The sequence below is a fragment of the Primulina tabacum genome, chromosome 13, assembly GCF_025594145.1.
Source record: "Primulina tabacum isolate GXHZ01 chromosome 13, ASM2559414v2, whole genome shotgun sequence".
Taxonomy (NCBI): Eukaryota; Viridiplantae; Streptophyta; class Magnoliopsida; order Lamiales; family Gesneriaceae; genus Primulina; species Primulina tabacum.
This window is the reverse complement of record NC_134562.1, coordinates 30,350,772-30,471,333: the sequence shown is the minus strand read 5'-3', so window position 1 is coordinate 30,471,333 and position 120,562 is coordinate 30,350,772. Positions and strand designations below refer to the sequence as shown.

Genomic DNA, 120,562 nt, shown 5'->3' with positions numbered 1-120,562 from the left:
TCTGTTTTCAATGGCTTTCATCTCTCGTGGTAGTGTAACAAGATCCCAAGTTTTATTCCTGTCTAATGCCTCCAACTCTTCTTGCCTTGTTATCATCCACATGGATACATCCGAGCTTTGAGTAGCCTCGTGGAAACTCGATGGCTCACCATCATCTGATAATAGACAATATACAATATTGCTTTCAGTGACATAATCTGAAAGCCAACCTGGTGGTCTTCTGTCTCGAGTTGACTGTCTCACATTGGAAACCTCAGACTCAACATGTTCTTGTTCTTCGTGTTCTGGTACTGCTTCACAAGAAATTTGACCTTCGTCCGTCTTATTTTCCACCTGAAATATAATAGTTTCTGAATTCGGTGTGCCTTTGTCTCCCTTTAATTTATCTTCCTCGAAGATAACATCCCTGCTGATGGTAAGCTATTGAACAGTAGGATCCCACAAGAGAAACCCCTTAACTCCATCAGCATAACCCAAGAAGATATATTTTCTGGATTTCGAATCTAACTTCGATCTTTCTTGTTCATTGTATAAAACGTACACAGGACTTCCAAATGTATGCAAATGAGAATAATCTGTCGGCTTCCCAGTCCACATCTCCATAGGAGTCTTCAAATCAATCGCCACTGAAGGAGAACGATTGATAATATAACAAGCGATTTTGATTGTTTCCGCCGAAAATGACTTGTTTAGACCCGCAGTCCTCAACATAGCTCTTGTTCTGTCCAACAAAGTTCTATTCATCCGCTCTGCCATTCCATTTTGTTGAGGTATGTAAGCCGTCGTGAACTATCTTTTGATGCCCTCATGTTGACAAAATGCATCAAACTCATCACTGGTATATTCTCCTCCATTGTCCGCCCTCATACACTTGATTTTCCTTTCAGAATCAAGTTCAACCCGCGCTTTGAAATCTTTGAAGATCTCGAAAACATCTGATTTTTTCTTGATTGGATACACCCAACATCTCCTAGAGAAATCATCAATGAATGAGACAAAGTATCTCGCTCCTCCTATGGATACAACCGGTGCTTGCCAAACATCCGAATGAATCAGGTCCAATATGCTTTTGTTTCTGGCAGTAGAAGTGCCAAACTTTAATCTGTGTTGTTTACTGGTAACACAATTCTCACAAAAGGGTAGTGACACTTTTGTAAGTCCCAGCAGCAGCTTTCGTTCTGAGAGAATTTGCAACCCTTGTTCTGACATATGCCTGAGCTTTCTATGCCATAACACTGTTAATTCTTCTCCTGAACCAACTGATGCAATAGCTAGTTCTGCCTCTTTGTGTGTTTCTCCCAAAAGTATATACAGATTTGCAGCAACCTTTTCCTTCTTCATAACTACAAGCGCACCCTTCACAATTTTCATGATCTCGTTCTCGATACGAGTTTTGCACCCGATGTCATCCAATTGCCCCAAGGACAAAAGATTTTTCGTTAGTCCCTTCACATGTTGTACATTCTGTATGGTGCGAATGGTGCCATCAAACATTTTAATTTTGATAGTACCGACCCCAGCGATTTCCAAGGCATGATCATTTCCCATGAATACAAATCCTCCTGAGACTGGTTCATAATGATCAAACCATTCTCTCCGAGACGTCATGTGCCACGTCGCTCCTGAATCCATAATCCATGTGTCACAAAATTTGTGTCTGCTTTCTGCAAGTGTTGCTGCTTCGCTGAATAATATTTCACCACGGCCTGAAGTACTGGCCACATTTCCTTGAGAACTTTTCTCGATACTCGTACACTCTCTCTTGAAGGGCCCTTTACCGCCACATTTAAAGCAGTAAATATTTTTCTTCTTACTTCTCGACTTTGATCTACCTCGCCTTTGGCTCCCACTGGAGTCACGGTCCATGAATCTTCCTCTTATCATCGGTAAAGCCTCTGCTTGCTTCGAGGTTACCAACCTATCTTCCTTATTCTTGCGCCGGCTTTCTTCTCCGAGAACCGCAGTTAAGACATCGTCGAATCTTAGAAAGCCTATAAGAATATTGTTGGTTTCGAACAGTTCATTTTCCCCTATTTTATACCCCATGGAAGTGAGTTGGGAAAATAAAGTATTTAATGTGTTGATATGGTCGGTCATCGATAAAGATTCCGTCATCCGAAGAGTATAAAGCCTTCTTTTCAGGAAAATCATGTTGTGTAGCGACTTGACCTCGTACATCTGATCGAGCAAAACTTGCACTGTAAAATCCCCAATAGAAATATGGTTTTGTATGCTCAAAATTTATCGCAAGTGCACGATGTCAAGTAATAGTATAATATATGTGAGTACGAGTATCGTTCCACTGAGGAATGTATTTAACAATTATTCTTTTCAGTTATGAGATCTTCAGCAACGAAAATTTGATTGAGTGATTAATACTACTATGCTCAAAGAAAGATGCAAATAAAATGATTTAATAAGTAATGAATGAAAATTAATATCTAAAATGTTGTGTAAAATTCAATGAGAAATGAATTTGTTGGGAATTTCGGTTCACCTACCCCTCGTTAATTAATTAATTCATTCGATAGTGATTATATGCTTCCGACATGATTTCCTATTCAATTGAACACACTCTCTCGAGCTATGCCAAACTAATTCGACTCAATGGTAATTAAATGTTTTTAATTATTTATCAAGAGTGAATCGCATTTCGATTTATGAAATCCCCTAGTTTTCGACCCTAAGGACTATGACTATCGGCGCGTATCCAATTTTATATATCTATGTAAATTGTAGATCCACGGATTATACTATTCATTCATATCACAAGTTATTCTCTCGAACTCACTCGCAATGTAAAAACGTTGTTAAAGTTAGCTACGCTCTAACAACACAATAAAACAATAGTATAATCAAGAATAACGCAACAATCGAATATAAATTAATTCAAATCAAAGTTTGGGGTAGGCTCCCCTCAAATCCCAACAAATAATTAACGTTTAGCTACTAGAATTCATGATTGAAAATAAACAAAACACAGTTCAAATGCTAAAACTAAATAAGAAATACTAGAAGTGACGAAAAACGCGAAGAACGATGCCCGGAAAACTTCAAATCTTCAATCCAAGCGCGAAGTGCTCTCCAAGACTTGTGGCGGCTCTCCAATCAACTCTGAATCTCTCTCAATCATCCCAAAAGTCGTCCAATCCCCTTCCATATCAGCCATCTCCCTCCAATAAGGCAAGGAATCGCGCATGATATTTTTCCAAAAATAGGTGGCGCTCGGGCGGTAGAAAAGTACCGCTCGAAGCGCCACACCTTCTGTAAACTTGCTTGGGATGTGCGGCATTCGCGCTCGGGCGGTAGAAAACTACCGCTCGAGCGCCGACTCTTCTGTAATTTGGCCCTCGTAAGACATCTCTCGCGCCCGGGAGGTAGAAAATTACCGCCCGAGCGCCGACCTTTCTGTCAAGTTACTCAGCTGTTCATCTTTCGCGCCCGGGCGGTAAAAAATTACCGCTCGGGCGCCGCTCATTCCGTCCATTGCCTTCTATTTTGTACACTTTGCTCCATTTTTGGTTTTCCGACCATTTTTCCTGCAAATTCATCACCCAACAGTGAGACATGATAATATGCAAATGATTACTCTAAAATGAACAAAATGTAAATGAAATGCATGCATGCACAATGCAAACACAACTAAAACTAACGCAATAAAGCGCGTAAAAACCACACCTATCAACCACCTCATACTAACCCTTTGCTTGCCCTCAAGCAAAATAGGTTACAAACCACAACCAAAATACGAAACAAAACACAATACGGAGGATACTGAAACAACTAAAATGATGGTGAAGTAGCGAACCGGTATCTCCTGCCTCAGCGGGTGTTTGAACCACATCCATTTAGTCAAATCACAACATAAATTATTGCCCCCTTCAAAACATTGCACATCATTTGTTCTTTTCCAACAGAGTGTGGTTGTGTGTGCCGTGGATTTTTCTAGCTTATGTTTCAGACAAGTTTTATTCGCAAATCATGTGGGTTGCCAAATAGACAAGTCAACGCAAATCTCGCTCTCCTGAGTTCTGTTTCTATTTGGGACCGACCAGTAAACACATAAAGTGGTAGAATTTCATGGTAAAACATCAAAAGGCATGGGATCAATAGTTATAACTGCTCAACTAGCTTAGGGAGATTGGGAGTACGTAGATCATTTTCACTATGCCCTTGTCAGAAATTTTCTCTGACATTCCTCAACGCCTTACATCTCCTTCTTTTTAGCCTCTGGGATAGGATTTCATCCCTTTTCGGCTCCCCCACATCTTACATCCCCTTTATTATTCCAAATTTTTTTTTTGGGTGCATAGTTTTCTCATACGTACTCCCTAGGCTTTGGTGTATGTTTATTTATCTGGCATAAGGATGAATTTTCAGGTCCTATGCACGATTTGAAGGAGGATGTTTGATATGTACTCTTGATTTGCTACTCGAATTCATGCTACTGGTTAGTCCCTCATGTCAACAGACATTCATTCAAGTTCAACTCGCATCTAATGTTTCTCCGGCTCCCCTCACAGATTGTTTTGAACTTCACTGTCATCGACACCACTATTAAAATCCACTATGTGTGCATAACCAAAATTCAATAAACTTGGGGATTCACAACGAGTGATCAGACTAAATAACATGCAGTTCATTCATCCCACAATCATCATCGGCTACCAATTTACTAGTTTCACCATCACTGACACTCATGCAAGACAAATACGAACGCAAACAAATAAGAAGACGTACGACGACCCCCTCATACTAGACATGTGCAATGTCCCCATTGCACAAAAGACTCAGAACACAGAAATGCAAAAACAAATGCAGACTAATAAACATGAAAGCTAAAAACATGTTAGACTGAAACAACGATAAGAAAGAAAACAGAAAGCGGTAAATAAATAAAAGTGCAAAGAAGGGGAAACAGTAAACTCCCCTGGTCAAGACTCGTCATCGTCGTGCTCAGGTGGTGGCACTCCGGCAGCGTCCCCCTGCTGCTGGTAGTCGTACTGAAAATGGAACGGGGGAGGGGGTGGCATAGTCGGTGGGAAGGTGCCTGGGTCAATGCCCCCGTGTATGAGCAATAGTGCGCATCATGGAGTCCATTTGAGCTGCATGGTCAATGAGGTACGAGTTGATCTGATTTTGATGCGTCATGAAGGCGAGGGTTTCATCGATTTTTTCATTTTGGGGTCGCCTCCGGGGTTGTTGTGGCAGACGTCGTGGGACGGCAGTGCTTGATCCGCCGGCTTCCTCCTCCTGAGGGGGGAATTCACTGATTCGTGTAGCACATTTCCGCTGGAGGTCGTCCACACAAATAGGCTTCATAGGTTGCAACCACTCCTCATCATCGCGAAATACAACTCCCGCTCTAGCACACAACTCAGAGATGATGGTGGGAAAGAACAAGCTGACATGACCGTTGTGGGCGCTCAGTGTGATTTGCGAATTTATAAGTTTTCCCACATTGATGTCGTATCCCTCGGTCAAAGCATAAAGCAGCACCGCCCGCTCTTTCCGTACCTTGCTCTTATGCGAGACCGGCATCATCCTCCGAGCCACAAATAAATACCAAAGGGCAACTCCAGCTTTCAAATATTTCTCGTCAAAACAGCTTGGCGAGCCGCCCAATGGTTTCCACATCGCGCCCGAATGGCACAATGTTGCGAGAATAGTATCATAATTTGGGTTGGCGACTATTGTCTGGAAGCGAGAGTCGTCAACTTCCGCTGTCTCTAACAGTGCATTGATCGTAACCGAGTCATACGGTACATGTCTACCCCTAACAAAAACCATACCATCTCTCCCCTCCGCCGCATTGGCATAGAATTCGCGAACCACTGAGACTACCGCCGCCTTAGGTTGATTACCGAATTGTTCCCATTCACGCCTTTCCAAATCGACAATAATATCCAAGTGTCTATCCTCAAACTGTCTCCGGACTCCCCTCTCGGCTATAGGGTTTCGGTGAATTTTGGCATGCTCGTATCTAGCCCTAGCCTCCATACTAACAAAACGATGTCTATCAAAGGCGGAAGATGAAGTAGAGGAGCCGGGGTTACCTCTTTGTTTCTTGGGAGCCATGGTGTGTGAAGATGGAGATGGTGGGTGACCGGAGAGAGGAAGATTCTTGTTTTCCTAAGCCGATTGTTCCACTTTGCCAAGAATTCGAGCCCGGATTGAAGATCCTGCACCACAAAATCGAAAAAAAGGGGTGAGAGGAGTTAGGGATTTGGGGAGGGATTTTTCGCAGAATGTGAAGGGAAAAAGGGGTTCTCGCGTTTTTAAAGCAGGCGCGCTCGAGCGGTAAAAAACTACCGCTCGAGCGCCAGCCTCTCTGGAAAAAATTCTTGGGGCAAATGTTCGCGCTCGAGCGGTAAAAGAATACCGCCCGAGCGCCGAGCTCTCTGGACATTTTGCATTTTGTGGTCACGCTCGAGCGGTAGAAAATTACCGCCCGAGCGCCGAGCTCTCTGGACATTTTTTTTTTAAAAAAATGAAAACAAAACAACAGCAAAAGAAAATAAATAAATTGACACGAAAGAAAAATTAAGTCAAATGCAAGAGAAGGGAAAGAAAATAGTTCTCAATTTATAGTCGAGAGCTTGACTGTCGGTCCGTCTCAGTTCGGCATGTCTTGGAACCGGGTGATTCCAAGTTGTGGCTCAATTGTGCCGCCCATGTAGTGCTTCAGGCGCTGGGCATTGACCGTAAATGTCACATCCTTCCCATCTTTCAATTCTACAGCTCCCGATGGATAAACTTTCGAGATCACGAATGGACCGGACCATCGCGACTTCAATTTTCCGGGAAACAGTCGCAACCGGGAGTTGTAGAGCAGAACATTTTGTCCTTCTTTGAATTCTCTTTCAATGATCCGCTTATCATGAGCTTTCTTCGTCTTTTATTTGTATGACATGGCTAGATCATAGGCCAGATTTCGGAACTCTTCTAACTGATCCAATTGAAGCAAACGCTGTTCACCTGCATCAGTAAAATTAAAGCTCAGTGCTTTTGTGGCCCAGTATGCGCGATGCTCTAACTCTACAGGTAGATGACATGCTTTACCAAACAAAAGCCTATACGGTGTAGTGCCTATAGGTGTTTTAAAAGCAGTCCTATATGCCCAAAGAGCATCATCTAACCTCACCGACCAATCTTTCCTACTGACACCTACCACTTTCTCCAAAATTCGCTTTATCTCTCGGTTCGACACTTCCACTTGACCACTCGTCTGGGGGTGATAGGGGGTAGAGATCTTATGTGTGACACCATATTTGCTCAAAGGTTTTTCGAATAGTTTGTTGCAAAAATGTGTGCCACCATCACTAATGGCTGCTCGTGGTGTTCCAAATCGGTTAAAAATGTTTTTCTTTAAAAATTTTAGGACCACTTGAGCATCATTAGTGGCGTACGCTTCCGCCTCTGCCCACTTAGACACATAATCCACCGCAACCAAGATGTATTTTTTCGTGAAAGAACTGGAAAACGGTCCCATGAAGTCTATCCCCCACACCAAAAACCTCACACTCAATGATATTATTTAAAGGCATTTTATGACGGTTAGAGATGTTACCTGACCGCTGGCATTTATCACAATGTAGCACATAAGAACGAGCATCTTTAAAGAGGGTTGGCCAATAAAAGCCACATTCAAGTACCTTGGATGCCGTCCTTGTTGGTCCGAAATGACCACCTACCTCACGGTCATGGCAATGGTTGAGACTTTGATCGAACTCTTCCTCTGCAACACATCTTCTTATCATGGCATCTGCACAAATTTTGAACAAAAACGGTTCCTCCCAAAAATAGTATTTCACGTCAGAAAAGAATTTCTTTCGTTGGTGAAACGATAGGTTTGGTGGGGGTGTGCCTGTGACAAGAAAGTTAGCGAAATTTGCATGCCAAGGACAATTTCTCACCTCAAATAGTTGCTCATCAGAGAACCAATCATTGATAGCATGATCGACAGAATCATCACAAATAAATTTTAATCTAGATAAGTGATCTGCTACCACATTCTCAACACCTTTCTTGTCTTTGATTTCTAAGTCAAACTCTTGCAATAATAAAATCCACCGAAATAAGCGTGGTTTTGCATCTTTTTTAGCAAGTAAGTATTTAAGGGCAGAATGATCAGTGAATACAATTACTTTGGACAAAACAAGGTATGAATGAAATTTGTCAAGTGCAAATACTACTGCAAGTAATTCCTTTTCAGTTGTTGCATAATTCAATTGAGCCTCATCTAAGGTCTTAATTGCATAGTAAATTGTATGAAATACCTTGTTTTGCCGCTGGCCAAGTACGGCCCCCACTGCAGTGTCACTGGCGTCGCACATGATCTCGAAAGGTAGATCCCAATCCGGTGCTACCAATACAGGAGCCGTCACCAAGCGCTCCTTCAAATTCTCGTATGCCTGTAAACAGTCAGAATTGAAATCAAATGACACATCTTTCATAAGTAAGGAAGATAGAGGTTTGGAAATTTTTGAAAAATCTTTTATAAAACGCCGATAAAAATCGGCGTGGCCTAGAAAACTTCTAACTCCCTTTATGGAAGCCGGAGGTGGTAAGTTCTTGATGACTTCAACTTTCGCCTTATCCACCTCTATTCCGTGCTCCGAAATCTTATGCCCTAGGACAATTCCCTCTTGTACCATGAAATGGCACTTTTCCCAATTTAGCACCAAATTCGTCTCCTCACATCTCAACAACACCGCCTTCAAGTTCTGCAAACAGTCATCAAAAGAAGGGCCGAAAATAGAGAAGTCATCCATAAAAATTTCAAGAAAAGTTTCTATCATATCATGGAATATAGCGGTCATGAAACGTTGAAATGTGGCAGGGGCATTACAAAGACCAAACGGCATGAGGCGAAAAGCGAAAGTTCCATAAGGACAAGTGAATGTGGTTTTCTCTTGGTCCTCAGGTGCAATGGTGATTTGATTATACCCCGAATACCCATCTAGGAAACAATAAAACTCATGACCCGCTAACCTCTCAAGCATTTGATCAATAAAGGGAAGGGGAAAGTGGTCTTTTCGGGTGGCATCATTCAATTTCCTATAATCAATGCACACGCGCCATCCCGTAACAGTCCTGGTGGGTATTAGTTCATTATTATCATTTGTAATCACAGTAATCCCACTCTTTTTTGGCACACACTGAACCGGACTTACTCATGCACTATCAGATATGGGATATATAATACCTGCATCGAGAAGCTTAATCGTTTCTGCCTTTACTACCTCTTGCATCTTTTGATTCAATCTTCTCTGAGGTTGCACAAGAGGTGAGTACTTGTCTTCCATCAAGATCTTGTGCATGCAGACTGATGGATTTATCCCTTTGATATCCGCCACCTTCCACGCAAATGCACCCTTATGCGCTTTCAGAACCTCCAACAGTTTGTCTTTCCATCACATCTGTCAAAGCAACAGAAATAATGACAGGTAAAGTGTTATTCTCACCTAAGTAAACGTACTTGAGGTGTGGAGGCAACGGCTTTAGCTCAAGTGTTGGTGGCTCCTCGATGCTTGACCTTTGAGGGGTCAAATCTCTTATTTCTCCTAGATCCTCCAGTCGCATCCTCATTGGCCTTCTCCATGGATGGTTGGCATTAAAGTGTGCCACTATTTCAGCTTTTTCTTCATCCAATTCCTCTTCTCCCAATTCAGTAGTGATAGTGGCCTCCAAAGGGTCCCTAAGAGCATCCTGCACATAGTGAGACACAAGAGAGTCAAAAGCATCAATTCTAAAACAACTATCAGAGTGAAGTGTGTGCTTAAGTGCATTAAAAACATCAAAAGTAATCTCTTCCTCGCCCACTCTCAATCTCAACTTCCCTTCTTGCACATCAATCAGTGCCTTGTCAGTTGCAAGGAACGGTCTCCCCAAAATTAGAGGCATCTCTGTATCCTCCTCCATGTCGAGAACCATGAAATCCGCAGGAAAAATGAATTTGTCCACTTTCACTAGCACATCCTCAATCACTCCGCGGGGGTACTTGACAGATCTGTCAGCCAGTTGCAAGGACATCCTCGTCGGCTTAGGCTCTCCCAACCCAAGTTTCCTAAACACAGACAATGGCATAAGATTAATACTTGCACCAAGATCACATAACGCTTTATGAAAAACAACATCACCAATCATGCAAGGAATAGAGAAACTCCCTGGGTCTTTTAGTTTCGGTGGGATTTTGTTTTGCACCAAAGCAGAGCAATTTTCAGTTAAGTTCACTGTCATGTGATCCTCCAACTTCCTCTTATTAGCTAAAATGTCCTTCAAAAATTTAGCATAACTAGGCATTTGCATTAAAGCATCGGCGAAGGGAATATTGATATGTAATTTTTTAAATACCTCAAGAAACTTACCGAATTGTGCATCTAGTTTTGCTTTTTTCAATGCTGCAGAAAAAGGAGGAGGTATAACAATTTTTGGTTGTGCAGTGGGTGCTAGTGTAGAGTTAGAAGACTTGCCTTTAGATGTCGCAGTCTGCTCATCCAATGTTTGAGTTCTCTCTTTTTCTCTTGACTCTAAACTTTTCCACTCTTCAACTCGATGGCCTTCACTTGCTCTTTTGGATTAGTCTCTGTGTTACTTGGCAAGGTGCCCGGCTCTCTGTTTGTGATCATTTTTGCCAACTGCCCAATCTGGTTCCTCAAGCCCCTTTATCGATGCATCCTGATTCTGTAGTCTAGTCTCGGTAGACGAGATGAACTTAGACATCATCTGCTCCAAATTGGACTTCTCTTCTCTAGGAGGATCGGACCTGTACATCGGTTGTTTCCCATATGATTGTCCTCCTTGTGGTCTATTCTGGCTGTTTTTACCACCCCATGAGAAGTTTGGGTATTGCCTCCACCCCGGATTGTATGTGTTCGAATACGGGTCATTCCTTGGGCGGTTTTGGACCCCTACTTGATTTATTGGTGCCCCTTCTTGCACAAAAATGGATTGTCGTCTTGACAGTCCTTCGCATAGTGTTTCCCTCCACACTTGTCACAGAATATCTCTTGAAGACGCATTCGTCGTGCCACCCACATTCAAGCTGTCTAGTTTCCTGTTTAAAGCATCAAGTTGTGCAGTAATAGCGGAAAAATCAGTTACCTGGTGAATTCCTGCACTCTTCCGCTGGTTGTTTATTTCATATTGAGGGTGATAGCTGCTAGCAGCCATCTCCTCTAACAATTCATATCCTTTCTCCGCGGTTTTTCTCAACATGTTTCCACAAGCAGCAGCATCTATCATAGTACGGTTAGGAGTAAGCAAACCATAATAAAATGTTTGAACGACTAACCCAAGTGGTACCTCGTGATGCGGGCATCTTCGTAGTAGATCCTTGAAGCGTTCCCATGCCTCATATAAAGATTCCTGATCGAATTGAGCAAATGTCGTAATGTCTGCCCGCATCTTCATGGTCTTGGAGGGAGGGAAGTATTTGATGAGAAATTATTTCGCCATGTCCTCCCATGTAGCGATCGAACCTACAGGCAAACAATTTAACCACGCTTTAGCTTTATCACGTAAGGAGAAAGGAAATAAACGCAACCTAACAGCATCATCAGAAACTCCATTGAATTTAAAAGTATCGCAAATTTCAAGAAAATCCGTGATGTGCGTGTTTGGGTCATCTACTGCAGTTCCTCCAAATTGGACTGTGTTCTGAATCATCTGGATTATGGCTGGCTTGATTTCAAAGTGTTTTGCCCGCACGATAGGCCTCACAATGCTAGGGCGTGCACCCTCCAAAGAAGGTTGGGCATACTCCAGCATTGGTATGCGACGCGGTATCTCCACATGTCTATCTTCACGACGTTCCTCTTTTTGATCATTCAACTGCCTCTCCATCAGTTCTTTTAGCCTCTGCTGTTGTCTTCTCCTGCGGAAAGTTCTTTCGATTTCAGGATCAAACTCAAGCTCCACGTCAAGTGACTTTGGCATGCACTAGACAAGATATCTGGAATAAAATATGGAGTGTTAGCTCAAGACAAATAAAATAACGCTAAAGAAAACAACTAAAAATAAAATTGTGGATTAACAGTCCCCGGCAACGGCGCCAAAAACTTGATCGAGCAAAACTTTGCACTGTAAAATCCCCAATAGAAATATGGTTTTGTATGCTCAAAATTTATCGCAAGTGCACGATGTCAAGTAATAGTATAATATATGTGAGTACGAGTATCGTTCCACTGAGGACTGTATTTAACAATTATTCTTTTCAGTTATGAGATCTTCAGCAACGAAAATTTGATTGAGTGATTAATACTACTATGCTCAAAGAAAGATGCAAATAAAATGATTTAATAAGTAATGAATGAAAATTAATATCTAAAATGTTGTGTAAAATTCAATGAGAAATGAATTTGTTGGGAATTTCGGTTCACCTACCCCTCGTTAATTAATTAATTCGTTCGATAGTGATTATATGCTTCCGACAGGATTTCCTATTCAATTGAACACACTCTCTCGAGCTATGCCAAACTAATTCGACTCAATGGTAATTAAATGTTTTTAATTATTTATCAAGAGTGAATCGCATTTCGATTTATGAAATCCCCTAGTTTTCGACCCTAAGGACTATGACTATCGGCGCGTATCCAATTTTATATATCTATGTAAATTGTAGATCCACGGATTATACTATTCATTCCTATCACAAGTTATTCTCTCGAACTCACTCGCAATGTAAAAACGTTGTTAAAGTTAGCTACGCTCTAACAACACAATAAAACAATAGTATAATCAAGAATAACGCAACAATCGAATATAAATTAATTCAAATCAAAGTTTGGGGTAGGCTCCCCTCAAATCCCAACAAATAATTAACGTTTAGCTACTAGAATTCATGATTGAAAATAAACAAAACACAGTTCAAATGCTAAAACTAAATAAGAAATACTAGAAGTGACGAAAAACGCGAAGAACGATGCCCGGAAAACTTCAAATCTTCAATCCAAGCGCGAAGTGCTCTCCAAGACTTGTGGCGGCTCTCCAATCAACTCTGAATCTCTCTCAATCATCCCAAAAGTCGTCCAATCCCCTTCCATATCAGCCATCTCCCTCCACTAAGGCAAGGAATCGCGCATGATATTTTTCCAAAAATAGGTGGCGCTCGGGCGGTAGAAAAGTACCGCTCGAGCGCCACACCTTCTGTAATAAGACATCTCTCGCGCCCGGACGGTAGAAAATTACCGCCCGAGCGCCGACCTCTCTGTCAAGTTACGCAGCTGTTCATCTTTCGCGCCCGGGCGGTAAAAAATTACCGCTCGGGCGCCGCTCATTCCGTCCATTGCCTTCTATTTTGTACACTTTGCTCCATTTTTGGTTTTCCGACCATTTTTCCTGCAAATTCATCACCCAACAGTGAGACATGATAATATGCAAATGATTACTCTAAAATGAACAAAATGTAAATGAAATGCATGCATGCACAATGCAAACACAACTAAAACTAACGCAATAAAGCGCGTAAAAACCACACCTATCAACATCTTTGTCAGAGTATCCCAAATAACTTTGGTTGTTTTTATCTCAGAGATACTTGACAAAACTTCGTCTGTTGTAGCCAAGTGTAGATTGGCAACAACATTATCATTCATTTCATTCCACTTTTCATCGTCCGTAATTTTCACCGGTCTATCTCCAATAGCCATCAAGCAACTTTCCTTTCTTAAAACTGCTTGTATCTTTATTTTGCATAGCATAAAATTGCTTCCGTTGAACTTTGTTATCTCGTACCTTCCCGCCATTATGTATGCAACAATTTAGTAGACTGGACAAAATTAATCCCGTCTTAATAAAAAATCTCAAAAAAACTTTTCTGATGTGGAAGATCAGTCTAGACTGCAACCACAGAGCATACTCAGAATTTTAAGAAATTTTAAACCAAGGCTCTGATACCACTGTTGGTCCCACTTGCTGAATTTTGAGATAATAAACCCGAAAATAAAGAATAAACTGGACACCGAGATTTACGTGGAAAACCCCTAAAAATTATTAGGGTAAAAACCACGGACAAGATGAAAAGAATTCCATTATAATATTTTGCGGTGTACAACTCACTCACTGTGTTTCCAAAGAGAACACACACTCTCTTAATACAGGAGAACAAAACACCTCACAAATATTATAGAACTAAGCACTCAAATACTATTAGATGAGAGAAAACTCGAAGAAGAGATGATTTCAGAATGAATGGGGGAGCTCTATTTATAGAGCCCCTTGTCCGTGTGAAGACGCATATAAAACACGTGTTCCATGCAGAGGCCCTGTAACTTCTTGCTTGAAAATTTGCGGAAAATTAAAAATTTTCTTTTTAAAAGAACTTAAATGGCCTCATTCATAAAATCACTGGTGAATCAAGTTCAATATTTCAAAATATTGCAGCGGAAGAAAATAAAGTTTGCCAAAAATCACAATTTAAAAATATCCAACGACTGATAAAATATTTGCGGAATAAAATAACAACTGCTGCTCTGAGGTCCTCGGGTGCCACTACTGCCGACCCAAGCTGGCTCATTGGTCCCCGCCCTCGGCCCTGACCTCATCAGTACCTACAACAATCAAGTCTAGTGAGCCTAAAGACTCAGCATGCATATACCGCAGGTAACGAGTAAAAATCTGAATTAAAATATGCATGAGTTAACATATCCTGTCCTGAGGCATGCTGAAAATAATCTGTACTGAGCAATCATAATACGTGCATAACTGAACTGATAATCACAGTAAAAAAGATGTTTGCTCCTTGGAGCCTGTACTGAAATAACTGATAAAATTTTCTGTTGAGATTATGTTTTACGCCTGTGGCCACTGCACTAAGCTGAACTGATCGGTAACTGGCTACCGGGGAGGCTGAAACTGAACTGAGCTGGCCGGTCACTGACGACCGGGTGGTACCATACTGAACTGATCGGTCACTGGCGACCGTATAAAATAACACTCCCACATAGTGAATGAACCACAAGCCATATCGCATAAATCTCAAAAATAATCATTTTCTATTTAATGCACGTAAAATAATTAACTGGCATAATGAAAATGTCCGGTAATTTTACCAACTGGATTGGATTGGATCGTCCCCAGGCTCGCTGCAACCTAACTGTGCTATGAAAAATATACAATAGCTTAAACTTGACCAACTATGCAATTTACGTTCAAAAGATGCGACTATGACGCCTAATGACTTCGTATTTAGTCATGACTCCGAACCAACCTGAACCGACACCGAACCGACGTATATTCATGATTAAAATACGCTGAAAAATCATAAAATGATGCTCCTAAAATGATAGGGTGGAAATCTAGGTGGAATGGAGGTCAAAACACGAAACGCTCTTTCGAGAGTCAATTTGGCACATCGCACCGTAAATTCTCGTACGACCTCAAAAATGATCCAAATGACAAACGGTCAAAAAAATGACCTTCCTAACTCAATGAGGCACTGTCCAGTCCAAGTCCATGGGCTAAAAGCCAACCAAGAACTCGAACGAGCCACCGAACCGACATAGCAACTTGCTGTAATTTTCCAGCAACTGTACAATCGTGTAACTTGTGTTGTTTTCGAGACTACCGGCCATTGGGGCGTGAAACACCGACCAGAGACTCTTACCAACATCTCAAGGAGTGATTTGAACCATAGCTAAGGGCCCTAGGCCAGCCACAATCCGCGTCACACCAAAACTCAACCGAAACTCCAACCGAGAACCAACGTGCATGCGTGTGTAGTGTTTTGCTTAGATCGATGTCTTGCGTCGTTCCAGTGGCCATTTGATTGACCATGGCACGATCTAGACATATAGGGGCATGGTATGAACCGTGGCTATGGGCCATAGGCCAACCAAGATCCATACCAAGCAACCAAAAACCGAAACCATATGCTGAACCAATGAAGAAGCCGAATGGGGAAAGGGGCTGTTCTTGTTGATTTGATTAAAACCGATGCACCATGGACCAAGACACCAAAAGGGCGACTTAGTCACGTCTTAGACATGCTAGGGGAGTGATCCAACCATGGCTATAGGCCCTTGGGGCAGCCAAGATCATATCCTTCCTCCTTGACAACCAAACTGAATTTTCGAACTCAAAAAGGGACACAAATGGTGTTGCTGTCATTTCTTGCTTTCCAGCGAGCATGGGCTGAAACCGATGGACAAATGTGGTCCTAATGCATCCTATTACATGTATATAAGTCGCCTTGGGAGCCTTGGAGTCGAACCAATCACCTGAAACTCACAAACCAAAAGAAACCGTGAAGCTTGCCAAGGAAAATTCGAAAATTCTGCATGTGTTGTTTCAAAATGTTTTGACATGGATCTCGATTTTTGCTTGAGTAAACATAATCATGTACTGAAAAATAAATGATAATATGACTTGATTGAGGTTTGAAAGAAATCTAGACATGCCTGGTTTCGTTTCGAAAGAAAACGAACGAAACGACGACGACGCGGCACGGAGGAGGTGGAGCGCTTCTCTTGTTTTCTTTACTCTCGATTTTTCTCTCTACTCTAAGGCTATGAACTCACGACTTTTCTACACTGAAAATGGATCTGAATGATGAGGTATTTCGGTGGTGAGGGAGGGGAGATAAGTGGTTATGGGAGTGAGGGGGATAGGTGCAAGATATAAGGAAAGATATCAAGACTAAGTCTCCTAAATTTGAATTTTGAATGGTTGTTTGATATCAAATCTATGTTGGGTGTTTCTAGAATGGTGATGGCCGATTTTTACATGCTAGACTAGGATAGGATAATGCTAATTAGATCATTAAATGGTGCTAGAAAGATCAAAGAATTATCTTCCTAATTAAATACAAGAAAGGGTCAAAGGTGGCAAGGCAAATGAATTGTTTAATAGTCTAAGGGGGTGGCTGAAATTCACTAAATAAAAGGAAGGGAAAAATAATTATCTAGTGAATTAATAACCCTTAAAAACTTTACTAATCCTTTAATTAATTTGGTGAGCTAACCCCTTAATTATGCAACTTAAATGAGCTTATTTCTTAATCACCTCAAATAATTAAATTAAATCCTCAAACCTCCATTTCTAACTTAAATGAACTTACTTGCTAGCTAAATTAACTTCTGGAAATATTTTCTAGATCTTAAATTCTATCTCAAAACTCCAACTCCGGTCCGGCCTCACTGAAATAACTGAAATGCTAAAAATCAAACTACTGAACTGAAATAATAAAATAATTAACTTCAAAGAAATGCATTTAAAATAATAATGCAATGAAGTCAATTAATTTAAAAATCTAGAATTATGCATGGCTTATACGTAGACTGATTTACGGGTTCTACATTCCATCTTTCCACGAAATTGCCAACCCACGTTTTGTTGTCTGCTGCCTTTCCTGACTGGCCCCACCTTCTTTGAAAACTCTTGTGGATACACTGCTCAATAGCCACTTTATGTTGGTCAAACAATGACTTTCACGAGTTAAAATGAGAGCAAAAATATGTTTTAAATTTATTTGTGTTTTAGCTAGAATATTTGCTTTGGGATTATTTGATTATCAATTTTTTCATGTTGTTTTCCATCGAGTCTTTTTGGACATTGTTGGTGATGTTTTATTAGGTGTAATAGACTCTTTATTTGTTTTCTTGCATTCCTGGTATGGGTGTCACATTGACACGATGAATAAGACTAAGAGAAAAAAGAGAAATTCAAAATTTCATAATGCGATATTTTTTTGATGGGATAAAACAGGTCCAAATAAAATGCCTAAATTCATTAATATCAAATCAAATGAATTCTAAAATCTATTTATCTATTCGGTAAGTTTTTTTGTAACCGAAATGGTGGTATTCGGAAAGCATCTACAAAGGTTTTTCAAGGGGTTTGGATCCTGGTTAACGCAAAAACCAACACCGCAACCATTGATGCGGCAGAATGCGTTGCATTGACCTTCATCTGTTTCTTTTGCTACGAGACAAGAACCGATGTGATAGCAACGAAAGTCACAATCAAACTCGCCTTGTACGTAAATATGATTATCCCCTGCAGACAACATAGATAAATCTAAATTATTTTGATATTTCATCGAGAATGAATGATATTAACCTTTAAAATATTGTTATTATAAAAAAAATCGATAATTATAATGAGGGAAAAATACACACCTATGAAAAATATGACCGCAAAGATGAGAATTAATTGCAAAACCCTAAAGTTTCCCATTATCATATTTTCTCTTCGGAAATTTAATTGTTTATAGATAGGTTGAAGGAATTGAATTGGAGTGTGCGAGTATATATATTGAAGCATTTGATGGTTTTGATTGGCAAGTACAATTTCCTTTCATTTAAAAATGGAGAGTGCAATTATCTTTTATAATTAATAAAATATTTCATATTTTGATTTTATAGCTGAAATGTACAACTATATTGTAACGTGATTTTATAGATACAATACGCAAAGGAAAGTTGGTAAGAATCCACTTGCCAATTAAGTCCTCCTATAGTTGTACATTTCAGCTATAAAATCAAAATATTAAATATTTTATTAATTTTAAAAGATAATTGCACTCTCCATTTTTAAATGAAAGGTGTGTGTGTGTATATATATATATATATATATATATATATATATTGTACTCTCCATTCTTAAATAAAAGAAAATCGTGATTTCCAATTTAAACCATAAAATGCTTCTATATATATGTGTGCGCGCGCGCATTGTACTCTCCATTCTTAAATAAAAGAAAATCGTAATTTCCAATTTAAACCATAAAATGCTTCTATATATATGTACTTACGTAGGTACAATATATATATATAAATGGAGTGTATAATTATCTTATATATGATTTATTATGTCTTACGATTTTTACATATTTTCTTTTAAACCATAAAAATTTGAGGAGTAATTATATATATGGATCGCGGGGCAGTGTTACACATGATTACGAGGGAAATACAAACATTTACTGAGATGGACATCTCAAATAGCTCCATACTCTCTTCTACTAGAAGTTCAAGAAACTCATAAAGTAATTTCTTCCACAAGCATAGGAATTCCATTTACGTGCATAACCAGGTGGGAAGACATTGGATTATCGTTTTCTCGCATCTAAAACGCAGTATAAGTTTTAACAATTTTTAGTTTGACATTCAAATATTATCTTGGACACTTTTAAACAAAACAAACATTCATAGGATGTTTGTAAATTTATCTTTAGTGACTAAATCACTCGGCACCAACTATTCACGTATTAGCGGATATAACTCTTGTTGTATTTCCCTACGAACGTTCTTCAAAATCTCTTTTTTTCAATCCTCCTATCAAGTCCACGACTAGAATAATTGTTAATCTTCTAAATTGCACTAGAAATTTAGAAGAGATTTTTTCGTTGGAGATCAAAAATCGAGAGGCGGCTCAAATCCTTAAAATTCTTAGGGGTGGCCGAAATTTTTAGCTTGAAGAGAGGAGATGATTTTTTGAATTCTTAGATTATGGAGGCTAAGGTTATGTGGCCTCTCTACTATAATATCAGTGCATGACCTAATTTTCATAATTGTAGATTTAGGTTCCTTAATTAACATCAATGAACTTGATTAATTAATTAGACTAGTCCAACTAGTTTAATTAATTAAAGTCCATTAACTTTAATTATTTAGCATGTTGGACTTGTACTCTTACAAGCCTATTATGCATACCCTATTTTCATTAAATCTTTTATAAACCCAACCTTTGAGTTTAATAATTTAAATTATCAAATTTTATAAATTCAACTCCTTGAATTAATTCTCTCAAAATTTTAATTATCATAAATTCAACTAATTGAATTTACTATCTCATAATTTTATATAAATTCAACTCCTTGAATTTATTCTCTCAACGGAAAAAATGGTCCAATGCTTAGGTGACCCTCAATGGTCCAAGAATACAGCTAGCCGTGGGTTCACAACTCTTTGTGATTCAGGACATTTTCTTTTATTCGGGCTTACCCTAATTTGCCTCATTCCATGCACCAACATTTGATTATGAGAATGTCAAAAAACATTTTCTGATTAAACCCATCGAATCATGGTAAGAGCGTCTAGTAGCATCACCCCATGATTCCATATGTATAACTGACAGTGCCTGCAAGAACCAATTTGTTATTATTAACGTATAGTACGGTCCTTCATCTCATATATCCCGATCGAATCTGCAACCATTGGTTCGTTGAGGATTGCATATTAGATTCGATAGATATATGATATAATCATGAAATATTCATAGTGTTATCGTATGCACAACTAGAGAACCCTTGTCTCTAACGTACATCTTACACTATGGCCAGATATTTCATGCACTACTATTTCATCAGATCACATAGGATATCCACAGCCGTAAGTTAGCGGTGAATCCCCAACTAAAATGCACTGGCTCCTACACATGTCACAATTGCATCCAACCTCGCCACCTTGTGACCCTCGCGGAGTCGGTAAACGAGTCAAAGCACAATCCTATTATGTAGAGTCTCAGTATTGTCCCGGATCGTAAGGACTATTGATGTACAATCACAACCACGAACATAATGATAACCACTTGGAAAGTCCGAGGAATGGTTGTTCGGTACAATCATCGTATGATTACCCATCTGCATTATTGGACATCTCTATGCCCTTACCATGAAACACGGTACACAACAACACAGATGCTAATTTTAAGCTCAAGCGGCCTTATCCTTATTTTTAGGCGGCTAAATCGACTAGGATTTGCAAATGTGTTTCAAGATCGAATTACGATTCATTTGTATTAAAATATAATCAAAGACTTTATCTACGACAATTGCATGAGTATACAGATAAAGTAAAATGAAACAATGAAACGAAAATTATATTAAAATAAAGACTGTTAACTACAATTCAGTCGATAAATTTTTTAGCCAACCACTGGCTCAGTAAATGCATCACTCCCTTCTTTAGGGTGTTTATTCGGTCCAAACCGAACCGAAAATTCGGTTATCCAAATTTTGGTTTGCCAAAAATCCAAACAGAATTGAACGGTTCGGTTAAAACCAAATTTTTTTTGTTTGGTTTTTTGTTTAACCGAATTTTTTTAAACAAATTATTTTTTATTTATAGTTATTTCTTTGATTTTTTGAGATCATCGATCATGACTCGTCCAAGTTTTTTCTTGGAAAGTAATCAAGTATCTTGTTGCCACTTTTACTCCTGGAAATTATATAATTATCATTGTACCGTTTATAAAAGTAAAAGGTACTTTGGCTATTGTGATTTGTGATCGAGCAGTGAAGAGGAGAGCCAAAGGGTGTGTGTTGTTGTATAGGGTGATTCAAGGAGCAAGGGAAGGCCGGTGCTGATGCGAAGGGCGGAGGGGTACAAGTACTAGGCTTGGACTGCTCATGCGGCTGTGTGCAGATGCTGCACTCACGACTGCGCTAGCGCAACGGCTCGAATTCAGTCCCATGACTTTGCGCCTTCGGGTCATGCACGCTTGCCTTTGCAATTTTTTTTTGCTCGATAGTTCATATGCATCGAAGGTCCAAAATGTTTTTTTTTAAAATAAAAAAATCAGCATGCGTAATGGTGATGAAATATCGAGAAGATAATGTTAATCTTGAAATTTCAAATTTCCCAAGGATGCTTTATGTGAGGTGTTATTTTAAAAATAAAATTTTAATAGAACTCATTTTATGGCCGCGTGTGTAAATTTTGAAGTTTTTGGGTAGCATGTGTAAATCTTAACGATTTTGGTCAGTGTGGGTAAATTTAAAATTTGGGCAGCGTGCACTAGAGGTGGCATAAAACTCGAAAAACCGAAAAAACCGACCGAACCGAATAATTCGGTTTAAATGGTTCGGTTTTTCGGTCGGTTACTGTTTTAAAATTTATGAAATTCGGTTTTTCGGTTCGTTTTCGATTTTCATCCTCCAAAAAACGAATAATCGAACTAGCCATATTATTGTTAAGTATAGGGTTTTTAGGTATAATGGACCACATTATTGTTAAGTATAAGACTTTTTATTTATAATGGTCTATTATGATTTAGGAACTTAGTATCATTAACTCTCAATTTTCAATCCGATCATTTTTTCTTCTTTCTCACCACTCACCAGTCGACTTTTCTTCTTTCTCACCGTTGGATTCATGCATTTTTCGTATTTACATGGTTAATTAGTTATATATTGTTATTATATCGTATGACATGTTTGTACACAACACAGTTTATACACACACATATGTAAGATTAAGTCCCACAAATTAAATGTTTGACAAATATTATGATTTAGATTTTAAAGGCATAAAGTGTGGTATAATTTTATTTCTTAACAAAATTTTTGCTAACCGTATATAACCGGCCGTATAAACCAAACCGTATTACAAAAAAATCGAACCGAACCTTAATAAAATGGTTTGGTTTTGGACTAGAGATATTCAAAACCGAAAACCGAAAAATCGAACCGTTGTAGAGTAACCGGACCAAACCAACCGTTGACCACCCCTAGCGCGCCTCAAATTTTTAAGAGAAAAGTTGTTAGAACATTTCAAGTACCATTAAGTTTTGTTGATTGACAAATAAAAAAATCGAGTTGTTTCAGGTTCAGTCGATTTTTAATGTATTTCAAATTTCGGAATACTGGACCAAATCAAGCCGTTCAGACACTGCTTAAGAAGATCAAGCGTTCCGGCTAAGAAGTCAAGACATAGAAGTATATGAACTTGAGTTGCAAAGTTATCATCTGTCAAAACGGACTGACAGTCCAAAGTGGTCAAACCGTTGAAAATAAAGTCGCACTTTCACCGGTCAGAAAAGATTAAATCTAAAAGGATAGTAGAGTCAAGCCATTCAATAAGTTGCCTCATTCGGAAAGATTATACAATATACTACCAACTTTCGAATGCCAGAAAGCTATTTAGTTCAAACATGATGTGTCAGCTTTATGGAAAGCAAAGAACTTGAAGTCGTAAAAGCACAAATGAGCATTTAATTATATGAAAATGACATGTCTATTCTGTCAAAAACAGTAGAAGATCGTTGAAAAGCAAATCCGACTGTTGGAGTCTTTCAACTATAAATATGCATATTTCAAACAATGAAAAAATCTCTCAACCAACTGCAATTATTCTTAAGCATGCATTTTCCAAATATCTCGAGACCATTTAATCTTTCGATTTCTAGCAGCTCATTCAATCACACATGTGAGGATTTAGAGTTTTAAAGCTCATGAACACAATTATGTAGCCAAAAGAATAGGAAAATGAGCAATGATAAGTACACAATTAAAAAGTGTAAATTACATGCAATAAACCATATAATTTTTGGCATGGAAAAAATAAATTATATGCAATAAATCATACAACATTTGACATGGAGGAGAATAATTTAAACAACACATGTGGAATTGGAAGAGACCATTGGTTGGCATGGAGCGGAAATGCCTAAAGTCACATTGGTACATATAAATACAATGTTACCTCTCACAAAACTTTGCACCAAAAATTTTCCAAAATCACTCATAAGTCTCGGCCACATCAACGAATGAAAGAAGGCTTGAATCGTCCATTTCGTACAGCAGCTAGGCAAGTCCAAGTGCTCTCCAAAAGCTCAACCGTAGTGTTGTACAATCTACTCGAAGTGCTACACAAATCTCGTCCAGAGCACTGCCGGTGTTCATCCATGTTTTCATTTGTCTGGTTCAAATGTCAAATCGTACAATTGAACCAAATGTAAGTGGGCTTTTGTAAGTATGTTCTTCATAAAGTTTGCACACTTATATTTTCTTTTGTAAGTGTGCATAATGGTTTCCAAAAAATTATTATGTATATTTGATACATATATCTATTTCTATTTGATATGATATCTTTGAAATTTGTTTGTTATTCGATATTATTTATGATATTCGAAAGCATGTTTGAATTATTTGAAATGCACTGTAGTGATTCGAGTTAGAAATGGCAAATGAAATTCTGATGTTTTTACCACTGCACCACTCATTTTGATATAGCCCTAATGCGGTGAGATATAATAACCGTTTATTTGGCATCGCCCCTTACAGGAGTAACATATAGGGACTGATCAGTAGACTATGGAAAAATGATACGGTTTTCACTGCTATGTTCATATTTTGTTTTTATTAGATTCAACATGCTTATAATTGAATTTTTTTCTATATGTATATGCATCTTTGTTATTTATTGTGCACAATCGTCCCCCACCTGCTGATTATTTCTCCAAATACTCACTTCTTACTCTTCCATTCCAGATAAGAATAAAGAGCAATTAGATGAGGATCAACAAACCATGTTTTGGGGATGGTGATGAAGAACTAGTTCGAGATCAAGCATAGTTAATAATTCGATTTTGTTAAGTTTATAATTGGCTTCCGCATTTTGTTTTGAATCGCTTTGTAAAGAGGATTTTCTATTTTTGTGAAATATACTGATTTAGATATTTTATTACTACGAGGCTTGTAGTTTACAAATTGTGTGATTTTAAAACAACGTCGATATCGATCAAACCTGATCTCAGAGCGTGACAACACACTTATCAATATCATATCGGATAATCAATGGTCAATATGTGCTACACCAACAACTCAAGTTGTCAAATCTGACCGTTGGGTTTTGTGTTTGTTGTCGAATGAACTGAGAGCTCTTAAATATCCAGAATTATAAAGTGATCACTAAAATTTCTGTTAGGCAATGATAAGTCCTAACTGAAGTGCATTCTTATAAGATATTGTAAAACTAAAGTCTTTTAGTGGAAACCTTCATAAGTAAAATAAGACGTGGTGACATAAGAGTTTTATCTCCAAACATTTCATAAAAATATTTGTGTCATTACATTACACACTTACATTCCCGCAAAGTCCATTTCAAACTGTTTATTGTTAAATTGTCAATTATAAATTATCATTAATCAAGCGGGACTGTTTCCTAGACTTACACTTTTTAGTGGTCCAACAAGTCTATCCGTTAAAGAATACTTCTTAGTAGCCTAAAAAATATTAAGAACGGTTCGAAATTAAGAAAATTTTAAAAGAGATTATTAACCCCTCTAAAATCTAACCCGATCCCAAAAAATGGTATCAATTAGGGTTTTTCTCGGACCCTGATAACTACACTTTCAAATGACACCATTTAACAAAATTCATATGTATTTAAAAAAATATTGTAATTATTAAAAAATATGTATGCAGACTGTAAGGCCAATGGGCCTACCCTTTTAGTTCCTATAATCACAGTTCTCATGATAACCCATGGAGCCATTACTCACAGAATTCCCCACATCTGGCTGTGGAGTATATGTCTACCCAGATTTCAAACCCAAGACCTCGTCTAGGCCATAAGTACTTGGATTAAAGACACCTGATATCAATTGAGCGTGTGGAGAGTTCTGTGAGTAAAGTCGCATGGGCTATTATGAAGGCTGTGATTACAGGACCCAAAAAAGGTAGGCCCATGGGCCTTGCAATAAAAGGTTTTTGGGTCCTGCAATCACAGCCCTCATGATAGCCCATGGAGCCCTTACTCATAGAATTCCCCACACCTGGCTGTGGAGTACGTGCCTCCCTAGGTTTCGAACCCAAAACCTGGACGATGTCTTGGGTTCGAAGCCTAGGGAGGCACGTACTCCACAGCCAGGTGTGGAGAGTTATGTGAGTAAGGGCTCCATGGGCTATCATGAGGGTTGTGATTGTATGACCCAAAAGGGGTAGGCCCGTGGGCCTTACACAGACACACCTAACTGTTTTGGATGATAATATGTGGTACGTCATGACTGACGGTTTAATGAAGATAATCAAAGCAAATGCAACTGTTTTAATATCTGATGGTGCTCCACAAATGATCGAGAAGCACCGGTCAGAGTGAACGGCTGAGGACAAGAAGAAAGCAAACATTGAAAACGTGACCAATGACATATTGTACAAAACTCTAGACAAGAACATGTTCAACAAGATCAAGATCTATACAAGAGTTAAAGAAATCTGGGAAATCTGACCCAACTATGCGAGGACAATGATCAAATCAAGAAGAACAAGTGACCATTGGAATCTCGAAGTTTGATAATGCCAACATGAAGTCTGACGAGACTCTTAATGAGTTCGATGAACGATTTAGTTGTGTCATTATTGAACTTAGTTCTCTTGACAAAAAATATTCTAATTGTGATATTCAATTGAAGATCTGATGACCAAATGAGCAACAAGACTATGTTTTTATTTATTAAGAAACTTATAAAATTCATGAAGAAAAATAAATCTAAATTTAATTTCCATCATAAAAAAGACCAAGCTGATGACAATCAAACTTGTTTTAATTGTGGAAAGCAATGCTACTTTATTGCATATTGTAACTTGGAAAATAAAGATGATAAGAAACCATTTAAGAAAGACATTTCAAAGATGACAAGAGATCATTCAAGAAGAAGAGAGCTCAAAAAGTACTTGTTTTTGAGGAATCAAAGAACAAGTGGGTAGACTTTGACTCTGACTAATCTAGTTCAGAGGCCTCCTCAAGTAAAATTTATGATGAGAGGGTACAGTGTATTATGACAGATGTCGAGCTCGAGATTGCAGATATTGAGCTGGAAATTGTTGATGATATGGTATTTAAATTTAACTCGGATGAGTTTACATGAGTGGATTTTATCACAACATTGCATGACATGGTTGATGAATTTAAAAGACTCTCGCAATTATTTGATGAAGCCAAAGCAGAAAATAAAAAGCTATCAGATAATTCAACCAACTCTAGTTGTTTACAACGAAAGGAAGTTGACCGTCTGAAAGAGAAGATCAGTCTTCTAGCAGGGGAATTTTTTATATTCATGGAGTGTTCCAAGATACTTTAAATGAAAACAAACGATTGACACTTTTAGTCAAATCTTGAAACAAATCTTCTGTCTCCATTGAGAAGATACACGATTTGCAAAAACCAACCAGTGACAAAACTGAGCTTGGGTTTGGCAACAATGAGTATAGTACTTTTGAAGTAAATATTCTTTAAAATTTTCTATAAAATAATAATAATAATAATAGTTATTATTATTATTATTATTATTATTATTAATTTTTAACATGCTCTGATAAATAATTGAAATTTTAGTTTTCATATAATAAATGACATTAATTTTTACTTTTTAAAAAATAAATTATAGAAAAAATAATATATAATTTTTTAAAATATTTTTTGCTATTTTTTATTAATAACACATTCATTCAGCCAATATATAGAATGCAATGATAAAAAAACCAATTTGACATCGGAATTTTTATAGCCTCATTTGAATGTTATCTCAAATGGTATAACTTTTTTTGATAAAATAATATTTAAAATTTAAATATATTCATTACCTAATATCAATACTTTTAAGTGATTATTCAAATACCCTACTAATTTTAATAATTAATTAAATAAAATAACATTGATAGGGTGAAATACTAATTAATTGAATACGAAATGCATTAATATGCCCACTAATTAGTCAAACTTACATATAAATAAGTAACCAAATCATCACACTATTATACGGAGTCTGATAATCTTACGAGTGGACAAATACCTTTAAAAAATCAATCCTCAATCAACACAATACACGAATATTGTATTTAATTTCTAAAGCATTATTATCCTTCTAACTGTATAAATTGTAATTATTATTTTTCGACAAATTATTATTGTTTTTTTGAATATAAATATACATATTTTGTATTCGGATACATATTTTATGTCTTTCTTCCTATTTATTTTATTACATAATTCAGGAATGCGATCTCGAGTAACTCAACACAGGATAATCGAGTGGTAGAGTAGTAGTATTCGAGTTAAGTGTTGCTGTTGATTGGATATATGATCTTGATAAAATTATTTTTTTTAAAATTTATAATTTTATTTGATCTTTTGTAAGGTCCATGATAACTACCATTATTAGCTCAACTGAAACAAGATTACTTTAATCCAAGTACTTGAAGTCTGGACTAGTCTTGGGTTCGAAATCTGGGGAGACGCATACTCTGCCGCCAGGAGTGGGGAGGATATCTACCCCTATTGGACCTGCTTGGACTGGGCTAAAGCTTCACTCATGATAGTCCATGCAACACTTACTCAAAGAACTCTTCACTTCTGGAAGTGGAACTATGTGCTTCCCCATAAACACACAGTTTTTAGGATCGAGCATCGATGTTGTGCACGCCGCCCCTTCCCTTGGTGATTCGGATTGGTGTTGCTCAGTTGACATGTACTTGAAAAAAAGTATCATACCAAACTTATTGTCAAACAAAGATAAAAATAATTAAAACAAATTCGTTTTTTTAATGTGTCTCGAGTTAAGTTCTACTATCGAATTACTAAAAACACATTTTCAATTTTCATTAAACTGATATGATTATGAAAATACTCAAAGAAATAAGAGAATATTATCAATAAATTCATGTTTATACAGTTAAATGTATATTAGTTCTTGTCAGACTGATTCCTTTTCTGCAGAATATGCAAACCCAAAAAATGTTTCTCCACTCGTTTGGCCCATGGTATTTTTTTAGATGGAATTCGATACAAAACATTGAAAATCTGGAACAACTATATGATATTTTCAAAATTAAATGTTTTAGATATAACACTAATATATAATTTTTGAGTATATAAAAAATTTTGATATTAATAACACGTCTTTTCCAGATGAAAATTCGATACAAAACCTTGAAATTTGGTATTAATATATTCTAATTGAGTACTAAATGTTTCATATCTTAAATTAATATATGATTTTGAATACTCAAATATGTATAACAAATTTAAATATTAATAAAACATGTTTTTTCTGGATGAAAATGAGTACAAAACATTAAATATATGACACTAATATATGATTTTTCATTATAAACTCTTTCAGATTGTGTACTAATATATGATATTTGAGCACAAAAATAAGTGTATTAAGTATTGATATTAATATAGTTATTATGATTTTATTCAAAAAATTTTATCTTTTATATCAGATATAAAACAATTTCTTCTGCAATATCATATATATATATATATATATATATATATATATGTTTCAAATTTTAAATATTTCGTATCGAATTTTATGAGAAAAATATAATTGTGGGACCATGGAATTCAGAAATATTTTTTGTGTTCAAAATTGGAAAAAAATAAATTTTGATCTAACAAAGACGGAATAAACATTTAACTATGCAGGAATTTAAAGTTAAGTGTCCCAAGAATAATGGGAAAAATGCTTTTTGAATAATAATTTTGGAACTCGAGTAAAACAATATTGTTTGAACCTCTCAAACTTGCTACATCGCAAGCAATAGAACCGCTCCGATGGCATATTATTGAGGCTTTGGTAAGAACATAGAAGGGTGATGTTAATTGTCCCACGTCGGTTAGATAAATAATTTGGGGAGTTGCATATATGGACTTGGACAATCCTCGTCTCTCGAGCTAATTTTTGGGAGTTGAGTTAGCTCCGAGTTCCAATCGTAACAGGTGATGAAAACATCGGGCTATGCACTACAATTTCTAACTAAAAACAAGCTACTCCGTCTTCAATCCGAAGACCCTCAACCTCTTCGTCAACAATAATAAATTTTCCTGTCTCACCAAACCAAAACCCAAATTTTGTTGAGGAAAAAGCCACGATTTTGGTTGAAAGATTGTGCGAATAAAGCCAGAAGCTTGAAATATAAGTCACCCCAGATAGAAAAGGAAAAAAAGAAATTATTTTTGATCGGTTTCTCTTTCCTTTCTCAGCATTTGGTTGTCTTGTTTCGAAGAATTAATGGCATTGCGTATCTCAGAAAAATACGAGGTCTTGTGCTTCTCGCAGCTTGGAGGGTTGCCTTTAAAAGTGTGCTTTTCGCATCTTTTTAGTTTTTTTAATGGTGCGGAGAGAGGAGGCATTTTGAGGGTAAAAACTGAGCTAGAATCTTGCTAAAGAATAACGAGAGTGAGTGTAGAAGAAGAAGAAATGGAGGATGAATGCTGCCATGAACCAAGGAAGTCTTTTAGAGAAGCATTGGACGAAATTGAGGCAGACGTAGAACATGCAAATGCTCTGTGAGTTTACATTTCAGACACTTTAATCTGGGATTTTGTCTATTTGGGCTTTGGTGGTGACCTTCTTTTCTTGGCATGCACTTGTGTACTGAATATGTTACTCTATCTTTGTTATATCGCTGAATATTATGTGGGATTGAGCCGAGTTATTACTGTCACAGTTATTGAACTTGGGGAATTTTGCCAAATCTTTGGTTAAACTTTTAAAAATTGTAGTTTTCCAACAGGTGGTATGAGCCCATGTGAAGTTTAACGTTGTTTATATTTAGTTTTTTGTATCTTTTAACTCAGCCGATTTTTTATTTTTTCAATTTCTTGATCAATAATTTCACATTGGCCAGTTAGTGGAAATGTGATAGTTCACAGTTTTACTATTGTATAAGTTACTTAGTTGAACGCAAGATTATTGATGAAAGCCATCTTTTCTCTTATTTCGAGCTTGATCATCTGATCAGGATGCATTCTTAGAGGCATGCGTTGCTAAATCTTTAAAGGAAAGAGGGTGTAAGGAGATGAGGGCTATTGCCTTTTGTGGTAACTGATATTGTATGAAATAATGTTTTGTCCAATTCTGTATTAATATATTCAAGCAGCTATAGCTTCCTTTGGTTCCCACAAATTATTCTGTTTTATAAGTACTCACTGCCTCTCCTGCCTTGTCCTCTCATTTGTGTTTCCAAGCGGCATTGTTTTACGCCTGGCCGTAATGCGGATTGGTAATTGAAACTTCTCATTCCAAATGATAGCTTCTTTTTAGACATTTTCAATAAGTGCTCTTCCTCTTTTAGTTGTTATTGGCTGCAGAAAAATGAAATAGCCTAAATATAAATGGGTAAAATTGCATTTCAATAATCTCGGATTCAAGGAATATGCATGGAGTTCTGAGAAATGCATGAGAAAGAAAGCCTTGTGTACCATAACATTGATAAATAGTGCGGAGGTGGGGTGCATGAACCTGGCTTATGTCTAGGATTGGCTTTGGGTGAGGATCTGTGTCGTAGTGTCGGGTGCTTTATGTTGAATCTTCCTTTCATGTCAACTTCATATTTGTGAAATGGATGGGAGTAAAATTATGGCAATTAATGCGTTTACTTTGTCTGCCGAATTTAAATACGCTAATTGCGGATCTAGTATTGTCGGCGCAGGTATCCGTTAATTGTGAATCTACTTTTATCGAGCCGTACTTGGTCAATCATGACAATTACTGGCTTAGACACTAGCATTCAAAATTTGTTAATGTTCATTGCGTGTTTTGTTACGTCAGTGCTGTTTTTTATTTTTTTTTGTTTCGATATAGTAGCATGAATTCTTCCTTATCGTGTCAACTTCATATTTGTGAAACGGATGGGAGTCGAATTATGGCAATTAACGTGGTTGCTTCGTCAGCTGAATTTGAATATGTTAATAGTGAATCTAGTTTTGTCGGCGCCGTACTTGTATGAATCACGACGATTACTGGCTTAGACACTAGCTGTCAAATTTTTTTAGTGCTCATTACGTGTTCTGTTACGTCAGCACCGTTTATTTTTGTTTCAATATAGTAGCGTGAATTCCTCCTTTCGTGCCACCCTCATATTTGTGAAATGGATGGGAATCAAATCATTGCAATTAATGTGGTTGATTTGTCTGCGGAGTCTAAATCTGTTAATAGCGAATCTTGTTTTGTCGATGCTGTACTTTTGTGAATTATGACAATTACTGGCTTAGTTGCTAGCTGTCAGATTTTTTAATGCTCATTCTGTGTTTTGTTAAGTTAATCATATTTATTTTTGTTTCGATTGTATGGCGTCAAAGTAGAAATAATACCATGAATATTCATAGGGCTGCAGCAGTTCCGAGAGCTAAGAGTTGTACCCATCTGGAGATGAAATTGGTCTACAATGACATGGCACCCCTCCTTTTGCATTTAATCCAATGGATGGAGTGTTCTTGCTCGTGTATCTCGCCAAGATATCTGAATCTTAGTTACATCCTTATTTGTAAGGTATGACAGCGTTGTCCTTCCATTTTCCAACATTGTGTGTCACTGGCTGGTTAAAGCATATAAAAATGTAAGCAAATTTGTTTGAGTCGCTCATTGATATAGAACATTGTTTGATTTGCACACCTCTTGCGCTCTTAGGTGTATGAAGATGGAGCACCAAAAATGTCAGCACGTGCTAGGAAAGCGTCTATTAATGACTTTTATGGTTGACAGTTTATCTGTTTGCTTACTTCAGAAAAATATTCAGTTTTAAGTATGCAGATATTTTACAAGGTTCTTGAAAAACAAACTGCAGGTATCATATTACCGTCACTTGAGCAACTACATTCTGACATGACAAAACTGGATGGCACTAACGCCGATAATCTTGTTCCAGAAAGCACCAGCAAGAAAATACAGGAAAAGGAAGGTGAGTCTGCATGCTCAGATCCTCTGAAAAATGGGGAATGTGGAATATGCTTGGTTGCTCAGGCTGAAATCGTCTTGCCTGATTGCTACCATTCGATGTGCTCAAACTGCTACTATAAATGGTAACTAACACGATTTCTGTACATGTTCCTGCTGTTGATAAGTGACATCCCTTTTCTCTGCCTAAATCCTTCATACCTTACAGGATCTCAAGATCCGAATCGTGCCCCTTTTGCCGTGACAACTTAGAAGGACTCGAGCCAATAGATTTATGGTACCTAACTAACAAGAATGAAGTTGCAGACCCGGCCACTGTTTTTGCGGAAGACTTGCAGAATTTCTGTCTTTATATGAAGAACCTCCCTATAGATATGCCTGAGGTTATGTTCCAAACGTATAATGAATACTTAATATGACGTGAATGCAAAGAATGATGTATAGGAATCGTAACTTTATTGTGATATATATAGCATCTGGTAAAGAAAGTTCCCTCTCGTATTGTAATAACCACACTTCGTCTATGCAGTGTTAATATATAAACCATTAATGTATCTATCAATAAAACAATAGTATTATCTAAGTTGCACATGTATTTGGAATGTAATTTGTGTGAAATGCTCTTGACAATATGTTTGCTACTTGGTCTGTAAGTTGTCAGTGATCTTTAGCTGCTTCGATGGCTGCTTTCTCACAATTCATGAATCATATGTGCGGTGTTATTCTTGGTAGACGACTGCAAAACGAACCTTGAGTTGTATAAATATTACATACCTTGCCGAAGCTTCTTCGGTTAAAAATATATTTATTTAGTGTATGAGGATGATTCTTGGAGTTGCAGATCTCCCGGGCGTTCAGCCTTAGAACTATTCAGTTCCTTGCCTTTTTGCACGGCGCTCGCATGACGTAAGCTTACTCTCCATTAGCTCTATGTAGCTGAAGACGAAGGGATGGGGGCAATGCCCCTCGTGTTTGGCAAGCTTTACCAAACTCTATTGAGTGCCCAAGGCATTCTAGCAACTCTTAGGAAATCCAAACCAATCTTGTATGCTATAGATAGGGGGCTGGCCTCAACCTTACAACTTCCCACTTATCTCTCGGAATCTCTAAGTTCGAGATGGTCACCGAGGTGCTTGCTACGCTTTACGGAGTGATGCGATCTCAGCAGATTCGACAGTTTCGTATTATATCAACAGAAAATGGCAACTCTTTGACTCATATGGGAAACACGCTTTCTCCAACGTCTATAAATATCATACAAGTTATGTCCTCTCAACTGAATTAGACCATCGAGTATTATATGAGTCATTAAGCAAAGAGATGGTTTGAAAACATCGATCGTTGTCACCGATTTAAAAATGCCAAAATTTCTGATGTTTTACAATAACTCACTCTCTACTAGTGTAAACGAGGCCAAATTCATGGCCTCCGCCTCAAAGGAACTCGAGTGAGTAGAAATGGAGTCCAATCGCCATCTATCTAGAATTTAAAGATTTTCAGCATTAACCCATTAAACCAACAAGAAATTATGTTCAAGAAAAGCTTTGATTCAAGAGAACAGTACAATTACATGCACTCCATACTCCATACAAAGTATTTTTATACACTCTATTAAGATCTCATCTTGTTGATCTGGTTCAGAGCAGGTTGCAAGATATTGTACAGCACCCAAAAAATCGCAGGTGTAATCACAAACAACAACAGCTGGCCCCTGCTGTCAGACACAGCTTCACCAATCGCGGCCATCTCACCGGCGGCGGAGGCCTCCGACGGGTGGAGGAGCCCCGAGGCGGCGAGCTCTCCAAGCCCCAGCCCGACGATCACCCCTTTCGAGCTGGTCATCTTGTTGATCTGATTGAGCGCCGGCTGCAAGATGTTGTAGAGAACCCAGAGTATGGCCGGGATAATCGGGATCAAAAGGGCTAACCCACGGTTGTCCCCGTCGGCTATCTCCGCCAGCTGCTGCGTTGCGAGGGCCGGATCCGCTGCAGAGAGAGTGGAGAATATGGCTCCGGCGAGGGCAGTCCCGGTGTACTCCGGCAGCTTGGGGAGCTTTTGCAGGGAGAGAAGAGAGACAGCCGGCTTCGCGGGCTTGCAAAAGGTGTTGAAGGCCTTCGTAGTGTGGCATTTGGCGCCGAGTATCGCTATTGTTGTAGCTATTGTAGCTGCCGCCATTGCTTAATGATTCTTGCGCACTTTTAGCCAGAGCCCAGAGATTGGTATTGTGGAATGCACAAGACTACGCAGTTCTTTGAGAATTTGGTTGGGGAAGTTTGGTAACCAATGAGAGGGTGACACCTGGATTTTAACTCTTATCCAAAGGCTGTGATCCTTGGGATATCTACTTCATATTTGATTATTCCACTCGCAAACAATTCCTCAACTTCGTGTTGTGTTTTCTTCTTAAAAAAAATATCTTCTTGCTCCCTCGTCTCGATTGTATATTTTTTTAAAAAAAACCATTAAAAAATAAATAATATACAATTTTTTTATTTTTATTTAATTTATTAAAAATATTTTATACATCTTTCAAGACTTAGTTGATAGGAATATATTAGTAAAATATTAAAAATATATATTTTAAAAAAATTATGTTAATTTTGTATAATTTTATATTAATTCGGATAGCTCAATTTTAAAAAATAAAATTGCATAAATTTAAAATCTTAATATGATTGAACCCATAGCCCATATTCAAAATTCTTGATGATAATGGATGATGTCCCGAGTCAATATTATTATGTCATTCTTCAAAGAATAATGCTAAATTTAAAATCAAATTTAGACAAAAACTTGTGTGAGACGGTCTCACGGGTCGTATTTTGTGAATCAGATATCTTATTTGAGTTATCCATGAAAAAATATTATTTTTTATGCTAAGTCTACGTTTGGTTTGGAGGATAAAATAATGAAATGATTAAGAGAGAAATGATAAAAAAAATGATTGAAGTAGATAATGATAAAATAATATTATGTTTGGTATGATTATTAAGAATGAGATAAATAATAATCTTTCGATGAATTGACGAATTTGTCCTTCCAGTTTTGTGGCGGCGGGCGGCGGCGGAGTTGTTCGACGGTGGTTGGCCGGAGCGGTGGCGGCGACGGCGGTCGGCGGTCGGCGATCGGCCGGCGGTCGACCGACAGGAGGTGGCGGCGGGCGGTCGCGTCGGCCGGTGGTCAGCGGCCGGCTGCCGGAGGTGGTGGTCGGCGACGGGAGGTGGTGGTCGGTGGGGGGAAGTGGTTGTGAGTTTGAATTTAGAAGAATGGTAAAATTGGAAAAATAGGCTGGATTAAGAGTGAGATAAATAATCCTAGAGGTGATGAATTATTATTTTATCACACATAATATAACATAATCATTCATTGGAGGGATTGGCGTGGTTAAATAAAAAACGTACCAAACATGTGATTAGATATGTTAAAATAAAATAAACATACCTAATCCTGCAAACCAAACACTGCGTTATTTGATAGGGATATATTAGTAAAATAGTAAAAATATATATATTTTAAAAAAATTATGTTCATTTTGTATAATTTTATATTAATTCGGACAGCTCAATTTTTAAACATAAAATATCATAAAATTTAAAACTTAATATGATTGAACCCATAGCCCATATTCAAAATTCTTGATGATAATGGATGATGCCCCGGGTCAAGATTATTATATCATTCTTCAAAGAATAATGCTAAATCTATAATCAAATTTAGACAAAAACTTGTTTGAGACGGTCTCACGGGTCGTATTTTGTGAGACATATATCTTATTTGGGTTATCCATGAAAAAATATTATTTTTTATGCTAAGATATTACTTTTTATTGTGAATATCGGTAAAATTGATATGTCTCACATATAAAAATTTGTGAAACCGTCTCATAAGAGACATACTCTCAAATTTATACAACAATTTTTATAAAACAAAAAATTCAATACAAACATTCAATTTATCAAAATCTCTTGATAAATTCAAAGCAAAATTTTACGATATAATAGAAAATTCTCACGAGATAATTGTTATAAATACGGTTGTTTGATATATTTGTTGTACGTTTAATATTATTCTTCTTCAAATGGGACAATTACTGTCAGGGCCCGTGCTCTTAATTGATATTTAATTACCACACAACAAGGATTAATGGTGTAAACAGCGAAAACGAGTTTAAAACGTTCATTAGGGCCTACAGAAATTTCGGCATGACCTCCCCGTAAGTAGGACATCCCAAAAATTTCAAAACACAACAACAATATACGCTCGAAAATAATACCAAGTTCACAATCAACCACACCAACATCCTACAGCCGCACTGGCCAGGACTAGACACAACATACCACAAATAAAATCCAAACAACATTAAAACATAACCATACAGCTACACAGGACATCTCCCTAGCAAATGTATCAAACCAGCATAATATATATATAAATATCTGGGAACTCTGACACCAACCGACTGACTACTGGGTACCACTCGCTGACGCTCCACCAGACGCGTCAAAACCCTTGGAATGACCTGCTATGACATCAAAAACAACCACAACATCAAAAGAAAACAGGGGTCGGACCCCAGTACGAAAAACCAGTAAAATCACGACGCATATAAAAGACATGCAATAATATCAAGTAAATGCAATGATATGCGATGCATGAATGGTAACAATGGAATAACGGATACCAAATGGAGTCCAAACGAATAGCATCATCGACAGTAACAGTGGCCACCCGTGCCAGGAATGCAGCATCAAATCGCCGCTCGTCCATGCACGTAGCATCGGGAATGCGAGTAGCTAAGTCGCTCGTCCCTAGCTGTCATCTGGGAATGTGGCTAACCCTAACCCACTCGTCCCTCTGATGACTCAATATCTCAACAGAATCAACATAAATAGCCGTCAAAGGAGTCAAGGCTCAATATGTTATGCCAACATAATTAATGCATGAATGCAACAAAATAAACATTCAATGCACATAATAGCAAACAACATTCACCGAATATTCTTACACGCCAATATAAGCGTCATAATGATATAGGTTTGAACGTACCTCAATTACAACTTACAATACCACGGTAAATCTTAAAGGTTATCGAATGAACTCGTCCAACGATAAAACCTACAATATAAATTCGCTATATACCTCAATACAATGCATACCAAACGACTAAAACAATTTAAATCGGCTCGGTTAAAAATCGAATTCCGGACAGCCTATTAAACCCATACAAATTCTTAAATTCCAAGCTTAATACCTCAAGAAACGAAGCTTAAACACACAATGGTGATCTCGCGAAAATGGCTCATCGGAAAAGTCGCCGGAAAATACTGTTCACGCCGGAAACCTAGCTGAAAATTAGGGGAAAAGCTCAATTCTTCACTTATATAAACTAATACACCAAGAACAACCAAAATTCGAAGCCAAAAGCTTACCTAAACCGAATCGAAGCTCACGCACCGTGCTGGAAAACAGGACCGATCGAGCATGCAACCTTCCGATACAAGGCAAGAAAGAAGCTAATAGAATGGAGGATGAAAAGTGATAACCTACTGCACAAAATTTCTGGCCGCTGGGATGCTGCACGATTGAAGCAGAAAGACGGAGAGAACGATGGGCAAGGCTGAGGAAGAACTTTTCTGGAAATGAGCAATCTGATCTTGTATCAAATGGGTTTGGGTTTTTATTAAATAAAAGGGAAATGGGCTGGGCTTACTTATTGTTATTGGGCCTCACATTCTCCCCTACTAATAAAAGATTTCGTCCTCGAAATCTAACAAACACAACACTGATATCCACAACATTACATCTGATAATACATAGGAAATTCAGAATACATCGCATAATTCATTACATTCTCAAACAAATGAGGCCATTCTTGTCGCATCTTTACCTCTAATTCTCATGTAGATTCTTCTCTTCCATGTCTACTCCACTGTACCAAAACCAATGGAATCGTCTTGCTCCTGAGTTGTCTTTCCTTACGGTCCAAAATTTGCACTGGAGCTGTTGTCAACTTTTCCTTCAAAGTCTGAAAACTTGACTCACATTCATCAGTCCACACAAAACGTCGATCTTTTTGGGTTAATTGGGTCATAGGCCTTGCTATAATAGAAAATCCTTCAATAAAACGCCTATAATATCCTGCCAAACCCAAGAAACTGCGAATATCGAAAATGTTCGTCGGTGTTGGCCAATTGATAACAGCTTCCACTTTACTAGGATCCACTGATACTCCTTGAGCTGATATAACATGACCCAGAAATACAACTCTGTCCATCTAGAATTCACATTTAGAAAACTTTGCATACAATTGCGCTGTTCTGAGTGTCTGGAGGACCAACCTTAAATGTTCTCGATGCTCCTTCATTGTTTTTGAATAAATCAAAATATCATCTATGAAGACAATAACAAATCTGTCTAAAAATTCTCGAAAAACACGATTCATCAAATCCATAAAAACTGCAGGAGCATTAGTCAATCCAAAAGGCATAACTAGAAATTCATAATGCTCATAACGCGTTCGAAATGCTGTCATCGGAACATCTTCCTCTCGAACTCGAAGCTGATGGTAGCCAAAACGAAGATCGATCTTTGAATACACTGATGTACCCTGCAACTGATCAAACAAGTCATCGATACGCGGCAGAGGATACTTATTCTTCACAGTAGCTTTGTTCAACTGTCTGTAATCAATGCACATTCTCATCGTTCCGTCTTTCTTCTTTACAAACAATACCGGAGCTCCCCAAGGTGACATACTTGGTCTAATATAACCTTTTTCCAGCAAGTCATGTAATTGCTCTTTGAGCTCTTTCAATTCCGCTGGAGCCAAACGGTATGGTGCTCTAGAAATAGGATTTGTCCCGGACACCAACTCAATGCTAAAATCAATTTTTCTCTGGGGTGAAAATCCAGGAATTTCATTGGGAAATACATCAGGGAATTCCTTGACAACAGGAATATCAGAAACTTCAAATCTTTTTCCCTGTGTCGCATCAACTGCATAGATCATGAATTCTTCATTTCCTGTCGACAAGATTCTAAACATTTCCATTGCTGACAATAATGGAATACGTGATTGCGAATCACTACCGTAAAAATTCCATTTACTGCCATAATACGGTGTGAGTCTGACGACTCCATGGAAACAATCAACGGTAGCTCGATAATTAGACAGAGTATCCATTCCCAGAATACAGTCGAAGTCAGACATATCTAGCTTGATGAGATTAGTTATCATAATATTATCATCGAATCTAATAACACAATTCAGAATTATCTCATGAGACATCAAACATACACCAGCAGGTGTAGAGACTGACACAGTATCTATCAACGGAGTAGTAGAAATCTCATGCTCATCAACAAATACAACAGATACAAATGAATGAGATGCTCATGTGTCTATCAATATACGTGCAGGATGATTAAAAATAAGGCAGATACCTGCAATAACTCCGCCCTGTGCGTCTTGAACCTGATCCTGAGTTAAAGCATGAACTCGAGCCTGCTGTGGCCCTGGGAAACGCTGCTGTGCAGAACCTCTAGGCTGAGGATAGCTAGACTGCTGAAAAGACTGAGTCGGAACAAAAGGCCTAGTTGCTTGTCCTCTAAAATCCTGACCAAACTGAGGTTGCTGAAATTGTTGTCTCACTGCATTCGGACATACTCTAGCATAATGTCCAACTTGCCCACAAATATTACAAGATCCGTGAACTCCCGTACACTGAGTGCTGAAATGCTTACCACCACAACGATCACAAAATACTCCACCTGGGGACCCAACTGAACTTCCACGCTGACTGACAGAACTAGAAGAACTACTACGAGTCTGTTTCTTGAACTGTTTTCCTTTGGCCTTAAAATTTTGCTGCTTTGGTTGCTGATAAGACTGCGAAGGCTGATACGGCAGTAAAGGACGGTATAGTGGTGCACCAACTAGCATCGGCACATTGCCCTCGAAACTCTGAGGAAAACCTGGTTGAACCGACTGTGGTTCTGTCAAAAGTAGACTTGCCTCCACATTCTTGGCTTTCTCTACAGCATCGGCATAATTAACAGGTGCTCCAGCGACTACTAAAGTGCAAATGGTTCGATTCAATCCTTGCATAAAATGCGATAGCTTGTTCCGATCACTACTAGCAACATGAGGAACATAGGTAAGAAGCGCTGAAAATTGAGAGGCATACTCCACTACGGTCATGTTACCCTGAGTCAATCTATTGAATTCAGCTTCCTTGGCCGAATAATATGAAGGCGGTGAATACTCTCGAGCAAACTGAGCGCAAAATACATCCCAAGTAACTCTTTCACCTGATTCTTTCAAAGCTTCCTCAGTAGTTTCCCACCATAACTGAGCTCGGTCTTTTAATTGACAAATAGCCAACTTAAGCTGCAAGTGAGGAGTGTACTCCAACATATTGAACAAACGCTTCATACTTTTTAGCCATGCTATAGCTTTCTCACCATCTTCATTCCCAAAGAATCGAGGAGGACGCATGTTCTGAAATCGGGATATCACAAGTTCCATTTCACCCATTCCTCTAGTCAACTGATCCACTTCACGCTCAACGTTAACATTTCGTGCTTCACCACGAGGACGACGACCTCGTTTTCCCCAATCAGTCTCGTTAAGTCCTCTCACATTAGGAGCTTCAGATTCCTGAACAACTTCCTTTCCTTTTCTACCTTTACGTCCCGGTGCCATCTACAAGACACAAGGATTTAATCCACAGGCAGAAACAAAATAATGGGCGTAGCATAAGAGTATAAACTTAAACTAATACGCTCTAGTCATGCTGATACAATTAATTCAAAACATAGAAACAAGTAAGAGCAAATATTCAAACACATGCACAATCATTTTATTTGTGCCTAAACTCGAGTGTCCTAGACTCTAATTCGAGCGTATCCCAGTTACGCTCTGATACCAAACTGTCAGGGCCCGTGCTCTTAATTGATATTTAATTACCACATAACAAGGATTAATGGTGTAAACAGCGAAAACGAGTTTAAAACGTTCATTAGGGCCTACAGAAATTTCGGCATGACCTCCCCGTAAGTAGGACATCCCAAAAATTTCAAAACACAACAACAATATACGCTCGAAAATAATACCAAGTTCACAATCAACCACACCAACATCCTACAGCCGCACTGGCCAGGACTAGACACAACATACCACAAATAAAATCCAAACAACATTAAAACATAACCATACAGCTACACAGGACATCTCCCTAGCAAATGTATCAAACCAGCATAATATATATATAAATATCTGGGAACTCTGACACCAACCGACTGACTACTGGGTACCACTCGCTGACGCTCCACCAGACGCGTCAAAACCCTTGGAATGACCTGCTATGACATCAAAAACAACCACAACATCAAAAGAAAACAGGGGTCGGACCCCAGTACGACAAACCAGTAAAATCACGACGCATATAAAAGACATGCAATAATATCAAGTAAATGCAATGCTATGCGATGCATGAATGGTAACAATAGAATAACGGATACCAAATGGAGTTCAAACGAATAGCATCATCGACAGTAACAGTGGCCACCCGTGCCAGGAATGCAGCATCAAATCGCCGCTCGTCCATGCACGTAGCATCGGGAATGCGAGTAGCTAAGTCGCTCGTCCCTAGCTGTCATCTGGGAATGTGGCTAATCCTAACCCACTCGTCCCTCTGATGACTCAATATCTCAACAGAATCAACATAAATAGCCGTCAAAGGAGTCAAGGCTCAATATGTTATGCCAACATAATTAATGCATGAATACAACAAAATAAACCATTCAATGCACATAATAGCAAACAACATTCACCGAATATTCTTACACGCAAATATAAGCGTCATAATGATATAGGTTTGAACGTACCTCAATTACAACTTACAATACCACGGTAAATCTTAAAGGTTATCGAATGAACTCGTCCAACGATAAAACCTACAATATAAATTCGCTATATACCTCAATACAATGCATACCAAACGACTAAAACAATTTAAATCGGCTCGGTTAAAAATCGAATTCCGGACAGCCTATTAAACCCATACAAATTCTTAAATTCCAAGCTTAATACCTCAAGAAACGAAGCTTAAACACACAATGGTGATCTCGCGAAAATGGCTCGTCGGAAAAGTCGCCGGAAAATACTGTTCACGCCGGAAACTTAGCTGAAATTAGGGGAAAAGCTCAATTCTTCACTTATATAAACTAATACACCAAGAACAACCAAAATTCGAAGCCAAAAGCTTACCTAAACCGAATCGAAGCTCACGCACCGTGCTGGAAAACAGGACCGATCGAGCATGCAACCTTCCGATACAAGGCAAGAAAGAAGCTAATAGAATGGAGGATGAAAAGTGATAACCTACTGCACAAAATTTCTGGCCGCTGGGATGCTGCACGATTGAAGCAGAAAGACGGAGAGAACGATGGGCAAGGCTGAGGAAGAACTTTTCTGGAAATGAGCGATCTGATCTTGTATCAAATGGGTTTGGGTTTTTATTAAATAAAATGGAAATGGGCTGGGCTTACTTATTATTATTGGGCCTCACAATTACAATTTTACATGAAAAATTGATTTGTGTCTTCCATGAAATTAAATACGATTTCAACTTTTAATCTTACGTTTAAAACTATATGTTTTTTTAAATGATTAGGCTATGGATTTAAAAAAATGAATATAATAAATTTGAAAATGATTAAATATTTAACTTTTTGTAAGGCGTGTGGCCATGTCCGTTTTTGTAAAAGTTGTGATAAATATATATTGTCTATTATAATTAATTAATATTCGCCGATATTTCTTCTGAGTAGATCTCACGAATCTTTATCTGTGAGACGAGTCAACCTCATAGATATTCACAATAAAAAATAATACTCTTAGCATAAAAAGTAATACTTTTCATGGATGACTCAAATAATATATATGTCTCACAAAATACGACATGTAAAACTATCTCACACAAGTTTTTGACATTTTTTGTATGAAGATATTACGAGCATGACAATATCAGGTTTCGTGTTGCAAACTTGGCCCTTGGAACCATTTCGGGCCTGTCTAAATTATGTGCATGCAATATTCCCATTGAATTGAAAATAAAAAAAAATATTTGAATGGCCATATATATATATATTTTGTTAATATGCAACAATTTATACATTGAACATGTCAAGACCACGAATATAATCAATAAGACAATAACCCATGATGTCCTCCTCCCTGTGGATCGATTTAGAAGAAGAACGAGCCAGCAACTGCGGTCGCAACACCGACAACGGTAGCGGCTTCGAGCGCAACAGCACCACTAGCAGGCGAGGGGGCAGGTGCCGTTGGGACGTCGGGGAAAGCACCAGCAAGAACAGGCCCGCCAACAGGTGCGGCATCAACGCCACCAGCACTGTTACCGACAACTGTCTCGTCAAATGGGTCTGGAACATCCTCGGTAGTGGCTGCTGGTGCGGCTGCATGGGAGGAGGCCGAGGCCATCTCCACAGCGGCGAAGAAGATCAGACAAATAACGAGAAGTACTTGTCGTGCCATAATTTGCATGAATTAATGTTTCTTGGGGTTGGTTTTCCATTTGGGGTGAATGAAGGTTGATATAGGAGAATGGATGGTGGTTGAATCTGGGGTGGCCATGCAATGTATTCTTGAAGCATTAGACACCATTGTCATGTTCTCTATGGAAACGGTCCTCGATTTTTCTGAAAAAGGTAAATAAATAAAAAAAGGTAAAGAAGTAAAAATAATTAAGGCCTATTTTTTATTATCATTTTCTACTTTGTTATGAATGAGAAGAAATAATTTTATAAATGGTTAATTAAATCACAAAATTCCTAAAAAGTCCAAATTAATAATACCAATATAACAAAGTAGATAACTTATTAAAGACTAATTCTCCGGTCATTCATAATACCGATCATATTATAACATACAAATAGATATCAAAAGCATAACATTATTGTTTCAAAAAAAAAAAAAAAGCATAACATTATTGTACATACATACACAATGGCAGAGTCATGGACTAAAATTTTAAACTCGAGAATTTTTTAATATTTTAAATTGATCTGTCCGGACTAATATCATGTTAATCCAAAATTATACAAAATTTACATATATATTTTTTTAAAAAAATTAGGAGCCCGAGTATCTATACATGTCGCTCCTCCACTTTACATACATACCTCGAGCTTGATAGCATGATATAACATTGTCTCATGAATATTCGATTTTCAATTTATATACAAAAATAGTCTCATCTTATATTTTTAGGCTGCGTTTGGTTGGAAGGATATGATAAACTAATGATTAGTATGTAAATGATAAAGAAAATGATTGTGGTAGGATTGTAATATATGATGTAAAATAATATTATGTTTGGTAAGATTTTTAAGTGTAGGATAATTTTGAATTTTTTGATGAAAAGACAAAATTGCCCTTCCCCTTTGCGGCGGCGACAGCGAAGTCGACGGCAACAGTGGCGGCGGTCGGAAACGGCCGGCCGGAAATTTCGACCGGCGCCGGAAATAGTCGGCCGGGCGGCGGTGGTCGGCCGGGGCTCGGCCGACGGTACGTCGGCGGTCGGCCGGCGGCGGCGGGAAATGGTGGTGAGTTTGAATATAAGAGAAGGGTAAAATTGAAAAAATAGGAGGTATTAAGAGTTGGATAAATAATCCTAGGGGGTGAGGAGGTATTATTTTAACCTACCTAACATAACATAATCATTCATAGGAGGGATTGACTTGGTTAAATAATCACGCGTACCAAACAGCTGACTAGGTAGGATAAAATAATCTATCCCGACTAATCATCCGAACCAAACGCGGCCTTAATGTTGAGCCCAAATTATACCTACATGTTCCCCAAACTACTCCTATACTCGGTCAGAAGTCAACTTTCACGAAAACGAGCCCTGTCGAGGCTGCAAACCCAATTCTGTCATTTACGCTGACCAATTTCGTAATTACCTTTTCACCCCCACCACGCAGGATAGTTCCAACCCACCCTGCGCACGTTAGCTATATCCGCAATCATTACGCCTAACCAGACCATCAGCCATGCATTTAAACCCCACAAAGCGACGCACCCACTGCTTAACCTACGCCACTCCCCCTCCGGCACAGTCAACTGTCACTGAATCGATCTGTGAATTCGGCTACAGCTCGTAATCCACCTATACATACACGGTTCTGTATCTGTAGTTGTGTATGCTCGCACATGGACTAAGTACGGCATTCTCATTTTTCGCTGCGCCTGCAATTGTTTCACTCGGAATCTTATGCAATATCTGGTCCGAAGATTCGGAATCGTCGCTCGATCGATCTCTGATCGGGTGAGAAATTCGTTTCTGGAGCACGCGTTTTCTGGAGCTGACATGCTGTGGTTCGCGAGATTGGTGCGTATGTCGGCGCATTGTCAATTATGAGCTGGTTTCTTCACTTTTGATTCGTGATGAGCATGAATCCTCTTTGCTGCATTGCTCCCGTATCAGTTGAGAAGGATCGAGCTGGGGTGAGGCCTCAAACCCTAAGTCGAGAGCTGGTACCCGATGATATTGTTGTTTATGATAGTAGCAACAATGCGAGTGTCAATCCGGTGAGGTACAGCTCGAGGCGGAATTTGTCGATCGGAACTGATGTTCTGGCGGCGGTTGGCGGTGGCGGAGGAGGGGATTTGGCCAAGGAAAGATGCGATGAAAATGTTGAAACGAAGAGTTGTGTCGGGGTTTTGTATAAATGGGTGAATTACGGGAAAGGGTGGAGGGCTAGGTGGTTTGCGTTGGAAGATGGTGTTCTGTCGTATTACAAAGTCCATGGCCCGGATAAAATCGCGGTCGGTAATGGAAGAGAGAATGGTGTAAAAGTGATTGGTGCGGAGAGTTTCAGGTACATTAGGAAGTGTAATCTTGGAGGTGGGAGTGGTAATGGACATTCGGGAAATGGGTTTGGGTCAGGGAAGCAGTGGAAGCCATTCGGGGAAGTACACTTGAAGGTCTGTTGATTTCTTCTATTTGGATTTATTGTGACTTTTAGTTTTCTTGTTAGTTTCTCAGTGTTGATTAATGATATGTGGTTTTGATTTGTGATTTCTGATTTGTGGTGCATTTGTGTTTTAATGATGAAATGGTGTATAAAAGGCAATGAACCAGTTGGACTGTGGAAAAGTGAAAACTTCTTTTATGACACTGCATTAAAAATTTAAAGTGCCAATTTACAGAAGTTATGTGCTAGAAGTAGTCATGAGGAATTTTGGAGTTGCACTGCGGTCGCAATTCGTGGTCTCTGTCGACAGTGCGTGCGACAGAAGTTTTTATATCTGGTCTCTTACTGTTTTGGACTATGTGGTTCTTACCTGTTAGTGGCTGGTGTATGAACGTAAACATGAAGTTGAAGTTAAAAAAATGCGTTTGAAGTCGATAAGACTCAATTTTGAATCTGTTGTAAACTTTATAAGCTCATATTTTAGCTTGATGATTCCATAAACTAACACTAACCAACATCTTGAGCAGGTTTCTTCAATTCGGGCCAGCAAGTCAGATGACAAAAGGCTTTCCATATTCTCAGGGACAAGAACTCTTCATCTGCGATGTGAATCAAAAGAAGACAGAGCCTCATGGATTGAAGCACTTCTGGTTGCTAAAGATAAATTCCCTAGACTATTGACAAGTAATGACCTAGCAAGTTCTGAAGAATTCATTGTTTCAACAGATAAGCTGCAGGCACGGTTAGTGCAGGATGACATTAGTGAGACAGTAGTTAAAGATTGCGAGTCTATAATGCTGGGTGAGCTTTCTGAGATTCAGAATCAGTTAAGGACCCTTCAACTCAAACATATTTTGCTGCTGGACACTTTGAGGCGACTGGAGGTGTATACTTTATCCTGAGATTCTGGATTCGTTTTTAAGATATTGTTTTTCCGATTTCATGTAGAAATGGTTATTGAATATATCAACTATTAGACTTGATATTAGTCTAATGGGACACATTATGGATTTGGAATTTTAGTACTAATTGATTTTTTGTAGAGCTTAAATGCCTATTTATTTTTTGGTTGTTACAAATCGGTGCATACGTCTCTTGAAAATTATACTGTGCCATTCTAGAGACCATTTAAGGACCTCGGTATCTCTTATTTTGTTCTGTAGACAGAGAAAATTGAATTGGAAACAACTGTTGTTGATGAGACGAAGGGACGAGATTCTTGCAGCGGACAAGGGAATAGAAGGTTCAGTGGTCAGTTGAGTTTTTATTCTATCAAGATTGTTTGGTTGAGTTGGAATGACTACGACATGATTTGTCATGCCAAATTTGTTCTGGAAAGTACCATCAGCTAATTATTGTTACATTTGACTTTTGCAGATTTCTATTCGGTTTTGTCAGAAGGCAGCGCAAGTGACTCAGATGCAGATATTGAAAGTAGATATGGAGGAGATGTTGAAACAGATGAAGATGAAGGAATTTTTTTTGACACAAATGACTTTCTGTCTGCAGAGTCTCTAAGAAGTGCTTCATACCGCGGTAGAGAGAATTCAGTTTATGCTTGCGAAACAGACTTTTACTTTTCTGGTCGTTTAAGAGAAGTTGGAATGGGAACAAAGGAAATTGAATTTCCATATGTCAGGAGAAGGGATAATTTACCGGAACCAAAAGAGAAAGAGAAGCCAGTTGGGTTATGGTCAATAATTAAGGATAACATCGGCAAAGATTTGTCAGGTGTTTGCCTTCCTGTTTACTTCAATGAGCCTCTATCCTCGTTGCAAAAATGCTTTGAAGATTTGGAGCATTCATATCTTGTTGACCGGGCACTGGAATGGGGAAAACAGGTTAGATCTGATCTGCTCTTACGTTTTTGGTGAAGGAATTTCCTTGCATGATTATTTACAAAGCGATGCCTTTTAAGATATGGCCTGAATGTGTATTAGTTTTGAAACCCAATATTTATTTCGTACTGCTATTGGTTTGCCAACTTTATGTAAGATTGAATTTTTTTTCCTTCTGCAGGGAAATGATTTGATGAGAATTTTAAATGTAGCAGCTTTTGCAGTGTCGGGCTATGCCTCAACTGAAGGCAGGCAGTGCAAACCTTTCAATCCTCTCCTTGGCGAAACCTATGAGGCCGACTATCCTGATAAGGGCTTAAAATTCTTCTCTGAAAAGGTTGTTCCTGCTTCCAACAAAAACTTCCTCTAATCAGTGATTGGGTTTTTATGCCTGTTTTGGTTGCCATAATCAAGTTTAAATGTTGAATGGAGAGAAGGTGCCGCTCCTCCAACTGTTCCATTGTGATAACAGATTATAACAAAATCTAGGTTTAAGAAAGTCTTGTTAATTGCATCGCGTGGTGTGTTTCAGGTGAGTCATCATCCAATGATTGTGGCTTGTCATTGCGAAGGCCAAGGTTGGAAGTTTTGGGGAGATTCTAATCTTAAAGGAAAGTTCTGGGGTCGTTCCATCCAGCTTGATCCTGTGTGGACATTGACTCTGCAGTTTGAAGATGGTGAGACATTTCAGTGGAGCAAAGTCACTACTTCTATTTACAACATCATAATTGGTAAAATCTATTGTGATCACTATGGCACCATGCGCATTAAAGGCAGTGGAAATTATTCTTGCAAGCTTAAATTCAAGGAGCAGTCTATCATAGACCGAAATCCACATCAGGTAACTATTTCTAACGTCAAGAATAATTCAGGCCAATCCCCCCACTTTGCATTCCCCTTTCACTATCCCCTTTCACATCAAAATATAAGGGCAAGGGGTAGGCACTCTTTAATTGGGAATGACTCCCTTTATTTTTTTGTTCTATCCAAACATGTACTAACCAAGCACATCAAATCAGGAGTAGAAAAGCTGTGTCATCCCTTGACTGCTCACTTCCCAGATGTATACTTGCATTCATTGGGAACTTATGTTTGGATAATTTCTTACTCCACTGTCTTTTTTCTGGTTAATGATACACTGATTTGTAAGCCAATTTATCGAGCAGGTTCATGGTTTTGTGCAAGACAATAGGACCGGAGAGAAGGTTGCCATATTGCTGGGTAAGTGGGATGAAGCAATGTATTATGTGATGGGAGATCCAAGTACCAAGCCGAAGGGTTATGATCCAATGACTGAAACAGTGTTGCTATGGGAAAGGGATAAATCTATTACCAAAACAAGATACAATCTCACACCATTTGCGATATCTTTGAATGAATTGACACGTGGTTTACGGGAGTTGCTGCCGCCAACAGACTCGAGGTTGAGACCCGACCAAAGACATTTAGAGAATGGGGAATATGAGCTTGCAAATGCGGAGAAGCTTAGACTTGAACAATTGCAGAGACAGGTGCATGCTTAGATACCAAGATAGATCAATATACACTCCCATTGACTTTGTGGCATTTTGGAGATCCAAGTTCCAACCCATTCATTTTATCTCAAATTAAAATTAAATTCTCATGATTTTTTCGTGTAGGCGAGGAAGATGCAAGACAGAGGCTGGCAACCAAAATGGTTCACGAGGGACGAAGATGGTTGTTATTGCTATGTGGGTGGATACTGGGAAGCGAGGGAAGCCCATAATTGGGATGGTATCCCTGATATATTCCGGCAGCCCTGTGATCTCCCTGTTTGTGTAACAGAAGAGTGAAGCTATTGAAGAGCTCATTCAAGAGCACAGGCCTGGCGTCAGAATTTGTTCGGATGTCCAGTAATTTAATTTCATCTATCGCACAGCGGATGGGTTGGAACTAAGGACATGTACCTTGTACAATGTTCTTCCCTTGTGAAATCAATGAATCCATATAATGAAAATCTTATTTCTAAATTATGAGCCAAAATTGATGGTTTTAAAGTGAGAATTTATATGTGGACGAATAATACTAGTGATATTTAGTGTATGAGTTGAGCCGTCGTCAATTATTGTAACACCCCAAATCGTAGCTAAGCATTTTTAAAATAAAATTTAGTGATATAGTTATGTTAAACAATATAAGCTTTATTCTGGATAATATTTTAAAAACAAGAGATGTTATGGATATTATTAGTGTTTTAAGTTAATTTAATTATTTAATTTTGGGTTTGAGTTTAGAGTTGGTTTTTTATGAGACGGTTCTCACGAATCTTTATCTGTATGACGGGTCAATCTTATCGATATTCACAATAAAAGTTAATACTCTTAGCATAAAAAGTAATATTTTTTCATGGATGACCCAAATAAGAGATCTGTCTCACAAAATACGACCCGTGAGACCGTCTCACACAAGTTTTTACCTTGAGCTTGACTGACAACACCCAAAATTTATATGTATAGATTTAATAAAAACCTTTTCCATGCGTTAAAACCCCTAGTCCTGCAGTAGAAAAAGAAGAAAAATAAAGTAAAACCCAAAACCCTTAACCTATATTTGCCGCTTAAGAAAATTAATAGAAAAAAAATCATCACCGAGCTTCCATCAATTCCGTCATATTTCTACTGCTTTAAGGTACTTGTATTTCAATTATGGGTTATCTTGGGATTTATCGGTTTGGGTTTACAGTTTAATAATTATATTAATTATTTCATTAAATTTCAGATTTTAATATTTGATTTGTCGGTATAATTTGATGGAAAAGGAAGGGATAAAAAGGTGAAAATCTTTAATTTTTTGGAGGTCTTGGCTGACATAGCCGTGACCTATTGCTTTTGAAAGAAAATAACATATTTCATGTTTCCACTGCTTTGAACAATTTACGAATGAGTTACTAATAATTAAGTTTCTCACTTGCTTGTTTTAATATGGTATCTATAAAAAAATTTTGTTGAAATTAATTAAGGATATAAAAGTGAATTGAACTCTCGGTATTAAATTCTTAATAAATTGTTAAATACTATTTTATAATCTAAGTAGCACATAATGATTAAGTTATTGGACTTTAAATCCCATACATGCACGTTACATATTTATAAACAATAATGAATATTTAGGGGTTGTTTTGTATCAAATTGATTTATTGGAAAATATGAAGGATAAATTAGAAGTAGTGGATTTTAAGCAACTAATAGTTTGGAAAATAAAGGGATAATACATATTATTAAGGTACCTTATGATGATTATTATTTAATCGAAATAACTTTGGTTTTATAGATCTTGATATTTATCAAGGTTTTGACCAAGTGACCATATATATTCCTATTTCGACATTATTTCGCAAAAACTCCACAATAATGTATTTGGATACATATTGTTGTTATTGGTTCTTTATTGTTTCCTTCTCTGTTGGAATTCTGCGTTTGATTATGATTTGGTGATATTCTGGTTGATATGTGTGTCGTGTGATTCACCTCTTAGCTCCTGCGAGTCAGAGTGCTGCATGTGAGGATGCATGTAAGCCATATTTTGTTTCCTTATGGTCATGTGAGTCACCTCTTGTTATGTTTATCATGTGAGTCACCTCTTGATTCCTGCAGGTCAAAGTACTACATGTGGGGATATAAGAATCAACTCTTGTTTCTCAATGGTCAAAGTGTTGTATGATAAATATTTTGATCTGGATTATGTTATTCTATTTTTTCTGAATTCTAACATCATACCTACATGTGTATTATTATTTGTTATTGTGAAAGATTTTGCTTTATCCTTGGTATCGAATCAGTGGCTGGATGCAAGAGTGTATTGAATGATTTTTCTTTAGGTAATGATTCAGATGATGAGAATGAATAGATAAAATATACGGGAAATATTGTCAAAGAAGAAAACAATTTGAGATGTTAATTCGCAGGGCTTAAGAATATAATTATTGCGTTTGTAAGTTTCAATTAATAATATTTGATATTTGGTCTTTTAAACAAAGTTTGTATTCAGAAATAAACAAAAAATAAGAGTGATCACATAACTACATTTTTTTTAACTATCGACTATATTTATTAATTATTCAATGGATTCGAGTGTGGAAATATGAGCCTTACATTTTGTAAGCCCCGACGTTATGTCTTGACTGTACCAATATGTGCCTTTTTAACGTGCTTATATCATATCTCACACGCACCATGAGAAACTTCCCAAAGGATCAATCATCCCAAAATCAGCTAGAACAAATATTCAAGCATCTTTGAGCTCCACTCTAATTCGAAAATTCCATATGCAAACTGAATGATATTCTAATCGATTCGAAACAAAAACTAGAGAGTCTACTTGATTCACACGTATCTCCCAATAGAGATGTAATACAAATGGTTGTACACTAAAACATCATCAATCTAGATCTAATTTGGTGGTGATGGTTTTGCTGATGACTTATAGCCAATTTGATGAGATGAAATCTCAGGTTTGAGATCCAATGATAACAAAGCTCGTCCCTAACTAAAAAAAAGTTTGGTGGTGGTTTTGAGGTCGTCCGAGACAGGACTGATAATCACCACAACCGGATAACAATAGGTAAATGAAAGTAAATAAAATTTCTGAGAGCAGAGAGTAACAAGATTACAGCTAACAGAATAGAAATGCCAATTTATGGATTTTCCTCCACATTTATTTCAAAAAATTGGCTTCAATAAACATACGAGGTACTACATTGAAGCCTACCTTTTTAAATAGATGTAGAGAGAAGGCCATAAATTTTAATCAACCCTAACGAATTATCCAATCGCATCGAACAGAGAACACTGGAAAAGTATATGCATGAATGAATATTTTCACCAGCATCAAATGGAGGCACAAAAAAACACATCAGGATCATCTCCACATTCAGCAATGTATCATGTGTTCTTAAAAATTTTACTCCATCATGAGCACTGCTACCTAGAGTCATAAGCATGTAACACGAATCAAATCCTGCATCAATGGGTGAGATTCACAACGAGGTTTTGGGACAATGGCTCGTATAACTAATTCACCGATGTCCAATTATCAAAGTAATTATGATGTTAAGGACATTGACTCTGCTACAAACGTGTACACACGTATATCCACATTCTGGTGAAAGTCATAATTTGCAGAAGATAAAACGACACACAGCTTAAAATGGTAAAATGAAACTTGCAATAAAATGTATTACATATGAAACATAAAAAAAGGGTACGATACTACAATTACAATGATAATAAAGAAATCACTTTCTTTTACTCTTTTTCTTAGCTCTAATCCTTTATATGGAGCGGATAAAGTATACACTAGATTAAACCTAAAGATAACAGTATAAGCAAAGGTGAATTCCTAGGTGAAAAATGACTCCTCGTCTTTGACACGCATATCCATGGATAAAGTGTACACTAGATTAAACCTAAAGATAACAGTATAAGCAAAGGTGAATTCCTAAGTGAAAAATGACTCCTCGTCTTTGACATGCATAGCCACTAATCTTCAAACCCATGTGCTAACAATGAATATCACATATGCTGATTAAGACGTGTATAGAAAAAAAATTGAATGCAGCAGAAGAGGTATAAAACCTTAAGTCCTTAACCATGCAAAAAAGATAGTCAGGTAGTCGTGCAATGAAATAGCCAGGGAACAGGAATCACACAGATTCACATACCACAAGAAGATAGTTGGCTTTTCCAACAAAAAAGTATCAATCAATTAACACAGAAATTTTCTTATTCATCATTTTAAAGCCACTTCTGAGTAACTGGATGTACAGTGCCATCAAGTGCAAAAACTTAACAATTGCTTGAAAGATTCAAAAAGAAAGTACATGCTCACAAAATATGTCTCGTAAGATAGTTATCCTTATGAGAATTGAACATAGAAAGATGGTTTTACAATTCAAACAACTGATCATAAATGGTCGTCATGCCTTCGGTTGCAGATCAACCTCGTATCAGTTTAGGCAAGAGAGTCCTTTTCTCTTTGCTGTTGGTATAGCTCCTCTCTCATTCTCCTTATCTCAGCTTCTTTCTCCATTTTCTCCTTCTAAAATTACAGCAATACATTAAGGAAGAAACGAACTCGGATCACTGAATAACTTTACAATTAACAGTGTCTTGACACGAAGCTTCATAAATGGAGTTCAAAACTTGTAAAATCTCGCTTTTTTAGATCGAATGCAGGACTTTTTGCTCCCCAATTCTAGTACAACATCACATAAAACCAATATCTTACAAACCAAAAATGCCATTGTTATGGATTAAGAATTCAATTTACGATATATATAAGCATTAAAGAAACCAAAATCTCTTAATTCCATTTCTAATAGACCAAGTAGGACAAAGAAATGCATTATTCAAATAGAAAGAAACTGGAAACCATTCAAGAAAAAGAAACCCCCGAATCCAAAACCTAAAGCAGAGAAGTGATACTTATTGCATCAAAAAACAAGTTATAGCAAATAAAACCAGAAACCCATCAAAATTCAAGCTAAAAAAAAGCAAAAAAATCAATGGCATACAGATTCAGAGACCCTGCGAGCGTATAACACACCTTCTCGTCCTGGCGAAGGGCAATATAGACATGGACCTTATCCATGGTCTGCCAAAAAACGAAGGCTGCGAATGTCATACCAAAGAAAGTCGCCACTTTCACCATGTTCGAAATCTGGATAATTCAACACGCAAATCCTCTCAGGTGGAAGATGGAAATCGAATTTGCCGTAAATTGCCTTTTTTTTTGGGTTCGTTGGCGAGTTAAAACCACGAGTACGACGTCGTTTAGTTCAGCTTTAATTTTTACATATTAATTGTTACATAATAATGGTTGGGAAAAAAATTTGATTTCAATTATGTCCCCGTGGGGTTAAATTCGGTTTCAGATTGGGTTATAATTCTAATTCGGTAGATTTAATCATTTATAATAATAAGTAATATTTTTGACATGAATAATAATATTTTTTGTATTAAGTGACTTAAATAAGAGTCTGTTTCACGCGATAAACTGATCCAAATCCGGGACAATGGAGTTTACTCAAAGACTAGTGAAAATGCAAAATGAGGCATCCAGCCTTACCGTTTCACAGTTGAGAAACATGAGAAAAACAAGAAAGGCATGATGCATGATTATACTCCTAAATCTTACCACAGTGTAAGATCAAGCTGGCAAAGCAGTCCTGTTTCGCCATTTATCCCTGCTTTAACCATGAGCGTGGTTCCTCGATACGCATGCTTTCATATTATGACAGTGACGATGAAAAGACAGATTATTCATATTCTCAAGATATTTCCGCTTGGCGCTTACTTAAAATGAATGCACCTGAATGGAGAAGAGCATTTCTTGGATGTTTGGGAGCAGCAAGCTATGGAGCAGTCCAGGCCTGTTAATGCTTGTTTCTTGGGATCCGTAGTCTCTTTTCAGATGACAAATCAAAAATAAAATCACATACCAAAATTTTCTTCCTGATCTTCTTTTCTATAGGTGTTACAGCTTCTTTGGCAATGTAATCCAACACTATAATTTCGCAGTCATGGGAGAATGACTAACAAAGAGGATTCCCGAAAAAGTTCTTGAAAATATTCTCACTTTCGAGGTCTCCTTGTTTGATCAGGGCCAGAACACAAGTGCTGCAATCTGTTCTCGTTTGGCCACAGAAGCCAGTGTGGTTCGATTCCTATTCGGAGATCGAATGTCTTTACTAGTTTAGGTATTTACAAGTGCTTTTGTGGCTCACACTTGGGCTAATTATTACGTGGAGAGTTTTGATGGTGGTGATTGTGGCTCACACTTGGGCTAATTATTACGTGGAGAGTTTTGATAGTGGTGATCGCTATACAACCATTTATCATAGCAAGCTTTTGCTCAAAAAGTGTGCCGATGAAAGGAATGTGAGAAAGGGCACAAAAGGCACAAAATCAAGGTAGCCAGCTAGTAAGTGAAGCAGTGGTTAACCACAGAACAATCACTGCTTTTTTCCTCTCAAAAGAAAATCGTCGCCCTCTTTGCAGAAACACTTAAAGGCCACAAACAGAGAGCGTAAAACAATATTGGTTTTCGGGGATAGGCTTGTTCATTTCCCAATTTCTTACGACAGCTTCAATAGCTTTAACATATTGGTATGGAGGACGACTAATGAACAAAGGATTAGCGAGCTCAGAGCATATGTTTCAAGCATTTTTCATCCTACTGAGCACCGGTAAGAACATTGCAGATGCAGGAACATGTCGTCAGATATAAGGTAGCAATGTTGTAAAATCTATCTTTACCATATTGGACAGGAGAAGTGAGATTGAGCCAGACGAACCCGAGGGTATCAAGGTCAAGAAAGGACTAAAAGGCAGCATAGAGTTTAACAACGTTTATTTTTCCTATCCCTCTAGGCCTGATGTAATTATCTTTCAAGGACTTAGTCTCAAGATTGAGTCAGGAAAGACGGTGGCACTTGTGGGACAAAGTGGTTGGGGGCAAATCCACGGTTATAGGATCAATTGAAAGATTTTATGATCCCATAAAAGGATTGGTACTAATAGATCATCAAGATGTCAAAAACTACAACTTGAGAGACTTGAGATCACACATAGCATTGATTAGCCAAGAACATGTACTTTTTACCGGAACCGTATATGAAAACAGAGTATACAGCATGGAGAACGCAACAGAATCCGAAGTTACCAAAGCTGCAACACTTGCTAATGCTCATGAATTCTTAAGGTATGCCCTTTCTTGATTCACTGCATTAAAAAACACAGTTCTTTTCTCTCTTTTTTTTGACAAAATTCTCGACAAATTCAGTTCGTTGAAGGATGGATGCAAAACTTACTGCGGAGAAAGAGGAGTACAAGTATCAGGAGGACAAATATAAAGACAAATGATTGCGACATATACTTAAGCCTGCATAGTTTATATAACCATATTTGTTTAGTGATTTCATTGATGTTCGAAATTGAGATCATCTTGGTGATGCTGACACCCTTGAGAAAAGAAATTTTTACGAGTAAATAATATTTGTCTCATTGAGAAATTTTTATGAGGTGCACTTCCAGAAAAGAAATATAATAGGCTAAAAATTCATTTGGCTTTAAACTTGTTAATGTTACATTAAGCATATTCAACGGTATGACTGAATGAAGATGTTTGTGAGAATCTCATGCTAATATCAACGTTGATGATTTCATCTCATAGTTTTGTAAATGTGAGATGATGTTGCAGAGATGATTTGAAATATTAGTTTTTCATGATGGAATATTAATTTTTTTATATTTTGATTTTTTGAAATTAATTTATAGAAGATTGTATAATATAGCTGTGGGAGATTTTTAGCATTGTATATATTTTTTTAGATTTTTAATATATTTTTATGGGAGATTTTCTTAAATAGACTTCACACCATTACTATAATCAATTTTAGTCTTCAGTTAAATTAATTTACCAAAATAATCTTTTTATCATATCAAATTACATAGATATCCCCTATCATTGAAACTCTATTCACCATCAATTTCTTTATCTCAAACTCTTTATTTGATTTTCGCAATTTCTCGAATAATCTTATGAATTCCATGCATTTGGACATAGAGTGGTGATAATTTGAGATAATTCTTTTGTCGAGTATCATTTTTATGCATTTTATTTTTTTGAAGGTTTGTTGTGCATACTCATAAACTGTTATCATGGAATAAAGTAGAAACTTAATTGAGACCATCAGATTTTTTGTTTATATTTGTGTAAACTCACATTGACGTAATTATTACGTTTCATAACAATGGTGATTGGTGATTTTGTTTATATTATTTTATATTAGCAACAATCGTAATTAAAATATTATAACCTTGGTGGTTTCATATGCACTAATTCAAACTAACAATTCATAATTTTATTAAAATATGTTTATTGATATAAGTAGGTAGTATTAAAAAAATTAATATATTATAAATTAAATAAAATAGAACAAATGTTAAATCAACTCTTAAAGAGAAATAATAGATAATTAAACAAATGAATCACGAAAATGGAACATGTGTGTTCATAGAAAAATTGTATTTTAGGATTTTTTTTAATTAAATAAGACATAATGCAAAATGTGTAATAAAGAAGATCATTTTTAAAATTATGACTTTGAAATAAACTAGAATAATCAATTTTCCTATTTTTAATGATTTTTATTTTTAAAAAAATTAAAATTAGATTATTATGATCGTTGATTTACAACAAGCAAATCTCTCCAGCCACTCTTTTATTTTTTTCAAATTTTTTTTTAATTATTTTATTTATTTAAAATGATCATATTAATCTTGTCGTTGGATTTTATCATTTAAAAAAATGCAAGTGAAACTTCAATGCTCGAAAAAAACCCGCGCAACGCCCGCCTAAAACATCATGCAAGGAGCAATCCTCGCACCATGGAAATGAGGCGAGGAAGCCACTTCATCGTCAGTACAAGCTCTTACGTATTTTTAGTCCCTAAAAGTGACAAATTTTAAGCCTCGTCCATTATACAGGCTCTTACGTACTTGTAGTTGATGAAGGTGATGAATTTTAAAAAATTGATGGATATCATTTTACAAATTAACTCAATAACGAGTGGTTTTAAGTAAAAAAAAAAAAAAAAAAAAAAAGTGGTTTTAAGCCTATGATTTAATCTTGTTTGTCTAGAGGAAATGAATACATTTAAAAAAAATTATGGTGTCTCCACATTATGTGGTGCCCAGGATCCTCTCACCCACTTATGATGCAATTATGTCTTTCTCATAAAGTTGAACATATTTTTATTATTATTGGAAAATAATATTTAAAATGTGTGTATTGAATATTTGAATGTTGAATATTTGAATATTGAAAATAAGAGTTGTAAATATTGAAAATTAGTGTGTGATGATGTAGGTAATGATGTATTTTATTTTTGGATTATTTGTAAAGATTTCCTATAAATAGATCTCTCATTTGTGAAGAAAATCACAATTGAGTAGAGAGAAAAATATTATAAAGTGTGTAGTTTGGTAAATTTTGAGAGTTTGAGATTTTTACTTTTTACCATAAATTTTTACTTTTTCACAACACGTTATCAGCACGAAGCTCTAAAAGTCCTGCATACTTTTCCAAGCTCCAAACAGAAGAAAAAGGTAACAAAAATAATTATATTTATTTTACTGTTATTTATTTATTGTGTATTTATTTAATATACAATATAATGTTATTATTAGAAATAATAAAAATAAATTTTTCATAAACTTGTTATAAATCCTGGGAGGATGTTAAGACGACATCCCACACTCCCGGTAAGGGATACGACAAGTATAAAAGCCTATAAGGTTTTTAAACAAAATAAATTATGACACTCATTATAATATTATGATATGATATACATAATTATTTAAACATGTCTAATATTATATATATCATATTATTACCATAAAATTATACAAATACATACCTTTATTTTTTTTGTACCCCAACGGTCATAAATGGTAAAAAACAGCTAGTTTTTGCCCTATAAATATTATCTCACAAACACATTCCATCACTACAACTTTCTCTTATTCTCTAAAAATTATTCATCATCAAATTTTTCGAAGAAAAAAGAAGATGGCTTTCTCAAGGATATTTTTAATTATTTTGGTTGTCATACTCACGAGTCTTGTATTTATCGGAGAATATCCTCCTCGTGCGTTTTCTTTATTTTTACAAATACTTGTACTTATTGTTTATCCGTTACTTTGTATTGCAATAATTATTAACTAATAAAATGCATCGTAATTTTTTTTAGTACCACCATGTCAAATTTAACAAAGCTCGAATTTGTTGCGCTCGACATCACGGGAAAGAATTATATGCCATGGACTCTAGATGTAGAAATGCATCTTGAGTCATTGGGTCTAAGCGAGACCATTAAAGAAAATGGCATATGCACGTCACAAGAAAAGGCAAGAGCCATGATATTTTTGCGTCGACATCTCGACGATGGATTGAAATGTGAATATCTGACTGAAAAAAATCCCATGGCTTTGTGGAAGGGATTAAAAGAAAGATTCGAACATATAAGAGAAGTTATACTTCCGACCGCCCGGGATGAATGGAATACATTGAGATTCCAAGACTTTAAAAAAGTCAGTGATTACAATTCGGTGATGTATAGAATAATCTCGCAATTAAAATTTTGTGGACATGAGGTCACAGAATCTGAGATGCTTGAAAAAACATTTTCCACGTTTCATGCATCAAATATTACTCTACAGCAACAATATAGAGTACGTGGATTCGCGAGATATTCTGAACTCATCGCCTGTCTTCTTGTGGCGGAAAAAAACAACGAGCTATTAATGAGAAATCATCAGTCCCGACCCACTGGATCAACAGCATTTCCAGAAGTAAATGCTGTAAGTAAAAATGAATTTAAACCTGGAAACCAAAATCAAATTCAAAGACAAGGTTTTGGTCGAGGTCGAGGTCGAGGTCGTGGACGTGGACGTGGACGTGGACGTGGAATTGGCCGTGGTCGTGGTCAAGGCCGTGGTTTTGAAAATAATCGAGATAGTTATTTTTATAACTCATCTCAAAAGAACGTCCCAAATCATCCACAGAAAAGGCATCATGAGAATACAAGTGTTAATGAGAAGCACTCAAAAAGATATGAAAGTTCTTGTTACAGATGTGGTATTCCAGGACATTGGTCCAAAGTTTGTCGAGCCCCTGAGCACCTTTGTAAACTTTATAAAGAATCATTAAAGGGGAAAGAAAAGGAGACCAACTTCACTGAACGCAGTGACCGTTTGAGTGATTCAACTCATTTTGATGCTGGTGATTTTATGAATGATTTCTTTGGAAATGATCAATATGTTGGTGGGATAGAAATGAACAATATTGATGCTGCAGATTTTCTCAACGATTTCTCTGAAAATGAACAATATAATGGTAGAATATAAATGTACAATAATCTATTTTTCATGTATTCATAGAATAATGTTTTATTGTATAATTATGATTTGTGTTATATTTAAATATATATTGCAAGTAATTTATTTCATTGCATATTTTTTTTGAAGTTCAAATATGGAAAATGCTATGAGCAAAACTGAAGTTTGCATACCCGATAGTGGTACAACGCACACTATCCTCCGAGATAAAAGATATTTCTTGGAACTAAAACCAACAAAAACAACGGTGAATACAATATCAGGTCCTGTAGACTTGATTAAAGGATGTGGTAAAGCACAATTTTTGTTACCTAATGGTACAAAATTTTTAATCAATGATGCTTTATATTCACCACAATCGAAAAGAAATTTGTTGAGTTTTAATGATATATATTCCCATGGGTATGATACTCAAACAATGAATGAAGGGAATGAGAAATATATGTGTCTTATCACATATAAATCAGGAAAGAAATATGTGATTGAAAAACTATCAATGCTCCCTACTGGATTGCATTATACACATATAAGTCCCGTTGAATCAAACATGGTAGTTGATAATTCTTCGATATTAACCAATTGGCATGATCGATTGGGACATCCTGGTTCAACAATGATGCGAAGAATTATAGAAAATACACATGGTCATCCACTGAAAGACCAGAAGATCTTTCAGAATAATAAGTTTCAATGTAAAGCATGTTCTCTTGGAAAACTTATTATAAGACCATCACCAGTCAAAATCCAAACTGAATCACCAATGTTTCTTGAACGTATTCAGGGTGATATTTGTGGACCAATCCATCCACCATGTGGACCATTCAGATACTTTATGGTATTGATTGATGCCTCCAGCAGATGGTCACATGTATGTTTATTATCAACTCGAAATATTGCATTTGCAAGATTACTTGCTCAAATAATAAAATTGAGGAATCAATTTCCCGATTATACAATCAAGAAAATTAGACTTGATAATGCTGGTGAATTTACTTCCCAAACTTTCAATGATTATTGTATGTCTATGGGAATCATTGTTGAGCATCCTGTTGCTCATGTACATACACAGAATGGATTGGCTGAATCATTGATTAAACGTCTGCAAATGATTGCTAGACCAATGATTATGAAAACAAAGCTCCCTATTTCTATATGGGGACATGCAATTTTACACGCTGCTTCATTAATTCGCATCAGACCAAGTGCATATCATAAATACTCCCCATTGCAGCTTGCATTTGGTAAAGAACCAGACATTTCTCATCTGAGAATTTTTGGATGTATGGTGTATGTGCCTATTGCACCACCGCAACGAAAGAAAATGGGACCTCAAAGAAAGGTTGGAATTTATATCGGTTATGATAGTCCATCAATCATTCGATATCTTGAACCTCAGACAGGCGACGTGTTCACAGCACGTTTTGCTGATTGTCATTTTAATGAGGAAATCTTCCCAATGTTAGGGGGAGAACAAAAATATACCGAAAAGGAAATTACATGGTATGTATCATCATTGTTACATCTGGATCCAAGAACAAAACAATGTGAAAAGGATGTACAACAAATTGTACACTTGCAAAGAATAGCAAATCAAATACCAGATGCATTTGCTGACACAAAAGGGGTAACTAAATCATATATACATGCTGCAAATGCCCCTGCTCGAATTGAAATTCCAAAGAAACAAATGGAAGATACTCATGATGTCATTAAACGCCTGAAGCGTGGAAGGCCAGTCGGTTCCAAGGATAAAAATCCTCGAAAAAGAAAATTCATAGAGAAACACGATGATCACAAAATAAAGAATGACGTTTCTGAAGAAACACATGATGATCACAAAATAGAGAATGGTGTTCCTGAAGAAACACATGATGATGAAAATGTTCTGTCAGAACCACAAACTGACGAGAATCATGAAATCTCTATCAATTATATTAATACTGGAAAAATATGAAACCGAAAAAATATAGATGAAATTGATGATATATTTTCTTATAATGTGGCAATCGACATCATAAATGATAACGAAGATCATGAACCAAAATCTTTTGGTGAATGTAAAAATCGGCAGGATTGGATAAAATGGAAAGATGCCATTCAGGTTGAATTAAATTCGCTAAATAAACGTAATGTTTTTGGACCTATAGTCCTTACACCTGAAGGTGTAAAACCTGTTGGATACAAATGAGTTTTTATTCGAAAGCGAAATGAGAAAAATGAAATAGTAAGATATAAAGCTCGACTTGTTGCACAAGGTTTTTCTCAAAGGCCTGGAATTGATTATGAAGAAACGTATTCTCCTGTGATGGATGCAATTACGTTTCGGTATTTGATTAGCTTGGCGGTATCTGAAAATTTAGAAATGCGTCTTATGGATGTTGTTACAGCTTACTTATATGGATCATTTGATAGTAATATATATATGAAAATCCCTGAAGGATTTAAGATGCCTGAAGCACAAAGTTCAAAACCCAGGGAATGTTATTCTGTGAAATTACAAAGATCATTATATGGGTTAAAGCAATCAGGTCGAATGTGGTATAATCGACTAAGTGATCACTTGATGAAAAAGGGATATGTAAATAATTCAATATGCCCTTGTGTTTTCATTAAGAAAACAACATCCGGATGCGTAATTATTGCTGTATATGTTGATGATTTAAACATCATTGGAACGAATAAAGAAATTCAAGAAGTTGTGTCATACTTGAAGGAAGAATTTGAAATGAAGGATCTTGGAAAAACCAAGTATTGTCTGGGTTTACAAATTGAACAAAAAGAATGTGGAATGTTTGTTCACCAGACAAATTATACAGAAAAGATCCTTAAACGTTTTAATATGGATAAAGCAAATCCTTTAAGTACTCCAATGGTTGTTAGATCATTAAACATAGAAAAAGATCCATTCCGTCCATGTGAAGATGATGAAGATATTCTTGGTCCAGAAGTACCATATCTAAGTGCCATCGGTGCCCTTATGTACCTTACAAATTGTACAAGGCCTGATATATCTTTTGCCGTGAATCTGTTGGCAAGATTTAGCACATATCCAACAAAGAGACACTGGAACGGAATTAAACATATATTCCGTTATCTACGAGTAACGACAGACTTGGGACTTTTGTATTCAAAAGATGCTAATCCAAGTATAATTGGTTATGCTGATGCTGGATACTTATCTGATCCACACAAGGCACGTTTCCAAACTGGATATGTATTTACTCGTGGAGGCATTGCAATATCTTGGCGTTCTCAGAAACAAACGCTCGTAACAACTTCATCAAATCATGCCGAGATTATTGCACTACATGAAGCAAGTCGTGAATGTGTGTGGTTAAAATCAATGACCCAACATATCCAAATTTCATGCGGATTATCATCTGATGAGAAGCATGTGATACTATATGAAGATAATGCTGCATGTGTTGCTCAAATGAAAGAAGGATACATAAAAAGCGACAGAACTAAACATATTCCTCCTAAGTTCTTCGCATTCACCAAGGAGCTTGAGAAGAATAGATGTATTGATGTTCGTCACATTCAATCAAGTGAAAACTCATCAGATCTCTTCACAAAGGCACTTCCTACGTCAATATTCAGAAAGCACATATATAATATTGGGATGCGCAATCTACGAAATTTGTGAAGAATTGTTCATGTCAACATCAGGGAGAGTTTACGTGACTGCACTCTTTTTCCCTTACTATGATTTTTATCCCAATGGGTTTTTCCAAGTAAGGTTTTTAACGAGGCAGTACAAAAACACGTAATGAAGACATCATCGTATCATGATCATCATCACAAGGGGGAGTATTGGAAAATAATATTTAAAATGTGTGTATTGAATATTTGAATGTTGAATATTTGAATATTGAAAATAAGAGTTGTAAATATTGAAAATTAGTGTGTGATGATGTAGGTAATGATGTATTTTATTTTTGGATTATTTGTAAAGATTTCCTATAAATAGATATCTCATTTGTGAAGAAAATCACAATTGAGTAGAGAGAAAAATATTATAAAGTGTGTAGTTTGGTAAATTTTGAGAGTTTGAGATTTTTACTTTTTACCATAAATTTTTACTTTTTCACAACAATTATCTATTAATACATTAAAGGAGAATTTCTTACAAAACTAATATTTAGGGAAATTTTCCTATTTCAAATTTATCCTTTCCTACCACTCCAAAATTAGTAGTCGTAACATGTAGGTTAATGCGACGGGCTAGGCTAGTCAATTGTGTCAGTTTAGCGAGCCGGGCCACCATTTTTGTAGATTAAGAAATTATCAACTCAATTCACCTATTTTATATAACGGGTCAGGTTAAACCGACAAACTTATCTATTTTGACAGCTTTATATCTAAAAATGTAAATACGACCCTTATTTATGTGGTAAATGTGTAAATGATTAAAATCATCAATCTAGTTAAACATTTTGACACAGAATAAATTGAGAGATGCATCTATAATTGGATCCGAATATCCGTCATTTGAGTGTTCATGCAATAGTAGAGTCAAAATTTACTTCGAACGAAACTTGTATTTTATTTATGAATATTTTTAACGAGTATGCAGTACGGAAATAGAACAAACGAGCTTCGAATATCAATTAAAATCGGAAAAATTATCGTGAACATGGATTACTGGTTTAAAGAAATAGGGAATGTTAGTAGCTTAGTAAGAACCAACTGGGTATTTGTTTCGGCTCGGGAGATTATTCCAATGACACTCCTTCGATGAACTTTAAAAATGTAAACACGAAATTACGTTATTAACCTCCACCAGCCTATGTTCCTTCACTCGAATTCTAGTTTTCTTCGCTTATAATAATATTTGGGCTAAAATTATTAAATTATAAAGCTCATTTAAATTATATAAGCTCACGGCACATCAAATTTTTATCGATTCAAACCGATCACAAGGCGCTGAAAAGGGAGGAGATCGTGGGAGGAAAGAGAGAGATCATGGAATGAAAAACGGAAGAACGTGGATTTTGGGAGAATGAAGAAGAATCTCGCATAGGCGCTGTGTGAGGAAAAAGGGACATCGACAACATAGAGGGGACACACAACTCTGCACAAAGAATCTGCAAATACTCTCTACTGAGTTTCAATATTCAAACACTAGTTTTCAAGTATTTCAGTATATTTTCTAGCATTCTAGGTCTTATCATTTTAGGTTTAAGCAACTTTATAACTTATAATTTATGTCTTGTAAATTCCTACCGTTTATTGAAATATAAACAATGTCATGGGTTTAGTATTCAAATTTCAATAGTTTTTTTTTTTCCGTTTTGGAATCATATATGTTTAAGAGATTATAACGGACAGTCAAATTAGTATCTACCTACAATCACCGTATTTTTAGAAATTATATTTTTTTTGTCATTTTTACATAAATCAGTACATTTTTATACCTGCAACCTCCGTAAATCAAATATTGTGCAACCAAATAAATGCAAGGGTCTTTTTGTATCTTCATTCCGTAATTGTCTGAATCGATATTTATCGAACATGCAAATTGAAACACATAACTAACCTATATTCATTTTTTTGACCTTTTCAATTTTCTTTGCATTACTAGAACAAAAAAGAATTTGAAAAAAAAAATGATATATGGATTTAAAAATAAAACTCTCTTAATAAAATTGACATTTAAATAATAATAATAATAATAATAATAATAATTCCATAAACAGTCGTCTTCTATATAAGCAACCCATTCTTCCTCCATCTTTTCTGTATCCACTCGTTATAAAATTCTCTCTTTCTCTCTCCGGCCGGCGGAATGAAGCTCCGATTATGGCTATCTACATGCTCCTCCGGATCCACCGCCACCGTCCCAGCGCTGCCGAAAACTCCATTCTCCGATACAGCAAGCAGTATCTGTTCTGATAGTCTAACACACTCCTCTATTTCATCAGCAACCAGCCTTCAGAGCAACCTCTCCCTACTAACACTCCCCTCCGTTCCATCTCTCCAGAAACTCTGCCTGTCGCCGGAGGACTTAGCTCCATCCGTCGCTGCTCGCTTTCTGTTCTCGCTGCAGCCCAGCCGGGCATACATCAATTTCCTAATACTCCACGATAATCTCCTATACACCGCCTCGGGGAACGAGATTAATGTCTTCGAAATCATAGACAACACCCTTGTCGACACTTTTAACGGCGAAAAAAACTCATCCGGTTCTGTGAAGTCCATCGCGTTTTCGAATGGGAAAGTCTTTACTGCTCACCAAGACTGCAAAATCCGCGTCTGGAAGATGAATATGTACAAACAACACAAACTTATTGCTATTCTACCGACGCTGGAAGATCGTTTACGGAACTTCATTTTGCCGCAGAATTATCTAAAAGTGCGACGGCACAAGAAATGCCTCTGGATCGAACACCATGACGCCGTTTCGGGACTCGCGGAAATTGAAAACCGCGTGCTCTCAATTTCTTGGGATAAAAGCTTGAAATTCTGGCAACCCCACAACTTCCGATGCTTGGAATCAATCAACAAAGCCCACGATGACGCCATTAACGCCGTTGCTGTATCAAATGAAGGTTTGATCTACACGGGTTCCGCAGATAAGCGGATCAAAGTATGGGGAAAGGCAACCGGGGAGAAGAAACATGGACTGATAGCTACTTTAGAGAAGCATAAATCTGCGGTGAATGCATTGGCGTTGAGCCTCGACGGGTCGGTTCTTTTCTCCGGGTCGTGCGACAGGTCCATTTTGGTATGGGAAAGAGAGGATAGCGCCAATCACATGGCGGTGACTGGTGCGCTGAGGGGTCACCGGAAGGCCATACTCTCTTTGATGAATGTTCAGGATTTGCTGTTGAGTGGCTCGGCTGATCGGACGGTGAGGATTTGGCGGCAGGGTTACGACGGGAAGTACTGCTGTTTGACAGTGCTGGAAGGACACCAGACTCCGGTGAGGTCCTTGTCTGCGGTGGCGGTAACGCCGCCGCAGGGGGATGGCGGGGAAAGGGTGGTAAAGGTGTTCAGCGGAAGCTTTGATGGAGAGATTAAAGTGTGGCAAGTTGAAGTGTCGAATGTAAATAGTTAATCATTGAATTAAGGGAATATGAATTTTGACAATCCCTTAACTATTTGAATTTTTGAGTTTTTACTTAGAAAAAGTTGATGTAAAATGTATTAATTATTGTGGAAATTGTAAAAATTATGGAAAATGTAGCTTAAAAATAAAAAAAAAAACATGCCCAACTAATTATAGTACCTAATTCTTTGATTTTATTAGCATATTAAAAATTATCAAAATTCATTGAAAATTAAACTATAGTTTTCTTGCAATATATTTAGTCATGAGGATTAAAATAAATGTGTTTTATGCGTAAGAAGTATTTCAAAAATTGTTCTATAAAAATAATTTATAACTACTACTACTTTAAACGTTTAACTTTGTTTATTTAATGCTGTAATCTTTTCAAAATTGATTTTCGGTCATCTAACATAAGTTTCTCCCTAAAAATACATATATATCATCAAAAAAAATACTTACGTGACATTATAATGATAAAACATTCGATACCACTTAATCAATCTGGTAAAATAGAATCAAAAGTAAAAAATAAAATTTACAAGATTAAAGATCCAAGTTTCTTATTTAGAAGACCAATCTCAAAAGATGTCAACCTAGAGAATCATTTTATAAGTTTTCTAATAAGAATCGTTTTATTATATTGGCAAAAACTTGTGTGAAACGGTCTCACGAATCGTATTTAGTGAAACATATCTCTTATTTGGGTCATCCATGAAAAAATATTACTTTTTATGCTAAGATTATTACTTTTTATTGTGAATATCGATAGAGTTGACTCGTCTCACAGATAAAGATTCGTGAGACCGTCTCACAAGAGACTTACTCTATTATTTCTATTTTTCATGATAAGGATCAATTGATCATAAAATCAATGAGTTATATATATATATATATATATTTATATAATTGTAAGCTAATTTTATTAGCTTTATTATGATCTAAATTGATTTTGTGACTTGTGAGTGATGTAAAAATGATACAAGTTGAGCGCATAAAAATTGAATGGATTCCGCTCAAAGAGCCTGTCAAACACTGGCTGACGGGAAAATCAAGAGAATTGTTCTTTCTTTTTTATTCTTCCTTTTTTAAAAAATAATAATAAAGCATCGTTACCTTTCCCAATGCTCAATCTTGTTCTTTTTTCTTATTTTATATTCTTTTTCAAGTATTATTTCTTTTTCGTCCCTCCAAAATATTCAGACATGTACATATATTTTTATTTTATTTTTTAATACGAAACTCGCAATAGTTATTAAAAACTCGCAATAGTTATCCATATAGGGTAACCTGCAAATGTCAATCAAGTAAATCAAATTAGAAAAATGTTATATTACATGGTTTGAATTTTTTTGAAATTAAAATAAAACAAAAGCAACATTGGTTTAATACAAAATACTAATTTTTAATCTGTGTTTTTTATATATATATTTACGGCCAAAGAATATTAAATATCAATAAATTACAACCTTAAAAGTGATTGGATCAATAGGACAAATCCAATTAGCGTGGATTTCGTTGTCAATCGGTCGTTCATTACCTACGAGACAACGTTAAATGCCAAAGCACGAGTCATAATCATGTGATAATGTGCAATTATAAAATAATTAATGCCGTATTACGCCTTTTTTAACCCCCAAAAAATTCATCATCGTCGAAGAAAAATGGATTAAAAAAGAATATAAAGACAAATCAAAGCTTTGCCAATCACATTCAATTACTTGTACTTTAACCTTGCTTATCTTTTTTTTTTTTAACAAATGTATCTTGATTTTATCCTAACATTCGTATTCTCACTCCGAGACTTTTTCGGGTTTTTAATCTTTATGGCATAATTTGATACACATGATAGGATAAACATGTGATATATAATATAATGATAAGTTAAGAATAAATAAGATGTAGGATATTATATTTAATGTTTGGTATGATTTTAATAAGAGTGATTAAATTTATATATTATATTGTAATGACAAAATTAACCTTATCATAATAAATTTTATAATTTCAAAGTTGTTGCTTCAGTTCATATTTTTTTCTTGCATGATTTATTTATTTTTACCTAATTTTATATATTATATAATATGATAAAAGAGCTCTTGATTTTGTGAGTCAAGTCAAATATCAATTTTTAAGGTCAAGTCAAGTCATATTATATAATATATAAAAATAAAAAAAAAATATTTATTTGATTTTAATTTCTACCTACTAGCATAGATTTATAAAAATCATTTATAAATTGAGGGCAATTAAGTCATTTGTAGTGTATTTTATCATTAAATTAAAATTATCACACCTAATAGAAGGAACATTTTATCCTTCTAAAAAATTATTTATCAAGGGCCGATGATATTATCACGAGCTTTTTAAAAAGATACCAAATATGAGATAATGAAGATTATTTATCAATCTCTCCCTTATCCCATGTACCAAACTATGTCTTAAAGTATAACAATTAAATTTTTTTACTTTAGAAGACATGCAAATCAATAATATACTAAACTAATTGCCAACATAAATGACCAAAATTTTTTTTACTTGAGAAGACACGCATATCATTAATAATATTTTTTAAAGAATAACAACTAAACTAATTGTCAACATAGAGAACCAAAATTGTAAATAAACAAATATACTTAAACGAATTTGCAATTTTCACTTATATGTACAATATATTTGTTCTATGTTTTAAAATTTATTAAACTACTCAAATCCCTTGAAATTCCGAGTCTACCCTAGCCACTATGAAACAAAACTGATTAATATTCTAGGTAGAAACCTCAATGATTTTATTATTTTATTTTATTTTTATTTTTATTTTTAGATAGAAACGTCCATGATGGATGTGAACCATCATGAGGCTGATTTTGTGCTGCCAACAACCATCCTGAATAAGAATTAAGCTCGTTTGTATGTTTATTCACTATCAAATCTGATCATTCTCTTTTACAATCCCATTTGTTTGTTAAGTATTGGTTTTTCTTCTTGGCTTCAAGAAATTGTAAAAAACAATATTCGAAAGAGTAGGTCTCTTGTGAGACAGTCTCACGAATCTTTATCTGTGAAACGAGTCAACCCAACTGTTATTCACAATAAAAAGTAATAATTTTTCATGGATGACCTAAATAAGATATCTGTCTCACAAAATACGACTGACTTGTGAGATCGTATCACACAAGTTTTTGCTATTTCCAAATTAACACTGAGTACCCTTTCTCTTTCAAAATAAAAATTATTGTTTGTATGATAATCTTGTTTGATCGTTGTTTTTTTTTTTTCAAATTATGATGATATTGAAAATGTGTCTAATTTAATGAAGTGGCATGCCACAAAAGTTGGCAAATGCCTGATTTGGTGGAGAAAAGCTGTGAAAGGACAAAACCCTCATTACGTGGAAGCTAAGATTTACATGTTTCTTTTAGTATCAACTTGCCAGTGCAAGTTGAAGTACAAAATGCGATATTTTCAGTAGCTGAATTTTGGTCACCATTGGCTGTCTGTATCTTTAAAAATTCGAAATACTTTTTATTTTCCAAATATAAAACCAAAGCAATATATGGCTAAGATGAAGTGTACGATATCTGGGCCCTCCTGCATGGTCTCGGATATTTGAGTTTTTTTTTTGGTTTCTCAATTAGAACTTTCTCGAGCCACATCTTTTTTTTTTTTTTTTCAATAATATATATACATATTTACTGCCAAAATATATTAAACGCGTGTTTGATTATATATTTATACGAACATTTTTAGCATCTTATTTGTATAACTTGTCGATGTTTATTTTTCATCTAAATTTTTCTTAATTTTCGTCGGGAGCCACTAAAACCGCTGAATATGCATATTTGGCGCTAACTATCTCCTGCGTGACTCATGTTGGATTTATTCTTACCATATAATTCACGTAAAAAAATGACTGGTGACGAATAAGTAATGTTCGGTGGATTCGGATGAGAAAATTCTGAAACAAAAAAAATTAATTATTAGATAAAAAAACGAAGTTTAACAATTTACATTCCTATTCTGGCTTTTCCTTCCAGTGGGAATGCAAACATATCTATTTCATATTTATTTGTATTTTTGTTGGACTTCTTGAATCTTCTAAGAAGCAAACTTCATGAATACACTCAAGTTGCCATAAAGAAACAAAGCTGATAAAGGGAGTGAATACTTATGTATATCCTTTGCTACTTTGTGGAGAACAGCTTGATGAAAGTTCTACACCACAGTTTTTAGTCAAATATATTTTTATGAGATATTTTTGTAAGAGTGACAATATAATAAGTATTAATCAACTTTTATTCTTTATCATGTTTATTAATTTGTCTATTTTAGGTTTTGACTTAGTAGTACTAAGTATTCAAAGTTTGGTTTTGATACAATAATTTTGATTTTTATTTGATTTTAATCCTCTTTTGACGAAGTCCTGACGAGACAACATAAAATGATAAAATGTCATTGGATAATGATGGTGTTTTCATCGTCATGTCAGCAATTGGACCAAAATAGTTGAAAATTAAAATTTAGTATACCAAAACTGAAGTTTAACAAGTTAATGTACCGAAATGAAATGAGACAAGAATGGAATAAAATCTAATAATGAACAAGAAATTACTCCCTCTTGTAATATACAACCAATCAACTAAATAAAAGTGGGAATAATCATTTTCATCTACCTTTGCTTGTAACAAACATGATATAAATGATGAATGGGATAATGCTTGTTTGTGTTTGTTGCCCATGCCATTGTGTTTCAAGAAATTATTAGATATGGGCTTGGCATTTGTGCTAGGAGCCTAGGAGTACCTAAAATATCAGAATTTGAGGAAAACCAATAATTTAATTTAGGGTAAATATCATTGATGATGCCCCGGGTCATGGATAGGCCCTAGGACTTCCCGGGCCTTGGAGCATATCCATGATTGGTGTTCGGGCCAGGATGTGATGCTCTCAGGCCGGTAGCATGACAAAATAGATTAATACCCTGAGCCATTGGACTACCCAGGACATGATTTCCCCGAGACGTGGAATACCCGAGCTCTTCTGTAACTACTCGAGAGGCATTCTGCTCGGGCACCTCGATATGAGTGAAGCATTTAATGGCGCCAACTTGGTAGAGCATGCACAGCCGACCTATTTCTGACAATGACATTAAGTGTTGATAAAGTCAAGTGTGCTGGACGTGACTAGTGTAAGATTTGACATGTCAGAATAATAGGGTATAATCAGCCGCCCTACTATCATTAATGCTCAAACACAAAAAACGAGGTCATCATTGCATCCTCTACTATAAATACCAGGTTCTTTATTTGCATTTACTCTAGATTCAGTCATTACTTCTCACATTTAATACTCTCATTTACTCTCCACACCAATCACACAGCCATCACTTGGCTACATTGGTTTTATTGCTTGAGTGCCCTGCTGACTTAAGCATCGGAGTGGTCACGTCGGACACCCATCCGGTGCCCATTCACGTGGTTACTTTTCTGTTCACAGATACATCCAGAGTGGATCGAGGAGTCACGAGATTCAATCCAGACGTCCAACTCATATTTCCTTCAACATTTTGATAGCAAACCCGACAGAGTACCCGATCCGACTCATCAGTTTCGCCCGGGTTGCATCAATCATGAATTTGTGTTTTAAATTACCCTTTTAATTTCCATCACATTCTGAAAAAACGTACGACAACAAAAATTTATATGGATATGAGAAGCATAAAAACAACCGGAACAAGGGCAGAGTTTAGTTTCGGGAGACCCTTCAATCAGTGCAGCAGGGATATATAACCAAATGTTCCATTATTTTCCCACAATCGGAGCAAATCACACTGTCAAGCATGTACCCGGCGTGCCCCGGCAGAGCCAGATGACTGCAGGGATGCTTCATGCGCACCCCTCGTGTTTCCTCATCGAGAGCTCCCACAAACTTGTCAGCATGATGGACCCTAGTATGTCTATTGATTTTGATTGTCCATAGCATGCAGCAGAACGTCGCCTTTTCCCTTCGTCACGTCGTTTTTGCCTCGGCTAAAAACAGCCCACCCCAATTCACTTCACATGTCTCCCGTGTTAGAGTAGGTGCACATCAAGTCAACTTGTGATCGTGATTTTTATTAATCTATTCTATAGAATATTCTTTATTCAACAAATATTTATCTACGTGACATTGCTTTATATTTATACTAATGCATTTGCATCAATATAAAGACTTTGAGTATTGTAATAACACAATTGTCAGTGATCATGAAACACATTTCTTAATGACTGAAATATCTAAATTAATTCTTAGTCGATGAGCTCTCAAGAACTAGGATATTGACGAGCTCACTCGAAACTAGTATTTGTGATGTGTCATTGCTACGTTTCATCAGCATAGATGTAGGGATATCCACACACTCAAATATGTGCTTATGGGATAAGTACATTGAATTACCCTTGCCATAAATTCTCTAAGTGGTTACCATTGATCGAGCTAGAGAATTTATAGTTTCATTTGTGAATCATTATTAATCCTCACGATCCAATACACTACTATAACTCTATTCAACGAACACTGCATTATGACTTGCTTTCGGACAATATGAGGGTCACTAGGTGTCAAGTTCGGTGTATTGTAAATTGGATAGGAGCTTGTGCATTGTTATGAATTCAGCCGCATTATATTACTGGATGTTGCTATGTGTTCAGTCAAGTGAATATTTCTAAGATTATTTTTTTAGAGTAGAATGTGTATTTTAGAAAAAAAAAAAAAATTAGTTTCTCTAGTTATATACAATGAGATACAACACTTTGGAACGTGTATGCATAACTATTGGATTTATATTGGGATCTCAACAAACCAATATCCCAAAATACGATCGGGACATATGAGATGAAAAGATCGTACAACATGTTAATTGTAATTGAAGATTCTTCTAGGAATAGGCTCTAATCATGATTCAATGGGTTAAACAAAAACGAATTCAACTATTAATAATTAAAAGAGTTTGATAAATTAATAGTGACAATAATAGTATGCCCACAAAAGATTAAATGTCTTTAATCTAAAATCACAAGCATCGTAAACACACATCACTACATTTTTTACAAGCATAAATAAATGTTGCTTAGATTATCGGTGCATGGGCATGGACTACGGTTCATGCTGGACCATCTTAACGACTTATGACAAGTAGTGGTGCATGTATAGGAACTAAGGCTCATGTTAGTTCAGCCTAATGGCTCATGTTCGTTACAATTTTAGAACAACTTATCTAAATTTTTTGGATTCTCAAACCATATATCGCAAAACTAATGCACCAATAAACATCAAAGTTATAAAATCACCACAATAGCTAAGCTAGAATCTCATTGTTATGTACTATAGCTTGGTACAATAACACAGACTGTTATATTTCTTAATCTTATGTTAAAAATTAAAAGCATAATTTTCCACGTGTAATTTTTTTTTAATCTGTAAAATATATTAATAAAAAAAAGAGCCGTAGCGTGTGTAATTTTCTAGTCGGAGAAAAGGTTGTAGAAGCTTGCACATTTATTACATGACAACAACATTAACACTGCATCATTACATGCACACTCGGACTCTTACACTTGCAACAAAACAAAACAAAAGGCCTTTTACCAGCGCCTATAAAACCTAACAAAATGATGGAATCTTGCAGGAATTTCGGCAAGTAAGCTGGCAAAATGCATAGTCGGAGAACAAATTCATCCGGTGACAACAATATTACTGCATCATTACGAACACATCCAAACTCTGACGCTTGGAAAAAACAAGAAACGTGAACAGACCAACTTACGGAAATTTATTATTACATGCATGATCACGAACATACGGAGAAGGGCTGGGATCCTTCAATCAGTGCAGCAGCGGTACATAACATACTGATCCATCGTCTTCCCGCATTCGGAGCAAACGATACGCTCAGTTATGTACCCGGCATGCCCTGGCAGAATCAGGCGATTGCAGTGATGTTCTGTGCGCACACCTCGTAATTCCTCGTCCAGAATTCTCACAAACATGTCAGCATTTTCTATCCTTGGGGTCCACTGAGTGTGATTGTTCATAACATCCAGCAAAACTTGGTTTTTTCCTTTTGTCATCTCGTTGTTGCCTCGGCTAAAAACAGCCCACCCCATTTCGCTGCCGTCGAAAGTGAGCATGTTCAGGATCTCCTGCATCACGACGTCGGATTCCAAAGACGTCCCGAGTTGTTTCTTGGAGTTCAACATGCTCATTAGTCTTGTCCAGAAGAACCAGATGTCCTCGTTGTTGGTGTCTCGAGAGAATGTTTGGCTTATATTCTCTCTCTCGATCACCTCGTGGCACCGGCGGACTTTTTCTTTGGGGTTACTTTTGCCCACATAAAGCATTTCCAGCTGGATGCTCAGTGTGTTGGCTGCTGCGCGGGTGGATTGGGCGAATCTACGGATCCATTCGATGTCCTCTCCCCCGTATAGGCATATAAACTTGTTGTCCCTCATCTGTAAATGAATTAGAATTGTTAAAAACAACAAATTTCAGGATTTTTCTGATTAGAGTGGTTTAATCAGTGTTGGTAAAGGGCTGCTTACCCAATCTGTAAAACGTGGATCTATGGCATCCGCAAGTAATTCCAGGTTCCAGGTGCTTTCTGCCCACAGAGCCATTTCTCTTTGCTTAGTAAAAGGGAAGCCATTGCTCCCCCAAATCCACATCATCGGTAAGGCGTCAATATTCGATAGTTTTGCTTGTGGATCCAGGACAACTAGCATTGGCCTGTGTACAAAATTCCAGACCTCTCGGATGTATCTTATGGCCACCGGCTCGATTAATGAAGGCTGCTCCACTGAATGCCAAGGCATCATGTTTCGTAGGTTGTGGAAGTCCGTATCTTGAAATGAGGCCATTGAAGTTGAAGACTCGACTATGGGGAGCCAAAGAACCTCGTATTCTTGCCTCGTTGCGTGTTGGTTGTAAATCGAATGGAGAATGTTTAGCTCTTCACGAGGAATGTTGAGGCCAGTAATCAGCAATAGTACATGCTTGGACCTCAATACCTCGAGTTTCTCCTGTCAGTTCAAGATATCAACAAATTCATAGTCATTTAAAGGCTGTTTGGGAAGATCACGAAAATATGTCAACCGAAAACCATGAACTTACATTAGTCTTTTTGTAACCATGAAAGAGTGGCTTCTGATCTTCTCTAGCACGAAACATCGCCCTGAATACCTTCATGTTATCGATCTGCACTGCCTCCATGAGTTTCTTGAATGCAATGAAGGCATCTTCTCCTCTCTTCCTCTCTGCAGAACAATAAGATCAACATACATATCTGGAATCTGTTCCATTATATGTGTGGTACACTGGTATATATTGAGTTGAAAGTAAAACTCACCAATTAAGTCCTTGCAAATCTTCAATTGTTTTTGCAAGTGATCCAACATTACTGAAAGCTTATAAGCCATGTTTAATATGTCCCAGGACTCGGAATTTGAAGTAAGGTACCTGATCAACCACAAATACATAGTTTTTGTTGATCTTGTTGATCAATGTTATAAAATACTGCGTGCAAAAGAAAAGAGAGATTGCTTGAAGTTTAGTTTAACTATCGCCCTTCGATGTATAATGTAGAATATCTATTAAAGCGAGATGTATATATGCATACTCGTGACCGCTGGCAGTGAGGTTCAGAAGTAAAGAGGCACATGCAAGAAGACTCCTTATGATCCAGTATACAGCTGAAGGAATATGAGCAGTAGCAGCTGCCATCTCTCCCGACTCATGGCTTATGTACTGAGAGGGAAGCTCCTTGAATTCTATCAGACAGTGAGTTCCCTCCAGAGCTGTGGATAAAAGCTTGAAAACAGACTCAAACTTCTTTCTTAAATCAGTGGACTGCTGCATTGTCTCTGGCAAATCTTTGAGACTTGCGATGTTCTTTGCGAGTGGATCTTTTGTCTGATGCTGTACGACTAGCCAAAACTCACCATAGTTGATGGCGAAAGCAGCAAATACGATGACAACTTTGGCGTCCCACGAGTAGTTAGACAGAGTTTTGAGGAAGTCCATTGTTACGGAATGCGCTTCGGCTCCAGCAGCACATTTGCAAACTATCTGTAGCGTCATAAACACATTATTTCGGGTTTTACAAGCATAAATAAATGTTGATCAGATTTTCTGATATACATATATACCTCACTGCAAATCTTATTGATGGGAAGTGCCAGTGCTTTAACAATATCTAAGTCCCTGTAAGAACTGTCGTAGGCATTGTCATCCAACGTAGGAATGTGGTACCTTTTATCATCCAACGTAGAACTGTGGTATGCTTTGTCTTCCTTTGTATCAAAGTGATGTTGAACTTGATTTCCCTGAATCTGCATAAAACATTAAAAAAAAGAAACACTTTCCAAGTGAATAGGAAACTCAGTTCCTGTTCTAAAAATCAAGAATCGTGACATATGGAAAGCATGGCCACGTACAGGAGCAATACTGTGATCAGTAGTAGTCAAGGGCTTCGTGAGACGAAAGATATCCTCGACTATAGCAAGAACAGGCTTCACGTCAAAATCTTCATAGCCCAAAGTATGAGTGGCCACAATTTGATTGCTCAGTGCGCTCTCATCTGAAGATAAGGAGAGGCGATTTGGGTTTGGCTTTAACATCATCTGACGGCCCTTAACATTCACCGGTGCACGTGGTACAGGGAGAGCATTGTAAGTGTCATGATCCATTTCATGGCTCTGCTTCAGGTTAGGATCAATTGTTTGATCAGTGATCAGTGGGCGACTCTTAGTTATCGGAGGCAACACTTGATAGTTCGCCATATCAGGATGCGGTATTTTGGAAAAGATATGTTTGTGTTGACTGAAAATTGCTTGTGTGATATTCAGGGCTTTCCTCCAGGCTTTATATAGATGAGGATTATGGGATCTTCACTTGAACAGAGAAAGTACAATACTGGGATAATAAAGCTAAGTTCCTTGCTTCCATTGTGTTCTCAATCTTATAGGATCCCATATCTTTTTCTTCAGAGTAAAAAGATCGCTACTTTTTTTTTGTTCAGAATATTTAGGACACCTTTTTTACTAATCAAAGCAATCATGTGATGTATTATTTTGATCTTACTTATCTTCTCCTTGCATATTTTTTCTGCGAAAGCATGCAGTTTCTTGCTTCAAGTATTGTGATCAAGTTTTATGAGTATTTTTTAAACATAAACACTCGTCCCCCTGTCTTGTTTCTTGAGTTCCAGGATCCGCCCCCTTCCTATCCCTAAGTCCCGCAGGGAAGGATCCACGAAATTCATTGAGGCGAGGCAAGAGGAAACTAGCAGGGCAACATATGAATTTTCAGAAAAATTACATATGAAATCTTAAAATTTTCTTTGTTCAAGGGCAAACTACCCCCAGCATGGGATATGCTAACCTATAGCATTTAGTGCATGTAAGCATATCACAAATCTGGTGTATATTTACAGCAATTTAAATGTTTTACATGTATATAATACCATTAAAACCCAAACAACAAGAAGATTCTCGACCTCGGTTTGATCGGAATGTTTGTCTTCAACCGACCTGTTGCTGGTGTATAAGAAAGTATATACATACATGTGATGTCATGGATCTCACACCAGCAAACCTCATGTGTGAAAGTTAAATTCTATGATTGTAAATCAACATCGGATAACGATGGATTCTTACATCCTTATCTTCCTCAAAGTGTCCTGCTTCCTTTCTTCATGCTTTGGTTCATGAACAGTACCAAAGTGCAAGTAAAGTTCTTAAAGCGCTTGTTCAAAGCACATTATGTTTTTTGCTCTCACTTTTGCTTATGTCCTGCAAATCATATAATAATTTACATACTCATTTTCCACAATACAATAAACCCCTCATTTTGAGGTAACTTTTAGTCAGATTTGAGATCAAATCATAATTTGTATGAAATTAAACCTGTTGGTATTAATAATATAATAATAATATTATTTTTAAAAATATTAATAATAGTATTATTATTATTTTTTTGAGGAGAAAAAGACTTAATCATTAGATAAATCCAAAGAAGCTACATCCATCAGTCACGATGGGTACAAAACATCAACCCAACACAAAGGTGAAGGGTGGGAAAAGGCAAAATGAGCGAGACTATACGCTACACGATTCGCACATCTGCTAACATGATTAAAACCATAAAATCTACCATAAACAAGAAGATCCAAAATGTTGGAAACTAAAACTCCTTGGTAATTTAGACAAACAGTAAGCGAAGTCACCATCTTGACCGCAACACTAGAATCTGAAAATATCCGCACATTATGGAAGTCGCATTTCAAAGCTAGCAACATGCCGAAATGGATTGCATGAAGCTCTGCATCTACCACTGAACCTGTGAAACGATAACAAGATGCAGAGGCTCCGCAAATCATACCTAGGTGGTTATGAATAACAGCACCTACACTACAGATACCAAGATTCTCCTTAAGACCTGCATCCACGTCAAGTCGAAAATCACCCATGGGGGGAGGCTCCCATTTATCATTTGTAACAATCTTTGTTGTCTCAGACGTAGCACAATAAGCAATACGAGCTTGCTGAAATTGTTCAAGGTAAGAGAAGACCCAATCTACCTTAATTTCTTTGTTAGGGATCTGAATATTGTGCTTGATTTTGCATAAATCTGTCCATATAGCCCAAGCTAGCATGGCAAACTGCTCAAATTCAGCTGTAGAAAAACAATTCATTAAACTCAAGCCACAAAAGATGAATGGCAGTAGCTTGCCTTTCTTTAAACAAGACCAAAAATTGGTAGCTTTCCAGACATCACGAACTTTGTGGCAAAAGAGGAGACTATGGCTTGTCGTGGCATCCGACGAACCACAGAAAAAACAGCATCCTGATGCATGGATATGTCTCCTGAAAAGGTTCCCTTCAGTAGGTAACAGATCATTGCTCGCACGCAAAAGAAATATCTTGACTTTTTGTGGGATATGAATCTTCCATATCATTTTCCACCAACTCTCTAAGCGATAGGCAGATTGTGATTCAAGAGGATCAAAGCATCCAGTCTCAAGAAGATACCCAGATTTAACTGAATAAAGACCATCTTTGCCCCATTTCCAATATCTAATATCTTTCGAATCCAGATTCCGCAGCGGTGTTTCCAGAATTCTATCTGCCTCAAATGATGGGAAAATAGAGCGTACCAAAATCTCGTTCCACGTTCTATCTGGAGAAATCAACTCATGCACCAACAAGGATTCATTTGATCTCCACAAAGAACCTAACTTGGGTATCCATCTATCAGAGTAGGCTTTAATTTGAAGATCATTCCCAACTCGCCACAATATTCCTTTCTGGATAAGATCTCGACTCCACAGAATGGATCGCCAAATATAAGAAGGTTTAGACCCTAACTGAGCAGTCATAATATCATCAAATTTGAAATAACGAGCTTTAAGAACCTGAGCCATAAGTGATGAAGGATCACTGGTTATCCTCCAAACTTGTTTCGCCAAGAGAGCCCTATTGAAAGCAAGGAGGCTCCTGAATCCCATACCACCATACTGCTTTGGTCTACACATGTTCCTCCACCGAACCCAATGCAAACTCCCACCAGATGATTTAGAGTTCCACCAGAAATTAGAGCAACATTGTTCCAACTCATTACACAATGAAATAGGCAGCTTGAAACAAGACATTGCATACGATGGAATAGCCTGTAATACTGATTTAATGAGAGTTTCTTTACCACCTGCAGAAAAAAATTTCGAAGCCCATCCATTGATTTTTTTTTTTAGCAATTTTTCGCGTAACCCAGCAAATTGAATCTTTTTACTCCTTAATGAAAATGTTGGTAACCCCAAATATAGCTCATGCCCTGTCACCACGCTGATAGAAAATTTTTTTTGGATTGCATCAATAGTACTGGATGAGGCACTTGGGCTGAAAGTGATAGCAGATTTATCGTAATTCACCATTTGTCCAGACGCTTTTTCATAAATCTGCAAACATTTTCTAATATAACAGCACTCTGTCTCCAAAGCACGAAAAAATATAAGACTGTCATCTGCAAAGAATAAATGAGAGATAGAAGGGCATTGAGATGCAATCTTAACTCCCTGAAACCATTTATCATGCTCCGCTTGAGATAAAATAGTCGAAAGCCCTTGAGCACAAATAGCAAACAAATACGGCGATAGAGGATCCCCCTGGCGTAGACCACGCTGAGGGATGATCTGACCATACATAGCATGATTAATTCGGATCGAGTAAGAAACTGATGAGATACATCGGATGATTAGCTCCAAAAAACCCTTCGCAAACCCAAGTTTGATCATCATTGCCTCCAAGAATTTCCATTCCACATGATCATACGCCTTGCTCATATCTAATTTAAGAGCCCCAAACCCTGTTGATACCCCATAGATGGGCCTAGCTCAGATGGAAGACATGGATGGGCCCACTATTCTTGGCTCATCCCTAACCCAAATGGAAGACAAGCCCATCAAGGGCCCAGGTATCCTCCTATAAATACTAGACTTGATTGTTCAGTTAAGCTATTCACTATATTGTTTTCAGCAGCGCCCTTAGCTGCTCCCCCCATATATCCTCAGTCTCTAACTTGAGCGTCGGAGGGGCTACGCCAGGATACCCTCCTGACCCTCTCCTAACGGTCTTATTTGTGATTTCAGGCCCAGGGTAATTTTGAAGCCCGTGTCTGGATTAGTGACGCTTGCGTGGATCGGACCCTAAACTTCCCGTGAGTATCACTTGGCGCCGTCTGTGGGAATCTTTGAGTTGAGACGTAGAGATGGTAGGGAGGAGAGGGAGTGGAAGAGCCACCTCAGCATCATCGCGTCCTCGGAGGGGACCCGAACCATCTCGCGCTGAGGCGGGACAGGAACAACCGCATCTTGAAACGAGACATGAACAACCTCGTCAAGAGGCCAGAACTGAGCAGCCCATCCATGAGACGAGGGTCGAGCAAACCCGTCCCAATGAGAATGTGGGAAACTTGACCCTGGAACAGCTGGGCCAATTTATCACCCGAACAGTGGATGAGGCCATGAAGAGGAATCAAGAGTCTATGTTTGTAGAGGAACAGGCCGCCCATCAGGAGCGAGAGGAAAATGTTGAGGTCCATCATAGCAGGGTTGAAGAGACGCAACCCCTCCAGAGTGGGGAGATTAGTGAGATGGGAGAGATGTGGAAAGAGATAAGGAGGTTGAGGGAGCAGGTGGGAAGCAGGGCGCCGGTACCCAAGAGAGGAAGCCCTTTTTCACTAGCCATCTTGGAGGAAGGGCTTCCTCCGAATTTCCGACAATCAAACGTTGGAGAGTATGACGGACATACAGACCCTGAGGAACACTTGGGGAGATTTGAGAATGCGGCTCTGTTGCACCAATATTCGGACGGAGTCAGGTGCAGGGTGTTTATGGGCACGTTGGTGAGGTCAGCCCAGCAATGGTTTAATACCCTGCAGCCCAACTCCATACAATCGTTCGAGGATTTCTCTGCAGCCTTCTTGCACCGATTTGCCAGCAGCAAGAGGCATCAAAAGAACTATTTGAGTCTGTTTGTGATGAAACAACAAGAGGCTGAAACGTTGCGGAAGTTTGTCCAGCGCTTCAACACTGCAGCGCTAGAAATACCAGCGGCTACCCCTGACATCATGATAAGTGCCTTTACACAAGGACGAAGGGGAGGAGAGTTTTTTAAGTCGTTGGTCAAGAAGCCTCCATCGAGCTATGATGATTTGTTGACTCGAGCTGAGAAATATGTAAACTTGGAGGATGCTCAACGATACAGGAGGATGGAAAACCGGCCCGGAGGAAGTAGGGTGGAGGGAGCCGAGAGAGGTGGAAAGAAGAGGGGTGCAGGGGAAAGAGATGAGGACAGAACTAAAGGTCTCATCACATGTTCCTCTGAATAGGAGTCGGGATAAGGTGATGGAGGTGAGGGAGTCGGGGGAGAGGGGGGAGAAGTCGCAGAGGGTTGAGAGCAGTGCTCGACCTCTGCCACGGGGTAGACAAGAAGGGTCCTCGTCCTGGAATGAGCTGAGATCTTGCCCGTCTTCTAGGCGGGGTCGAGGCCCTCCATGGATACATCCGAGGATCGAAGAGCTGAGGAGAGAGGGTCGAGGTCAGGATGTCCCTCGGGAGCCCGCTGAACCGAGGAGGAGAACGAATGAGGATAATCACTCGACGAGAGGAATGATTCATATGATCTCGGGGGTGCTACTGATGGGGATTCCGGACGAGCGCGGAAGGCGCATGGGAGGAGGTTGGAGAATTTTGAAATATCGAGGAGTGCGAACTTACCCCATGATCCTGTCATCAGTTTTGGGCCAGAGGATCTCCGAGGCATTGTGGCTCCTCATAACGATGCCTTGGTGGTCACGACCACCGTTGCCAATTACGATGTGGCACGAATCTTTATTGATAATGGAAGCTCTGTTAATATCCTGTTCAAGAGTACTCTGGATCAGATGAAGGTGGAAGGATTTGAGTTTGAGCCAATCTCCACTCCTCTATATGGGTTCGCAGGACATGCCATCCCGCCGCTGGGTCAAATTGTCCTTCCTTTATCTTTGGGGCATGAGCCTCGGCGGGTGACCAAGATGACGACATTTACTGTGGTGGACACCCCATCCGCTTACAATAGAATTCTGGGGCGACCAACCCTAAAGGATTTCAGAGCTATAGCGTCCACGTATCATCAGAAGTTGAAGTTTCCTGTGGGGAGGGAGGTTGGAGTCTTATGTGGGGACCAGAAAGTCGCTCGTCGGTGTTATGAGGGGATAGTGAAAGAAGAGGGGAATAGGGCACGTGTGGAGGTCAATATGGTTAGAAGAGGGCGAAGCGGGTTGTCCGTGGTAAGGAGGGAGGTTCATGAGGTGATGGATGAGAAGCCGGAGATCGTGACATTGGGGCCTGACAAGAAAACTCTAAGAACAGCCCCTGACCTTGACCCAGAGGTAAGGGAAAAACTTATTACTTGTTTACAAGCTAATCTCAACAGGTTCGCTTGGTCAGCCCAAGAGCTCACAGGGACGAGTCCAGATGTAGCAGAACATCGGTTAAACATCTTACCGAATTCTCGTCTCGTGAAACAGAAAAAAAGACACTTCGGGCCCGAGAAAGATATAGTTATAAAAAAAGAGGTGGGAGAGTTGCTCAGTGCTGGGCACATTCGAGAGGTACAATTTCCTACTTGGCTCTCGAATGTCATTCTTGTTCCGAAAAGTTCAGGAAAATGGAGGATGTGTGTGGACTTCAGAGATCTCAACAAGGCATGTCCTAAAGATTGTTATCCTTTGCCGCGGATAGATCAGTTGGTGGACTCCACAGCCGGACACCACTATTTGTGCATGCTGGACTCTTATCAGGGGTACCATCAAATCCCCTTGGCCGTGGAGGATCAAGATAAAGTAAGTTTCATCACCTCTGAAGAAACTTTCTGTTACGTGGTCATGCCCTTCGGACTAAAAAATGCCGGAGCCACGTATCAGCGGTTGATGGATAAAGTCTTTTCTAAGCAGGTGGGGAGGAATGTGGAAGTGTATGTGGATGACATCATGGTGAAGTCTAAGGATTCAACCCTGCTCATACCTAACTTAGTGGAGACCTTTTCCACCCTCAGGTCCTATGGGCTGAAGTTGAACCCTCAGAAGTGTATATTTGGGGTGAAGAGTGGGAAGTTTCTGGGTTATATGGTGACGGAGAGGGGAATTGAGGCTAACCCAGAGAAAGTTCAAGCTATCCAAAATATGGTCTCTCCTCAGGGGCCCAAAGATGTTCAGCAGTTGGCAGGGAGGATTGCTGCGCTGGCACGTTTTATCTCGAGATCCGCCCATAGAAGTTTACCTTTTTTCTGGATCCTGCGAAAGGCGAAAAAATTTGAGTGGAGGCCGAATTGCGAGAAGGCTTTCACAGAACTGAAGGAGTACTTTGCCGAGCTTCCTGTTCTAGCCAAACCGGCAGCGGGGGAGCCTTTGTGGGTATATTTATCTGTCACTGAAGGGGCCGTGAGTTCGGTCCTTGTCAAGCTTGATGGATCAGTTCAACAGCCGGTGTACTATGTTTCGCATGCACTCAAGGGGGCAGAGATCCGATACTCGAGGTTGGAAAAATTGGCTTTGGCGTTGGTAATGACAGTCAGACGCTTGAGGCCTTACTTCTTATCTCATCCGATTGTGTTGCTCACTAACAGTCCATTAGGCAGAATTCTCACTCATTCTGATATGTCCGGCCGCCTGGTTAAGTGGACTACGGAGTTGGGAGAATATGACATCCAGTATGAGCCGAGAACAGTTATTAAAGCACAAGCGTTAGCCGATTTTCTGGCTGAGACTGTACATCAGGAGAATGAGGACCCTTGGAAGGTGTATATGGATGGTTCCTCGTTGAAGGACGGAAGTGGGGTGGGAGTAGTACTGATTTCACCAGCTGGAGAAGAAGTGAAGTTGGCTGTAAGATTGGACTTTCGAGCATCCAATAATGAGGCAGAGTATGAGGCTGTTGGCAGGACTTCGAGCAGCCATAAATGTGGGAGCTACCCGGGTACTTATTTTTTCTGACTCATAGTTGGTAGCGCAACAGATGAAGGGGATGTATGATGTGAAAGATGAGAAGCTTATTGAGTATGCTCGAGAAGTGGACAGAATCAGAGAGAAATTCACAGAGATTACATTTGAACAGATTCTCAGGAAAGAAAATGAAAAGGCAGACACTCTAGCCAAAATGGCTGGAACGATGGGAAGTTGGAAGATTAGAGATGTGGTATTTCAGGTTGAGCTCACACCTCACACGAGTTCACCTGCAGTTGAGCATGGAGAAGAGGATTGGAGGACTGACATAATTGATTACCTGAAAGAGGGAAAGCTTCCTGATAACCCTCGTGAAGTTCGTAAGTTGAAGATGAAATGCTCGTGTTATGTAATGATTGGGGAAGTGTTGTTTAGAACATCTTTTGCAGGGCCGCTTCTTCGGTGTTTGAGTTACCAAGAGGCTGATTATGTGCTCCGAGAAGTTCATGAGGGATGTTGTGGAAATCACTTGGGGGCATATGGCTTGGCGAGGAAGGTGCTGCTCGCCGGTTATTTTTGGCCCTCAGTGCTGCATGATGCTCAAGAGTTAGTGATGTCTTGTAATAGTTGTCAACGTCATGCGCGTTTGAATCACCGGCCGGCCGCGATGATGAAAGCTGTCACGGCCGCATGTCCCTTTGACCAGTGGGGAATGGATATTGTGGGACCGTTTCCTATAGCTCCAGCTCAAAAGAAATTCCTACTGGTAGCAGTTGATTATTTTTCAAAGTGGGTGGAAGCAGAGCCTTTGGCCAGAATCACTGAGAACGACGTCCTGAAATTCTTGTGGAAGAGTATAGTATGCAGGTACGGGGTACCTAGGAGGCTGATATCCGATAATGGGAGACAGTTCCAAGGGGCCAAAATCGAAGCTTGGTGTAAAGAGATGAATATCCAACAAGTCTTTACCTCTGTAGCTTACCCGCAGAGTAATGGCCAGGCGGAGGTGACTAATCGGACGCTGGTACAGGGTCTGAAAGTTCGACTGGGCAAAGCCAAAGGCAATTAGGTGGATGAGCTACCAAGTGTCCTATGGGCATACCGAACCACTCCGAGAGAGGGAACCAAAGAAACTCCGTTCAGTTTGGTCTACGGTAATGAAGCAGTGCTCCCGGCTGAGATCGGGTTGGAATCGACAAGGGTGATGTTTTATGACGAGGACAATGGTGCGAGACGCGCTACTGACCTTGATCTTTTGGAAGGAAAGAGGGAGGCTGCCAGCATTCAATTGGAAGCTTATAAGAACCGCATTGCACAGTCTTATAATCGAAGAGTCGTGCAGAGGAACTTTCAGGTGGGTGACTTGGTTCTGAGGAAGGTGCAAGAAGAGCAGAGAGGAAAACTGGACCCAAAGTGGGAGTGTCCCTTCAAAGTGACCGAGAGGCTGAGCTCTGGAGCCTATTACTTAGAGAATGCGCAAGGAAAAGCTTTGAAGAGGCCTTGGAATGCTTATCACCTTAGGAAGTATTATTCTTAAGTCTGTCGTCGATGTATTTTACTTTCTGAACTTTCTTACATAATCCATTGGAATTCAATAAAATCAAATTCTTCTTTTCAAATTTATGAATGTTGTTATATAATGATGATGTTGATTTTCCTACTAAGGCATCGCCTAGTAGAGGAGCAGAGGGTGGAGGTGGTACATTTTTATTTTCCTGCTAAGGTGTCACCTAGCAGAGGAGTTAGATGGTGGAGATGGTGAATTTTGATTTTCCTACTAAGGCATCGCCTAGTAGAAGACCAGAGGATGGAGGTGGTACATTTTTATTTTCCTGCTAAGGTGTCACCTAGCAGAGGAGTTAGAGGGTGGAGATGGTGAATTTTTATTTTCCTACTAAGGCATCGCCTAGTAGAGGAGTAGAGGGCAGGGAAAGATTTTATTTTCCTGCCAAGGTGTCACCTAGCAGAGGAGTTAGAGGGTGGAGATGGTGAATTTTTATTTTCCTACTAAGGCATCGCCTAGTAGAGGAGCAGAGGGCAGGGGAAAATTTTTTTTTCCTACTAAGGCATCGCCTAGGAGAGGAGTTAGAGGGTGGAGATGTTGAATTTCTATTTTCCTGCTAAGGTGTCACCTAGCAAAGGAGTTAGAGGGTGGAGATGGTGAATTTTTATTTTCCTACTAAGGCATCGCCTAGTAGAGGAGCAGAGGGCAGGGGAAAATTTTATTTTCCTGCTAAGGTGTCACCTAGCAGAGGAGTTAGAGGGTGGAGATGTTGAATTTCTATTTTCCTGCTAAGGTGTCACCTAGCAAAGGAGTTAGAGGGTGGAGATGGTGAATTTCTATTTTCCTGCTAAGGCATCGCCTAGTAGAGGAGCAGAGGGTGGAGGTGGTAAATTTCTATTTTCCTGCTAAGGTGTCACCTAGCAGAGGAATTAGAGGGTGGAGATGGTAAATTTCTATTTTCCTACTAAGGTGTCACCTAGCAGAGGAGTTAGAGGGTGGAGATGGTGAATTTCTATTTTCCTACTAAGGCATCGCCTAGTAGAGGAGCAGAGGGTGGAGGTGGTACATTTTTATTTTCCTGCTAAGGTGTCACCTAGCAGAGGAGTTAGAGGGTGGAGATGGTGAATTTTTATTTTCCTACTAAGGCATCGCCTAGTAGAGGAGCAGAGGGCAGGGGAAAATTTTATTTTCCTACTAAGGCATCGCCTAGTAGAGGAGCAGAGGGTGGAGGGGGTATATTTTTATTTTCCTGCCAAGGTATGGCCTAGCAGAGGAGTTAGAGGGTGATGATGTTGATTTTCCTGCTAAGATGTCGCCTAGCATAGGAGTTAGAGGGAGTAGGTGGTGAATTTCTATTTTCCTGCTAAGGTATGACCAAGCAGAGGAGTTAGAGGATGATGGTGTTGATTTTTATTTTCCTACTAAGGCATCGCCTAGTAGAGGAGCAGAGGGCCGGAGAAGATTTTTATTTTCCTACTAAGACATCGCCTAGTAGAGGAGCAGAGGGCAGGGGAAAATTTTATTTTCCTACTAAGGCGTCGCCTAGTAGAAGAGTAGAGGGTGATGATGTTGATTTTCCTGCTAAAGTGTCACCTAGCAGAGGAGTTAGATGGGGGAGGTGGTGAATTTCTATTTTTCTGTTAAGGTATCACCTAGCAGAGGAGTTAGAGGGGGGCAGAGGAGTTAGAGGGGGGAGGTGGTGAATTTCTATTTTCCTGTTAAGGTATCACCTAGCAGAGGAGTTAGAGGGGGGAGGTGGTGAATTTCTATTTTCCTGCCTAGCAGAAGAGTTAGAGAGTGAGGATTTTATTTGCCCTAACAGGTTAATAATATTAGAGACAAACTCGTGAGAAGCAGTAAATTCAAATGCAAAATACTCAAGGTTGCATAAATAAAACGAGTTCGTAAATGTCAAAAGTGCGCAAGAGGAAATAACCAAATGTAAACATCGCAAAAGTCGCATAATCCTATGGAAAGTAAAACAATGCAGAAAATAACATAAATAAAGGAGCTCAATCTAAGAATCAGGGGGGAGACTTGATATGAAGCCCTCAAGGTCCATGAAGTCAGTAGGGGCGCCTGGCGGAGGATAGCCCTGAACCTTGAAGAGGCCAACTGCACCCTCGAAACCCACCCTCAGGTAGTGAAAAGCTTTCGGGCCACAGATCTTGACAAATTCTTCGGATTTGAGAAATTCCTCTTTGAAGGAGGAGGCTTCTGCAACATGTCGTGCCTTGGCGTCTTTAAGCTCAGCCTGTGAATTCTTTAATTCTTTCTTCAGCTTCTGGATCTCTTTAGCTTGATCCTCTATCAGCCGTTGAGACTCCTGTTTCTGTTTTGAGAGCTCGCCGCACTGGATCTGGGACTCCGACAATTGAGCTTGGGACTCCGAAAGCTCCTCGGCATGCGACACTTTCATCTCATCAATAGTAGCCTGGAGCTGTTCGCGGAGAGCCTGAACCTCGCGTAATTCTTGACAAGAGTCGAATCGAGTGGCGTGAGCGCGCTCAGCCAACTCCCCGACGTACATCATGCCCTGCATAAGTAGACAAGGGTGAAAAGACGACAAGAAGATCAAATGTATATTAAACATCAATCTAAAGGTTATAAGGAGAAGTATACCTCGGTGACACTGCTGCATGTCCGGCGGAGGAGGTCTGACCACCCTAGTGAACTCATGAACGATGCATCGGCATCGGAAGGAAGCTGATACATTATCTTTTGAGCCAGATGAGTAGGACCCCGCCCCACGATGGCCGAATCCGAAGTGTATAGAGGATGCACCGACGATTCAAGGGGAGGCCCCTCATCGGGCTCGGACCCCCTGGAGAAGAGACCGATGCGATAGAAATCTCAGAAATCTTGCGCTTGCCATGCTGAGGGGCTGACGGGATAAGATCAGTGGATGCCTTTTGCTTACCAGACGGAGGAGGGGACTTGGCGCGAGGAGGTGGCGAGGAGGCTCGCTTTGAGGCGGAGGAGGAGGAGCCTGCCTTTTTCTTCTTCGCAGCAATAAGAGAGCTAGGGGAGCTAGCAGGCTTCTTCGCGGTAGTAGAACAGGAACCTGTTTTCTTTTTCTCAGCAGCGGAACAATCTCCCTTTGGGCCCATCGTGACTGCCGGGGTAACAGACTTCTGGGGTGCTGATGAGGAACCCCCAGCCTTCATCTTGGAAAGTTCACGGAGAAATAGGGCATTCATGACTCTAGTACCTGCAAGCAAAGACAAGGAATCAAATAAGAATGTTATCAAGTAACGTAATAAACAAAAGAAAAACAAGAAGTATGGAAAGGTGAGAATATCTACCAGCATTCTCCTTCAGCTTAATTTTAGCGGGACTTAACCCGGCATGACATAGGAGATCCTCAGATAGAAGTTTGAGAATGTTAAAGCATCGATCTCCTAGTACACTCATTATCTGCAGGTACTCCTCATCTTTCTTATAACTCTTGGAAAGTTTGGGTTTAGTGAAGACAGGGTACCAATCGGTAAAGCAAGTCAATTCTTCGGGTGGCAGTACAAAGAAGAAGTATTTTTTCCAGTCCTTCACATGACTGGGGGCCCCATCGAACAGTTTGTGGCTAGACCGGGAGGTTACATAGAAAGGTCCATCTTTTTACCTGGACAAAACTAAGAAGTAGGAAAAAGTGGTGCAATTCAAAGGGAGGTCTAGGGCCCTGAATAACACAGCGAAACAGCTTATCAAACGGAAGGCATTAGGCGTGAGTAAACCTAAGTGCATCTGATAGTACTAGCTTAATTCTTGAAAGAAATCACATAGGGGGAAACGAAGACCGGCATCAAAATGATGCTGAAAAAAGGTATAATAGCCTTTAGGGGCTAGATAAGGTCGGTCCTTTGGGCCAGGAATGATGATCTGATGGGAGGAAGGAATGTGCCACAGAGTCCTAATTTTCGACTCACTACCAGGAGGAATGTGGGATGACAAGTGACCATACCATAAGTTATCTGCCTCAGATATGTTCATTTGTTGGGTCACGTGACGAACTTCCTTACCCGGACGACTATGAGCGGTGACTTCCTCCTCAGGAGGATCAAGGGTAAAATCAGGATCAGCTAGGGAAGTCCTACCCTGGCTAGACTCGCTGGACCTGCTAGACTTGCTGGACTCGCTAAAACTCTCAGAACCACTCGAAGCAACTAGACTCGGAATCGGAATCGGAATCGGAAAAAGACATAAATGCTAAGGATAATCAAACAGGAAGAGGAGGGAACTGACCCGGATGAGGCAGGGGAAAATACTCAAAGCAATAGAATCGCAAGGATGGCCGAGCGAGGTGCGTTACGGCACGTGAGGGCTGGCGCGCAAGGGCGACAGGCGAGCTGGTGCTCGGGTGATGGGCGAACGTATGACGCTCGGGCGCGCGGCAGGGCAGACGCTCGGCTGGAGAGGGCGAGAGCGACAGGCGAGGGGCGAGCTGGTGCTCGAGTGCTGGGCGAGCGTGTGGCGCTCGGCGCTCGGGCGAGCGTGGCACGGCATGGGCGAGCACGCGGCGGAGGGCGAGGGTGAGCGTGGCGCTGGGCGAGCGTGTGCGCTGGCGAGCATGCGCGCTGGGCGCTCGGCGAAGGCGATGCGCGGCGGGGGCGCGCTGGTGAGGCATGCTGAGGGCTCGGGCGAGCAGGCGTTGGGCGAGCTGGGGGCGCTGGGCGAGCGTGGGCGATCGGGCTGTGCGGGGGCGCTCGGGCGAGCGTGGGCGATCGGGCGAACGTGGGTGCTCGGACGCTCGGGCGAACGTGGCGGTGTACGGGCGAGCGTGGGTGCTCGGGTGCTCTGAAGCGGGGACGGGCGTGGCGATGCGCGGGCGAGCGTGGGTGCTTGGACGCTCGGGCGAGCGTGGCGGTGCGCGGGCTAGCACAGGGATGCTCAGGTGCTCGGACGCTGGGGCGTGGCGTGGCGTGGCGCGCTTGGGCGAGCAGACCCGCAGGGGCAGGGCGAGCTCGCGTTGGGGCTAGCGCGCAGATGGTGAGGGCTGGCTTGGCGAGGCGCGCAGGCGAGGCAATGGCTTGCGGCTCGGCGAGGGCAGCGTGGCGAGCCGGCGTGTGTGCTAGGGCGCGAGCCGGTGTGGGTGCGAGGGCAGAGAAAATTTTGCAGGGAGAAGTGAGGATTGGAGTGCGGAAGGAGCCTATATTTATAGGGGGAACACAAATCTTACCAAGATTGTGATTTGATTTGATATCTTTTCCTTTCAGAGTAGGATTGCGATTTGATTTGTTTCCAAATTTTGGGAGACTGGAGAATGGTAGGAAAAATGCACGGCATCACCCTTGCGAGTGCTTATTTTCGCAGTGGCAAGCATCGTTCATTAACGACAAACGAAATAAATTTTTCTGTTACGGTACGTCCTCGTCGCCGATAAACCAAGGACAACACAACTAATCGAACTTTGAACCTACGATTCAGTTCGACTCGGGAGGGGGAGACTGGTGATACCCCATAGATGGGCCTAGCCCAGATGGAAGACATGGATGGGCCCACTACTCTTGGCTCATCCCTAGCCCAAATGGAAGACAAGCCCATCAAGGGCCCAGGTATCCTCCTATAAATACCAGGTTTGATTGTTCAGTTAAGCTATTCACTATATTGTTTTCAGCAGCGCCCTTAGCTGCTCCCCCCATATATCCTCAGTCTCTGACTTGAGCGTCGGATGGGCTACGCCAGGATACCCTCTTGACCCCCTCCTAACGGTCTTATTTGTGATTTTAGGCCCAGGGTAATTTTGAAGCCCGTGTCTGGATTAGTGACGCTTGCGTGAATCGAACCCTAAACTTCCCGTGAGTATCACCTGTCTTATTTTTCTTGTTGTTACGAATCCAATGCATACACATATCCAATAATAACATTATCTGTGATCAGCCTCCCTGGAACAAACGCACTTTGATGATGGTCAATGACTGTGGCAAGAATTGGTCTCAGTCGGTTCGTGATAGCTCGAGCTACAATTTTATAGCATGTATTGCATAAGCTTATAGGTCGAAAATCTTTCGGAGAAACTGGATTGGACACTTTAGGAATCAGTGTTATAGTCGTCTCATTCCACCCAATTAAGTCGCTTTTTCTGTTCAGAATATTGAGACAAGCAGCCACAACTTCCTTCCCCACAATTTTCCAGTTTTTCTGAAAAAATAGAGCTGTAAACCCGTCTGGACCGAGGGCTTTAGAAGGTTGCATATCGAACAGTGCCTTGTAAATATCAGTTTCTGTGTAATTAATAATGATAGACAATAATAAGTTCTAGTTGGAGAATCGCGAACCCACCCTGTTCATCTGAGCCTCGTTAATATTTTTGAAATGAAGATGTGGTGGAGATAAAGATTTGATCATCGCAGTTTCAGTTCAGATATTTTCCGAACTCGAAAAAACGAAGATCGAGACAAATACGAAGATGATGAAATTTGAAGATTGGAATTGAGATGACAAACTCATCCTCGTTCCTCTCATTGCCATCCCTGCTGAGATGTCATATGAGGAGTCAAATGTCAATTACACAAGTGTGTGGCTAATCTCTGATTTCATTTGCTTAATGGGGCAAATGTTGTATAAGTTTGAGTTTTGGGGGGTAAATTGTTATTATCTGCTCGCTCACATTCCATTTACGATTTGAGGGTTCCTTTTCCTTTTTTTCGGCCGTTCTATTGATTTCATAAACCCTAGATTGGTTTCGAATCGTTTATATTCACTGTTAATTTTCCCAAAATAGCTTGTTTATTGCTTTGGATTAATGAAAAGATTATTTATTTCTATGCATTTCTTGCGAGCTTGATTGATTTGTTGATTTCATTTGCGCTTAATCCGTATCTTCTCTTGAGGTTTCTGTCCAGATCCGAATCTTTCTAAGACTGTATTGTAGGGTTTAGGTTACAGTGTAATATATAGCTTGAAAATATGGGTCGAGATTGATAAATTCCTTTTTTTTCTGCTGGAGTCATTTACGAAGTATTTTTCGAGTTTCTTAGTTCTTTGTCATATGTCGTTGATGTGTGGAATTGCAAGTATAGAGAAGATGATTCATGTGTTTTTATGCAGAAAGTAGCTTCTTGTGAAGCCATGTATGTTTAGTTGTTGATACTTTCTTATGCTTGTCGGAGCAGTGACGGCTTCTCCTTCTTCAATCACGTCAATCATCTCTCTCATGTCGTCAAAGAGATGCTGATAGATTACGCCATTGAAAGAAATGATGGAAGTGATTGAAGGAGGAGAGACCGTGGATGAATGAGTTTTTCATTCTTCACTCTGCAGGATGTGATGTATTAGACACTCAAGTTGCTGCAGAAAAAATGGGATAGTTTATGCTTCATTCTCCAGCTTCATAGGTTGCAGTGTAATATAGCTTGAAAATATGGTTTGAGATTGAAATATTCCTAATTTATTTTTTTCTATCGGTCATTAATAAGCATTTTTCGAATTTATCAGTTCTTTTTCATATATTGATGTGTTGAATTGCAAGTATAGAAAAAATGATCCACGACAACACGAACTAATTAATCCATATGTTTTATGCAGAAAGTAGCATCTTGTGAAGCCAAGTATGTCTAGAGGTTCTTTCTATGGTTGCTGATATTTTCTTATGCTCGTGGAGGAGTAATGGCTTCTCCTCCTTCAATCACTTCAACCATCTCTCTCATGAATGAGTTTTCATTCTTCACTCTGCAAGTTGTGATGTATTAGACATTCAAGTTACTGCAGAAAAAATGGGATAGTTTATGCTCTGTTCTCCAGCTTCGGCCAGCGAATGAGGCCTACAGCTCAGGGTTGGGGCTCAATACTTCCCAGGTTCGAAATTTTATGCTCCGGATATCGAGTTGAAAACTTTTCGGATTTTCGATGTTTGCATGTGGAGATGACTAATTTTTCAGTGGAATTATGCAACCCATTCACTTATTGTGAAGACCATCCAGTTCTTCGAGGGCTGCAAATTTATTGTGGCACTTCATCACTCTCAAATATGCATCTATGATGATGAAATCCAAAATGATGAAAGTAGTTCCTTATCATCTCCAAGATCCTTTCATTTTCGTCTCCAAAAATCTTGCAGGTTTGTTCCCTATTTGCGACACCACCGAATAAACCCAAGATGCTTGAACTTGAAACAAGCCAACTCATCAAGCCGTAAACCACAATCTCTACACAAATGTGGTGATAACCAAGCATAGAAATCGAACAAGGTTCCCCCAACAATGTTTTGTCCAACATGCAGAGTAACAAATGTCTTATCAGATCCCAAATAGCTTGGTGTCTCGTTATTTCTTTGAAGCAGAATCTATCCAAAAAAACACTTAAATTGCACATTATAATAATTCATCCATATGTTATTTACGTTACCCTGACATCCAATGCCACAAACGAGCTATAATAAAATCTGGATCCAAGTGAGATGAGAGGATTACATTGCCAAAAACTGTAATACCTTGTAACAGATAAAGACCATTATGCAATTTTTCCTAGAGCACCATAGAAGCTCCCTTTTTAACTCTCAAAACTCCACCAGCTGCGGAATACTTAAATATAATCTACAATCCCGACACTTCCATCAAACATCTGAAGTCTAGTTATTCCAACACCGTTACTTCCACAAGACATTATTTCCCATAAAAACAACTCTTCCATTAATACACTGATAATCAGCATGACAATCTCTATTGAGCACGTGTATTTATGACATTTAGTATAAAACGTCCAAATTTTGCCTATGCAAATACCAGACATAAGTGAAACATCACTCTCATCATTAAAATATCTTACAGTTTAGCATTACCATCAATTGTGTGAGGGTCAAAGAACATAAATGCCATCCAAGCAGAGTGGCCGAGTTGGGGAGCAGTTGGATCCTTCAATCGACCAGTATTCGGCCCAGGTTTCTATGTGGAACAGCTGGCAGAGAGCAGTCAGCTCCTCAGCAATGAGCAATCGTGAGAGAGCCCTTGGGAGCTCATCCCTTCTCTAAATGGCAAGGGTAAGCCAAGACATCGGGGGAACGACGTTCGGATCGGGTGAAGTGGAAGAAACAAGTGTATATATAGTAGATGTCAAGTGGCTAAGACAAGTGACTGTCCAGCAAAGATGAGATGAGAAGTGTCCGAGAAGATGGCACCTCGACCAAGTACATGCATGAAATATTTATATGCCACTGTCACATCATCGTACGAGAATTTTCTATTGTACCAGGAAATCACATCGGTTAGGATTTTGTTTTTTGTGCAGATTTTGCTATGACAAATCCCTTGAAGTATGAAAAGTAAATATGTACAATAGGGGATAACCCCTTGAAATCAACGTTAGGTTTCTCAAGTGTAAAATTTAGGTTTTTAGTAGGGGGTTTAAACAGTATCCTATCTTATACCATAAAAATGCTTGGCTATTCGTTTGAGCAAGTTTTTTTTTATATATATATATATAAATATTTATTTATTTTAACGGATTATCGTCGTTTCAAAACTCATGTGGCACATATATAAACGGTGACCCACATTTGATGTCATGTCATTAATTTTTGGTGACACTTCATTATTTTTTGGTATTGTATCGATGAAAAGTGATTAAAATTAGGGGAAAAAATGGTAAACATGGCAAAAAAAAATTTTCACTTCTCATAGGAAAGAAAATATAATTTTCCCTTTCATAGTAATGAAACGCATTTCATTAAATTTTCATAGCATAAGTTATTTGACAAGTTTTTCATTTTATAAATATTGCTAAAAAATATCTATTACTATATTAAAGTTAGATATCCATTGGTCCACGGTATTACATTTTTATGTTGCCTTTATCGATTTTTATAATCATCATATTACCTCTCATTTTTATTTAAATTATAAAATTATCTTTATTCTACAATTTAATTACAGAAATCAATCATTCAAAAATAAATAATAAATACACTTGAACAAGCACACGGCGCGTGCTCTACATGCAACATAAGGCAAAAATTTTTGTGAGACGGTCTCATGAGTCGTATTTTGTGAGACATATATTTTATTTGGGTCATCCATGAAAAAATATTATTTTTATGCTAAGAGTATTACTTTTTTTTATGAATATCGGTAGGATTGAAACGTCTCACAGATAAAGATTCGTGAGACCGTCTCACGAGAGACCTACCACAACCTAATTAAAAAAAATTGATGAAACGTAAATAAATTAAAAACAAAACCATGAGTAGGAGAGCTAGTATAAAAAATAGATGGACGAAAAATTTAATGTGTAATTATATTTGTATTTTTAATTAATATTTTAAAATCCAAAGAGAATACTCAAATTATAATTAAAAAGAGTCATTTGAGGGTACTTAAGCAATTTTTTCCCAATTGGGGCCAATGTTGTATAAGTGTGATTTGTAGGGGGTAAATTGAATTTGCACGACCTTCTTTAATTTCATATTTTCGTCTTCCTTCGTTTCTTTATTCCCAAGACATTACACTATCTGTAGAAAGCCCTCTCTTCCCCTCTCCATCTTGCGCTTGGATCTCCATTTTTTGTGAGTTTCTTGATTCATCGTCGTTGATTCGAGTTGTTTATGTTTACTGTTGATGTATCGTTTTGATTTGTCTTTCAGTAATGTTATGATTCTTTTGATTGCTTGTTTTTATTTTGAATAGATTGTTTGGGAAGAGAATTTGTTAGATATGAAGACAGAGGGTCAATTAGCTGGTGGATTCAGCTTCGAGAACTGCCGGAGGAACGAGATGCTTGTGCAAAAGGGTTTGAAGCAACCCTCGTTTCTCAAGACAGGAACAACAATCGTGGGTTTGATATTTCAGGTACATTGATTTACGCATTCGGGTTTCTTTCAGCTCCGAATGGATGATGTTGTGGGTTTTATTTATTGATAGATAACTTGTGATGCTTCTATTGGGAGGTTTTCTCATGAGTTTCTTTTGTTAGATTTAGGCTTCAGTCCACTTTATATTCCGGGTTTCTTTTTATCTGTGTATATTTGGAATGAAAGTGTGGGATTTTTCGTGGGAGATTGGGTACCAGTAGGCATGGAACTATCCTTGGGCATGGAATTTAGTCCAGATTGAAAAATGTAATTCTATCTTTTCTTCCAGTTGGTATTTTTTAAGGAGCTTTTCATTGTAGCTTACAAGAAGACGATGCGGTGATTTGAATAATTTTCTATTTATTGTTCCTGGTGGTACATGGTGAGATTTTACTACTGATATCGAACTGAAAATGTAGTTACTCTGTCGATCTACGGTTGAATATCTTGAAAGATTTTGACGAAGGTTTGGTTTTGTTACAAATTTTTATGAACTACATGTGTCCGAATAATATTGATTTCCAATCATTTAAGTGATGATTCTGGTTTCAGAAGATGGGAAATCAGTGAAATGTGTGGCAAAATGCTTTTGTTTACTCATGCTTGACTAATATCTATGTGATTCAGGATGGTGTCATTCTCGGAGCAGACACACGGGCCACTGAAGGCCCCATTGTCGCTGACAAGAATTGCGAGAAGATTCATTACATGGCTCCCAATATTTACTGCTGTGGAGCTGGGACTGCAGCTGACACAGAGGCTGTTACCGGTATTATTAACATAACCACATTTCATGTTTTGCTCGTTATATTCTAGCCTTTCCAATCAAATAGTTTCAAGTGCTTCATCTAATTATTTGTTTCTTTCTTGATTTGTGCTATCCTAGACATGGTTAGCTCCCAGCTCAAGCTGCATCGGTATCATACTGGTCGTGAGTCCAGGGTTATTACTGCCCTTACACTTTTGAAATCTCATCTTTTCAGGTGACTTTATATCCCGATACTCATCTTTTAAACACTATTATTTCTTTTTATGAGAAGACTATAATTTAGCATTCCACTTTCTTAATAAATAGCTACCAAGGATACGTGCAAGCAGCTTTGGTGCTTGGTGGAGTTGATTTGACTGGCCCCCATCTGCATACAGGTGAGTTATTTTTCTTTACCTTGGGGATATTGGTGTCTTGCATCATTCTCATCATATGGTTACATAGCTAACATGTTGGTTGACTCGATAAATATCCAGATCTATCCTCATGGTTCTACCGACACCCTGCCCTTTGCTACCATGGGTTCTGGCTCCCTTGCTGCTATGGCTGTCTTTGAGTCCAAATATCGAGAAGGGATGACTGTAAGTTCCTTAATTTTCCTTATAGCACCACCCGAGCCTTTAGTTTTTGCAATTTCTTCGCTCTGAGTGTACAATCAATTTTGCAGAAAAATGAAGGTGTAAAGTTGGTAGCTGAAGCCATTTGCTCTGGCATATTCAACGACTTGGGAAGTGGAAGTAACGTGGATATCTGCGTTATAACAAAGGTTTCATATTTTGATCCTCGAGACTGATGTTTAGTTTTTAGTGAAATGATTCTGTATATGTTGTTTCAAGTAACTCCAACATGTCGTGTCTATACTTTCTTTTGTAGGGAAAGAAAGAGTATCTGAGAAACTATATGCTACCAAATCCACGCACCTATATCAATGAGAAGGGTTATTCATTTACAAAAAAGACTGGTTAGTATTTTCATGTGGTACTCATTCTTTTGCTTCGTGTTAAATGCTCCTTTCCAAAGGTTTTCTGATGTTTTTCGTGCTTGCAGAGGTGTTGAAGACGAAGATAACTCCATTGAAGGAAATGGTGGAGGTTGTCGAAGCAGGAGAAGCGATGGAAGAATAAGTCTCGCTTCTTCTACTTCCAATTTCGCGAGTCCCTGTTTTGTAATGCACACAAAAGCCATGCCTGTGAACTGTGTTTTTATAGACTAGCCTCAAGTTGAAATTGCAACGGGATCCTCATTCTCGTTCCGCAATATGGTATAAGCTTTATTCAAGATTACAAGTTCTGGGATTTTATGATATGCGTTCATTGCAGTATTAAAGTCTACCATGGCTAAGCTTCTCTTAGATTACATCTACCCGATCTTTTGCTTCTACTAGCATGAAGACCAGATACCAATCAGATGTCATAAGATTAAAATATACGATTTAAATTTATTCAAAAATATATATATACAATTTAAATCAATGTGCTTACATTAGCTTATTTTAATTCTTGTTATTATGCTGGTAGAATGAATTATTCATATTTGAAATCCTTATATTTTGAGTTACTTTCATAAGATAAGTGAAATTTAGAATCAAATTAATTTTTCTTAATCTCTAAAGATAATTTTTATTTTCCGTATTTTATGATTAATTTTGTATTCAACATTATTAGAATTAATTTTACTATTTAATTAGATTACTCGTTGCTAATTGAATGGCCAAATTAATCAAACAAATAAGTTTGAGTCTCCGAGTGACTCATAAGTTAATGAATAATCTAGCATTAATTTTGCATTTTAAAAAAAATCTAATATAACAATTACACATTAAAGTGTGAAATGTCATTTTTGTCGTTTTTACCGTTTGATAAATAGATATAGATTTCTGAATTTATATTTTGGATCATTGAAACATCTTCCTCGAGTTTTATATAAGATTTAAAACATAGAATTTATAAAACAGTGGGAAAAACCAAGATCTTGTTGAACTGATGAGTAGAACAGATTCTTTCCTTCCCTTTCATAGCTTCGTTACGCATTTTTTATCGAGCAAGATTCCGGTCGGAGGTCCGGCGACAGAAATTTGGCAATGAGCATACAACCAATATGAATACTGGAAGATGCCCCCCAACTTTGATCTTGTTCTAAACAGACCCTCGACTTCAAAATTCACTTTCCCACTATCCATTTGTCTCGTAAGCTCCATTCTGTGCCCCATTGAGAGCTTAACCTGGCTAACCATAAAGTGTACATTGGCGAACTTGGATTCACTTCTCATCAAAGAAAACGATTCCACGTAACGCGTGGCGATGAAGTTCTTTTCGTAGTAAAGATCCAAGATCGCGTAGCTGAAATCTACGTTCACCTTGGTGTTTGGATTGGAGAAGTTTGCTAGCATTGTGATGTCAGCGTTGAGGAGGTATCCCATGTCGAGATACGCTGCGTTGAAGGTGGAGGCCGATATGTCGAATTTCGGGTTCCGAGGTCGGAAAAGGAGGTAAACTATGAGGATTATGAGGCCTCCGACTATGACAATTATCCAGAAAAGTGCGCAGAATGCTGCGATCAGCCATGCTAGTGGCTTGGTTTTTTGGGACGGGGGACCTCGCAGCAACGAAGGGTGGCGGGACTGGGAGCGGCGGCTTGTTTGCGTCGAGTAATGGGCCTGCGGCTGTGCTGCCGCATGATGTGGTGGCGAAGTTGCCTGTGGTGTAGAGTGGTTAGCTAGGTTGAGGCCTGCTGGACTGGTGTGATGGGAACTTTTCGGCAGGTGGCGGAGTTGCCTGCGGTGTAGAGTGGTGAGCTGGGCTGAGGCCTGCTGAACTGGTGTGATTGGACCTTCCCGCCTGTGGCTCCACGTGATATGATGGCGGAACCGCCTGCTGCGTGGGACGGTTGGGGCTACTGGGTCTGTGAGGTGTCTGTTCCCGTGCTCGTGTGGAGCGGCGCGGTGGCGGTTCATGCTGCGGGTGGCGAGATTGTGAAGGGAACTCGAGTATTGGATCATTTTGATGTGGGAGAAAATGAGGATTGGTTTCTTGCTGTCGGGACATGATTCAGATTTAGGATACTGCCTGAATCATGACATGATCGAATGAAAGGAAATGGGATGAAATCAAAAATTGAAAGAATGAGGATTAATTCCTCGAGAAGAAAAGAATCGGACCTTAAGTTAAGCATAGAAGGCTAATATATGCCAACAGAAAAAGTTATTATAGGAATTGTAATATCCAATAGAATAATTTAAATATATCTCAAAACTCCACATAGGACATGAATATACGATTTACAATAACTTTAAAAATAAAGACATCCAGAAATTTGTTATAAATTTACATTTACAATCATCGTCTTATTTTCTCAAAATAAAACCAAATAGCGATTTCCTTTTATCAAGGACAAAAACTTATGTGAAACGGTCTCACGGGTCCTATTTTGAGAGACATATATCTTATTTGGGTCATCCATGAAAAATTACTACTTTTTATGCTAGGAGTATTACTTTTTACTTGTGAATATCGGTAAGGTTGACCCGTCTCAGAGGTAAAGATTCGTGAGACCGTCTCACAAGAGATCTACTCTTTATCAAGATATTTATTCCAAATTCTTTTTTGATGTCATCTCCAACATAATATTGTTAGAATCGAAAAAGAGTTTAGAGGTGGTGAATAATTTTCTAAATTAAATAGACAGATTTTGCAAACTTAAGCCGTGTGAGCATCTCAATTAAATTTCCAATCAAACTAAGAACATTGAGCAACTAACAGATAAGTGTGGAAACAACTCAATATATAAAGTGAATGATTTATACACAAATATGATCAGATCTGGTAATTAAATGACTGAAATAAAACAGAAACAAAAGTTTGTAGGAAATACTTCTACATCTGCTCTTCTTCTATTTCCAGAAAGATTCCATTAGAAGATTTGGCCGGTACAGCTTTTTGTACAACCATCTTCAGCTTGGTTCACCAACGTTGTTGAGCTGAAACTCCTTCCAACTATTCAATCAACTCAATCTGTTCAAAAACACTTTTCTGACATTTATAATAATTCTCACAATATACTATGGCTCGTGTAAATAAATGATAAGTGAGAATAAAAGTGATACATTGAATGATCTTTAAATGATCTGATAGCTTTTCATTGTGTGAATTTTCAGCAAGAAAATAGAACACTTGAGTGAGGCTGATAAAGATGCAGGAATACTTGTTCATATGCATTCCCTTTATATAGATAATGTCCCAACGTCAATAAATATGAACGGTACTTACAAATATAACGAATGCCTGATAATCTTGCAGAGAGTAAACGTGTCTTTGTCGTCTTTCCAAATATAGTACTAGACAATTAAATTCTTTTGGACACTAGTTAAACGAGGCAACCAAATAATCTTTTGTTCTCTTAACAGGGAGAAATAATATGACATTGCTGATCGAATAATGAATAAGCTCAAAAGACAACTGAATGTACATACACATGAAAATACTTCATGCCATACTTCTAATAAGACCATTTTTCCTTCAGAGGAAGACAAGATATCTCAGTCTCCTAAAGCATTTTTTATTTTCTCGGTAATCCAGAATTTATATTCTTGTCGTCCTCAAATGCATGTTGGTTTATTAAAAAAATCGGGAACATATTCCACACTGAGTTCCAAAATTTTGATAAAAGACTAGTTCTTGCGGTATTTTTTTGGAAAAAAAGAAAATTATGTTGAATTGTAGATTCTGAAGATGGAGGAAAACATCACATCACAGTTGTCTGATGTGTTGGATTTGGTCTTTTTCGGATGTTTCATCATGTGATATCATCTTGTCCACTGTCGGAGGATGACATGCTAATTCTAAACTTTTCTTCGCAGGATAAACTGAAGTTGAATAGAATGCACATTGTACTTGATACTTTCCGTTGGAATTGATTTCAATTCAAGGGCCACAATGAATATAAAGTAACTTGGATAAACACTTCTGATGAAGGCGAGATTGATCTGGTCCTTGTCCCTCATGGTAACTTTTTTGACATTAGCTTCTCCAAGATAGCAAAGTTTATCTACCTTGAGATATTTCGAAGTTCTGACGATTGTTTGTGGTGAATACATATGGATAGGGCGCCACAATTTTATATTTTTTGGAAAAATGATTCCACATTGAACAGCTCAATATGAAGATAATATGACATTATCTACAAGAATGCTAATTTGCGGCTGTTATGGCGGGCGGGCTTTCTGAAGATAAGCCAGCGTCTTGTGGCTGTATCAGCAGAATTAGGGGATGAAAAGACTCTCGATCATGTGAAACTCGAGTTTCTAGTATGAACATGAGATCTATGAATGTGGCAGAAACTAGTTTTGCTAGAAAAGCTATTTGAAAGACCTTAAAGTTTCATGGAGTTCCTTACAGGAAGACTGAAGGAGTTTTTGTGTTCATTCATCTGATTGGATATTTGAAAAAACTAATTCTTTGGTTTTTATTGGAACTTTCCAGTAGGTTGTGAATTAGTCTATGGCGAATTTCCAGTTGTTCGAAATAGCTTAAGGTTTTGTTTCTCGTCGTATTTGAAATTTCAGTGTGATTGTCGTTAGGTGTCATTAAATGTTGATGATTCGATTGCTATTTGCACACAAATTTATTTTCATAGATGATAAGATTCCAATGGTGTCACAATTCAACTATGTAAATTAACATAAACAAAATTAGAAATAACTTACAAATAATTACTATTACCTTGCTTGTGATTTAGCATTCCTTTAAAACTGAACTAGTCGAATCAAACAGACCGAAACCTAATGAACCAAGATTTGTTTAAAAAAAATCGAACCGGCTGGATTCTTCTTTCAATACCGAAATAACCAAACCGAATAAAATCATTTATTTTTATCAGTTATCGTCTTTTAAAAAAGTGAAAAATATGGAAAACACAATTCACATGCTAGAACTTTCTATAGTGTAAGTTGTCATATGAATTTCCTTCTCCAATCTCCATGTCTTGACATTAACTGACAATTTCTTCCACTGAACAATAGACATCGAAATATGTAATAACCGTGGGAGTGACGAGTGTAAAGAGAAAGAAAGAGTCTTCCAGTTACCTCTTGACAGTGAGCCCGGGTGGTCCTAATTTGTTTTTAAAATTTATATATAAATTTTTGAATAATTTTAAATAAATTTATATTAGTCGGGATAGATCAATTTTAAATATTAAAAGATTTTAGAGTATAAAATTCTAGTACGAATAGAGTCGTATTCATGACTCCACCACTGTCTCTTGACCCGAGTAAGATTAGTCATTAAGGATTTTCGACAATGTACAATGAAGGTCATGGATGTTACTTGTAAGTTCCGGAGATGTTGCGCTTTCCCTTCGGCCCTTCCCGCATCAGATTATTTATCTTCCTCGTCGAGTTCGAGTTGCTGGGTTCCACTCTCATATACCTGAAATCTGAGTCTCGGTTCTACGATGCTTTGAAGCGAGCCAGAATTTTTCCAATGGGCAGTCAGAAGATTTTGGATTGTTGATAGAGGCGAAGACAATTGACGTGAGATTTGTTGTTGAGATTCTTGGATTTGCTATTCTCGTTACCCCTACCAACGGTAGGATGCGACCGTCGGAATCAAACTAAGATCAGAAGAACATTAAATTCGTTCGAGTCGTGAAGCACATCTGGCAGGGGATCAAGGGTGACCAAGGAAAGAGACGTGGTTGTCCTCAGGGACGGATCTAAAATTTCGATTCTCTGATCGCCGCTTATAAAATACAGACAAAATATTAAAAGAGAAAAAACAAAAAATTACATCAGTTATATTCAACTAAACATAAACAGTCCGTTTTAAAAAGAAAATTTCTAACTAAAAAGAAGTCGACCGTTCCTTAAAATTTTCAAACTCTTCAATAATAACATATATATACAAATATTTTAAGCAATTTCTCTTTCAATAAATATCATCAACACATCCGAGAGAAAATCATTATCCATTTTGCTCCGAAGTCTAGTTTTGACGTTATTCATAGTCGAGAATATCGTTCTGTAGTAACGGTAGAAACTGGAAGAGTCAGCAGACTCAGCACCTGATAGTAGAAAAAACTTTTTATAGATGATAAATTTAAAATTTATTAAAAAAAAGAAAAAAAACCTAAGATTCGAACTGGGTTTACACGTGCAGAAACTCTTGTCTTGCCATGAAGATGCATGCTCTTTAATTTATTGTGCTCGGCCATATATATATCAACTAAAAAAATTAAAAAATTTAGGGGGCCGTGGCCCTCGTGGACCCTAATGTAAATCCGCCCCTGGTGGTCCTCATTCCTGAAGAGAAAACGAGCTACTGTTTCGGGTGATCATTTTGCTTTATTTACAATGAAATACCATAAAAATCAAAGAGTCATATTGAGAAAATCAACAGCAAAAAAATAAATTCCAGCAATCATAAGCACATAGAGGTTACATTACTCGTGATCATCTTAAATGGTAACGTATGGTCCAACGCCACACTCTTCTTTTCCTAGAACGAAAAAATCTTTGATGGGTCAAACCAGATGAGGTGGCAGGTTTGACGGGTTCTGTTGAAGCACAATAAAATGGCCAACCTGTCAACTTCACCTGCGACTCTCCTCTTCCCCCATTTTCGTCCTCTCTCTTAGAAACAGAAAAAATCCCAAGTTTTTTTTCCCTATTTTCCACAATTTTCGTGTAATTTTCATGTGGGCACCTCGTTAAGCTAGTCAAATGCCTGCTGCGGATAACCAACAGCGAGAAAATTTGTTTCCGTAAGTGTTAATTTAGTTTTTCCTATCGTTTCTGTTCAGAAATCAAATCTGGGGGCTGATTTGTGGTTGCTAGTTATTTCACGTAATGGGTATCATGTTGATGAATTTTCGTGCACTTTTCCGATTTTTTTTCTAATTTATGTTGAAATTATGTTCGCTGTATGGGAATGTTTACTGGGTTTTACTCGGTCATGTGTGTTTTGTTGTTTTTTTCCCTATTATTCAAATCAACATGAAGAAATAATGTCGGTCAAAGGCTTTGGTTGGGAAAAATTGGCAAAGCAAGTCAAATTGTTGAATGAACGTCAGATAATTCATTCCTTGGTTAGCTTTTTGGAAGAAGAGTCACCGAGGAATCTTTGATTCTGGCTAAATTTTAGAAAATTTCGTCCCTTATCGTTTTTAATACTCAAAGTAGATGAAATTTCTTAGTGGGCTCTGTTTAGAATTCTATGTTAATTTTCGTTATTTCGTTATCAAGGTTTTATTTTGACGCGGTTTCTCAGGACAATCCTCAAATGGGTTTGATTGGTTTTACAGAGTGAAAGTTTAACGTTTCAAAATGTTGGGGGAAGAAAAGGATCAAGGGCCTAACAGAATTGGGAAGACATACTCGCGATCAATTTCGTTGATAGAGTGTCCATCAAAAAAGTCTAATTCTAAGCCACAATGGAACAGCAAGGCACGAGCTTGCTTGCCACCACTGCAACCTCTTTCTATTACTAGACCAACCAGTGATGAGTGGCCGAGAGCTGGGTTGGATGATCTTGGCATATGGTTAAATCCTCCAACTCCTGGTGCGAGGCTTGGATCAATAACACCCCGTGAAAATTCTACCATGGATCAACCACCAATTGAATTCGAATTTATGAAGGACAAGCTTGCCTTTTTTGATAAGGAATGCTCAAGGATTCTGGATCATGTGTATTTAGGAAGCAATGCTGTTGCCAAGAATCGAACAATTCTCCGCCAGAATGGAATTACCCATGTGCTGAATTGTGTCGGATTTGTTTGCCCGGAATATTTTAAGAACGAGCTTGTATACATGACACTAGTGGCTGCAGGACTGCCCGTCTGAGGATATTACCAGTATTCTCTATGATGTGTTTGATTATTTTGAAGATGTTCGAGAACAAGGTGGACGTGTCCTTGTTCACTGTTTCCAGGGTGTCTCTCGATCGGCGTCTTTGGTAATTGCATATCTTATTTGGAAGAAGGGGCAGAGCTTTGAGGATGCATTTCAGCATGTTAAAGAAGCGAGAGGAGTGACTAACCCGAATGTGGGATTTGCTTGTCAGCTTTTACAGATCGAAAAACAAGTACATGCCGCAAGCCCAGCCTCGGTGCTTCGGATGTATAGAATGGCGCCTCACTCACCTTATGATCCTCTTCATCTCGTTCCTAAATTGTTGTGTGAGTCGGGCCCTGACAGACTCGACTCTCGTGGCAGTTTCATTATTCACATTCCTTCCGCTTTATATGTGTGGATTGGGAAACATTGTCCCCCAATGATGTCGAGTAATGCCATGGCAGCTGCCTCTCAAGTTGTTCGTTATGAAAGTGTCAAGGCTCCAGTTATAATTGTTAAAGAAGGTGAGGAGCCATTTGATTTTTCTGATGCTATCTGCCATGGAAAAAGTTCAGCAGATGGTTGTCGTGTAAAGTCCTCGGATGAAAGGAAGCTCGATGAGTACGATTTGGATTTTGAAATTTTTCACATAGCGCATGCTGGTGGGGTTGTTCCACCTTTTTCTGAAGCAGGAACTGAGACATGTCTTCCTTCCCGAAAAGATGATTGGAACAAACTGAGAAAAAAAGCTGCCTCCGACTTTCTGAAAGAATCTATGTCTTTTATAATGGATTGTGGTGCCTTGCAAGTACACAAAGAACTAGATGTGGTGAATACCGGTAAAGAGGTTCTTGAAGATTCGGTTGATACATGTAAAGAAGACTTTGTCTCTACTGGTTATCTTTCAACCCCCTCAAGTTGTCAGTGTGATTCACCTGATTCATTCAGTTCATGTGTAACTAGCAGTCCAGTTTGGATTGAGAAGACGGAATTTCCAGATCCGCTCTATGATACCTCAATCTCTCGGTCACCTTCATTCAGTTTGCTAGATTCTTTTACGTTTTGTCTTGTTAGTAAATCAAGTTCCAGTTCAACTTCGCCTTCACTCTCACCCTCAACCTCTGATTCAAGTTCCTTTACCCTCTCACCCTCGTCATCTAACTCATCTGACACATCTTTTGTATCTGCTCAGACAGTAGCATATGAACTCGAAACAAGAGATTACCTGAATAAGAGTGGTTCTGTAGAAGAAATTGTTGGGAACATGGACGAAAATACACATTCGCATTGTAATGCTGATTCTCCTCAAACCGACGAGGCATTTTCTAACAATAATACTTCAAGAACCAGAGGTTTGTGCTCGGCTAGTGAAGAAAACTTTACCATCTTGACCTCCATTGATGCAGCTTCTCAAGTTTCAGAAAACTCGGCAAGGCTTCTGTGTTCATTTGCTGAAGATGATGCGATGAGTGATGTTGAAAGCAATATCTTAAATCGTGAGGCTTCCTTCAAGATGGTAGAAGAATATCCTATTTCAGATGCTAATAGCTATGTAGCTGAAGATTAGGTTTTAGATGAACTGCAAGTTTAAAAAAGGTACGACAATTCTCATCTCTTTTTCAGATGCTATGATTGCTACAATAGGAGAAGCGTGTATTCTAGTATTCCACCATTGACCTTCTTTGTGTAAAATGGATATGAAATGCTGCATCCTTGATTCTAGATCCGTCTACATTATACTTATCCCTCAGTTTACATTTTACTTGTCCCTCTGTTAGTGTTGATGCGAATATTGCTGTTGTTGTGTATATAAATGGATAGGGCTTAGTGTGTACTTGAAAGAAAACTAAGGGTCGGGTAGGTATTTATGAAGATAGCCATAGCCATGTGGAGGCGGCGGTGGTGGTTCGTAACTTAACTCACTGAAAAAGGTTTTTGCATTGAAGCTCAAATTAAGGTACTGAACCCTCTGGGATTACTCTCGGATCTTAAGCCTTGAAAATCTATGGCTCATTGATTGGCAACTCTTTCAAGACTACCTTATCCTATTCCCAGGGCAGACCGACCACGGGCAGCTCAAACAAGAGAAAAAAGAAAAAGTTTTATGTCTCGCCCAGAAAACATGTTAAATTGCCCGTTCCTTTATTGTGTATCAACCCCCCTCTCCCCAAATCCTGGCTTCCATACATGATATGCTGTGGTGAGAATATTTCTGTGATTAAGATCTTGTATTCAATTTTCATGTTTTCCAGATACTGATGGAAGGCAAGGAACCAGTGCAGCAGCTGCTTGAGCATCCGGCCTGCTTTTCAGTAGACAAGTATTTAGACAGAAAGATCAGTCGAGAATAAAGATAAAACATAGTCAGAATCTCAGTTTTTGTACTTGCATCGGCAGCATCCTAAAGCAGATTTCGAATTCCTAGTTCTGCTTGTGTGAGTGATGTTAGGACAGAATCCCATTTTTATTTCCAGAAAATTATGTACAGTGGCATTTGTTTGTGAAACAATGGGGGCTGTTCAAATACTGCCTGTTCTAATAATTGTAAGTTCACCCTCCTCGGTAAATTGGATTGGCCTTCCGTCCCTCCTTGCCTGCTTCGATTTCTCGGGTGGTCGTTAAAATTCGTGTTCATCTAATTTCGTCTACATTTAGCGCCAAAGTTGTTTATAGTTGGTATGGATCAGTATAAAAGAAACATTAGCTTATTTATTGTTATATTATGGATTACCATACCGGGGACTATTCAATGTTTTCTTCTAAACATTCCATTGCTATTTTATTTTATTTTTAAATTTGAACTGGATGGAGAAAGGTGAACAGTGTCCATGCATAATTTATGATGATCAAACAGTTTTTTCATCAAATAATGAACAAATAGTTATGTACACCAGCGTTTGAAAATTTATTTCTTGCCAATATAATAATTTTCAATCTTTAATGTCCCTAGCTTGAAAGATAAATTTCTTAATAACGATTTTATTTTTAAATTTACTTAATTTATATATATACTTCAGCACCTCACCTGCAAACCTCCCGTCTGACGGCCACCATATATTTCCTCAGACAAACGTTGTTCCCACCACCATTAACGCCGTCAAACTTGCGGTCTGGTTTTTAATCATTAGAATTATCGAGAGGGGTTGACTGCAGGCTTTGTTTCTTGAATTCTGAAGGCATAATCATGATCATGAGGCCTTGTATTGGCTCGTTCCTTGTCACTTTCCTCTTCAGTTTCTTGCTTCAAAGGTGCCTTTAATCTGCTGTTTGCTTGTTTTGATAGCTCTTCTTGTAATTCTGTTTTGTGGGTCTTAGCTGCTAAGTATCGAGAGACGATAGCAATTCACTTCTTGGTGTTTTTTTGCGTGTATGTGTGTATTTCGTGGGTCAACGTGTTGTTTCTTTACAAAGACCGAGAATTCTGGAATTCATTTGAGGTGCGTGGGACTTTACCTGTTTTTTGGTCACCGGGCCTTCTTCTTATATTGGGACTGGAAATTATAAAAAAAATTGCACAAAAAAAGCAGTCTTTCTAACTCGGGGGAAAATTTTCCACTCTATTTATGAATATGCTTTTTGAGGAAGTTCTTTAATGATGCTGATATAAGTTGGTTGCTCTGCTGCTACGCTTGTGGATAAAAAACTAGAAATTCAATTTTGTGAATGTGCACTTAAGTTTTGGTGCGTCGTATTAGGGTGGTGATCTTCGGTGCTCGATTTCGGGCTGTGAAAGAGCAAGCTTGGTCGCCACCACGAGGCTGGAACTCATATGATTCATTTTGCTGGACAGTTTCTGAAGAAGAATTCCTTCAAAATGCTCGACTTGTTGCTCAACGTCTCCGTACTCATGGATATAAGGTGCTTAAACTCTTCTTTGCAGTAACTGAGCACGATGAATCATTTTTAAATTCATTTTTGTACTGCAAGTGGAGAAGGGTTGATCAATGTGGATATGGCCTAATCTGTTTTTATATCTTCTGAATTTATCCCCACTCTGCAACTTCATGCAGTATGTAGTGGTGGATTTTCTTTGGTATAGGAGGAAAGTAAATGGTGCAGGTGTTGATTCTCTTGGATTCGATGTGATTGATGAATGGGGAAGGATGATTCCTGATCCGGATCGATGGCCTTCCTCCAGAGGCGGGAAAGGGTTATCTGAGGTGGCTAAGATAGTTCATGGTATGGGTTTGAAATTTGGGATACATGTTATGAGAGGTATGAGTACGCAAGCTTTCAATGCAAACACGCCAATCCTTGATATTACCACGGTAATGGGCCTAATTATACTCTACACTATCATGATTTTAACTTTTCAGTCAAAAGATGCTGCATTCGGTTGATGTATCTTTGCTAGTTAAATGACTTTCACTTGTGCCATAAACTCAACATTTTTGGCTTTGTACTCTTTGGTCGCCATCTGATGTATGCACAGGGCAAAGCTTATGAAGAAAATGGTCGGAAATGGCTGGCAAAAGACGTAGGAATCAAGGAGAGGGCTTGTGCATGGATGCAACATGGCTTCATGAGTGTCAATGCCAAGTCGGGAGCAGGAAGAGCATTCCTGAGATCTCTGTATCAGCAATATGCTGACTGGGGTGTCGATTTTGGTAATTTAAGATTTATTGTTACGAAAAAGAGGAATACTAGGTTTTCAATCCCTTCATTTAGTTTACTTTCTGAAATGCATATTCCTGCTCGACCAAATTTGATAGTTAAGCTTTTGTTTGTTAACAGTGAAGCATGATTGTGTATTTGGTGACGACTTGGATCTAGATGAAATAAGTTATGTTTCAAAGGTCTTACAGACTTATTTCTACATATTCCTTTTCTTTGTTAATCATCTTAATTAAGATTATTTTTAAGTCAGTTACAAAAAACCTCGAAATCACACAGGTGTTGTCTGGACTTAATCATTCAGTCCTCTATTCTCTGTCTCCTGGAACAAGTGTGACACCAGCTATGGCAAAGAGTGTGAACGGTCTTGTCAACATGTACAGGATTACAGGGGACGATTGGGATACGTGGGGAGATGTCGCTTCCCATTTTGATATATCTCGGTATGTTAGACATCCTCTCCATCTTTCTCTGCCATGCGGCATTTTCCTTTATTTTCTCCATCTTATTTATTTTTACCTGTTTTTAATACTTTTTCGGTCATCTTTGCCTGCTAATCACTTCTATATCACGTATGGAACAGGGAGTTTTCTGCGGCTAATATGATCGGAGCCCAAGGGCTGCATGGAAAGTCGTGGCCGGACTTAGATATGCTACCATTGGGATGGCTTACAAATGCAGGTATAATGGACTGAAATGACTGGTAAAAGAATGAAAAACAGAGAACTTCTGATATCTTTTCCGCTGCTGTTTATGTATATATATTCATTGGTTATTGCCCGCTTTGTTTTTTCAGGGTCTAATGAAGGCCCTCATAGAAAGTGTAATCTTAATATAGACGAACAAAGAACTCAGGTATTTGTTCATTGTTGAGCTAAATCTCTAAAAAGATTACAGCGAACCATGATGTTCCGAATCCTTGAACAGATGACATTATGGTCTATGGTCAAGTCTCCTCTCATGTTTGGAGGTGATATGAGACAACTCGATGACACAACGTTCAAAATAATCACCAATCCTACTCTCCTAGAGATAAACTCATTCAGCTCGAACAACAAAGAGGCACGTTCTTAACTTTAGAATTATACATCTTGCAACGCATGGACAAAACTCCACTCTAATTCTCACCCTGCCAATCGCAGTTCCCTTATATAACGAGTCAAAATGGTTTGGAACTAAAGGATCACGGTTCATCAGAGACGCTTACATTTGGCCTCACTAGCTGCCATGATTACAAGGCAAGAGGTTGGTCTGCTAGAGCTACTGGTCTCGATCTTGAACAAGTCTGTTGGAAAAGAAACTCGAGCGAAGGACAGAACGATCCCTTTTGTCTATACAAGAAACAGCCTCTTTTATTGCCGTAATAAATTTTTGCTCATAAATATCAGTAAGTCTTGGTATTTATGTTATAACTTACAAATGCTGCTGATGCAGAGGTGTAGACATGAGATACAAACACCATTATGATGGTAAAGTCCATTTATTGGAGACGGAGAGGTTAGAGTCCTGCCTCGGTGCGTCTCCAAATCAAAAGCTCACTTCCAAAGAATTCGAACGGGGCTCGTTTTCAACTTGCAGATGGGATGCCAACCAGGTATGTTTGTCTATCGTATTTTTAGCTATCATATCAGCAGAAAATTGCTTCTGAATCTTGAACTCTAATATGACAACTGAATTATTTGATCCAAACAGATGTGGCAGTTGAACGCCAATGGCACCCTCGAGAATAGCTATTCTGGTTTATGTGCATCTATGAACAAAATCAAAGGTAATATCTCAGACTAATACATAACTTTTGCTCAGGCATTACATTGTTAAAATGTGTCGCATCCTGTTGCTAAGTAAACTTTCACACAGTTAATTCTGGTACGAACGGGATTCGAGCTTGGACTGCATCGGGCAGAAACGGTACATACCATCTTATAACTTGGGAATGTTTTCATTAAACGACATCTATAGACCATGTTTGACGGTTGGCTTTATTTATCTAGGAGAAATCTACGTTGCCTTTTTCAACTTGAACCCCTCGAATGTCGTGATGTCGATGAAGATTTCGGATTTGGGTAAGGCTTTACCTGGTAAAAATTTTGAGAATGCTTATGCTTTGTGTAAATGCAGAGAAGAATGGAGTGGAAAGGACTTTTTCGTTGTGAAAGAGTCATTGTCCATTGAAGTTGTTTCTCATGGATGCGCGCTTTTTATTCTAAATTGCTCTTAGAATTATTAGCTAATTTAAATAATGTGCAAATTTTATTGTAACGCTCATTAAATAAATAATCCTAAAAATTTCGAATTATTACGATGACAAACAACAGGGTGAGGTGAGTTTCGGTTTGCTATAATTGGATTGGGCCGTTGGTGTCAGATGACTAGTATTTATAACGATGTTATAATTAAGTTGAGACGTTGATGTCAGATGAATAGTAATTATAACAGAATATATGCCTGTACAATATCAATCCTATTTTTCCCAAACAAAAAAAAAAATGAAAGGATTACACTATATATAACACTGTTGTAAACATCCAAAAATGTATACAATTAATAATCTTTAAAGACCTTGTTTTTATGAAAATCAGTCATAAAACCCCATATGAATGGGACGAAATCATATGTTATACTTGACGTTCTAAATTGTGTTCACGTTTCACTCAAATAAACATCGTTTGTAAAAATTATTAAACATAAATGTACTGAACCTCATGTATGAAAAAAATAGAATAAATTATATACAAAATATTTGATTCATATATTTTTGAATTTTAAAAATTATCAATATATTGTTTTAATCATATATCGTGTTTGAGATACAATTTATTATCGATTTGTTTTTAAACAATAGATGAAGTGCAAGTTATCAATGATTAATTGTATTCACACATGGTTTTTAATGCATTTAATTTTTAACAACTTTTTGCAAACATGATTTGTTTGAGTAAAACGTAGCACGGTTTGAACCACCAAGTGACGCATAAGTGATTTCCGAAACCACTTTAGGTATAAATAGGAAATGGTCAAAATTAAAAAGAAAAATTGTTATTCTCGGCGAGTTCTAATTTTTTAAACTGATTGCAATATTATTTATATAAATTAACATGTTGGTTTTTTAATTGTATATTTTAATATTTTTCCATTTGAGAATTTTATTATTTTTGACTCTATTGCCTAACTTAACTATTTAACAAACTAGAGTTGGTTAATTTGGTTGTTCCGTGGCAAGAATTTGTCCTTATAAAACAACGTTTTCTTTTCTCTCGAGGTTTGCTCATCGACACAAGGACCCGTAGTCCTAGGATCTCCCAATGTCTAGTCCCTTCATCCATTCGAAATACCTACATCTGTCATCCTAAAATCTGCTGTTACACACATTTCACACACACACCGTAAGCTGCTGCACTTTTATCTGCCGTGTTTCTACTCCGCCTTGTGTGATAGTTTCCTGTTTTTGGGCTGCTGCCGCTAAAGATGGGCTCTACAGCGCAAGGTTTCTTCTGCGTAAATCCACGGATCCCCCTTCAAGTTGTTGTAACCAACTTCACAAAGATTAGTTCCGAAAACTCAAGAATTTCCCGGTGTAACTTCCACACCGTGTCAAGAAAACGAAACCCACGAGTTCTTTCGGCCTCTCGTTTGACGAAAGGCGGAAAGCACAGCTTAGAAACCGCGAGTGTGTTTGAAAAGGTGCGAAGTTTGAATTTCGAGTTCAAATCATTGCCCGAGCCCTTGGACAGAGTCAAGAGACTGCTGCACTACGCCACTCTTCTTCTCCCGCTCGACGAGTCTTCAAGAATTCAAGAAAATCTGGTGACGGGCTGCACGGCGCAAGTGTGGCTGGAGGTGAAGATGGATCAAAACGGGCTGATGAGATGCAGGGTGGACAGTGATTCCGAGATAGCCAAAGGGTTCTGTTCTTGCTTGATTTGGCTGCTCGATGGCGCGCATCCCGACGAGGTTTTGTGCGTGAAAACCGAGGATTTGGTGGAAATGAACGTGGGGTTACCGAGTCGTAAGTCAAGAGTAAATGCTTGGCATAATGTGCTAATCTGTATACAGAAAAGGACTAAAGATTTGGTGAAGGAGAGGGACAGCAAAGATCAGTTATTGGATGAAGCTTTTTCTTCTTCAGTTATGGTCAACGGAAATTGCCAAGAAACTATTGCTCATTAATTAATATCTAACTTTCATTTACTTACTTTTTTTAATGGCCATCTCCATTTACTGGTTGTCGATGATTTATAACTCATCTGAAATTACGATGACATCTCATGAAAAATACTAATTAATTACACCCCGATATAGGAAAAAGAATGTGTATATCTGAAAATATGTAACTTGATCGTTATCATTACAAATAAAATGTCCATACAACAGTCAGCTTTGGTTCTTGTTCCTTATCAAAAATTGCGGATTTATAATCAGGTTCTTTGATGTCGCTTCTCTTCGAGTTTCAGCTGTCTCTTGTTTGATCAATGAGTCCGAAGGCACTAATATTTTCCATACAAGAGAATAAATTGGAAAAAAACAAAGTCAACATACACAACAAGTCTATCGAAAAGCTACAAGTTGATTGAAAGAAATTGATTGCCGTAAGCACTGAGCAGTCAACAAGTTCAAAATGCTTAAATCTTGAGCAATTCAGGAGCTCAACAATCTGTAAGCATTTTGAAGTTCAGGAAATATCCACTTGATAGTTCGACGATCTGTTAACATTCGGGAGCTCAGCTCGACTGAATTCGATGTGGCGAACTTGAAACCTCGTGAAGATATATTAAGACGATCTCAGCTCAAGAAGACTGTTTCAGACAAAGAAGAACTTCTGCATTTAATAACACAGCTTGAGGCAGCAAAAGAGTAAAAAAGAAACAGATCAAGTTACAATAAAAAAGACAATTTGAAGCATCATCAAGTGTAAAACAGTGTCAAATGATCGAAGTAGACTAAAGAATGAAAATAGACTTACTTCTAAGGATTTCGTGTGTCATGTAGTTAGAAAATACGATAAAAACATTTTTTTCCGAACATTATATCATCAAAAACCTTATATAACGTCTCATATTCGAAACCCAATTGCAACAAAATCTTTCTTAAAAAAAAAACTCATTATTTATCTTGAATTATGTGTGGAGCATTTGAATGGAAAGATCATCATGTTTGTCTTCCTTTTTGTTTTCTCAGTTATGTTTTATTTTCCACTAAATTAAATAGTGGGAGGGTAAATTTTGGACATCGGTTTAAAGAAATTATAAAATTCATAATATAGTTAAATACGAAAGCACGTGGGAATATGAATTTTTTTTTAAAAAAAATTTCTGCAGTTCTTGAAGTATATTTTAACATCCAATGTGAAAGATACCATTTAACAATGAACAATGAGATTCTATAAATTTTGCTGAGAGAATATTATTATTATTTTTCACTAACTCCTTATAATTTCAATTTTGTTTCACTAGAGTATTTAAAGTCTATAAATTTTGCTGAGAGAATATTATTATTATTTTCCACTAACTTCTTATAATTTCAATTTTGTTTCACTAGAGTATTTAAAGTTTTGACTGCAGTAATTTTGATTTTTTTTAGCTTTTAATCATATTTCACCAGGAATGCTAACGTAATCCAAAACATACTGATGTGACGAAAAAAACATCAATATTTTATCGAAAATTGCTGATAAGACAATGACGTGTGCACCGCTACATCAACAATTAGACCATGATATGACGTAAATAAATATCAATATGTCACTAGAAATTACATGCATCAAACGTTTCTTTTGTTATATAGACAACAACAATTAGACCACGATAGCCGGGAATTAAAAGTACAATCACAACAACCATTAGACCACGATAGCCGGGAATTAAAAGTACAATCACAACTATATAACAAAAAAAACGTTTTATGCTGCCAGATGGAAAAACAAAATTTTCCCCTTGGCAGCGTCGAATAAAGCTATAATAATAAGGTCAGGTTGTCAACTTGCGCTTAGAATCTGAGCACGAGTGCGAACTAGGATTGTTGGACTTTTGGCGCAAGTAGCTGCTAGCAGACGTCCCAGTTTCTTGGTGTATTTGGCTCCTCGAAAATTATGACTCGTGGAGCAACTTTTACCCAGAAAATCTGATGCAAGACAACCAAGAAACCTGACCCAGATAATTAATAGCAATTGTGAGATTAGTAATTTTTCATCGAGAGGGCCGAAATAAATTTTCAAACATTAGGAGGATGGATAATGAATTATGTATTTTTTTTTTAAATCAAGGAAAATAATTTGTTTCGTCTGCTGACTTTTTTATTTGAGTTTTAGTCGATTAATAAATTTTCAAAGTTTGGTTTTTGTGCACTGATTTTAGTTGTGTTTGGCTTTCATTCTTATTTCGCTTGTATACTGTGACACCGAAAAATACTGATGTGTCATCGCATAATGCTGACATGACATCAGAAATTGCTGATTTATCTGATACCACATCAGTCAAATGAACCAAAATAAATGAAAATAAAAAATTATTGTACCAAAACTCAACTTTGAAAAGTTGGCTAATCAAATCCCAAAATTGAACAAGTTTACTGTACAAAAAAAATCTCCAATAAATAAATGAGAAAAATTATGATTGATTTTAACATATTTAATTTAGTATTTTCAATACAAATAACATGACCTATAATATTATTTGCAATAATTTAATTGATTTTTATATTAAAAAACTCAAATTTTAACATATCGTTGTACCAAATTTCTTTTGATTTAATTTTGCACACACTGCACGTATTTAATTGCGTGTGTGTGTGTGTGTATATACATGTTATATATTATATATAAATATATAAATATCTCCCCGATTCACCTAAAACTTTTTATTTCTTGTGGGGAATCAAATTCCAGTTGACCATGAAATCGACATTAGCCTATAATATATATTCCCCATGCAGCACAAGCGTGAACTATTTGGTGCCCACAAAGTAGTGGTGGAAGAATTATTGGTTGAAAATAACAAAATTTAATATTGTAAGTCTGTTTAGTGTTTACTTAGAATCAATGTTCTGAAAAGCGTGAAGCGTTTCGAAAGTGTGGATGTCGAGCTCCAAACTTTTCAAGTTTATTCAAGATTGGCACGGACTTAAGCGTGAAAAAGCGTTTTTTATCTTTAGTTTAATTGTAATTATCTCAAATAAATAAATATATAAAATAATATACAAATATGATAAATTTAAGTCTGATACATTAATTCTCGTATTTATAAAAGCATAAAAATATCAAAATTACAATCTTTATTTGTTTTTGCAACTATAACACATTAAAAATGATAAATATTAGTCCAATCATTGTCAGACACGCTTA

At 38.0% G+C, this 120,562-nt stretch overlaps 10 protein-coding genes, 2 long non-coding RNA genes, 1 other non-coding gene and 1 pseudogene across 19 annotated transcripts; 9 read left to right on the top strand and 5 right to left on the bottom strand.

The window, feature by feature from the left end:
• The first annotated feature begins 11,305 nt into the window (after window positions 1-11,305).
• LOC142523536 (small nucleolar RNA R71) lies at window positions 11,306-11,411 on the top strand. The gene has a single exon (XR_012814726.1). It is a non-coding gene; the product is annotated as a small nucleolar RNA R71 (small nucleolar RNA).
• A 6,240-nt stretch (window positions 11,412-17,651) lies between these two features.
• LOC142522321 (uncharacterized) lies at window positions 17,652-18,206 on the bottom strand. Its single transcript, XR_012814452.1, has 2 exons — window positions 18,120-18,206; window positions 17,652-17,997 (listed from the first exon to the last, which is right to left on the bottom strand). It is a non-coding gene; the product is annotated as an uncharacterized LOC142522321 (long non-coding RNA).
• An 11,031-nt stretch (window positions 18,207-29,237) lies between these two features.
• On the top strand, window positions 29,238-33,786 carry LOC142522949 (E3 ubiquitin-protein ligase AIRP2-like). The gene is made up of 6 exons (XM_075626558.1): window positions 29,238-29,323; window positions 29,451-30,020; window positions 31,842-32,004; window positions 32,143-32,209; window positions 32,300-32,534; window positions 32,618-33,786. The coding sequence occupies exons 2-6, from the start codon at window positions 29,932-29,934 to the stop codon at window positions 32,826-32,828; spliced, it is 765 nt and encodes a 254-aa protein (XP_075482673.1). The 5' UTR covers window positions 29,238-29,323; window positions 29,451-29,931; the 3' UTR covers window positions 32,829-33,786.
• Window positions 33,787-33,935: 149 nt separating this feature from the next.
• Window positions 33,936-34,651, bottom strand: LOC142522950 (photosystem II reaction center proteins PsbY, chloroplastic-like). The gene has a single exon (XM_075626559.1). It carries the CDS (start codon window positions 34,582-34,584, stop codon window positions 34,021-34,023), a length of 564 nt encoding a protein of 187 aa, XP_075482674.1. The 5' UTR covers window positions 34,585-34,651; the 3' UTR covers window positions 33,936-34,020.
• Window positions 34,652-39,542: 4,891 nt separating this feature from the next.
• LOC142522635 (uncharacterized) lies at window positions 39,543-42,872 on the bottom strand. Of its 2 annotated transcripts, XM_075626153.1 has the most exons (4): window positions 42,680-42,872; window positions 42,503-42,596; window positions 42,298-42,366; window positions 39,543-41,113 (listed from the first exon to the last, which is right to left on the bottom strand). In XM_075626153.1, exon 4 carries the CDS (start codon window positions 41,111-41,113, stop codon window positions 39,803-39,805), a length of 1,311 nt encoding a protein of 436 aa, XP_075482268.1. In that variant the 5' UTR covers window positions 42,298-42,366; window positions 42,503-42,596; window positions 42,680-42,872; the 3' UTR covers window positions 39,543-39,802. The 2 variants fall into 2 exon arrangements, with proteins under 2 accessions (XP_075482268.1, XP_075482269.1); XM_075626154.1 differs by having other exon boundaries at window positions 42,298-42,596.
• Window positions 42,873-45,469: 2,597 nt separating this feature from the next.
• On the top strand, window positions 45,470-50,242 carry LOC142522293 (oxysterol-binding protein-related protein 1D-like). 2 transcript variants are annotated; one of them, XM_075625575.1, is made up of 8 exons: window positions 45,470-46,423; window positions 46,941-47,297; window positions 47,577-47,664; window positions 47,791-48,254; window positions 48,433-48,588; window positions 48,784-49,092; window positions 49,418-49,762; window positions 49,892-50,242. In XM_075625575.1, exons 1-8 carry the CDS (start codon window positions 45,884-45,886, stop codon window positions 50,063-50,065), a joined length of 2,433 nt encoding a protein of 810 aa, XP_075481690.1. In that variant the 5' UTR covers window positions 45,470-45,883; the 3' UTR covers window positions 50,066-50,242. The 2 variants fall into 2 exon arrangements, with proteins under 2 accessions (XP_075481690.1, XP_075481691.1); XM_075625576.1 differs by lacking the exon at window positions 45,470-46,423 and having other exon boundaries at window positions 46,941-47,063; window positions 47,140-47,297.
• Window positions 50,243-53,967: 3,725 nt separating this feature from the next.
• On the bottom strand, window positions 53,968-55,034 carry LOC142523393 (uncharacterized). The gene is made up of 2 exons (XM_075627175.1): window positions 54,816-55,034; window positions 53,968-54,308 (listed from the first exon to the last, which is right to left on the bottom strand). Exons 1-2 carry the CDS (start codon window positions 54,918-54,920, stop codon window positions 54,222-54,224), a joined length of 192 nt encoding a protein of 63 aa, XP_075483290.1. The 5' UTR covers window positions 54,921-55,034; the 3' UTR covers window positions 53,968-54,221.
• Window positions 55,035-66,900: 11,866 nt separating this feature from the next.
• On the top strand, window positions 66,901-68,278 carry LOC142522478 (protein JINGUBANG). The gene has a single exon (XM_075625903.1). It carries the CDS (start codon window positions 66,960-66,962, stop codon window positions 68,229-68,231), a length of 1,272 nt encoding a protein of 423 aa, XP_075482018.1. The 5' UTR covers window positions 66,901-66,959; the 3' UTR covers window positions 68,232-68,278.
• Window positions 68,279-75,740: 7,462 nt separating this feature from the next.
• Window positions 75,741-79,111, bottom strand: LOC142522781 (protein SIEVE ELEMENT OCCLUSION B-like). Its single transcript, XM_075626316.1, has 7 exons — window positions 78,692-79,111; window positions 78,404-78,586; window positions 77,875-78,323; window positions 77,605-77,714; window positions 77,370-77,512; window positions 76,802-77,278; window positions 75,741-76,711 (listed from the first exon to the last, which is right to left on the bottom strand). Exons 1-7 carry the CDS (start codon window positions 79,034-79,036, stop codon window positions 76,082-76,084), a joined length of 2,337 nt encoding a protein of 778 aa, XP_075482431.1. The 5' UTR covers window positions 79,037-79,111; the 3' UTR covers window positions 75,741-76,081.
• Window positions 79,112-94,784: 15,673 nt separating this feature from the next.
• Window positions 94,785-97,535, top strand: LOC142523009 (uncharacterized). Of its 3 annotated transcripts, none has more exons than XR_012814569.1 (2): window positions 94,785-96,030; window positions 97,002-97,535. It is a non-coding gene; the product is annotated as an uncharacterized LOC142523009 (long non-coding RNA). The 3 variants fall into 3 exon arrangements; XR_012814568.1 differs by having other exon boundaries at window positions 94,785-96,292; window positions 97,058-97,535; XR_012814567.1 differs by having other exon boundaries at window positions 94,785-96,292.
• A 1,067-nt stretch (window positions 97,536-98,602) lies between these two features.
• Window positions 98,603-101,136, top strand: LOC142523200 (proteasome subunit beta type-7-A). The gene is made up of 9 exons (XM_075626869.1): window positions 98,603-98,731; window positions 98,853-99,014; window positions 99,644-99,785; window positions 99,903-99,999; window positions 100,092-100,160; window positions 100,261-100,366; window positions 100,453-100,551; window positions 100,659-100,746; window positions 100,833-101,136. The coding sequence occupies exons 2-9, from the start codon at window positions 98,880-98,882 to the stop codon at window positions 100,907-100,909; spliced, it is 813 nt and encodes a 270-aa protein (XP_075482984.1). The 5' UTR covers window positions 98,603-98,731; window positions 98,853-98,879; the 3' UTR covers window positions 100,910-101,136.
• Window positions 101,137-107,367: 6,231 nt separating this feature from the next.
• Window positions 107,368-111,413, top strand: LOC142523152 (protein-tyrosine-phosphatase MKP1-like; annotated as a pseudogene).
• A 195-nt stretch (window positions 111,414-111,608) lies between these two features.
• On the top strand, window positions 111,609-115,525 carry LOC142523153 (uncharacterized). 3 transcript variants are annotated; one of them, XM_075626803.1, is made up of 14 exons: window positions 111,609-111,861; window positions 112,403-112,470; window positions 112,623-112,880; window positions 113,045-113,219; window positions 113,347-113,408; window positions 113,506-113,669; window positions 113,810-113,907; window positions 114,023-114,081; window positions 114,154-114,288; window positions 114,369-114,586; window positions 114,661-114,820; window positions 114,919-114,994; window positions 115,084-115,134; window positions 115,218-115,525. In XM_075626803.1, the coding sequence occupies exons 3-14, from the start codon at window positions 112,716-112,718 to the stop codon at window positions 115,442-115,444; spliced, it is 1,590 nt and encodes a 529-aa protein (XP_075482918.1). In that variant the 5' UTR covers window positions 111,609-111,861; window positions 112,403-112,470; window positions 112,623-112,715; the 3' UTR covers window positions 115,445-115,525. The 3 variants fall into 3 exon arrangements, with proteins under 3 accessions (XP_075482918.1, XP_075482916.1, XP_075482915.1); XM_075626801.1 differs by having other exon boundaries at window positions 112,308-112,470; window positions 113,506-113,673; window positions 113,814-113,907; XM_075626800.1 differs by having other exon boundaries at window positions 111,610-111,861; window positions 112,308-112,470.
• A 1,166-nt stretch (window positions 115,526-116,691) lies between these two features.
• LOC142521995 (sufE-like protein 2, chloroplastic) lies at window positions 116,692-117,393 on the top strand. The gene has a single exon (XM_075625172.1). The coding sequence runs from the start codon at window positions 116,692-116,694 to the stop codon at window positions 117,391-117,393; it is 702 nt and encodes a 233-aa protein (XP_075481287.1).
• The last annotated feature ends 3,169 nt before the right edge of the window (window positions 117,394-120,562 follow it).

Bases quoted from the DNA above. Each gene is read 5' to 3' on its own strand.
- LOC142521995 (XM_075625172.1), top strand. From the start codon at position 116,692: ATGGGCTCTACAGCGCAAGGTTTCTTCTGCGTAAATCCACGGATCCCC.
- LOC142522293 (XM_075625575.1), top strand. From the start codon at position 45,884: ATGAGCATGAATCCTCTTTGCTGCATTGCTCCCGTATCAGTTGAGAAG. The intron at 46,424-46,940 runs GTCTGTTGATTT...CATCTTGAGCAG, and splicing joins TCGGGGAAGTACACTTGAAG to GTTTCTTCAATTCGGGCCAG. The intron at 49,093-49,417 runs GTAACTATTTCT...TTTATCGAGCAG, and splicing joins TAGACCGAAATCCACATCAG to GTTCATGGTTTTGTGCAAGA.
- LOC142523393 (XM_075627175.1), bottom strand. From the start codon at position 54,920: ATGGTGAAAGTGGCGACTTTCTTTGGTATGACATTCGCAGCCTTCGTT. The intron at 54,309-54,815 runs GTGTGTTATACG...CTGTAATTTTAG, and splicing joins CCCTTCGCCAGGACGAGAAG to AAGGAGAAAATGGAGAAAGA.
- LOC142522635 (XM_075626154.1), bottom strand. From the start codon at position 41,113: ATGGCACCGGGACGTAAAGGTAGAAAAGGAAAGGAAGTTGTTCAGGAA.
- LOC142522781 (XM_075626316.1), bottom strand. From the start codon at position 79,036: ATGGCGAACTATCAAGTGTTGCCTCCGATAACTAAGAGTCGCCCACTG. The intron at 77,715-77,874 runs GTATGCATATAT...GTGGTTGATCAG, and splicing joins CTCACTGCCAGCGGTCACGA to GTACCTTACTTCAAATTCCG. The intron at 77,279-77,369 runs GTAAGTTCATGG...TTGAACTGACAG, and splicing joins ATGGTTACAAAAAGACTAAT to GAGAAACTCGAGGTATTGAG.
- LOC142523153 (XM_075626801.1), top strand. From the start codon at position 111,797: ATGATCATGAGGCCTTGTATTGGCTCGTTCCTTGTCACTTTCCTCTTC. The intron at 114,289-114,368 runs GCACGTTCTTAA...TGCCAATCGCAG, and splicing joins TCAGCTCGAACAACAAAGAG to TTCCCTTATATAACGAGTCA. The intron at 114,821-114,918 runs GTATGTTTGTCT...TGATCCAAACAG, and splicing joins GCAGATGGGATGCCAACCAG to ATGTGGCAGTTGAACGCCAA.
- LOC142523200 (XM_075626869.1), top strand. From the start codon at position 98,880: ATGAAGACAGAGGGTCAATTAGCTGGTGGATTCAGCTTCGAGAACTGC. The intron at 99,786-99,902 runs GTATTATTAACA...GTGCTATCCTAG, and splicing joins TGACACAGAGGCTGTTACCG to ACATGGTTAGCTCCCAGCTC. The intron at 100,161-100,260 runs AGGTGAGTTATT...GATAAATATCCA, and splicing joins ACTGGCCCCCATCTGCATAC to GATCTATCCTCATGGTTCTA.
- LOC142522949 (XM_075626558.1), top strand. From the start codon at position 29,932: ATGGAGGATGAATGCTGCCATGAACCAAGGAAGTCTTTTAGAGAAGCA. The intron at 32,210-32,299 runs GTTGACAGTTTA...AACAAACTGCAG, and splicing joins GTCTATTAATGACTTTTATG to GTATCATATTACCGTCACTT. The intron at 32,535-32,617 runs GTAACTAACACG...CATACCTTACAG, and splicing joins TCAAACTGCTACTATAAATG to GATCTCAAGATCCGAATCGT.
- LOC142522950 (XM_075626559.1), bottom strand. From the start codon at position 34,584: ATGGCGGCAGCTACAATAGCTACAACAATAGCGATACTCGGCGCCAAA.
- LOC142522478 (XM_075625903.1), top strand. From the start codon at position 66,960: ATGAAGCTCCGATTATGGCTATCTACATGCTCCTCCGGATCCACCGCC.